This window comes from Muscardinus avellanarius (assembly GCF_963383645.1).
Source record: "Muscardinus avellanarius genome assembly, chromosome: 9".
Classification (NCBI taxonomy): Eukaryota; Metazoa; Chordata; class Mammalia; order Rodentia; family Gliridae; genus Muscardinus; species Muscardinus avellanarius.
In genome coordinates this window covers 9,713,345-9,857,523 of record NC_137795.1, presented here as the reverse complement: position 1 = coordinate 9,857,523, position 144,179 = coordinate 9,713,345, and the positions used below count along the sequence as shown (strand labels likewise).

The following is a 144,179-nucleotide window of genomic DNA, read 5'->3' as shown; positions in this document are numbered from 1 at the left end:
CAAACTATGTAAGAACTAGACTCCATGGCAAGAAAACAAATAACTTGATTTAAAAAGGGCTAAGGAAGTAAGTAGACATTTTTCAATAGAAGTTATAGAAATGATCAATAGACATGAAGAATGTTCAACATTTATCAGTAGGGAAATAAAAACCTCAATGAGGTCTCACCTTCTACCTCTTAGAATGGCTGTTATAAAAAAGGCAAAAGGTGAATGTGGCAAGGATGTGGCGAAAAGGAAACACCTGCACACTGTTGGTGGGAGTGCAGCTGCATACCCATTCAAGAAATTGGTACGGCGATTCATCAAGAATTTAAAAAATAGAACTACAATATGATTCAGTGATTCCACTACTGGATATATATCCAAAGGAACTAAAACCATGAAAGATATCTGTACTTCCACGTTCACCGCAACATTATTCACAGTAGCCAAGTTATGGAATCAGTCTACATGTCCATCAACATGTCAGTGGATAAAGAAAACGTGGCGTATACAGACTGGAGCAGTATTCAGCCACGAGAGAAAGAAATAACGTCATCTGCAAAAAGATGGATGACTGGAAAGCATTATGTGAAATGTCAGATACAGAAAGACAAATACTGCATGACCTAACTTATACGTGGCATAAAAAAAAAAAAAAAAGCCGAGGTCCAGGCTGGGCATGGTGGCACATACTTGTAATCCCAATACGTGGGAGGCTGAGACAGGAGGATCCAGGTTTGTGGCTAGCCTCAGCTACTTAGTGAGGCCCTCCACAGCTTAGTAAGACCCTGTTTCAAAAAAGTTTCTTTTCATCAAAAGAAACCACCAAGAACCTAAAGAGAAAGCCTACAGAATGGGAGATCTTTACCAGCCACCATTTTGATAGACGAAGAACTCAAAAGACTCTACACTAGCAAAACAAATAACCCAATCAAGAAATGGACAGCTGAACTGAGTAGATACTTCACAAAAGAAGAGATACAAATGGCCGATAGATACATGAGAAGATGTTCTACATCACTAGCCATCAGGGAGATGCAAATCAAAACTATGCTGAGATTCCATCCAGCCCCAATCAGAAGTCAAATAACAGTAAATTCTGGCGAGGATGTGGGGAAAGAGGAACTCTTTTGCATTGTTGGTGGGAGTGCAAACCAGTTTAGCCACTATGGAGATCAGTGTGGAGATTCCTTAGGAAACTGGGAATGGATCCACCCTTGATCTGGCTAAGAGCTTTCTGTCTCAGCCTCCCATGTACTGGCATTACAAGCCTGTTTCAAAATGCCTGGCGTCACCAGAAGTTCTTATTTTTTAATTTTGAGACTACCTCGCCCAGGCTGGCCTTGAGCCAGATATTTTTCTGTCTCACCCTCTACTAGCAGGCCTTGCAGGCATGTGCCGCCACAGCTTTTGTTTGAGGAGGGCCTCACAAACTTGTAGAGGCTGCCTTTGAACCTGCAGTCCTCCTGTTTCAGTCTCCCAAAGGCCAGCCTTTGGGAGACTGAAACAGGAGGATTTCATTTCATGGCCAGTTTCACTTCACTTAGTGAGGCCGCTCTCAATTCAGTGAGACCCTGTTTCAAAATAAAAAATAAAAAAGACACCTGGGGGTGTAGCGCAGAGGCAGAGTCTTCTGGGTCCCATCACCAGTAGCACAAAAATAAATTAATAAAGTAAACAAATTAGGATTGGGGTTGTAGCTTAGAGTTAGAGAGCCCCTGTTTTTCATCTATAGCACCAGAAAACGAAAAAAAAAAAAAAAAAAAAGGCCTTGAGAGCCAGACGTGCTGGCTCACACCTGTGATCCTAGTACTTGGGAGGCTAAGAGTTTGATTGCAGCCTGGATGGTGGCGCACGCTTGTAATCCCAGTACTTGAAAGGCTGAGAAATAGGGATGCAGGTTCGTAGACAGCCTCATCTACTTAGAGAGGCCCTTTGCAACTCAGTGAGACCATGTTTCAAAATAAAAAAACTAAAATACAAGGCTGGGGCATAGCTTAGAGGTAAAATGCCCCTCAGATCCAACCCAAGTACGGCTAAAGAAGCAAAACAAAACAAAAAGAAGAAGCAGAGAAAGAAAAAAGAAACTCTCCTTCCTGGGGTACCACTAGATTTTGAAGGGAAGAAGGAATGCCTTAATTATAGAAATAATGGGGATCATGGTCATAGAACTGGTGCCTCCTCCCTGAACTGACCGTGCCCCTGAGGTCTTTATGATCTTCTAGAACTGACTTATGCAATCGTCTTTGTGCACCAGCTTTTGAAAAAGAGTTCTTAAGATCCAGCAGGTTGCTCTGCGGCCTTGGCACTCCAGCTCGAGGAATCCAACCCAGAACAGGTCTTGTGTCTTCACAGTCCATGGTCAAGTCCAGATGTTCTTCTGGTTTACAGAAATGTTCGAAAGTGAAAGCTTCCACGTCTGGTGTACTTTGTAAAACAGGAGGCTGGTGAAGGCTGGCAAGGTTTTCACACATAGCATATGGGTCATGTAAGGCAGATTCCAGGTAGTCGTAGGGGATGTAATGGTTTGATTTATAGTACGGTATGAGCTGGGGATGTTTTAATGACAGCTGTCTCCAGTACAAATCTTCTGTCTTCTGAGTATCTGTGATTTTTGGAAATGGCTTTATGTCATACTTGCTGGCCAGATCTTTTGCTGAATAAGAAGACTGGAGCGTGCAGGTGGACAGCAAGCTTTGTTCTTTCTTAATCTTCTCTTCGATATCCTGGCTTGTACGGGTCGCTCCAGCCAGTGTGTTATCACTTAGTGCCATCATTTCTGTAGGACTGGCTACAAAGGTATGGAAATTGCACAGCACTCTAGGGGTACAATCTGGAAAGGAGCGTGGTCTCTGCTGGACAGCAGCCTCCAGAGGACGTCGGTTCTGAGCAAGCCGCGCAATTTGCCTTCTCAAGGATCCAGGGGGGTTTAAGACAGGGTGGAATTTTTCTTGCTGTAGTGGTAGAATATAAAGGGAAAAAAGTTGATTAATAAATATGGCATTATAAATTGCCACAAATAGAAAGTCAAGAACAGGTCAGGCCCATTTCCACTGAGTAAAAACGAGATGGGTATAGCAGTGCACATTGTGAGGTTCTCTGATATTTGTTTAAAAGCATTGAAATTTGGGCCCATATAAATACATTTTTCTCTTCCACTGGCGTTAGATTTGGCTATAGAGAAACCCTTCTCTGTGGGGACTCAGCTTTCTGCCTTTCATGAATAAAAAGGAATCGCTGGCATAGAACTTGTGATCACTGGCCCCAGAAGGCATCAGCAGTTGTGTGTTGCTATTTAAGTCATGGATTGCAGGCCATGCTGAACCAGAACCTTCAGGCCTGGCAGGAAGTGAAATTCCTAAGCTTGGCCTTCCAGGATTGGGATTCAGGCCTGCAGCAGGGCTCAGGAGTGTGAGCTCAGGACCTCCCACGTGCTGAGTATGTGCTCGACGCTGAGCTACACCTTTGTGGTCAGGGACCTGCATGTTTAACCACCACCTCAGGGGCCGCTAAGACAGTGACATGCTGTGTGTCGAGACGTGCTGCGCTGAGGTGTAATGTCTGTGCTTGCTCGCTTGTTTATTGATTGATTGATTGATTGGTGTTGGGGCTTGACTCAGTGTCTTGTATCTGCTAAGCACACGCTTGACCACTAAGCTACACCTCAGTTCCTATCAGTGCTCATCTTTGAAGTAGGTTATTTGCTATTTATAAAAGATATATCTAAGATATATCTTTTATATAATAAAAGATATATCTAAGACACAAAGGTACAGAAATTTTGCTAGTAAAGGAATGGAATTAACATCTGGTAAGAAAGATGAAGGAAAAACACTAAAAATCCGTAACAAAAATTTAAAAAGGCATTATCAAAATCTGGTAGACATTGAAAAGATAGTAAAGGAGCATTATTGACCCCAAATGAACAGGGAACAAGAGCAAAAATAGACAAATGGATTTAAAAAATTATGCTTAAAACAAAACTTTCTCACAGCAAATGGACCAAGTAGCAGAGAGAAGAGACAGCCTATAGAACTGGAGAACATATTTGCAAACAGTGCACCTGATAAGGGGTTAATATGCAAACTATGTAAGAACTAGACTCCATGGCAAGAAAACAAATAACTTGATTTAAAAAGGGCTAAGGAAGTAAGTAGACATTTTTCAATAGAAGTTATAGAAATGATCAATAGACATGAAGAATGTTCAACATTTATCAGTAGGGAAATAAAAACCTCAATGAGGTCTCACCTTCTACCTCTTAGAATGGCTGTTATAAAAAAGGCAAAAGGTGAATGTGGCAAGGATGTGGCGAAAAGGAAACACCTGCACACTGTTGGTGGGAGTGCAGCTGCATACCCATTCAAGAAATTGGTACGGCGATTCATCAAGAATTTAAAAACTAGAACTACAATATGATTCAGTGATTCCAACACTGGATATATATCCAAAGGAACTAAAACCATGAAAGATATCTGTACTTCCACGTTCACCGCAACATTATTCACAGTAGCCAAGATATGGAATCAGTCTACGTGTCCATCAACATGTCAGTGGATAAAGAAAACGTGGCGTATACAGACTGGAGCAGTATTCAGCCACGAGAGAAAGAAATAACGTCATCTGCCAAAAGATGGATGACTGGAAAGCATTATGTGAAATGTCAGATACAGAAAGACAAATACTGCATGACCTAACTTATATGTGGCATAAAAAAAAAAAAAAGCCGAGGTCCAGGCTGGGCATGGTGGCACATACTTGTAATCCCAATACGTGGGAGGCTGAGACAGGAGGATCCAGGTTTGTGGCTAGCCTCAGCTACTTAGTGAGGCCCTCCACAGCTTAGTAAGACCCTGTTTCAAAAAAGTTTCTTTTTATCAAAAGAAACCACCAAGAACCTAAAGAGAAAGCCTACAGAATGGGAGATCTTTACCAGCCACCATTTTGATAGACGAAGAGCTCAAAAGACTCTACACTAGCAAAACAAATAACCCAATCAAGAAATGGACAGCTGAACTGAGTAGATACTTCACAAAAGAAGAGATACAAATGGCCGATAGATACATGAGAAGATGTTCTACATCACTAGCCATCAGGGAGATGCAAATCAAAACTATGCTGAGATTCCATCCAGCCCCAATCAGAAGTCAAATAACAGTAAATTCTGGCGAGGATGTGGGGAAAGAGGAACTCTTTTGCATTGTTGGTGGGAGTGCAAACCAGTTTAGCCACTATGGAGATCAGTGTGGAGATTCCTTAGGAAACTGGGAATGGATCCACCCTTGATCTGGCTAAGAGCTTTCTGTCTCAGCCTCCCATGTACTGGCATTACAAGCCTGTTTCAAAATGCCTGGCTTCACCAGAACTTCTTATTTTTTAATTGTGAGACTACCTCGCCCAGGCTGGCCTTGAGCCAGATATTTTTCTGTCTCACCCTCTACTAGCAGGCCTTGCAGGCATGTGCCGCCACAGCTTTTGTTTGAGGAGGGCCTCACAAACTTGTAGAGGCTGCCTTTGAACCTGCAGTCCTCCTGTTTCAGTCTCCCAAAGGCCAGCCTTTGGGAGACTGAAACAGGAGGATTTCATTTCATGGCCAGTTTCACTTCACTTAGTGAGGCCGCTCTCAATTCAGTGAGACCCTGTTTCAAAATAAAAAATAAAAAAGACACCTGGGGGTGTAGCGCAGAGGCAGAGTCTTCTGGGTCCCATCACCAGTAGCACAAAAATAAATTAATAAAGTAAACAAATTAGGATTGGGGTTGTAGTTTAGAGTTAGAGAGCCCCTGTTTTTCATCTATAGCACCAGAAAACGAAAAAAAAAAAAAAAAAAAAAAGGCCTTGAGAGCCAGACGTGCTGGCTCACACCTGTGATCCTAGTACTTGGGAGGCTAAGAGTTTGATTGCAGCCTGGATGGTGGCGCACGCTTGTAATCCCAGTACTTGAAAGGCTGAGAAATAGGGATGCAGGTTCGTAGACAGCCTCATCTACTTAGAGAGGCCCTTTGCAACTCAGTGAGACCATGTTTCAAAATAAAAAAACTAAAATACAAGGCTGGGGCATAGCTTAGAGGTAAAATGCCCCTCAGATCCAACCCAAGTACGGCTAAAGAAGCAAAACAAAACAAAAAGAAGAAGCAGAGAAAGAAACTCTCCTTCCTGGGGTACCACTAGATTTTGAAGGGAAGAAGGAATGCCTTAATTATAGAAATAATGGGGATCATGGTCATAGAACTGGTGCCTCCTCCCTGAACTGACCGTGCCCCTGAGGTGTTTATGATCTTCTAGAACTGACTTATGCAATCGTCTTTGTGCACCAGCTTTTGAAAAAGAGTTCTTAAGATCCAGCAGGTTGCTCTGCGGCCTTGGCACTCCAGCTCGAGGAATCCAACCCAGAACAGGTCTTGTGTCTTCACAGTCCATGGTCAAGTCCAGATGTTCTTCTGGTTTACAGAAATGTTCGAAAGTGAAAGCTTCCACGTCTGGTGTACTTTGTAAAACAGGAGGCTGGTGAAGGCTGGCAAGGTTTTCACACATAGCATATGGGTCATGTAAGGCAGATTCCAGGTAGTCGTAGGGGATGTAATGGTTTGATTTATAGTACGGTATGAGCTGGGGATGTTTTAATGACAGCTGTCTCCAGTACAAATCTTCTGTCTTCTGAGTATCTGTGATTTTTGGAAATGGCTTTATGTCATACTTGCTGGCCAGATCTTTTGCTGAATAAGAAGACTGGAGCGTGCAGGTGGACAGCAAGCTTTGTTCTTTCTTAATCTTCTCTTCGATATCCTGGCTTGTACGGGTCGCTCCAGCCAGTGTGTTATCACTTAGTGCCATCATTTCTGTAGGACTGGCTACAAAGGTATGGAAATTGCACAGCACTCTAGGGGTACAATCTGGAAAGGAGCGTGGTCTCTGCTGGACAGCAGCCTCCAGAGGACGTCGGTTCTGAGCAAGCCGCGCAATTTGCCTTCTCAAGGATCCAGGGGGGTTTAAGACAGGGTGGAATTTTTCTTGCTGTAGTGGTAGAATATAAAGGGAAAAAAGTTGATTAATAAATATGGCATTATAAATTGCCACAAATAGAAAGTCAAGAACAGGTCAGGCCCATTTCCACTGAGTAAAAACGAGATGGGTATAGCAGTGCACATTGTGAGGTTCTCTGATATTTGTTTAAAAGCATTGAAATTTGGGCCCATATAAATACATTTTTCTCTTCCACTGGCGTTAGATTTGGCTATAGAGAAACCCTTCTCTGTGGGGACTCAGCTTTCTGCCTTTCATAAATAAAAAGGAATCGCTGGCATAGAACTTGTGATCACTGGCCCCAGAAGGCATCAGCAGTTGTGTGTTGCTATTTAAGTCATGGATTGCAGGCCATGCTGAACCAGAACCTTCAGGCCTGGCAGGAAGTGAAATTCCTAAGCTTGGCCTTCCAGGATTGGGATTCAGGCCTGCAGCAGGGCTCAGGAGTGTGAGCTCAGGACCTCCCACGTGCTGAGTATGTGCTTGACGCTGAGCTACACCTTTGTGGTCAGGGACCTGCATGTTTAACCACCACCTCAGGGGCCGCTAAGACAGTGACATGCTGTGTGTCGAGACGTGCTGCGCTGAGGTGTAATGTCTGTGCTTGCTCGCTTGTTTATTGATTGATTGATTGATTGGTGTTGGGGCTTGACTCAGTGTCTTGTATCTGCTAAGCACACGCTTGACCACTAAGCTACACCGCAGTTCCTATCAGTGCTTATCTTTGAAGTAGGTTATTTGCTATTTATAAAAGATATATCTAAGATATATCTTTTATATAATAAAAGATATATCTAAGACACAAAGGTACAGAAATTTTGCTAGTAAAGGAATGGAATTAACATCTGGTAAGAAAGATGAAGGAAAAACACTAAAAATCCGTAACAAAAATTTAAAAAGGCATTATCAAAATCTGGTAGACATTGAAAAGATAGTAAAGGAGCATTATTGACCCCAAATGAACAGGGAACAAGAGCAAAAATAGACAAATGGATTTAAAAAATTATGCTTAAAACAAAACTTTCTCACAGCAAATGGACCAAGTAGCAGAGAGAAGAGACAGCCTATAGAACTGGAGAACATATTTGCAAACAGTGCACCTGATAAGGGGTTAATATGCAAACTATGTAAGAACTAGACTCCATGGCAAGAAAACAAATAACTTGATTTAAAAAGGGCTAAGGAAGTAAGTAGACATTTTTCAATAGAAGTTATAGAAATGATCAATAGACATGAAGAATGTTCAACATTTATCAGTAGGGAAATAAAAACCTCAATGAGGTCTCACCTACTACCTCTTAGAATGGCTGTTATAAAAAAGGCAAAAGGTGAATGTGGCAAGGATGTGGCGAAAAGGAAACACCTGCACACTGTTGGTGGGAGTGCAGCTGCATACCCATTCAAGAAATTGGTACGGCGATTCATCAAGAATTTAAAAACTAGAACTACAGTATGATTCAGTGATTCCACTACTGGATATATATCCAAAGGAACTAAAACCATGAAAGATATCTGTACTTCCACGTTCACCGCAACAATATTCACAGTAGCCAAGATATGGAATCAGTCTACGTGTCCATCAACATGTCAGTGGATAAAGAAAACGTGGCGTATACAGACTGGAGCAGTATTCAGCCACGAGAGAAAGAAATAACGTCATCTGCAAAAAGATGGATGACTGGAAAGCATTATGTGAAATGTCAGATACAGAAAGACAAATACTGCATGACCTAACTTATATGTGGCATAAAAAAAAAAAAAGCCGAGGTCCAGGCTGGGCATGGTGGCACATACTTGTAATCCCAATACGTGGGAGGCTGAGACAGGAGGATCCAGGTTTGTGGCTAGCCTCAGCTACTTAGTGAGGCCCTCCACAGCTTAGTAAGACCCTGTTTCAAAAAAGTTTCTTTTCATCAAAAGAAACCACCAAGAACCTAAAGAGAAAGCCTACAGAATGGGAGATCTTTACCAGCCACCATTTTGATAGATGAAGAGCTCAAAAGACTCTACACTAGCAAAACAAATAACCCAATCAAGAAATGGACAGCTGAACTGAGTAGATACTTCACAAAAGAAGAGATACAAATGGCCGATAGATACATGAGAAGATGTTCTACATCACTAGCCATCAGGGAGATGCAAATCAAAACTATGCTGAGATTCCATCCAGCCCCAATCAGAAGTCAAATAACAGTAAATTCTGGCGAGGATGTGGGGAAAGAGGAACTCTTTTGCATTGTTGGTGGGAGTGCAAACCAGTTTAGCCACTATGGAGATCAGTGTGGAGATTCCTTAGGAAACTGGGAATGGATCCACCCTTGATCTGGCTAAGAGCTTTCTGTCTCAGCCTCCCATGTACTGGCATTACAAGCCTGTTTCAAAATGCCTGGCTTCACCAGAACTTCTTATTTTTTAATTGTGAGACTACCTCGCCCAGGCTGGCCTTGAGCCAGATATTTTTCTGTCTCACCCTCTACTAGCAGGCCTTGCAGGCATGTGCCGCCACAGCTTTTGTTTGAGGAGGGCCTCACAAACTTGTAGAGGCTGCCTTTGAACCTGCAGTCCTCCTGTTTCAGTCTCCCAAAGGCCAGCCTTTGGGAGACTGAAACAGGAGGATTTCATTTCATGGCCAGTTTCACTTCACTTAGTGAGGCCGCTCTCAATTCAGTGAGACCCTGTTTCAAAATAAAAAATAAAAAAGACACCTGGGGGTGTAGCGCAGAGGCAGAGTCTTCTGGGTCCCATCACCAGTAGCACAAAAATAAATTAATAAAGTAAACAAATTAGGATTGGGGTTGTAGTTTAGAGTTAGAGAGCCCCTGTTTTTCATCTATAGCACCAGAAAACGAAAAAAAAAAAAAAAAAAAAAAAAGGCCTTGAGAGCCAGACGTGCTGGCTCACACCTGTGATCCTAGTACTTGGGAGGCTAAGAGTTTGATTGCAGCCTGGATGGTGGCGCACGCTTGTAATCCCAGTACTTGAAAGGCTGAGAAATAGGGATGCAGGTTCGTAGACAGCCTCATCTACTTAGAGAGGCCCTTTGCAACTCAGTGAGACCATGTTTCAAAATAAAAAAACTAAAATACAAGGCTGGGGCATAGCTTAGAGGTAAAATGCCCCTCAGATCCAACCCAAGTACGGCTAAAGAAGCAAAACAAAACAAAAAGAAGAAGCAGAGAAAGAAACTCTCCTTCCTGGGGTACCACTAGATTTTGAAGGGAAGAAGGAATGCCTTAATTATAGAAATAATGGGGATCATGGTCATAGAACTGGTGCCTCCTCCCTGAACTGACCGTGCCCCTGAGGTGTTTATGATCTTCTAGAACTGACTTATGCAATCGTCTTTGTGCACCTGCTTTTGAAAAAGAGTTCTTAAGATCCAGCAGGTTGCTCTGCGGCCTTGGCACTCCAGCTCGAGGAATCCAACCCAGAACAGGTCTTGTGTCTTCACAGTCCATGGTCAAGTCCAGATGTTCTTCTGGTTTACAGAAATGTTCGAAAGTGAAAGCTTCCACGTCTGGTGTACTTTGTAAAACAGGAGGCTGGTGAAGGCTGGCAAGGTTTTCACACATAGCATATGGGTCATGTAAGGCAGATTCCAGGTAGTCGTAGGGGATGTAATGGTTTGATTTATAGTACGGTATGAGCTGGGGATGTTTTAATGACAGCTGTCTCCAGTACAAATCTTCTGTCTTCTGAGTATCTGTGATTTTTGGAAATGGCTTTATGTCATACTTGCTGGCCAGATCTTTTGCTGAATAAGAAGACTGGAGCGTGCAGGTGGACAGCAAGCTTTGTTCTTTCTTAATCTTCTCTTCGATATCCTGGCTTGTACGGGTCGCTCCAGCCAGTGTGTTATCACTTAGTGCCATCATTTCTGTAGGACTGGCTACAAAGGTATGGAAATTGCACAGCACTCTAGGGGTACAATCTGGAAAGGAGCGTGGTCTCTGCTGGACAGCAGCCTCCAGAGGACGTCGGTTCTGAGCAAGCCGCGCAATTTGCCTTCTCAAGGATCCAGGGGGGTTTAAGACAGGGTGGAATTTTTCTTGCTGTAGTGGTAGAATATAAAGGGAAAAAAGTTGATTAATAAATATGGCATTATAAATTGCCACAAATAGAAAGTCAAGAACAGGTCAGGCCCATTTCCACTGAGTAAAAACGAGATGGGTATAGCAGTGCACATTGTGAGGTTCTCTGATATTTGTTTAAAAGCATTGAAATTTGGGCCCATATAAATACATTTTTCTCTTCCACTGGCGTTAGATTTGGCTATAGAGAAACCCTTCTCTGTGGGGACTCAGCTTTCTGCCTTTCATAAATAAAAAGGAATCGCTGGCATAGAACTTGTGATCACTGGCCCCAGAAGGCATCAGCAGTTGTGTGTTGCTATTTAAGTCATGGATTGCAGGCCATGCTGAACCAGAACCTTCAGGCCTGGCAGGAAGTGAAATTCCTAAGCTTGGCCTTCCAGGATTGGGATTCAGGCCTGCAGCAGGGCTCAGGAGTGTGAGCTCAGGACCTCCCACGTGCTGAGTATGTGCTTGACGCTGAGCTACACCTTTGTGGTCAGGGACCTGCATGTTTAACCACCACCTCAGGGGCCGCTAAGACAGTGACATGCTGTGTGTCGAGACGTGCTGCGCTGAGGTGTAATGTCTGTGCTTGCTCGCTTGTTTATTGATTGATTGATTGATTGGTGTTGGGGCTTGACTCAGTGTCTTGTATCTGCTAAGCACACGCTTGACCACTAAGCTACACCGCAGTTCCTATCAGTGCTTATCTTTGAAGTAGGTTATTTGCTATTTATAAAAGATATATCTAAGATATATCTTTTATATAATAAAAGATATATCTAAGACACAAAGGTACAGAAATTTTGCTAGTAAAGGAATGGAATTAACATCTGGTAAGAAAGATGAAGGAAAAACACTAAAAATCCGTAACAAAAATTTAAAAAGGCATTATCAAAATCTGGTAGACATTGAAAAGATAGTAAAGGAGCATTATTGACCCCAAATGAACAGGGAACAAGAGCAAAAATAGACAAATGGATTTAAAAAATTATGCTTAAAACAAAACTTTCTCACAGCAAATGGACCAAGTAGCAGAGAGAAGAGACAGCCTATAGAACTGGAGAACATATTTGCAAACAGTGCACCTGATAAGGGGTTAATATGCAAACTATGTAAGAACTAGACTCCATGGCAAGAAAACAAATAACTTGATTTAAAAAGGGCTAAGGAAGTAAGTAGACATTTTTCAATAGAAGTTATAGAAATGATCAATAGACATGAAGAATGTTCAACATTTATCAGTAGGGAAATAAAAACCTCAATGAGGTCTCACCTACTACCTCTTAGAATGGCTGTTATAAAAAAGGCAAAAGGTGAATGTGGCAAGGATGTGGCGAAAAGGAAACACCTGCACACTGTTGGTGGGAGTGCAGCTGCATACCCATTCAAGAAATTGGTACGGCGATTCATCAAGAATTTAAAAACTAGAACTACAGTATGATTCAGTGATTCCACTACTGGATATATATCCAAAGGAACTAAAACCATGAAAGATATCTGTACTTCCACGTTCACCGCAACAATATTCACAGTAGCCAAGATATGGAATCAGTCTACGTGTCCATCAACATGTCAGTGGATAAAGAAAACGTGGCGTATACAGACTGGAGCAGTATTCAGCCACGAGAGAAAGAAATAACGTCATCTGCAAAAAGATGGATGACTGGAAAGCATTATGTGAAATGTCAGATACAGAAAGACAAATACTGCATGACCTAACTTATATGTGGCATAAAAAAAAAAAAAGCCGAGGTCCAGGCTGGGCATGGTGGCACATACTTGTAATCCCAATACGTGGGAGGCTGAGACAGGAGGATCCAGGTTTGTGGCTAGCCTCAGCTACTTAGTGAGGCCCTCCACAGCTTAGTAAGACCCTGTTTCAAAAAAGTTTCTTTTCATCAAAAGAAACCACCAAGAACCTAAAGAGAAAGCCTACAGAATGGGAGATCTTTACCAGCCACCATTTTGATAGATGAAGAGCTCAAAAGACTCTACACTAGCAAAACAAATAACCCAATCAAGAAATGGACAGCTGAACTGAGTAGATACTTCACAAAAGAAGAGATACAAATGGCCGATAGATACATGAGAAGATGTTCTACATCACTAGCCATCAGGGAGATGCAAATCAAAACTATGCTGAGATTCCATCCAGCCCCAATCAGAAGTCAAATAACAGTAAATTCTGGCGAGGATGTGGGGAAAGAGGAACTCTTTTGCATTGTTGGTGGGAGTGCAAACCAGTTTAGCCACTATGGAGATCAGTGTGGAGATTCCTTAGGAAACTGGGAATGGATCCACCCTTGATCTGGCTAAGAGCTTTCTGTCTCAGCCTCCCATGTACTGGCATTACAAGCCTGTTTCAAAATGCCTGGCGTCACCAGAACTTCTTATTTTTTAATTGTGAGACTACCTCGCCCAGGCTGGCCTTGAGCCAGATATTTTTCTGTCTCACCCTCTACTAGCAGGCCTTGCAGGCATGTGCCGCCACAGCTTTTGTTTGAGAAGGGCCTCACAAACTTGTAGAGGCTGCCTTTGAACCTGCAGTCCTCCTGTTCCAAAGGCTGGCCTTTGGGAGACTGAAACAGGAGGATTTCATTTCATGGCCAGTTTCACTTCACTTAGTGAGGCCGCTCTCAATTCAGTGAGACCCTGTTTCAAAATAAAAAATAAAAAAGACACCTGGGGGTGTAGCGCAGAGGCAGAGTCTTCTGGGTCCCATCACCAGTAGCACAAAAATAAATTAATAAAGTAAACAAATTAGGATTGGGGTTGTAGTTTAGAGTTAGAGAGCCCCTGTTTTTCATCTATAGCACCAGAAAACGAAAAAAAAAAAAAAAAAAAAAAAAAGGCCTTGAGAGCCAGACGTGCTGGCTCACACCTGTGATCCTAGTACTTGGGAGGCTAAGAGTTTGATTGCAGCCTGGATGGTGGCGCACGCTTGTAATCCCAGTACTTGAAAGGCTGAGAAATAGGGATGCAGGTTCGTAGACAGCCTCATCTACTTAGAGAGGCCCTTTGCAACTCAGTGAGACCATGTTTCAAAATAAAAAAACTAAAATACAAGGCTGGGGCATAGCTTAGAGGTAAAATGCCCCTCAGATCCAACCCAAGTACGGCTAAAGAAGCAAAACAAAACAAAAAGAAGAAGCAGAGAAAGAAACTCTCCTTCCTGGGGTACCACTAGATTTTGAAGGGAAGAAGGAATGCCTTAATTATAGAAATAATGGGGATCATGGTCATAGAACTGGTGCCTCCTCCCTGAACTGACCGTGCCCCTGAGGTGTTTATGATCTTCTAGAACTGACTTATGCAATCGTCTTTGTGCACCTGCTTTTGAAAAAGAGTTCTTAAGATCCAGCAGGTTGCTCTGCGGCCTTGGCACTCCAGCTCGAGGAATCCAACCCAGAACAGGTCTTGTGTCTTCACAGTCCATGGTCAAGTCCAGATGTTCTTCTGGTTTACAGAAATGTTCGAAAGTGAAAGCTTCCACGTCTGGTGTACTTTGTAAAACAGGAGGCTGGTGAAGGCTGGCAAGGTTTTCACACATAGCATATGGGTCATGTAAGGCAGATTCCAGGTAGTCGTAGGGGATGTAATGGTTTGATTTATAGTACGGTATGAGCTGGGGATGTTTTAATGACAGCTGTCTCCAGTACAAATCTTCTGTCTTCTGAGTATCTGTGATTTTTGGAAATGGCTTTATGTCATACTTGCTGGCCAGATCTTTTGCTGAATAAGAAGACTGGAGCGTGCAGGTGGACAGCAAGCTTTGTTCTTTCTTAATCTTCTCTTCGATATCCTGGCTTGTACGGGTCGCTCCAGCCAGTGTGTTATCACTTAGTGCCATCATTTCTGTAGGACTGGCTACAAAGGTATGGAAATTGCACAGCACTCTAGGGGTACAATCTGGAAAGGAGCGTGGTCTCTGCTGGACAGCAGCCTCCAGAGGACGTCGGTTCTGAGCAAGCCGCGCAATTTGCCTTCTCAAGGATCCAGGGGGGTTTAAGACAGGGTGGAATTTTTCTTGCTGTAGTGGTAGAATATAAAGGGAAAAAAGTTGATTAATAAATATGGCATTATAAATTGCCACAAATAGAAAGTCAAGAACAGGTCAGGCCCATTTCCACTGAGTAAAAACGAGATGGGTATAGCAGTGCACATTGTGAGGTTCTCTGATATTTGTTTAAAAGCATTGAAATTTGGGCCCATATAAATACATTTTTCTCTTCCACTGGCGTTAGATTTGGCTATAGAGAAACCCTTCTCTGTGGGGACTCAGCTTTCTGCCTTTCATAAATAAAAAGGAATCGCTGGCATAGAACTTGTGATCACTGGCCCCAGAAGGCATCAGCAGTTGTGTGTTGCTATTTAAGTCATGGATTGCAGGCCATGCTGAACCAGAACCTTCAGGCCTGGCAGGAAGTGAAATTCCTAAGCTTGGCCTTCCAGGATTGGGATTCAGGCCTGCAGCAGGGCTCAGGAGTGTGAGCTCAGGACCTCCCACGTGCTGAGTATGTGCTTGACGCTGAGCTACACCTTTGTGGTCAGGGACCTGCATGTTTAACCACCACCTCAGGGGCCGCTAAGACAGTGACATGCTGTGTGTCGAGACGTGCTGCGCTGAGGTGTAATGTCTGTGCTTGCTCGCTTGTTTATTGATTGATTGATTGATTGGTGTTGGGGCTTGACTCAGTGTCTTGTATCTGCTAAGCACACGCTTGACCACTAAGCTACACCGCAGTTCCTATCAGTGCTTATCTTTGAAGTAGGTTATTTGCTATTTATAAAAGATATATCTAAGATATATCTTTTATATAATAAAAGATATATCTAAGACACAAAGGTACAGAAATTTTGCTAGTAAAGGAATGGAATTAACATCTGGTAAGAAAGATGAAGGAAAAACACTAAAAATCCGTAACAAAAATTTAAAAAGGCATTATCAAAATCTGGTAGACATTGAAAAGATAGTAAAGGAGCATTATTGACCCCAAATGAACAGGGAACAAGAGCAAAAATAGACAAATGGATTTAAAAAATTATGCTTAAAACAAAACTTTCTCACAGCAAATGGACCAAGTAGCAGAGAGAAGAGACAGCCTATAGAACTGGAGAACATATTTGCAAACAGTGCACCTGATAAGGGGTTAATATGCAAACTATGTAAGAACTAGACTCCATGGCAAGAAAACAAATAACTTGATTTAAAAAGGGCTAAGGAAGTAAGTAGACATTTTTCAATAGAAGTTATAGAAATGATCAATAGACATGAAGAATGTTCAACATTTATCAGTAGGGAAATAAAAACCTCAATGAGGTCTCACCTACTACCTCTTAGAATGGCTGTTATAAAAAAGGCAAAAGGTGAATGTGGCAAGGATGTGGCGAAAAGGAAACACCTGCACACTGTTGGTGGGAGTGCAGCTGCATACCCATTCAAGAAATTGGTACGGCGATTCATCAAGAATTTAAAAACTAGAACTACAGTATGATTCAGTGATTCCACTACTGGATATATATCCAAAGGAACTAAAACCATGAAAGATATCTGTACTTCCACGTTCACCGCAACAATATTCACAGTAGCCAAGATATGGAATCAGTCTACGTGTCCATCAACATGTCAGTGGATAAAGAAAACGTGGCGTATACAGACTGGAGCAGTATTCAGCCACGAGAGAAAGAAATAACGTCATCTGCAAAAAGATGGATGACTGGAAAGCATTATGTGAAATGTCAGATACAGAAAGACAAATACTGCATGACCTAACTTATATGTGGCATAAAAAAAAAAAAAGCCGAGGTCCAGGCTGGGCATGGTGGCACATACTTGTAATCCCAATACGTGGGAGGCTGAGACAGGAGGATCCAGGTTTGTGGCTAGCCTCAGCTACTTAGTGAGGCCCTCCACAGCTTAGTAAGACCCTGTTTCAAAAAAGTTTCTTTTCATCAAAAGAAACCACCAAGAACCTAAAGAGAAAGCCTACAGAATGGGAGATCTTTACCAGCCACCATTTTGATAGATGAAGAGCTCAAAAGACTCTACACTAGCAAAACAAATAACCCAATCAAGAAATGGACAGCTGAACTGAGTAGATACTTCACAAAAGAAGAGATACAAATGGCCGATAGATACATGAGAAGATGTTCTACATCACTAGCCATCAGGGAGATGCAAATCAAAACTATGCTGAGATTCCATCCAGCCCCAATCAGAAGTCAAATAACAGTAAATTCTGGCGAGGATGTGGGGAAAGAGGAACTCTTTTGCATTGTTGGTGGGAGTGCAAACCAGTTTAGCCACTATGGAGATCAGTGTGGAGATTCCTTAGGAAACTGGGAATGGATCCACCCTTGATCTGGCTAAGAGCTTTCTGTCTCAGCCTCCCATGTACTGGCATTACAAGCCTGTTTCAAAATGCCTGGCTTCACCAGAACTTCTTATTTTTTAATTGTGAGACTACCTCGCCCAGGCTGGCCTTGAGCCAGATATTTTTCTGTCTCACCCTCTACTAGCAGGCCTTGCAGGCATGTGCCGCCACAGCTTTTGTTTGAGGAGGGCCTCACAAACTTGTAGAGGCTGCCTTTGAACCTGCAGTCCTCCTGTTTCAGTCTCCCAAAGGCCAGCCTTTGGGAGACTGAAACAGGAGGATTTCATTTCATGGCCAGTTTCACTTCACTTAGTGAGGCCGCTCTCAATTCAGTGAGACCCTGTTTCAAAATAAAAAATAAAAAAGACACCTGGGGGTGTAGCGCAGAGGCAGAGTCTTCTGGGTCCCATCACCAGTAGCACAAAAATAAATTAATAAAGTAAACAAATTAGGATTGGGGTTGTAGTTTAGAGTTAGAGAGCCCCTGTTTTTCATCTATAGCACCAGAAAACGAAAAAAAAAAAAAAAAAAAAAAGGCCTTGAGAGCCAGACGTGCTGGCTCACACCTGTGATCCTAGTACTTGGGAGGCTAAGAGTTTGATTGCAGCCTGGATGGTGGCGCACGCTTGTAATCCCAGTACTTGAAAGGCTGAGAAATAGGGATGCAGGTTCGTAGACAGCCTCATCTACTTAGAGAGGCCCTTTGCAACTCAGTGAGACCATGTTTCAAAATAAAAAAACTAAAATACAAGGCTGGGGCATAGCTTAGAGGTAAAATGCCCCTCAGATCCAACCCAAGTACGGCTAAAGAAGCAAAACAAAACAAAAAGAAGAAGCAGAGAAAGAAACTCTCCTTCCTGGGGTACCACTAGATTTTGAAGGGAAGAAGGAATGCCTTAATTATAGAAATAATGGGGATCATGGTCATAGAACTGGTGCCTCCTCCCTGAACTGACCGTGCCCCTGAGGTGTTTATGATCTTCTAGAACTGACTTATGCAATCGTCTTTGTGCACCTGCTTTTGAAAAAGAGTTCTTAAGATCCAGCAGGTTGCTCTGCGGCCTTGGCACTCCAGCTCGAGGAATCCAACCCAGAACAGGTCTTGTGTCTTCACAGTCCATGGTCAAGTCCAGATGTTCTTCTGGTTTACAGAAATGTTCGAAAGTGAAAGCTTCCACGTCTGGTGTACTTTGTAAAACAGGAGGCTGGTGAAGGCTGGCAAGGTTTTCACACATAGCATATGGGTCATGTAAGGCAGATTCCAGGTAGTCGTAGGGGATGTAATGGTTTGATTTATAGTACGGTATGAGCTGGGGATGTTTTAATGACAGCTGTCTCCAGTACAAATCTTCTGTCTTCTGAGTATCTGTGATTTTTGGAAATGGCTTTATGTCATACTTGCTGGCCAGATCTTTTGCTGAATAAGAAGACTGGAGCGTGCAGGTGGACAGCAAGCTTTGTTCTTTCTTAATCTTCTCTTCGATATCCTGGCTTGTACGGGTCGCTCCAGCCAGTGTGTTATCACTTAGTGCCATCATTTCTGTAGGACTGGCTACAAAGGTATGGAAATTGCACAGCACTCTAGGGGTACAATCTGGAAAGGAGCGTGGTCTCTGCTGGACAGCAGCCTCCAGAGGACGTCGGTTCTGAGCAAGCCGCGCAATTTGCCTTCTCAAGGATCCAGGGGGGTTTAAGACAGGGTGGAATTTTTCTTGCTGTAGTGGTAGAATATAAAGGGAAAAAAGTTGATTAATAAATATGGCATTATAAATTGCCACAAATAGAAAGTCAAGAACAGGTCAGGCCCATTTCCACTGAGTAAAAACGAGATGGGTATAGCAGTGCACATTGTGAGGTTCTCTGATATTTGTTTAAAAGCATTGAAATTTGGGCCCATATAAATACATTTTTCTCTTCCACTGGCGTTAGATTTGGCTATAGAGAAACCCTTCTCTGTGGGGACTCAGCTTTCTGCCTTTCATAAATAAAAAGGAATCGCTGGCATAGAACTTGTGATCACTGGCCCCAGAAGGCATCAGCAGTTGTGTGTTGCTATTTAAGTCATGGATTGCAGGCCATGCTGAACCAGAACCTTCAGGCCTGGCAGGAAGTGAAATTCCTAAGCTTGGCCTTCCAGGATTGGGATTCAGGCCTGCAGCAGGGCTCAGGAGTGTGAGCTCAGGACCTCCCACGTGCTGAGTATGTGCTTGACGCTGAGCTACACCTTTGTGGTCAGGGACCTGCATGTTTAACCACCACCTCAGGGGCCGCTAAGACAGTGACATGCTGTGTGTCGAGACGTGCTGCGCTGAGGTGTAATGTCTGTGCTTGCTCGCTTGTTTATTGATTGATTGATTGATTGGTGTTGGGGCTTGACTCAGTGTCTTGTATCTGCTAAGCACACGCTTGACCACTAAGCTACACCGCAGTTCCTATCAGTGCTTATCTTTGAAGTAGGTTATTTGCTATTTATAAAAGATATATCTAAGATATATCTTTTATATAATAAAAGATATATCTAAGACACAAAGGTACAGAAATTTTGCTAGTAAAGGAATGGAATTAACATCTGGTAAGAAAGATGAAGGAAAAACACTAAAAATCCGTAACAAAAATTTAAAAAGGCATTATCAAAATCTGGTAGACATTGAAAAGATAGTAAAGGAGCATTATTGACCCCAAATGAACAGGGAACAAGAGCAAAAATAGACAAATGGATTTAAAAAATTATGCTTAAAACAAAACTTTCTCACAGCAAATGGACCAAGTAGCAGAGAGAAGAGACAGCCTATAGAACTGGAGAACATATTTGCAAACAGTGCACCTGATAAGGGGTTAATATGCAAACTATGTAAGAACTAGACTCCATGGCAAGAAAACAAATAACTTGATTTAAAAAGGGCTAAGGAAGTAAGTAGACATTTTTCAATAGAAGTTATAGAAATGATCAATAGACATGAAGAATGTTCAACATTTATCAGTAGGGAAATAAAAACCTCAATGAGGTCTCACCTACTACCTCTTAGAATGGCTGTTATAAAAAAGGCAAAAGGTGAATGTGGCAAGGATGTGGCGAAAAGGAAACACCTGCACACTGTTGGTGGGAGTGCAGCTGCATACCCATTCAAGAAATTGGTACGGCGATTCATCAAGAATTTAAAAACTAGAACTACAGTATGATTCAGTGATTCCACTACTGGATATATATCCAAAGGAACTAAAACCATGAAAGATATCTGTACTTCCACGTTCACCGCAACAATATTCACAGTAGCCAAGATATGGAATCAGTCTACGTGTCCATCAACATGTCAGTGGATAAAGAAAACGTGGCGTATACAGACTGGAGCAGTATTCAGCCACGAGAGAAAGAAATAACGTCATCTGCAAAAAGATGGATGACTGGAAAGCATTATGTGAAATGTCAGATACAGAAAGACAAATACTGCATGACCTAACTTATATGTGGCATAAAAAAAAAAAAAGCCGAGGTCCAGGCTGGGCATGGTGGCACATACTTGTAATCCCAATACGTGGGAGGCTGAGACAGGAGGATCCAGGTTTGTGGCTAGCCTCAGCTACTTAGTGAGGCCCTCCACAGCTTAGTAAGACCCTGTTTCAAAAAAGTTTCTTTTCATCAAAAGAAACCACCAAGAACCTAAAGAGAAAGCCTACAGAATGGGAGATCTTTACCAGCCACCATTTTGATAGATGAAGAGCTCAAAAGACTCTACACTAGCAAAACAAATAACCCAATCAAGAAATGGACAGCTGAACTGAGTAGATACTTCACAAAAGAAGAGATACAAATGGCCGATAGATACATGAGAAGATGTTCTACATCACTAGCCATCAGGGAGATGCAAATCAAAACTATGCTGAGATTCCATCCAGCCCCAATCAGAAGTCAAATAACAGTAAATTCTGGCGAGGATGTGGGGAAAGAGGAACTCTTTTGCATTGTTGGTGGGAGTGCAAACCAGTTTAGCCACTATGGAGATCAGTGTGGAGATTCCTTAGGAAACTGGGAATGGATCCACCCTTGATCTGGCTAAGAGCTTTCTGTCTCAGCCTCCCATGTACTGGCATTACAAGCCTGTTTCAAAATGCCTGGCTTCACCAGAACTTCTTATTTTTTAATTGTGAGACTACCTCGCCCAGGCTGGCCTTGAGCCAGATATTTTTCTGTCTCACCCTCTACTAGCAGGCCTTGCAGGCATGTGCCGCCACAGCTTTTGTTTGAGGAGGGCCTCACAAACTTGTAGAGGCTGCCTTTGAACCTGCAGTCCTCCTGTTTCAGTCTCCCAAAGGCCAGCCTTTGGGAGACTGAAACAGGAGGATTTCATTTCATGGCCAGTTTCACTTCACTTAGTGAGGCCGCTCTCAATTCAGTGAGACCCTGTTTCAAAATAAAAAATAAAAAAGACACCTGGGGGTGTAGCGCAGAGGCAGAGTCTTCTGGGTCCCATCACCAGTAGCACAAAAATAAATTAATAAAGTAAACAAATTAGGATTGGGGTTGTAGTTTAGAGTTAGAGAGCCCCTGTTTTTCATCTATAGCACCAGAAAACGAAAAAAAAAAAAAAAAAAAAAAAGGCCTTGAGAGCCAGACGTGCTGGCTCACACCTGTGATCCTAGTACTTGGGAGGCTAAGAGTTTGATTGCAGCCTGGATGGTGGCGCACGCTTGTAATCCCAGTACTTGAAAGGCTGAGAAATAGGGATGCAGGTTCGTAGACAGCCTCATCTACTTAGAGAGGCCCTTTGCAACTCAGTGAGACCATGTTTCAAAATAAAAAAACTAAAATACAAGGCTGGGGCATAGCTTAGAGGTAAAATGCCCCTCAGATCCAACCCAAGTACGGCTAAAGAAGCAAAACAAAACAAAAAGAAGAAGCAGAGAAAGAAACTCTCCTTCCTGGGGTACCACTAGATTTTGAAGGGAAGAAGGAATGCCTTAATTATAGAAATAATGGGGATCATGGTCATAGAACTGGTGCCTCCTCCCTGAACTGACCGTGCCCCTGAGGTGTTTATGATCTTCTAGAACTGACTTATGCAATCGTCTTTGTGCACCTGCTTTTGAAAAAGAGTTCTTAAGATCCAGCAGGTTGCTCTGCGGCCTTGGCACTCCAGCTCGAGGAATCCAACCCAGAACAGGTCTTGTGTCTTCACAGTCCATGGTCAAGTCCAGATGTTCTTCTGGTTTACAGAAATGTTCGAAAGTGAAAGCTTCCACGTCTGGTGTACTTTGTAAAACAGGAGGCTGGTGAAGGCTGGCAAGGTTTTCACACATAGCATATGGGTCATGTAAGGCAGATTCCAGGTAGTCGTAGGGGATGTAATGGTTTGATTTATAGTACGGTATGAGCTGGGGATGTTTTAATGACAGCTGTCTCCAGTACAAATCTTCTGTCTTCTGAGTATCTGTGATTTTTGGAAATGGCTTTATGTCATACTTGCTGGCCAGATCTTTTGCTGAATAAGAAGACTGGAGCGTGCAGGTGGACAGCAAGCTTTGTTCTTTCTTAATCTTCTCTTCGATATCCTGGCTTGTACGGGTCGCTCCAGCCAGTGTGTTATCACTTAGTGCCATCATTTCTGTAGGACTGGCTACAAAGGTATGGAAATTGCACAGCACTCTAGGGGTACAATCTGGAAAGGAGCGTGGTCTCTGCTGGACAGCAGCCTCCAGAGGACGTCGGTTCTGAGCAAGCCGCGCAATTTGCCTTCTCAAGGATCCAGGGGGGTTTAAGACAGGGTGGAATTTTTCTTGCTGTAGTGGTAGAATATAAAGGGAAAAAAGTTGATTAATAAATATGGCATTATAAATTGCCACAAATAGAAAGTCAAGAACAGGTCAGGCCCATTTCCACTGAGTAAAAACGAGATGGGTATAGCAGTGCACATTGTGAGGTTCTCTGATATTTGTTTAAAAGCATTGAAATTTGGGCCCATATAAATACATTTTTCTCTTCCACTGGCGTTAGATTTGGCTATAGAGAAACCCTTCTCTGTGGGGACTCAGCTTTCTGCCTTTCATAAATAAAAAGGAATCGCTGGCATAGAACTTGTGATCACTGGCCCCAGAAGGCATCAGCAGTTGTGTGTTGCTATTTAAGTCATGGATTGCAGGCCATGCTGAACCAGAACCTTCAGGCCTGGCAGGAAGTGAAATTCCTAAGCTTGGCCTTCCAGGATTGGGATTCAGGCCTGCAGCAGGGCTCAGGAGTGTGAGCTCAGGACCTCCCACGTGCTGAGTATGTGCTTGACGCTGAGCTACACCTTTGTGGTCAGGGACCTGCATGTTTAACCACCACCTCAGGGGCCGCTAAGACAGTGACATGCTGTGTGTCGAGACGTGCTGCGCTGAGGTGTAATGTCTGTGCTTGCTCGCTTGTTTATTGATTGATTGATTGATTGGTGTTGGGGCTTGACTCAGTGTCTTGTATCTGCTAAGCACACGCTTGACCACTAAGCTACACCGCAGTTCCTATCAGTGCTTATCTTTGAAGTAGGTTATTTGCTATTTATAAAAGATATATCTAAGATATATCTTTTATATAATAAAAGATATATCTAAGACACAAAGGTACAGAAATTTTGCTAGTAAAGGAATGGAATTAACATCTGGTAAGAAAGATGAAGGAAAAACACTAAAAATCCGTAACAAAAATTTAAAAAGGCATTATCAAAATCTGGTAGACATTGAAAAGATAGTAAAGGAGCATTATTGACCCCAAATGAACAGGGAACAAGAGCAAAAATAGACAAATGGATTTAAAAAATTATGCTTAAAACAAAACTTTCTCACAGCAAATGGACCAAGTAGCAGAGAGAAGAGACAGCCTATAGAACTGGAGAACATATTTGCAAACAGTGCACCTGATAAGGGGTTAATATGCAAACTATGTAAGAACTAGACTCCATGGCAAGAAAACAAATAACTTGATTTAAAAAGGGCTAAGGAAGTAAGTAGACATTTTTCAATAGAAGTTATAGAAATGATCAATAGACATGAAGAATGTTCAACATTTATCAGTAGGGAAATAAAAACCTCAATGAGGTCTCACCTACTACCTCTTAGAATGGCTGTTATAAAAAAGGCAAAAGGTGAATGTGGCAAGGATGTGGCGAAAAGGAAACACCTGCACACTGTTGGTGGGAGTGCAGCTGCATACCCATTCAAGAAATTGGTACGGCGATTCATCAAGAATTTAAAAACTAGAACTACAGTATGATTCAGTGATTCCACTACTGGATATATATCCAAAGGAACTAAAACCATGAAAGATATCTGTACTTCCACGTTCACCGCAACAATATTCACAGTAGCCAAGATATGGAATCAGTCTACGTGTCCATCAACATGTCAGTGGATAAAGAAAACGTGGCGTATACAGACTGGAGCAGTATTCAGCCACGAGAGAAAGAAATAACGTCATCTGCAAAAAGATGGATGACTGGAAAGCATTATGTGAAATGTCAGATACAGAAAGACAAATACTGCATGACCTAACTTATATGTGGCATAAAAAAAAAAAAAGCCGAGGTCCAGGCTGGGCATGGTGGCACATACTTGTAATCCCAATACGTGGGAGGCTGAGACAGGAGGATCCAGGTTTGTGGCTAGCCTCAGCTACTTAGTGAGGCCCTCCACAGCTTAGTAAGACCCTGTTTCAAAAAAGTTTCTTTTCATCAAAAGAAACCACCAAGAACCTAAAGAGAAAGCCTACAGAATGGGAGATCTTTACCAGCCACCATTTTGATAGATGAAGAGCTCAAAAGACTCTACACTAGCAAAACAAATAACCCAATCAAGAAATGGACAGCTGAACTGAGTAGATACTTCACAAAAGAAGAGATACAAATGGCCGATAGATACATGAGAAGATGTTCTACATCACTAGCCATCAGGGAGATGCAAATCAAAACTATGCTGAGATTCCATCCAGCCCCAATCAGAAGTCAAATAACAGTAAATTCTGGCGAGGATGTGGGGAAAGAGGAACTCTTTTGCATTGTTGGTGGGAGTGCAAACCAGTTTAGCCACTATGGAGATCAGTGTGGAGATTCCTTAGGAAACTGGGAATGGATCCACCCTTGATCTGGCTAAGAGCTTTCTGTCTCAGCCTCCCATGTACTGGCATTACAAGCCTGTTTCAAAATGCCTGGCTTCACCAGAACTTCTTATTTTTTAATTGTGAGACTACCTCGCCCAGGCTGGCCTTGAGCCAGATATTTTTCTGTCTCACCCTCTACTAGCAGGCCTTGCAGGCATGTGCCGCCACAGCTTTTGTTTGAGGAGGGCCTCACAAACTTGTAGAGGCTGCCTTTGAACCTGCAGTCCTCCTGTTTCAGTCTCCCAAAGGCCAGCCTTTGGGAGACTGAAACAGGAGGATTTCATTTCATGGCCAGTTTCACTTCACTTAGTGAGGCCGCTCTCAATTCAGTGAGACCCTGTTTCAAAATAAAAAATAAAAAAGACACCTGGGGGTGTAGCGCAGAGGCAGAGTCTTCTGGGTCCCATCACCAGTAGCACAAAAATAAATTAATAAAGTAAACAAATTAGGATTGGGGTTGTAGTTTAGAGTTAGAGAGCCCCTGTTTTTCATCTATAGCACCAGAAAACGAAAAAAAAAAAAAAAAAAAAAGGCCTTGAGAGCCAGACGTGCTGGCTCACACCTGTGATCCTAGTACTTGGGAGGCTAAGAGTTTGATTGCAGCCTGGATGGTGGCGCACGCTTGTAATCCCAGTACTTGAAAGGCTGAGAAATAGGGATGCAGGTTCGTAGACAGCCTCATCTACTTAGAGAGGCCCTTTGCAACTCAGTGAGACCATGTTTCAAAATAAAAAAACTAAAATACAAGGCTGGGGCATAGCTTAGAGGTAAAATGCCCCTCAGATCCAACCCAAGTACGGCTAAAGAAGCAAAACAAAACAAAAAGAAGAAGCAGAGAAAGAAACTCTCCTTCCTGGGGTACCACTAGATTTTGAAGGGAAGAAGGAATGCCTTAATTATAGAAATAATGGGGATCATGGTCATAGAACTGGTGCCTCCTCCCTGAACTGACCGTGCCCCTGAGGTGTTTATGATCTTCTAGAACTGACTTATGCAATCGTCTTTGTGCACCTGCTTTTGAAAAAGAGTTCTTAAGATCCAGCAGGTTGCTCTGCGGCCTTGGCACTCCAGCTCGAGGAATCCAACCCAGAACAGGTCTTGTGTCTTCACAGTCCATGGTCAAGTCCAGATGTTCTTCTGGTTTACAGAAATGTTCGAAAGTGAAAGCTTCCACGTCTGGTGTACTTTGTAAAACAGGAGGCTGGTGAAGGCTGGCAAGGTTTTCACACATAGCATATGGGTCATGTAAGGCAGATTCCAGGTAGTCGTAGGGGATGTAATGGTTTGATTTATAGTACGGTATGAGCTGGGGATGTTTTAATGACAGCTGTCTCCAGTACAAATCTTCTGTCTTCTGAGTATCTGTGATTTTTGGAAATGGCTTTATGTCATACTTGCTGGCCAGATCTTTTGCTGAATAAGAAGACTGGAGCGTGCAGGTGGACAGCAAGCTTTGTTCTTTCTTAATCTTCTCTTCGATATCCTGGCTTGTACGGGTCGCTCCAGCCAGTGTGTTATCACTTAGTGCCATCATTTCTGTAGGACTGGCTACAAAGGTATGGAAATTGCACAGCACTCTAGGGGTACAATCTGGAAAGGAGCGTGGTCTCTGCTGGACAGCAGCCTCCAGAGGACGTCGGTTCTGAGCAAGCCGCGCAATTTGCCTTCTCAAGGATCCAGGGGGGTTTAAGACAGGGTGGAATTTTTCTTGCTGTAGTGGTAGAATATAAAGGGAAAAAAGTTGATTAATAAATATGGCATTATAAATTGCCACAAATAGAAAGTCAAGAACAGGTCAGGCCCATTTCCACTGAGTAAAAACGAGATGGGTATAGCAGTGCACATTGTGAGGTTCTCTGATATTTGTTTAAAAGCATTGAAATTTGGGCCCATATAAATACATTTTTCTCTTCCACTGGCGTTAGATTTGGCTATAGAGAAACCCTTCTCTGTGGGGACTCAGCTTTCTGCCTTTCATAAATAAAAAGGAATCGCTGGCATAGAACTTGTGATCACTGGCCCCAGAAGGCATCAGCAGTTGTGTGTTGCTATTTAAGTCATGGATTGCAGGCCATGCTGAACCAGAACCTTCAGGCCTGGCAGGAAGTGAAATTCCTAAGCTTGGCCTTCCAGGATTGGGATTCAGGCCTGCAGCAGGGCTCAGGAGTGTGAGCTCAGGACCTCCCACGTGCTGAGTATGTGCTTGACGCTGAGCTACACCTTTGTGGTCAGGGACCTGCATGTTTAACCACCACCTCAGGGGCCGCTAAGACAGTGACATGCTGTGTGTCGAGACGTGCTGAGCTGAGGTGTAATGTCTGTGCTTGCTCGCTTGTTTATTGATTGATTGATTGATTGGTGTTGGGGCTTGACTCAGTGTCTTGTATCTGCTAAGCACACGCTTGACCACTAAGCTACACCGCAGTTCCTATCAGTGCTTATCTTTGAAGTAGGTTATTTGCTATTTATAAAAGATATATCTAAGATATATCTTTTATATAATAAAAGATATATCTAAGACACAAAGGTACAGAAATTTTGCTAGTAAAGGAATGGAATTAACATCTGGTAAGAAAGATGAAGGAAAAACACTAAAAATCCGTAACAAAAATTTAAAAAGGCATTATCAAAATCTGGTAGACAATGAAAAGATAGTAAAGGAGCATTATTGACCCCAAATGAACAGGGAACAAGAGCAAAAATAGACAAATGGATTTAAAAAATTATGCTTAAAACAAAACTTTCTCACAGCAAATGGACCAAGTAGCAGAGAGAAGAGACAGCCTATAGAACTGGAGAACATATTTGCAAACAGTGCACCTGATAAGGGGTTAATATGCAAACTATGTAAGAACTAGACTCCATGGCAAGAAAACAAATAACTTGATTTAAAAAGGGCTAAGGAAGTAAGTAGACATTTTTCAATAGAAGTTATAGAAATGATCAATAGACATGAAGAATTTTCAACATTTATCAGTAGGGAAATAAAAACCTCAATGAGGTCTCACCTTCTACCTCTTAGAATGGCTGTTATAAAAAAGGCAAAAGGTGAATGTGGCAAGGATGTGGCGAAAAGGAAACACCTGCACACTGTTGGTGGGAGTGCAGCTGCATACCCATTCAAGAAATTGGTACGGCGATTCATCAAGAATTTAAAAACTAGATCTACAGTATGATTCAGTGATTCCACTACTGGATATATATCCAAAGGAACTAAAACCATGAAAGATATCTGTACTTCCACGTTCACCGCAACATTATTCACAGTAGCCAAGATATGGAATCAGTCTACGTGTCCATCAACATGTCAGTGGATAAAGAAAACGTGGCGTATACAGACTGGAGCAGTATTCAGCCACGAGAGAAAGAAATAACGTCATCTGCCAAAAGATGGATGACTGGAAAGCATTATGTGAAATGTCAGATACAGAAAGACAAATATTGCATGACCTAACTTATATGTACATAAAAAAAAAAAAAAGCCGAGGTCCAGGCTGGGCATGGTGGCACATACTTGTAATCCCAATACGTGGGAGGCTGAGACAGGAGGATCCAGGTTTGTGGCTAGCCTCAGCTACTTAGTGAGGCCCTCCACAGCTTAGTAAGACCCTGTTTCAAAAAAGTTTCTTTTCATCAAAAGAAACCACCAAGAACCTAAAGAGAAAGCCTACAGAATGGGAGATCTTTACCAGCCACCATTTTGATAGACGAAGAGCTCAAAAGACTCTACACTAGCAAAACAAATAACCCAATCAAGAAATGGACAGCTGAACTGAGTAGATACTTCACAAAAGAAGAGATACAAATGGCCGATAGATACATGAGAAGATGTTCTACATCACTAGCCATCAGGGAGATGCAAATCAAAACTATGCTGAGATTCCATCCAGCCCCAATCAGAAGTCAAATAACAGTAAATTCTGGCGAGGATGTGGGGAAAGAGGAACTCTTTTGCATTGTTGGTGGGAGTGCAAACCAGTTTAGCCACTATGGAGATCAGTGTGGAGATTCCTTAGGAAACTGGGAATGGATCCACCCTTGATCTGGCTAAGAGCTTTCTGTCTCAGCCTCCCATGTACTGGCATTACAAGCCTGTTTCAAAATGCCTGGCTTCACCAGAACTTCTTATTTTTTAATTGTGAGACTACCTCGCCCAGGCTGGCCTTGAGCCAGATATTTTTCTGTCTCACCCTCTACTAGCAGGCCTTGCAGGCATGTGCCGCCACAGCTTTTGTTTGAGGAGGGCCTCACAAACTTGTAGAGGCTGCCTTTGAACCTGCAGTCCTCCTGTTTCAGTCTCCCAAAGGCCAGCCTTTGGGAGACTGAAACAGGAGGATTTCATTTCATGGCCAGTTTCACTTCACTTAGTGAGGCCGCTCTCAATTCAGTGAGACCCTGTTTCAAAATAAAAAATAAAAAAGACACCTGGGGGTGTAGCGCAGAGGCAGAGTCTTCTGGGTCCCATCACCAGTAGCACAAAAATAAATTAATAAAGTAAACAAATTAGGATTGGGGTTGTAGTTTAGAGTTAGAGAGCCCCTGTTTTTCATCTATAGCACCAGAAAACGAAAAAAAAAAAAAAAAAAAAAAGGCCTTGAGAGCCAGACGTGCTGGCTCACACCTGTGATCCTAGTACTTGGGAGGCTAAGAGTTTGATTGCAGCCTGGATGGTGGCGCACGCTTGTAATCCCAGTACTTGAAAGGCTGAGAAATAGGGATGCAGGTTCGTAGACAGCCTCATCTACTTAGAGAGGCCCTTTGCAACTCAGTGAGACCATGTTTCAAAATAAAAAAACTAAAATACAAGGCTGGGGCATAGCTTAGAGGTAAAATGCCCCTCAGATCCAACCCAAGTACGGCTAAAGAAGCAAAACAAAACAAAAAGAAGAAGCAGAGAAAGAAACTCTCCTTCCTGGGGTACCACTAGATTTTGAAGGGAAGAAGGAATGCCTTAATTATAGAAATAATGGGGATCATGGTCATAGAACTGGTGCCTCCTCCCTGAACTGACCGTGCCCCTGAGGTGTTTATGATCTTCTAGAACTGACTTATGCAATCGTCTTTGTGCACCTGCTTTTGAAAAAGAGTTCTTAAGATCCAGCAGGTTGCTCTGCGGCCTTGGCACTCCAGCTCGAGGAATCCAACCCAGAACAGGTCTTGTGTCTTCACAGTCCATGGTCAAGTCCAGATGTTCTTCTGGTTTACAGAAATGTTCGAAAGTGAAAGCTTCCACGTCTGGTGTACTTTGTAAAACAGGAGGCTGGTGAAGGCTGGCAAGGTTTTCACACATAGCATATGGGTCATGTAAGGCAGATTCCAGGTAGTCGTAGGGGATGTAATGGTTTGATTTATAGTACGGTATGAGCTGGGGATGTTTTAATGACAGCTGTCTCCAGTACAAATCTTCTGTCTTCTGAGTATCTGTGATTTTTGGAAATGGCTTTATGTCATACTTGCTGGCCAGATCTTTTGCTGAATAAGAAGACTGGAGCGTGCAGGTGGACAGCAAGCTTTGTTCTTTCTTAATCTTCTCTTCGATATCCTGGCTTGTACGGGTCGCTCCAGCCAGTGTGTTATCACTTAGTGCCATCATTTCTGTAGGACTGGCTACAAAGGTATGGAAATTGCACAGCACTCTAGGGGTACAATCTGGAAAGGAGCGTGGTCTCTGCTGGACAGCAGCCTCCAGAGGACGTCGGTTCTGAGCAAGCCGCGCAATTTGCCTTCTCAAGGATCCAGGGGGGTTTAAGACAGGGTGGAATTTTTCTTGCTGTAGTGGTAGAATATAAAGGGAAAAAAGTTGATTAATAAATATGGCATTATAAATTGCCACAAATAGAAAGTCAAGAACAGGTCAGGCCCATTTCCACTGAGTAAAAACGAGATGGGTATAGCAGTGCACATTGTGAGGTTCTCTGATATTTGTTTAAAAGCATTGAAATTTGGGCCCATATAAATACATTTTTCTCTTCCACTGGCGTTAGATTTGGCTATAGAGAAACCCTTCTCTGTGGGGACTCAGCTTTCTGCCTTTCATAAATAAAAAGGAATCGCTGGCATAGAACTTGTGATCACTGGCCCCAGAAGGCATCAGCAGTTGTGTGTTGCTATTTAAGTCATGGATTGCAGGCCATGCTGAACCAGAACCTTCAGGCCTGGCAGGAAGTGAAATTCCTAAGCTTGGCCTTCCAGGATTGGGATTCAGGCCTGCAGCAGGGCTCAGGAGTGTGAGCTCAGGACCTCCCACGTGCTGAGTATGTGCTTGACGCTGAGCTACACCTTTGTGGTCAGGGACCTGCATGTTTAACCACCACCTCAGGGGCCGCTAAGACAGTGACATGCTGTGTGTCGAGACGTGCTGCGCTGAGGTGTAATGTCTGTGCTTGCTCGCTTGTTTATTGATTGATTGATTGATTGGTGTTGGGGCTTGACTCAGTGTCTTGTATCTGCTAAGCACACGCTTGACCACTAAGCTACACCGCAGTTCCTATCAGTGCTTATCTTTGAAGTAGGTTATTTGCTATTTATAAAAGATATATATATCTTTTATATAATAAAAGATATATCTAAGACACAAAGGTACAGAAATTTTGCTAGTAAAGGAATGGAATTAACATCTGGTAAGAAAGATGAAGGAAAAACACTAAAAATCCGTAACAAAAATTTAAAAAGGCATTATCAAAATCTGGTAGACATTGAAAAGATAGTAAAGGAGCATTATTGACCCCAAATGAACAGGGAACAAGAGCAAAAATAGACAAATGGATTTAAAAAATTATGCTTAAAACAAAACTTTCTCACAGCAAATGGACCAAGTAGCAGAGAGAAGAGACAGCCTATAGAACTGGAGAACATATTTGCAAACAGTGCACCTGATAAGGGGTTAATATGCAAACTATGTAAGAACTAGACTCCATGGCAAGAAAACAAATAACTTGATTTAAAAAGGGCTAAGGAAGTAAGTAGACATTTTTCAATAGAAGTTATAGAAATGATCAATAGACATGAAGAATTTTCAACATTTATCAGTAGGGAAATAAAAACCTCAATGAGGTCTCACCTTCTACCTCTTAGAATGGCTGTAATAAAAAAGGCAAAAGGTGAATGTGGCAAGGATGTGGCGAAAAGGAAACACCTGCACACTGTTGGTGGGAGTGCAGCTGCATACCCATTCAAGAAATTGGTACGGCGATTCATCAAGAATTTAAAAACTAGATCTACAGTATGATTCAGTGATTCCACTACTGGATATATATCCAAAGGAACTAAAACCATGAAAGATATCTGTACTTCCACGTTCACCGCAACATTATTCACAGTAGCCAAGATATGGAATCAGTCTACGTGTCCATCAACATGTCAGTGGATAAAGAAAACGTGGCGTATACAGACTGGAGCAGTATTCAGCCACGAGAGAAAGAAATAACGTCATCTGCAAAAAGATGGATGACTGGAAAGCATTATGTGAAATGTCAGATACAGAAAGACAAATATTGCATGACCTAACTTATATGTACATAAAAAAAAAAAAAAAAAGCCGAGGTCCAGGCTGGGCATGGTGGCACATACTTGTAATCCCAATACGTGGGAGGCTGAGACAGGAGGATCCAGGTTTGTGGCTAGCCTCAGCTACTTAGTGAGGCCCTCCACAGCTTAGTAAGACCCTGTTTCAAAAAAGTTTCTTTTCATCAAAAGAAACCACCAAGAACCTAAAGAGAAAGCCTACAGAATGGGAGATCTTTACCAGCCACCATTTTGATAGACGAAGAGCTCAAAAGACTCTACACTAGCAAAACAAATAACCCAATCAAGAAATGGACAGCTGAACTGAGTAGATACTTCACAAAAGAAGAGATACAAATGGCCGATAGATACATGAGAAGATGTTCTACATCACTAGCCATCAGGGAGATGCAAATCAAAACTATGCTGAGATTCCATCCAGCCCCAATCAGAAGTCAAATAACAGTAAATTCTGGCGAGGATGTGGGGAAAGAGGAACTCTTTTGCATTGTTGGTGGGAGTGCAAACCAGTTTAGCCACTATGGAGATCAGTGTGGAGATTCCTTAGGAAACTGGGAATGGATCCACCCTTGATCTGGCTAAGAGCTTTCTGTCTCAGCCTCCCATGTACTGGCATTACAAGCCTGTTTCAAAATGCCTGGCTTCACCAGAACTTCTTATTTTTTAATTTTGAGACTACCTCGCCCAGGCTGGCCTTGAGCCAGATATTTTTCTGTCTCACCCTCTACTAGCAGGCCTTGCAGGCATGTGCCGCCACAGCTTTTGTTTGAGGAGGGCCTCACAAACTTGTAGAGGCTGCCTTTGAACCTGCAGTCCTCCTGTTTCAGTCTCCCAAAGGCCAGCCTTTGGGAGACTGAAACAGGAGGATTTCATTTCATGGCCAGTTTCACTTCACTTAGTGAGGCCGCTCTCAATTCAGTGAGACCCTGTTTCAAAATAAAAAATAAAAAAGACACCTGGGGGTGTAGCGCAGAGGCAGAGTCTTCTGGGTCCCATCACCAGTAGCACAAAAATAAATTAATAAAGTAAACAAATTAGGATTGGGGTTGTAGTTTAGAGTTAGAGAGCCCCTGTTTTTCATCTATAGCACCAGAAAACGAAAAAAAAAAAAAAAAAAAAAGGCCTTGAGAGCCAGATGTGCTGGCTCACACCTGTGATCCTAGTACTTGGGAGGCTAAGAGTTTGATTGCAGCCTGGATGGTGGCGCACGCTTGTAATCCCAGTACTTGAAAGGCTGAGAAATAGGGATGCAGGTTCGTAGACAGCCTCATCTACTTAGAGAGGCCCTTTGCAACTCAGTGAGACCATGTTTCAAAATAAAAAAACTAAAATACAAGGCTGGGGCATAGCTTAGAGGTAAAATGCCCCTCAGATCCAACCCAAGTACGGCTAAAGAAGCAAAACAAAACAAAAAGAAGAAGCAGAGAAAGAAACTCTCCTTCCTGGGGTACCACTAGATTTTGAAGGGAAGAAGGAATGCCTTAATTATAGAAATAATGGGGATCATGGTCATAGAACTGGTGCCTCCTCCCTGAACTGACCGTGCCCCTGAGGTGTTTATGATCTTCTAGAACTGACTTATGCAATCGTCTTTGTGCACCTGCTTTTGAAAAAGAGTTCTTAAGATCCAGCAGGTTGCTCTGCGGCCTTGGCACTCCAGCTCGAGGAATCCAACCCAGAACAGGTCTTGTGTCTTCACAGTCCATGGTCAAGTCCAGATGTTCTTCTGGTTTACAGAAATGTTCGAAAGTGAAAGCTTCCACGTCTGGTGTACTTTGTAAAACAGGAGGCTGGTGAAGGCTGGCAAGGTTTTCACACATAGCATATGGGTCATGTAAGGCAGATTCCAGGTAGTCGTAGGGGATGTAATGGTTTGATTTATAGTACGGTATGAGCTGGGGATGTTTTAATGACAGCTGTCTCCAGTACAAATCTTCTGTCTTCTGAGTATCTGTGATTTTTGGAAATGGCTTTATGTCATACTTGCTGGCCAGATCTTTTGCTGAATAAGAAGACTGGAGCGTGCAGGTGGACAGCAAGCTTTGTTCTTTCTTAATCTTCTCTTCGATATCCTGGCTTGTACGGGTCGCTCCAGCCAGTGTGTTATCACTTAGTGCCATCATTTCTGTAGGACTGGCTACAAAGGTATGGAAATTGCACAGCACTCTAGGGGTACAATCTGGAAAGGAGCGTGGTCTCTGCTGGACAGCAGCCTCCAGAGGACGTCGGTTCTGAGCAAGCCGCGCAATTTGCCTTCTCAAGGATCCAGGGGGGTTTAAGACAGGGTGGAATTTTTCTTGCTGTAGTGGTAGAATATAAAGGGAAAAAAGTTGATTAATAAATATGGCATTATAAATTGCCACAAATAGAAAGTCAAGAACAGGTCAGGCCCATTTCCACTGAGTAAAAACGAGATGGGTATAGCAGTGCACATTGTGAGGTTCTCTGATATTTGTTTAAAAGCATTGAAATTTGGGCCCATATAAATACATTTTTCTCTTCCACTGGCGTTAGATTTGGCTATAGAGAAACCCTTCTCTGTGGGGACTCAGCTTTCTGCCTTTCATAAATAAAAAGGAATCGCTGGCATAGAACTTGTGATCACTGGCCCCAGAAGGCATCAGCAGTTGTGTGTTGCTATTTAAGTCATGGATTGCAGGCCATGCTGAACCAGAACCTTCAGGCCTGGCAGGAAGTGAAATTCCTAAGCTTGGCCTTCCAGGATTGGGATTCAGGCCTGCAGCAGGGCTCAGGAGTGTGAGCTCAGGACCTCCCACGTGCTGAGTATGTGCTTGACGCTGAGCTACACCTTTGTGGTCAGGGACCTGCATGTTTAACCACCACCTCAGGGGCCGCTAAGACAGTGACATGCTGTGTGTCGAGACGTGCTGCGCTGAGGTGTAATGTCTGTGCTTGCTCGCTTGTTTATTGATTGATTGATTGATTGGTGTTGGGGCTTGACTCAGTGTCTTGTATCTGCTAAGCACACGCTTGACCACTAAGCTACACCGCAGTTCCTATCAGTGCTTATCTTTGAAGTAGGTTATTTGCTATTTATAAAAGATATATCTAAGATATATCTTTTATATAATAAAAGATATATCTAAGACACAAAGGTACAGAAATTTTGCTAGTAAAGGAATGGAATTAACATCTGGTAAGAAAGATGAAGGAAAAACACTAAAAATCCGTAACAAAAATTTAAAAAGGCATTATCAAAATCTGGTAGACATTGAAAAGATAGTAAAGGAGCATTATTGACCCCAAATGAACAGGGAACAAGAGCAAAAATAGACAAATGGATTTAAAAAATTATGCTTAAAACAAAACTTTCTCACAGCAAATGGACCAAGTAGCAGAGAGAAGAGACAGCCTATAGAACTGGAGAACATATTTGCAAACAGTGCACCTGATAAGGGGTTAATATGCAAACTATGTAAGAACTAGACTCCATGGCAAGAAAACAAATAACTTGATTTAAAAAGGGCTAAGGAAGTAAGTAGACATTTTTCAATAGAAGTTATAGAAATGATCAATAGACATGAAGAATGTTCAACATTTATCAGTAGGGAAATAAAAACCTCAATGAGGTCTCACCTACTACCTCTTAGAATGGCTGTTATAAAAAAGGCAAAAGGTGAATGTGGCAAGGATGTGGCGAAAAGGAAACACCTGCACACTGTTGGTGGGAGTGCAGCTGCATACCCATTCAAGAAATTGGTACGGCGATTCATCAAGAATTTAAAAACTAGAACTACAGTATGATTCAGTGATTCCACTACTGGATATATATCCAAAGGAACTAAAACCATGAAAGATATCTGTACTTCCACGTTCACCGCAACAATATTCACAGTAGCCAAGATATGGAATCAGTCTACGTGTCCATCAACATGTCAGTGGATAAAGAAAACGTGGCGTATACAGACTGGAGCAGTATTCAGCCACGAGAGAAAGAAATAACGTCATCTGCAAAAAGATGGATGACTGGAAAGCATTATGTGAAATGTCAGATACAGAAAGACAAATACTGCATGACCTAACTTATATGTGGCATAAAAAAAAAAAAAGCCGAGGTCCAGGCTGGGCATGGTGGCACATACTTGTAATCCCAATACGTGGGAGGCTGAGACAGGAGGATCCAGGTTTGTGGCTAGCCTCAGCTACTTAGTGAGGCCCTCCACAGCTTAGTAAGACCCTGTTTCAAAAAAGTTTCTTTTCATCAAAAGAAACCACCAAGAACCTAAAGAGAAAGCCTACAGAATGGGAGATCTTTACCAGCCACCATTTTGATAGACGAAGAGCTCAAAAGACTCTACACTAGCAAAACAAATAACCCAATCAAGAAATGGACAGCTGAACTGAGTAGATACTTCACAAAAGAAGAGATACAAATGGCCGATAGATACATGAGAAGATGTTCTACATCACTAGCCATCAGGGAGATGCAAATCAAAACTATGCTGAGATTCCATCCAGCCCCAATCAGAAGTCAAATAACAGTAAATTCTGGCGAGGATGTGGGGAAAGAGGAACTCTTTTGCATTGTTGGTGGGAGTGCAAACCAGTTTAGCCACTATGGAGATCAGTGTGGAGATTCCTTAGGAAACTGGGAATGGATCCACCCTTGATCTGGCTAAGAGCTTTCTGTCTCAGCCTCCCATGTACTGGCATTACAAGCCTGTTTCAAAATGCCTGGCTTCACCAGAACTTCTTATTTTTTAATTGTGAGACTACCTCGCCCAGGCTGGCCTTGAGCCAGATATTTTTCTGTCTCACCCTCTACTAGCAGGCCTTGCAGGCATGTGCCGCCACAGCTTTTGTTTGAGGAGGGCCTCACAAACTTGTAGAGGCTGCCTTTGAACCTGCAGTCCTCCTGTTTCAGTCTCCCAAAGGCCAGCCTTTGGGAGACTGAAACAGGAGGATTTCATTTCATGGCCAGTTTCACTTCACTTAGTGAGGCCGCTCTCAATTCAGTGAGACCCTGTTTCAAAATAAAAAATAAAAAAGACACCTGGGGGTGTAGCGCAGAGGCAGAGTCTTCTGGGTCCCATCACCAGTAGCACAAAAATAAATTAATAAAGTAAACAAATTAGGATTGGGGTTGTAGTTTAGAGTTAGAGAGCCCCTGTTTTTCATCTATAGCACCAGAAAACGAAAAAAAAAAAAAAAAAAAAAAGGCCTTGAGAGCCAGACGTGCTGGCTCACACCTGTGATCCTAGTACTTGGGAGGCTAAGAGTTTGATTGCAGCCTGGATGGTGGCGCACGCTTGTAATCCCAGTACTTGAAAGGCTGAGAAATAGGGATGCAGGTTCGTAGACAGCCTCATCTACTTAGAGAGGCCCTTTGCAACTCAGTGAGACCATGTTTCAAAATAAAAAAACTAAAATACAAGGCTGGGGCATAGCTTAGAGGTAAAATGCCCCTCAGATCCAACCCAAGTACGGCTAAAGAAGCAAAACAAAACAAAAAGAAGAAGCAGAGAAAGAAACTCTCCTTCCTGGGGTACCACTAGATTTTGAAGGGAAGAAGGAATGCCTTAATTATAGAAATAATGGGGATCATGGTCATAGAACTGGTGCCTCCTCCCTGAACTGACCGTGCCCCTGAGGTGTTTATGATCTTCTAGAACTGACTTATGCAATCGTCTTTGTGCACCTGCTTTTGAAAAAGAGTTCTTAAGATCCAGCAGGTTGCTCTGCGGCCTTGGCACTCCAGCTCGAGGAATCCAACCCAGAACAGGTCTTGTGTCTTCACAGTCCATGGTCAAGTCCAGATGTTCTTCTGGTTTACAGAAATGTTCGAAAGTGAAAGCTTCCACGTCTGGTGTACTTTGTAAAACAGGAGGCTGGTGAAGGCTGGCAAGGTTTTCACACATAGCATATGGGTCATGTAAGGCAGATTCCAGGTAGTCGTAGGGGATGTAATGGTTTGATTTATAGTACGGTATGAGCTGGGGATGTTTTAATGACAGCTGTCTCCAGTACAAATCTTCTGTCTTCTGAGTATCTGTGATTTTTGGAAATGGCTTTATGTCATACTTGCTGGCCAGATCTTTTGCTGAATAAGAAGACTGGAGCGTGCAGGTGGACAGCAAGCTTTGTTCTTTCTTAATCTTCTCTTCGATATCCTGGCTTGTACGGGTCGCTCCAGCCAGTGTGTTATCACTTAGTGCCATCATTTCTGTAGGACTGGCTACAAAGGTATGGAAATTGCACAGCACTCTAGGGGTACAATCTGGAAAGGAGCGTGGTCTCTGCTGGACAGCAGCCTCCAGAGGACGTCGGTTCTGAGCAAGCCGCGCAATTTGCCTTCTCAAGGATCCAGGGGGGTTTAAGACAGGGTGGAATTTTTCTTGCTGTAGTGGTAGAATATAAAGGGAAAAAAGTTGATTAATAAATATGGCATTATAAATTGCCACAAATAGAAAGTCAAGAACAGGTCAGGCCCATTTCCACTGAGTAAAAACGAGATGGGTATAGCAGTGCACATTGTGAGGTTCTCTGATATTTGTTTAAAAGCATTGAAATTTGGGCCCATATAAATACATTTTTCTCTTCCACTGGCGTTAGATTTGGCTATAGAGAAACCCTTCTCTGTGGGGACTCAGCTTTCTGCCTTTCATAAATAAAAAGGAATCGCTGGCATAGAACTTGTGATCACTGGCCCCAGAAGGCATCAGCAGTTGTGTGTTGCTATTTAAGTCATGGATTGCAGGCCATGCTGAACCAGAACCTTCAGGCCTGGCAGGAAGTGAAATTCCTAAGCTTGGCCTTCCAGGATTGGGATTCAGGCCTGCAGCAGGGCTCAGGAGTGTGAGCTCAGGACCTCCCGCGTGCTGAGTATGTGCTTGACGCTGAGCTACACCTTTGTGGTCAGGGACCTGCATGTTTAACCACCACCTCAGGGGCCGCTAAGACAGTGACATGCTGTGTGTCGAGACGTGCTGCGCTGAGGTGTAATGTCTGTGCTTGCTCGCTTGTTTATTGATTGATTGATTGATTGGTGTTGGGGCTTGACTCAGTGTCTTGTATCTGCTAAGCACACGCTTGACCACTAAGCTACACCTCAGTTCCTATCAGTGCTTATCTTTGAAGTAGGTTATTTGCTATTTATAAAAGATATATCTAAGATATATCTTTTATATAATAAAAGATATATCTAAGACACAAAGGTACAGAAATTTTGCTAGTAAAGGAATGGAATTAACATCTGGTAAGAAAGATGAAGGAAAAACACTAAAAATCCGTAACAAAAATTTAAAAAGGCATTATCAAAATCTGGTAGACATTGAAAAGATAGTAAAGGAGCATTATTGACCCCAAATGAACAGGGAACAAGAGCAAAAATAGACAAATGGATTTAAAAAATTATGCTTAAAACAAAACTTTCTCACAGCAAATGGACCAAGTAGCAGAGAGAAGAGACAGCCTATAGAACTGGAGAACATATTTGCAAACAGTGCACCTGATAAGGGGTTAATATGCAAACTATGTAAGAACTAGACTCCATGGCAAGAAAACAAATAACTTGATTTAAAAAGGGCTAAGGAAGTAAGTAGACATTTTTCAATAGAAGTTATAGAAATGATCAATAGACATGAAGAATGTTCAACATTTATCAGTAGGGAAATAAAAACCTCAATGAGGTCTCACCTACTACCTCTTAGAATGGCTGTTATAAAAAAGGCAAAAGGTGAATGTGGCAAGGATGTGGCGAAAAGGAAACACCTGCACACTGTTGGTGGGAGTGCAGCTGCATACCCATTCAAGAAATTGGTACGGCAATTCATCAAGAATTTAAAAACTAGAACTACAGTATGATTCAGTGATTCCACTACTGGATATATATCCAAAGGAACTAAAACCATGAAAGATATCTGTACTTCCACGTTCACCGCAACAATATTCACAGTAGCCAAGATATGGAATCAGTCTACGTGTCCATCAACATGTCAGTGGATAAAGAAAACGTGGCGTATACAGACTGGAGCAGTATTCAGCCACGAGAGAAAGAAATAACGTCATCTGCAAAAAGATGGATGACTGGAAAGCATTATGTGAAATGTCAGATACAGAAAGACAAATACTGCATGACCTAACTTATATGTGGCATAAAAAAAAAAAAAGCCGAGGTCCAGGCTGGGCATGGTGGCACATACTTGTAATCCCAATACGTGGGAGGCTGAGACAGGAGGATCCAGGTTTGTGGCTAGCCTCAGCTACTTAGTGAGGCCCTCCACAGCTTAGTAAGACCCTGTTTCAAAAAAGTTTCTTTTCATCAAAAGAAACCACCAAGAACCTAAAGAGAAAGCCTACAGAATGGGAGATCTTTACCAGCCACCATTTTGATAGATGAAGAGCTCAAAAGACTCTACACTAGCAAAACAAATAACCCAATCAAGAAATGGACAGCTGAACTGAGTAGATACTTCACAAAAGAAGAGATACAAATGGCCGATAGATACATGAGAAGATGTTCTACATCACTAGCCATCAGGGAGATGCAAATCAAAACTATGCTGAGATTCCATCCAGCCCCAATCAGAAGTCAAATAACAGTAAATTCTGGCGAGGATGTGGGGAAAGAGGAACTCTTTTGCATTGTTGGTGGGAGTGCAAACCAGTTTAGCCACTATGGAGATCAGTGTGGAGATTCCTTAGGAAACTGGGAATGGATCCACCCTTGATCTGGCTAAGAGCTTTCTGTCTCAGCCTCCCATGTACTGGCATTACAAGCCTGTTTCAAAATGCCTGGCTTCACCAGAACTTCTTATTTTTTAATTGTGAGACTACCTCGCCCAGGCTGGCCTTGAGCCAGATATTTTTCTGTCTCACCCTCTACTAGCAGGCCTTGCAGGCATGTGCCGCCACAGCTTTTGTTTGAGGAGGGCCTCACAAACTTGTAGAGGCTGCCTTTGAACCTGCAGTCCTCCTGTTTCAGTCTCCCAAAGGCCAGCCTTTGGGAGACTGAAACAGGAGGATTTCATTTCATGGCCAGTTTCACTTCACTTAGTGAGGCCGCTCTCAATTCAGTGAGACCCTGTTTCAAAATAAAAAATAAAAAAGACACCTGGGGGTGTAGCGCAGAGGTAGAGTCTTCTGGGTCCCATCACCAGTAGCACAAAAATAAATTAATAAAGTAAACAAATTAGGATTGGGGTTGTAGCTTAGAGTTAGAGAGCCCCTGTTTTTCATCTATAGCACCAGAAAACGAAAAAAAAAAAAAAAAGGCCTTGAGAGCCAGACGTGCTGGCTCACACCTGTGATCCTAGTACTTGGGAGGCTAAGAGTTTGATTGCAGCCTGGATGGTGGCGCACGCTTGTAATCCCAGTACTTGAAAGGCTGAGAAATAGGGATGCAGGTTCGTAGACAGCCTCATCTACTTAGAGAGGCCCTTTGCAACTCAGTGAGACCATGTTTCAAAATAAAAAAAACTAAAATACAAGGCTGGGGCATAGCTTAGAGGTAAAATGCCCCTCAGATCCAACCCAAGTACGGCTAAAGAAGCAAAACAAAACAAAAAGAAGAAGCAGAGAAAGAAACTCTCCTTCCTGGGGTACCACTAGATTTTGAAGGGAAGAAGGAATGCCTTAATTATAGAAATAATGGGGATCATGGTCATAGAACTGGTGCCTCCTCCCTGAACTGACCGTGCCCCTGAGGTGTTTATGATCTTCTAGAACTGACTTATGCAATCGTCTTTGTGCACCTGCTTTTGAAAAAGAGTTCTTAAGATCCAGCAGGTTGCTCTGCGGCCTTGGCACTCCAGCTCGAGGAATCCAACCCAGAACAGGTCTTGTGTCTTCACAGTCCATGGTCAAGTCCAGATGTTCTTCTGGTTTACAGAAATGTTCGAAAGTGAAAGCTTCCACGTCTGGTGTACTTTGTAAAACAGGAGGCTGGTGAAGGCTGGCAAGGTTTTCACACATAGCATATGGGTCATGTAAGGCAGATTCCAGGTAGTCGTAGGGGATGTAATGGTTTGATTTATAGTACGGTATGAGCTGGGGATGTTTTAATGACAGCTGTCTCCAGTACAAATCTTCTGTCTTCTGAGTATCTGTGATTTTTGGAAATGGCTTTATGTCATACTTGCTGGCCAGATCTTTTGCTGAATAAGAAGACTGGAGCGTGCAGGTGGACAGCAAGCTTTGTTCTTTCTTAATCTTCTCTTCGATATCCTGGCTTGTACGGGTCGCTCCAGCCAGTGTGTTATCACTTAGTGCCATCATTTCTGTAGGACTGGCTACAAAGGTATGGAAATTGCACAGCACTCTAGGGGTACAATCTGGAAAGGAGCGTGGTCTCTGCTGGACAGCAGCCTCCAGAGGACGTCGGTTCTGAGCAAGCCGCGCAATTTGCCTTCTCAAGGATCCAGGGGGGTTTAAGACAGGGTGGAATTTTTCTTGCTGTAGTGGTAGAATATAAAGGGAAAAAAGTTGATTAATAAATATGGCATTATAAATTGCCACAAATAGAAAGTCAAGAACAGGTCAGGCCCATTTCCACTGAGTAAAAACGAGATGGGTATAGCAGTGCACATTGTGAGGTTCTCTGATATTTGTTTAAAAGCATTGAAATTTGGGCCCATATAAATACATTTTTCTCTTCCACTGGCGTTAGATTTGGCTATAGAGAAACCCTTCTCTGTGGGGACTCAGCTTTCTGCCTTTCATAAATAAAAAGGAATCGCTGGCATAGAACTTGTGATCACTGGCCCCAGAAGGCATCAGCAGTTGTGTGTTGCTATTTAAGTCATGGATTGCAGGCCATGCTGAACCAGAACCTTCAGGCCTGGCAGGAAGTGAAATTCCTAAGCTTGGCCTTCCAGGATTGGGATTCAGGCCTGCAGCAGGGCTCAGGAGTGTGAGCTCAGGACCTCCCACGTGCTGAGTATGTGCTTGACGCTGAGCTACACCTTTGTGGTCAGGGACCTGCATGTTTAACCACCACCTCAGGGGCCGCTAAGACAGTGACATGCTGTGTGTCGAGACGTGCTGCGCTGAGGTGTAATGTCTGTGCTTGCTCGCTTGTTTATTGATTGATTGATTGATTGGTGTTGGGGCTTGACTCAGTGTCTTGTATCTGCTAAGCACACGCTTGACCACTAAGCTACACCGCAGTTCCTATCAGTGCTTATCTTTGAAGTAGGTTATTTGCTATTTATAAAAGATATATCTAAGATATATCTTTTATATAATAAAAGATATATCTAAGACACAAAGGTACAGAAATTTTGCTAGTAAAGGAATGGAATTAACATCTGGTAAGAAAGATGAAGGAAAAACACTAAAAATCCGTAACAAAAATTTAAAAAGGCATTATCAAAATCTGGTAGACATTGAAAAGATAGTAAAGGAGCATTATTGACCCCAAATGAACAGGGAACAAGAGCAAAAATAGACAAATGGATTTAAAAAATTATGCTTAAAACAAAACTTTCTCACAGCAAATGGACCAAGTAGCAGAGAGAAGAGACAGCCTATAGAACTGGAGAACATATTTGCAAACAGTGCACCTGATAAGGGGTTAATATGCAAACTATGTAAGAACTAGACTCCATGGCAAGAAAACAAATAACTTGATTTAAAAAGGGCTAAGGAAGTAAGTAGACATTTTTCAATAGAAGTTATAGAAATGATCAATAGACATGAAGAATGTTCAACATTTATCAGTAGGGAAATAAAAACCTCAATGAGGTCTCACCTTCTACCTCTTAGAATGGCTGTTATAAAAAAGGCAAAAGGTGAATGTGGCAAGGATGTGGCGAAAAGGAAACACCTGCACACTGTTGGTGGGAGTGCAGCTGCATACCCATTCAAGAAATTGGTACGGCGATTCATCAAGAATTTAAAAAATAGAACTACAATATGATTCAGTGATTCCACTACTGGATATATATCCAAAGGAACTAAAACCATGAAAGATATCTGTACTTCCACGTTCACCGCAACATTATTCACAGTAGCCAAGTTATGGAATCAGTCTACGTGTCCATCAACATGTCAGTGGATAAAGAAAACGTGGCGTATACAGACTGGAGCAGTATTCAGCCACGAGAGAAAGAAATAACGTCATCTGCAAAAAGATGGATGACTGGAAAGCATTATGTGAAATGTCAGATACAGAAAGACAAATACTGCATGACCTAACTTATACGTGGCATAAAAAAAAAAAAAAAAAGCTGAGGTCCAGGCTGGGCATGGTGGCACAAACTTGTAATCCCAATACGTGGGAGGCTGAGACAGGAGGATCCAGGTTTGTGGCTAGCCTCAGCTACTTAGTGAGGCCCTCCACAGCTTAGTAAGACCCTGTTTCAAAAAAGTTTCTTTTCATCAAAAGAAACCACCAAGAACCTAAAGAGAAAGCCTACAGAATGGGAGATCTTTACCAGCCACCATTTTGATAGATGAAGAGCTCAAAAGACTCTACACTAGCAAAACAAATAACCCAATCAAGAAATGGACAGCTGAACTGAGTAGATACTTCACAAAAGAAGAGATACAAATGGCCGATAGATACATGAGAAGATGTTCTACATCACTAGCCATCAGGGAGATGCAAATCAAAACTATGCTGAGATTCCATCCAGCCCCAATCAGAAGTCAAATAACAGTAAATTCTGGCGAGGATGTGGGGAAAGAGGAACTCTTTTGCATTGTTGGTGGGAGTGCAAACCAGTTTAGCCACTATGGAGATCAGTGTGGAGATTCCTTAGGAAACTGGGAATGGATCCACCCTTGATCTGGCTAAGAGCTTTCTGTCTCAGCCTCCCATGTACTGGCATTACAAGCCTGTTTCAAAATGCCTGGCTTCACCAGAACTTCTTATTTTTTAATTGTGAGACTACCTCGCCCAGGCTGGCCTTGAGCCAGATATTTTTCTGTCTCACCCTCTACTAGCAGGCCTTGCAGGCATGTGCCGCCACAGCTTTTGTTTGAGGAGGGCCTCACAAACTTGTAGAGGCTGCCTTTGAACCTGCAGTCCTCCTGTTTCAGTCTCCCAAAGGCCAGCCTTTGGGAGACTGAAACAGGAGGATTTCATTTCATGGCCAGTTTCACTTCACTTAGTGAGGCCGCTCTCAATTCAGTGAGACCCTGTTTCAAAATAAAAAATAAAAAAGACACCTGGGGGTGTAGCGCAGAGGTAGAGTCTTCTGGGTCCCATCACCAGTAGCACAAAAATAAATTAATAAAGTAAACAAATTAGGATTGGGGTTGTAGCTTAGAGTTAGAGAGCCCCTGTTTTTCATCTATAGCACCAGAAAACGAAAAAAAAAAAAAAAGGCCTTGAGAGCCAGACGTGCTGGCTCACACCTGTGATCCTAGTACTTGGGAGGCTAAGAGTTTGATTGCAGCCTGGATGGTGGCGCACGCTTGTAATCCCAGTACTTGAAAGGCTGAGAAATAGGGATGCAGGTTCGTAGACAGCCTCATCTACTTAGAGAGGCCCTTTGCAACTCAGTGAGACCATGTTTCAAAATAAAAAAAACTAAAATACAAGGCTGGGGCATAGCTTAGAGGTAAAATGCCCCTCAGATCCAACCCAAGTACGGCTAAAGAAGCAAAACAAAACAAAAAGAAGAAGCAGAGAAAGAAACTCTCCTTCCTGGGGTACCACTAGATTTTGAAGGGAAGAAGGAATGCCTTAATTATAGAAATAATGGGGATCATGGTCATAGAACTGGTGCCTCCTCCCTGAACTGACCGTGCCCCTGAGGTGTTTATGATCTTCTAGAACTGACTTATGCAATCGTCTTTGTGCACCTGCTTTTGAAAAAGAGTTCTTAAGATCCAGCAGGTTGCTCTGCGGCCTTGGCACTCCAGCTCGAGGAATCCAACCCAGAACAGGTCTTGTGTCTTCACAGTCCATGGTCAAGTCCAGATGTTCTTCTGGTTTACAGAAATGTTCGAAAGTGAAAGCTTCCACGTCTGGTGTACTTTGTAAAACAGGAGGCTGGTGAAGGCTGGCAAGGTTTTCACACATAGCATATGGGTCATGTAAGGCAGATTCCAGGTAGTCGTAGGGGATGTAATGGTTTGATTTATAGTACGGTATGAGCTGGGGATGTTTTAATGACAGCTGTCTCCAGTACAAATCTTCTGTCTTCTGAGTATCTGTGATTTTTGGAAATGGCTTTATGTCATACTTGCTGGCCAGATCTTTTGCTGAATAAGAAGACTGGAGCGTGCAGGTGGACAGCAAGCTTTGTTCTTTCTTAATCTTCTCTTCGATATCCTGGCTTGTACGGGTCGCTCCAGCCAGTGTGTTATCACTTAGTGCCATCATTTCTGTAGGACTGGCTACAAAGGTATGGAAATTGCACAGCACTCTAGGGGTACAATCTGGAAAGGAGCGTGGTCTCTGCTGGACAGCAGCCTCCAGAGGACGTCGGTTCTGAGCAAGCCGCGCAATTTGCCTTCTCAAGGATCCAGGGGGGTTTAAGACAGGGTGGAATTTTTCTTGCTGTAGTGGTAGAATATAAAGGGAAAAAAGTTGATTAATAAATATGGCATTATAAATTGCCACAAATAGAAAGTCAAGAACAGGTCAGGCCCATTTCCACTGAGTAAAAACGAGATGGGTATAGCAGTGCACATTGTGAGGTTCTCTGATATTTGTTTAAAAGCATTGAAATTTGGGCCCATATAAATACATTTTTCTCTTCCACTGGCGTTAGATTTGGCTATAGAGAAACCCTTCTCTGTGGGGACTCAGCTTTCTGCCTTTCATAAATAAAAAGGAATCGCTGGCATAGAACTTGTGATCACTGGCCCCAGAAGGCATCAGCAGTTGTGTGTTGCTATTTAAGTCATGGATTGCAGGCCATGCTGAACCAGAACCTTCAGGCCTGGCAGGAAGTGAAATTCCTAAGCTTGGCCTTCCAGGATTGGGATTCAGGCCTGCAGCAGGGCTCAGGAGTGTGAGCTCAGGACCTCCCACGTGCTGAGTATGTGCTTGACGCTGAGCTACACCTTTGTGGTCAGGGACCTGCATGTTTAACCACCACCTCAGGGGCCGCTAAGACAGTGACATGCTGTGTGTCGAGACGTGCTGCGCTGAGGTGTAATGTCTGTGCTTGCTCGCTTGTTTATTGATTGATTGATTGATTGGTGTTGGGGCTTGACTCAGTGTCTTGTATCTGCTAAGCACACGCTTGACCACTAAGCTACACCGCAGTTCCTATCAGTGCTTATCTTTGAAGTAGGTTATTTGCTATTTATAAAAGATATATCTAAGATATATCTTTTATATAATAAAAGATATATCTAAGACACAAAGGTACAGAAATTTTGCTAGTAAAGGAATGGAATTAACATCTGGTAAGAAAGATGAAGGAAAAACACTAAAAATCCGTAACAAAAATTTAAAAAGGCATTATCAAAATCTGGTAGACATTGAAAAGATAGTAAAGGAGCATTATTGACCCCAAATGAACAGGGAACAAGAGCAAAAATAGACAAATGGATTTAAAAAATTATGCTTAAAACAAAACTTTCTCACAGCAAATGGACCAAGTAGCAGAGAGAAGAGACAGCCTATAGAACTGGAGAACATATTTGCAAACAGTGCACCTGATAAGGGGTTAATATGCAAACTATGTAAGAACTAGACTCCATGGCAAGAAAACAAATAACTTGATTTAAAAAGGGCTAAGGAAGTAAGTAGACATTTTTCAATAGAAGTTATAGAAATGATCAATAGACATGAAGAATGTTCAACATTTATCAGTAGGGAAATAAAAACCTCAATGAGGTCTCACCTTCTACCTCTTAGAATGGCTGTTATAAAAAAGGCAAAAGGTGAATGTGGCAAGGATGTGGCGAAAAGGAAACACCTGCACACTGTTGGTGGGAGTGCAGCTGCATACCCATTCAAGAAATTGGTACGGCGATTCATCAAGAATTTAAAAAATAGAACTACAATATGATTCAGTGATTCCACTACTGGATATATATCCAAAGGAACTAAAACCATGAAAGATATCTGTACTTCCACGTTCACCGCAACATTATTCACAGTAGCCAAGTTATGGAATCAGTCTACGTGTCCATCAACATGTCAGTGGATAAAGAAAACGTGGCGTATACAGACTGGAGCAGTATTCAGCCACGAGAGAAAGAAATAACGTCATCTGCAAAAAGATGGATGACTGGAAAGCATTATGTGAAATGTCAGATACAGAAAGACAAATACTGCATGACCTAACTTATACGTGGCATAAAAAAAAAAAAAAAAAGCTGAGGTCCAGGCTGGGCATGGTGGCACAAACTTGTAATCCCAATACGTGGGAGGCTGAGACAGGAGGATCCAGGTTTGTGGCTAGCCTCAGCTACTTAGTGAGGCCCTCCACAGCTTAGTAAGACCCTGTTTCAAAAAAGTTTCTTTTCATCAAAAGAAACCACCAAGAACCTAAAGAGAAAGCCTACAGAATGGGAGATCTTTACCAGCCACCATTTTGATAGATGAAGAGCTCAAAAGACTCTACACTAGCAAAACAAATAACCCAATCAAGAAATGGACAGCTGAACTGAGTAGATACTTCACAAAAGAAGAGATACAAATGGCCGATAGATACATGAGAAGATGTTCTACATCACTAGCCATCAGGGAGATGCAAATCAAAACTATGCTGAGATTCCATCCAGCCCCAATCAGAAGTCAAATAACAGTAAATTCTGGCGAGGATGTGGGGAAAGAGGAACTCTTTTGCATTGTTGGTGGGAGTGCAAACCAGTTTAGCCACTATGGAGATCAGTGTGGAGATTCCTTAGGAAACTGGGAATGGATCCACCCTTGATCTGGCTAAGAGCTTTCTGTCTCAGCCTCCCATGTACTGGCATTACAAGCCTGTTTCAAAATGCCTGGCTTCACCAGAACTTCTTATTTTTTAATTGTGAGACTACCTCGCCCAGGCTGGCCTTGAGCCAGATATTTTTCTGTCTCACCCTCTACTAGCAGGCCTTGCAGGCATGTGCCGCCACAGCTTTTGTTTGAGGAGGGCCTCACAAACTTGTAGAGGCTGCCTTTGAACCTGCAGTCCTCCTGTTTCAGTCTCCCAAAGGCCAGCCTTTGGGAGACTGAAACAGGAGGATTTCATTTCATGGCCAGTTTCACTTCACTTAGTGAGGCCGCTCTCAATTCAGTGAGACCCTGTTTCAAAATAAAAAATAAAAAAGACACCTGGGGGTGTAGCGCAGAGGTAGAGTCTTCTGGGTCCCATCACCAGTAGCACAAAAATAAATTAATAAAGTAAACAAATTAGGATTGGGGTTGTAGCTTAGAGTTAGAGAGCCCCTGTTTTTCATCTATAGCACCAGAAAACGAAAAAAAAAAAAAAAGGCCTTGAGAGCCAGACGTGCTGGCTCACACCTGTGATCCTAGTACTTGGGAGGCTAAGAGTTTGATTGCAGCCTGGATGGTGGCGCACGCTTGTAATCCCAGTACTTGAAAGGCTGAGAAATAGGGATGCAGGTTCGTAGACAGCCTCATCTACTTAGAGAGGCCCTTTGCAACTCAGTGAGACCATGTTTCAAAATAAAAAAACTAAAATACAAGGCTGGGGCATAGCTTAGAGGTAAAATGCCCCTCAGATCCAACCCAAGTACGGCTAAAGAAGCAAAACAAAACAAAAAGAAGAAGCAGAGAAAGAAACTCTCCTTCCTGGGGTACCACTAGATTTTGAAGGGAAGAAGGAATGCCTTAATTATAGAAATAATGGGGATCATGGTCATAGAACTGGTGCCTCCTCCCTGAACTGACCGTGCCCCTGAGGTGTTTATGATCTTCTAGAACTGACTTATGCAATCGTCTTTGTGCACCTGCTTTTGAAAAAGAGTTCTTAAGATCCAGCAGGTTGCTCTGCGGCCTTGGCACTCCAGCTCGAGGAATCCAACCCAGAACAGGTCTTGTGTCTTCACAGTCCATGGTCAAGTCCAGATGTTCTTCTGGTTTACAGAAATGTTCGAAAGTGAAAGCTTCCACGTCTGGTGTACTTTGTAAAACAGGAGGCTGGTGAAGGCTGGCAAGGTTTTCACACATAGCATATGGGTCATGTAAGGCAGATTCCAGGTAGTCGTAGGGGATGTAATGGTTTGATTTATAGTACGGTATGAGCTGGGGATGTTTTAATGACAGCTGTCTCCAGTACAAATCTTCTGTCTTCTGAGTATCTGTGATTTTTGGAAATGGCTTTATGTCATACTTGCTGGCCAGATCTTTTGCTGAATAAGAAGACTGGAGCGTGCAGGTGGACAGCAAGCTTTGTTCTTTCTTAATCTTCTCTTCGATATCCTGGCTTGTACGGGTCGCTCCAGCCAGTGTGTTATCACTTAGTGCCATCATTTCTGTAGGACTGGCTACAAAGGTATGGAAATTGCACAGCACTCTAGGGGTACAATCTGGAAAGGAGCGTGGTCTCTGCTGGACAGCAGCCTCCAGAGGACGTCGGTTCTGAGCAAGCCGCGCAATTTGCCTTCTCAAGGATCCAGGGGGGTTTAAGACAGGGTGGAATTTTTCTTGCTGTAGTGGTAGAATATAAAGGGAAAAAAGTTGATTAATAAATATGGCATTATAAATTGCCACAAATAGAAAGTCAAGAACAGGTCAGGCCCATTTCCACTGAGTAAAAACGAGATGGGTATAGCAGTGCACATTGTGAGGTTCTCTGATATTTGTTTAAAAGCATTGAAATTTGGGCCCATATAAATACATTTTTCTCTTCCACTGGCGTTAGATTTGGCTATAGAGAAACCCTTCTCTGTGGGGACTCAGCTTTCTGCCTTTCATAAATAAAAAGGAATCGCTGGCATAGAACTTGTGATCGCTGGCCCCAGAAGGCATCAGCAGTTGTGTGTTGCTATTTAAGTCATGGATTGCAGGCCATGCTGAACCAGAACCTTCAGGCCTGGCAGGAAGTGAAATTCCTAAGCTTGGCCTTCCAGGATTGGGATTCAGGCCTGCAGCAGGGCTCAGGAGTGTGAGCTCAGGACCTCCCGCGTGCTGAGTATGTGCTCGACGCTGAGCTACACCTTTGTGGTCAGGGACCTGCATGTTTAACCACCACCTCAGGGGCCGCTAAGACAGTGACATGCTGTGTGTCGAGACGTGCTGCGCTGAGGTGTAATGTCTGTGCTTGCTCACTTGTTTATTGATTGATTGATTGATTGGTGTTGGGGCTTGACTCAGTGTCTTGTATCTGCTAAGCACACGCTTGACCACTAAGCTACACCGCAGTTCCTATCAGTGCTTATCTTTGAAGTAGGTTATTTGCTATTTATAAAAGATATATCTAATATCTAAGACACAAAGGTACAGAAATTTTGCTAGTAAAGGAATGGAATTAACATCTGGTAAGAAAGATGAAGGAAAAACACTAAAAATCCGTAACAAAAATTTAAAAAGGCATTATCAAAATCTGGTAGACATTGAAAAGATAGTAAAGGAGCATTATTGACCCCAAATGAACAGGGAACAAGAGCAAAAATAGACAAATGGATTTAAAAAATTATGCTTAAAACAAAACTTTCTCACAGCAAATGGACCAAGTAGCAGAGAGAAGAGACAGCCTATAGAACTGGAGAACATATTTGCAAACAGTGCACCTGATAAGGGGTTAATATGCAAACTATGTAAGAACTAGACTCCATGGCAAGAAAACAAATAACTTGATTTAAAAAGGGCTAAGGAAGTAAGTAGACATTTTTCAATAGAAGTTATAGAAATGATCAATAGACATGAAGAATGTTCAACATTTATCAGTAGGGAAATAAAAACCTCAATGAGGTCTCACCTTCTACCTCTTAGAATGGCTGTTATAAAAAAGGCAAAAGGTGAATGTGGCAAGGATGTGGCGAAAAGGAAACACCTGCACACTGTTGGTGGGAGTGCAGCTGCATACCCATTCAAGAAATTGGTACGGCGATTCATCAAGAATTTAAAAAATAGAACTACAATATGATTCAGTGATTCCACTACTGGATATATATCCAAAGGAACTAAAACCATGAAAGATATCTGTACTTCCACGTTCACCGCAACATTATTCACAGTAGCCAAGATATGGAATCAGTCTACGTGTCCATCAACATGTCAGTGGATAAAGAAAACGTGGCGTATACAGACTGGAGCAGTATTCAGCCACGAGAGAAAGAAATAACGTCATCTGCAAAAAGATGGATGACTGGAAAGCATTATGTGAAATGTCAGATACAGAAAGACAAATACTGCATGACCTAACTTATACGTGGCATAAAAAAAAAAAAAGCCGAGGTCCAGGCTGGGCATGGTGGCACAAACTTGTAATCCCAATACGTGGGAGGCTGAGACAGGAGGATCCAGGTTTGTGGCTAGCCTCAGCTACTTAGTGAGGCCCTCCACAGCTTAGTAAGACCCTGTTTCAAAAAAGTTTCTTTTCATCAAAAGAAACCACCAAGAACCTAAAGAGAAAGCCTACAGAATGGGAGATCTTTACCAGCCACCATTTTGATAGACGGCTAATATCCAGAATATACGAAGAGCTCAAAAGACTCTACACTAGCAAAACAAAAAACCCAATCAAGAAATGGACAGCTGAACTGAGTAGATACTTCACAAAAGAAGAGATACAAATGGCCGATAGATACATGAGAAGATGTTCTACATCACTAGCCATCAGGGAGATGCAAATCAAAACTCTGCTGAGATTCCATCCAGCCCCAATCAGAAGTCAAATAACAGTAAATTCTGGCGAGGATGTGGGGAAAGAGGAACTCTTTTGCATTGTTGGTGGGAGTGCAAACCAGTTTAGCCACTATGGAGATCAGTGTGGAGATTCCTTAGGAAACTGGGAATGGATCCACCCTTGATCTGGCTAAGAGCTTTCTGTCTCAGCCTCCCATGTACTGGCATTACAAGCCTGTTTCAAAATGCCTGGCTTCACCAGAACTTCTTATTTTTTAATTTTGAGACTACCTCGCCCAGGCTGGCCTTGAGCCAGATATTTTTCTGTCTCACCCTCTACTAGCAGGCCTTGCAGGCATGTGCCGCCACAGCTTTTGTTTGAGGAGGGCCTCACAAACTTGTAGAGGCTGCCTTTGAACCTGCAGTCCTCCTGTTTCAGTCTCCCAAAGGCCGGCCTTTGGGAGACTGAAACAGGAGGATTTCATTTCATGGCCAGTTTCACTTCACTTAGTGAGGCCGCTCTCAATTCAGTGAGACCCTGTTTCAAAATAAAAAATAAAAAAGACACCTGGGGGTGTAGCGCAGAGGTAGAGTCTTCTGGGTCCCATCACCAGTAGCACAAAAATAAATTAATAAAGTAAACAAATTAGGATTGGGGTTGTAGCTTAGAGTTAGAGAGCCCCTGTTTTTCATCTATAGCACCAGAAAACGAAAAAAAAAAAAAAAAAAAAGGCCTTGAGAGCCAGACGTGCTGGCTCACACCTGTGATCCTAGTACTTGGGAGGCTAAGAGTTTGATTGCAGCCTGGATGGTGGCGCACGCTTGTAATCCCAGTACTTGAAAGGCTGAGAAATAGGGATGCAGGTTCGTAGACAGCCTCATCTACTTAGAGAGGCCCTTTGCAACTCAGTGAGACCATGTTTCAAAATAAAAAAACTAAAATACAAGGCTGGGGCATAGCTTAGAGGTAAAATGCCCCTCAGATCCAACCCAAGTACGGCTAAAGAAGCAAAACAAAACAAAAAGAAGAAGCAGAGAAAGAAAAAAGAAACTCTCCTTCCTGGGGTACCACTAGATTTTGAAGGGAAGAAGGAATGCCTTAATTATAGAAATAATGGGGATCATGGTCATAGAACTGGTGCCTCCTCCCTGAACTGACCGTGCCCCTGAGGTCTTTATGATCTTCTAGAACTGACTTATGCAATCGTCTTTGTGCACCAGCTTTTGAAAAAGAGTTCTTAAGATCCAGCAGGTTGCTCTGCGGCCTTGGCACTCCAGCTCGAGGAATCCAACCCAGAACAGGTCTTGTGTCTTCACAGTCCATGGTCAAGTCCAGATGTTCTTCTGGTTTACAGAAATGTTCGAAAGTGAAAGCTTCCACGTCTGGTGTACTTTGTAAAACAGGAGGCTGGTGAAGGCTGGCAAGGTTTTCACACATAGCATATGGGTCATGTAAGGCAGATTCCAGGTAGTCGTAGGGGATGTAATGGTTTGATTTATAGTACGGTATGAGCTGGGGATGTTTTAATGACAGCTGTCTCCAGTACAAATCTTCTGTCTTCTGAGTATCTGTGATTTTTGGAAATGGCTTTATGTCATACTTGCTGGCCAGATCTTTTGCTGAATAAGAAGACTGGAGCGTGCAGGTGGACAGCAAGCTTTGTTCTTTCTTAATCTTCTCTTCGATATCCTGGCTTGTACGGGTCGCTCCAGCCAGTGTGTTATCACTTAGTGCCATCATTTCTGTAGGACTGGCTACAAAGGTATGGAAATTGCACAGCACTCTAGGGGTACAATCTGGAAAGGAGCGTGGTCTCTGCTGGACAGCAGCCTCCAGAGGACGTCGGTTCTGAGCAAGCCGCGCAATTTGCCTTCTCAAGGATCCAGGGGGGTTTAAGACAGGGTGGAATTTTTCTTGCTGTAGTGGTAGAATATAAAGGGAAAAAAGTTGATTAATAAATATGGCATTATAAATTGCCACAAATAGAAAGTCAAGAACAGGTCAGGCCCATTTCCACTGAGTAAAAACGAGATGGGTATAGCAGTGCACATTGTGAGGTTCTCTGATATTTGTTTAAAAGCATTGAAATTTGGGCCCATATAAATACATTTTTCTCTTCCACTGGCGTTAGATTTGGCTATAGAGAAACCCTTCTCTGTGGGGACTCAGCTTTCTGCCTTTCATAAATAAAAAGGAATCGCTGGCATAGAACTTGTGATCACTGGCCCCAGAAGGCATCAGCAGTTGTGTGTTGCTATTTAAGTCATGGATTGCAGGCCATGCTGAACCAGAACCTTCAGGCCTGGCAGGAAGTGAAATTCCTAAGCTTGGCCTTCCAGGATTGGGATTCAGGCCTGCAGCAGGGCTCAGGAGTGTGAGCTCAGGACCTCCCACGTGCTGAGTATGTGCTCGACGCTCAGCTACACCTTTGTGGTCAGGGACCTGCATGTTTAACCACCACCTCAGGGGCCGCTAAGACAGTGACATGCTGTGTGTCGAGACGTGCTGCGCTGAGGTGTAATGTCTGTGCTTGCTCGCTTGTTTATTGATTGATTGATTGATTGGTGTTGGGGCTTGACTCAGTGTCTTGTATCTGCTAAGCACACGCTTGACCACTAAGCTACACCTCAGTTCCTATCAGTGCTTAACTTTGAAGTAGGTTATTTGCTATTTATAAAAGATATATCTAAGACACAAAGGTACAGAAATTTTGCTAGTAAAGGAATGGAATTAACATCTGGTAAGAAAGATGAAGGAAAAACACTAAAAATCCGTAACAAAAATTTAAAAAGGCATTATCAAAATCTGGTAGACATTGAAAAGATAGTAAAGGAGCATTATTGACCCCAAATGAACAGGGAACAAGAGCAAAAATAGACAAATGGATTTAAAAAATTATGCTTAAAACAAAACTTTCTCACAGCAAATGGACCAAGTAGCAGAGAGAAGAGACAGCCTATAGAACTGGAGAACATATTTGCAAACAGTGCACCTGATAAGGGGTTAATATGCAAACTATGTAAGAACTAGACTCCATGGCAAGAAAACAAATAACTTGATTTAAAAAGGGCTAAGGAAGTAAGTAGACATTTTTCAATAGAAGTTATAGAAATGATCAATAGACATGAAGAATGTTCAACATTTATCAGTAGGGAAATAAAAACCTCAATGAGGTCTCACCTTCTACCTCTTAGAATGGCTGTTATAAAAAAGGCAAAAGGTGAATGTGGCAAGGATGTGGCGAAAAGGAAACACCTGCACACTGTTGGTGGGAGTGCAGCTGCATACCCATTCAAGAAATTGGTACGGCGATTCATCAAGAATTTAAAAAATAGAACTACAATATGATTCAGTGATTCCACTACTGGATATATATCCAAAGGAACTAAAACCATGAAAGATATCTGTACTTCCACGTTCACCGCAACATTATTCACAGTAGCCAAGATATGGAATCAGTCTACGTGTCCATCAACATGTCAGTGGATAAAGAAAACGTGGCGTATACAGACTGGAGCAGTATTCAGCCACGAGAGAAAGAAATAACGTCATCTGCAAAAAGATGGATGACTGGAAAGCATTATGTGAAATGTCAGATACAGAAAGACAAATACTGCATGACCTAACATATACGTGGCATAAAAAAAAAAAAAAGCCGAGGTCCAGGCTGGGCATGGTGGCACAAACTTGTAATCCCAATACGTGGGAGGCTGAGACAGAAGGATCCAGGTTTGTGGCTAGCCTCAGCTACTTAGTGAGGCCCTCCACAGCTTAGTAAGACCCTGTTTCAAAAAAGTTTCTTTTCATCAAAAGAAACCACCAAGAACCTAAAGAGAAAGCCTACAGAATGGGAGATCTTTACCAGCCACCATTTTGATAGACGGCTAATATCCAGAATATACGAAGAGCTCAAAAGACTCTACACTAGCAAAACAAATAACCCAATCAAGAAATGGACAGCTGAACTGAGTAGATACTTCACAAAAGAAGAGATACAAATGGCCGATAGATACATGAGAAGATGTTCTACATCACTAGCCATCAGGGAGATGCAAATCAAAACTATGCTGAGATTCCATCCAGCCCCAATCAGAAGTCAAATAACAGTAAATTCTGGCGAGGATGTGGGGAAAGAGGAACTCTTTTGCATTGTTGGTGGGAGTGCAAACCAGTTTAGCCACTATGGAGATCAGTGTGGAGATTCCTTAGGAAACTGGGAATGGATCCACCCTTGATCTGGCTAAGAGCTTTCTGTCTCAGCCTCCCATGTACTGGCATTACAAGCCTGTTTCAAAATGCCTGGCTTCACCAGAACTTCTTATTTTTTAATTTTGAGACTACCTCGCCCAGGCTGGCCTTGAGCCAGATATTTTTCTGTCTCACCCTCTACTAGCAGGCCTTGCAGGCATGTGCCGCCACAGCTTTTGTTTGAGGAGGGCCTCACAAACTTGTAGAGGCTGCCTTTGAACCTGCAGTCCTCCTGTTTCAGTCTCCCAAAGGCCGGCCTTTGGGAGACTGAAACAGGAGGATTTCATTTCATGGCCAGTTTCACTTCACTTAGTGAGGCCGCTCTCAATTCAGTGAGACCCTGTTTCAAAATAAAAAATAAAAAAGACACCTGGGGGTGTAGCGCAGAGGTAGAGTCTTCTGGGTCCCATCACCAGTAGCACAAAAATAAATTAATAAAGTAAACAAATTAGGATTGGGGTTGTAGCTTAGAGTTAGAGAGCCCCTGTTTTTCATCTATAGCACCAGAAAACGAAAAAAAAAAAAAAAAAGGCCTTGAGAGCCAGACGTGCTGGCTCACACCTGTGATCCTAGTACTTGGGAGGCTAAGAGTTTGATTGCAGCCTGGATGGTGGCGCACGCTTGTAATCCCAGTACTTGAAAGGCTGAGAAATAGGGATGCAGGTTCGTAGACAGCCTCATCTACTTAGAGAGGCCCTTTGCAACTCAGTGAGACCATGTTTCAAAATAAAAAAACTAAAATACAAGGCTGGGGCATAGCTTAGAGGTAAAATGACCCTCAGATCCAACCCAAGTACGGCTAAAGAAGCAAAACAAAACAAAAAGAAGAAGCAGAGAAAGAAACTCTCCTTCCTGGGGTACCACTAGATTTTGAAGGGAAGAAGGAATGCCTTAATTATAGAAATAATGGGGATCATGGTCATAGAACTGGTGCCTTCTCCCTGAACTGACCGTGCCCCTGAGGTCTTTATGATCTTCTAGAACTGACTTATGCAATCGTCTTTGTGCACCAGCTTTTGAAAAAGAGTTCTTAAGATCCAGCAGGTTGCTCTGCGGCCTTGGCACTCCAGCTCGAGGAATCCAACCCAGAACAGGTCTTGTGTCTTCACAGTCCATGGTCAAGTCCAGATGTTCTTCTGGTTTACAGAAATGTTCGAAAGTGAAAGCTTCCACGTCTGGTGTACTTTGTAAAACAGGAGGCTGGTGAAGGCTGGCAAGGTTTTCACACATAGCATATGGGTCATGTAAGGCAGATTCCAGGTAGTCGTAGGGGATGTAATGGTTTGATTTATAGTACGGTATGAGCTGGGGATGTTTTAATGACAGCTGTCTCCAGTACAAATCTTCTGTCTTCTGAGTATCTGTGATTTTTGGAAATGGCTTTATGTCATACTTGCTGGCCAGATCTTTTGCTGAATAAGAAGACTGGAGCGTGCAGGTGGACAGCAAGCTTTGTTCTTTCTTAATCTTCTCTTCGATATCCTGGCTTGTACGGGTCGCTCCAGCCAGTGTGTTATCACTTAGTGCCATCATTTCTGTAGGACTGGCTACAAAGGTATGGAAATTGCACAGCACTCTAGGGGTACAATCTGGAAAGGAGCGTGGTCTCTGCTGGACAGCAGCCTCCAGAGGACGTCGGTTCTGAGCAAGCCGCGCAATTTGCCTTCTCAAGGATCCAGGGGGGTTTAAGACAGGGTGGAATTTTTCTTGCTGTAGTGGTAGAATATAAAGGGAAAAAAGTTGATTAATAAATATGGCATTATAAATTGCCACAAATAGAAAGTCAAGAACAGGTCAGGCCCATTTCCACTGAGTAAAAACGAGATGGGTATAGCAGTGCACATTGTGAGGTTCTCTGATATTTGTTTAAAAGCATTGAAATTTGGGCCCATATAAATACATTTTTCTCTTCCACTGGCGTTAGATTTGGCTATAGAGAAACCCTTCTCTGTGGGGACTCAGCTTTCTGCCTTTCATAAATAAAAAGGAATCGCTGGCATAGAACTTGTGATCACTGGCCCCAGAAGGCATCAGCAGTTGTGTGTTGCTATTTAAGTCATGGATTGCAGGCCATGCTGAACCAGAACCTTCAGGCCTGGCAGGAAGTGAAATTCCTAAGCTTGGCCTTCCAGGATTGGGATTCAGGCCTGCAGCAGGGCTCAGGAGTGTGAGCTCAGGACCTCCCACGTGCTGAGTATGTGCTCGACGCTCAGCTACACCTTTGTGGTCAGGGACCTGCATGTTTAACCACCACCTCAGGGGCCGCTAAGACAGTGACATGCTGTGTGTCGAGACGTGCTGCGCTGAGGTGTAATGTCTGTGCTTGCTCGCTTGTTTATTGATTGATTGATTGATTGGTGTTGGGGCTTGACTCAGTGTCTTGTATCTGCTAAGCACACGCTTGACCACTAAGCTACACCTCAGTTCCTATCAGTGCTTATCTTTGAAGTAGGTTATAATATTATGTCTGTGCTTCTTTTGAGATTGTTTTTTTGTGTGTGGTACTGGGGTTCCTGGAAGCCCTTCTACCTCCAGGCTACACCCCCAGACCTATTTTATATATTTTATTTGAAAACAGGGTCTTTTAAGCCAGCAAGGCTGACTTCCAACCTGCACGATCCTCCTGTCTCCACCTCCCAAGAGTGGGGATTACAAGTGTGTGCCACCACGCCCGGCTTTTGAGATGTTTTATAAATATGACCTCTGTCATGTCTAGAAACTACAAAAGTAGGACATATTCAAAGTGCTATTAATACAGGTAAGTCTAGGGGCCATAAGAGGGAAGAGTTTACTGGGAAGAGAATAAGGGAACTTTTTGGGATAATGATAGTATTTTATCTTGTGAAAGAGGCTTGAGTTACAAAGATGTAGGCAATTGTCAAAACTCAGTGAATGTACACTTTATATTTGTGCAATTTCAGTGAATGTATATTTTACCTTAAAAATAACTGCAAACAAATATTGAACTCTGGTTAATTGATATGCCTGCCAAATGTTAAAGGGTGAAATATACAAATGTCGACAATTTTTTCTAAAATACATAAAAAAGTATATTGATGGTGGTTAAAGAGAAAGATGGATAAATTACATCATAGAATCAGTAAAGTATTAATTGGGAAGTCTGTGTGGTAGGTATATGTATGTTTACTATAAAATTATTAAATTTTCTGTAGGCTGGAATTTTTTATAGTAATATGTTGAAGAAAAACAATGTATGTATGATGATTATGGAATTGACAGGAGAGATAATGGAAATGAGAATGTTGAGATAATAATAACTGTAGCTTGGACTTAAAAAGAATGAGTTTAACATCATCTTCTTCTCCGGGCATGGTGGCACACGCCTGTAACCCCAGTACTCGGGAGGCTGAGATAAGAGGATCGCAGGTTGGTAGACAGTCTCAGCAAGCACTGAGACGCTCATTAACCTAATGGGACCCTGTTTCAAAAGAAAAAATGAAAAATAGGGCTGGGGATACAGCTCAGAGACAGAATGCCTCTGGGTTCAATCTTCAGTAACAGACACACACACACACACACACACACACACACACACACACACACAGATCATCTTTTTGAAACCTAATCTTTTCATAGTTGGAGGAATTTCCATGCTGAGTCAGTAACAACTTGTTATAATCTTTAATCAAGTTTGAGTAAACAGACCATGACAAAGGAAGAAAAGGGAAGAGAGGAAGGTAGTCAAAAATATTTGTGTACAAAAGCATTGTGGGGAATTTATAAATTTATATATAAACTATTCTGTTTTCAAAGCACTTAAAATTTAGTTGATGGCTTGCAATCCCAGCATTCGGGAGGCTGAGACCAGAGGATCGTGGTTCACCAACAGCCTCAGCTACTTAGGCCCTCTGTAACTCAGTGAGACCCAGTTTCAAGATAAAGAATAAAAAATAGGGCAGGGGGTATAGCTTGGAGATAGAATACATCCCCAGACCTGCAAAAAAAAAATTTTTTTTAGTTGATAAGCTGTAAAATAGATGTTAAGGCTATTGGTTATAGGAAGTGGTAGAATACAGGAGAGAGGGAGAGGGAGAGGGAGAGGGAGGGGGAGAGGAGGGAGGGAGGGAGGGAGAGAGAGAGAGAGAGAGAGAGAGAGAGAGAGAGAGAGAGAGAGAGAGAGAGAGAGAGAGAGAGGAGAGAGAGAGCACTCTTCTGCTGGATAAATTATAATAATGTTGTAGAAGTTAGGGTGTTTTCTAGTTTTAGATCTTTTATATGCTCCTCAAAGCTTATGGAATTTGTAGAACAGATTTTACTGAAATTACAACGATACAGTATATCAGTGATGGCTCAGAGGATTGTACATGTCCCTCGCTGTCCCCTGAGATAGGACACGCTAACGAGGACTAACAGAACACAGGCTCCTGACTCGGTTCTCTGTCCACTACACAACAGGAATAGTGTCTAGCTGAGCCTTGAAGAGGTAGCAAGTTTTAGAGCAGAGTCCCTGAGACGGGGCGTGCCATGAGTGGGACGTGACCTGGATCTACACAGGGACCCGCAAGTGCAGCCAGGCGCAGGGGAGGGAGGGCAGGTCCCCAGTGGTCTTTGTAACTCAGGTTTGGGATGACGCTCAGGCCAAGGGGAGCGACACAGGTGGCTGCAGAGGGCTGTGCCTGGAGAATGCAGCATTTTAACAAGCTGGAAGAAAGGACATTACCCGGTGGGGATTTGGGCTACAAGAATATGGAATGATGGGACGGTCCTGAGAATAACTTGTCCTATTTCTGCGCTGCTTAGCTAATAGATTTTGCTTGACTGAACAAGAGATTCAGTAAAGTAGATGATCTTTTAAGGATCATTCTCGATATATAGAACTTAAAAAAATAAATGGAAGTTGCTTACTTTATAGATGATTGTGTGCAGCGACTACAAGCTGGCCTGCCACTGTGGTTTTCAGAGTAAAACTCACATTTCCAACCTTCCTAATATTCATTTTCTTCTGATTCATATTGCCCTCGTGTGTGTGTGTGTGTTTCCCTTACCCTCTGCTAGCTCTCTAAATTATAGGAAGATTACTTCCTGCAGACTTTTAACCTTTTTTTTTCCTTCAGTGGTCTAGCTATTTAGCTTTTTAATTTCAAAATAGTCTGTGTACATGAACAGATAATATATTTTGTTGATCAATTGCTTAAAGAAAGAGACATTTGGGTGAAAGTTCAATCCAAGATGATTGTATTACTGAGCCAAAGGTACAATACAGTTCCATAAAATTAAATATCAAATCTAGGTGTGGTGGCATATGCTTGTAATCCCAGTAACTTGGGAGGCTAAGACAAGAGGATCACAATTTTGCAGCCAGCCTCAGCTACTTAGTGAGGCCCTTTACAATTTTGTGAGACCCTCTTTCAAAACAAAGAATAAAAGACAGGGCTGGGAGCCAGGCATGGTGACACCCTCTTGTAATCCCAGCATTTGGGAGGCTGAGACAGGGGCATCGTGGTTTGTGGACAGCCCGAGTTACTTAGGTCCTTTGCAACTCAGTGAGACCCTGTTACTAAATAAATAAATAATAATAATAATAATAATAATAATAGTAATAATAAAACAGGACTGGGGATATAGCTGGGAGGTAGAATGCCCCTAGGTTCAATCCCCCTATACAGAAAAAAAAAGTGAGCAGAATGTTTTCTATATAGTCTAAAACCTACAAAATTTATATGTAACCTATTTTATATTATACTGGTTATACAGTTATTCACTGATAAAGAATAAGGCATGAGTTATCTTAAAATGTTTTGATTTATCTAGCAAAACTGAAAAAGATCACGTGTTAGGGAAGACGTCCTGCAGAGTGCCAACTCCAAGAGCATTAAATGAGCTCTCTGGGTCACTGTCCTATCCCCAGGGATGAGATCAGTGTCTGCCACAGTGAAGGTCCTAATAAATACTTGATGACTGTTTCACCACGCTTGTTCTCTTCTGTGCTGTTGTGTTACTTGTTTTTAATATAGAGAAGTCTGCTCACCATACCCGGTTGAACACCCCTACCGTACACACATCTCCCGTGGCGCCATGTTCCCGACCTTCACGTCACCTAGGGAGCTCTACAGTGGAATCAAGGCCTGCACCCAACAGCCATTTCCTCCCACGGTGCCAACCAAGGCCTATGATACAACAGTTTTGAAGACAAGAGGTAATATAGACTGAAGTCAAAACTATTGATTCGTACTATTGGAATTTATAAAATAATAAAGCTATAAACATATAGCTAGAATGTATACCAAAATTCATCTCTAATCTATATTGCTTTTATTTATTGTTTTATTTATTGATCCACAAATCCCACAGAGTCTCAATCAGTCAGGATAATGGTGTTTTCTCTACATTTGCAGGTCATCCTTACAGACACGAACTGCTCGATTTCCCCATGGATTCCAGGAAGAAAGCGCCGAGTTGGCCCGGCCAGGGTGTGTATTGCGACGTAAGTGTCTTCCAAATGTGTGTTTAGGAGAGAGTGCATTTGTAAAAATCAAAGAGAGATTGTTTTATTTCTACTTAGGTGAAATGTTGAGATTTTGGTTATTATTCCAAATAATAACCAAATTGTTCAATTTTGTTGCTGGGGACTGTGTATACTGACAGGGCAGAGAAATGAGACGTCCTGCCATCTCCGCGGTCTGTGGCTCCACTTCCCATTCCCTGAATTCCCACCAGTCCTGGCGGCCAGCGCTTCTGCACTTCCCGTTGGTGGTGAGGTTCAGGCTGGCCCTTCACTCACAGGAGAAGCCCGGTTCTCACGGACCTCGCTGACCGTCACAGCAGCCCCAGAGCCCGAGGGTGCGTGGCCCCATACATGTGGTGCGACTGCGGGACCTGAGCGACCCCAGTGCGACCTGTGGGGCGGAGACCTAGGAGCCCAGTGTGCTTTGTCCCTCTGTCCAGGGTGGCTGATCTCATGACGGCAAATGATTCCCAGTCACAGAGAGAGGACAGAACAAACTGACCAATCCCTGGACGCATGCCTCCTCCGAACCAGTTTATTCTGAGGCTGTTTTTACTAGTTACTGGGAACCCTGGTTGCCGAGAACTAACACTGTCACCCTAGAAAAAGTCCACTGGAAAAGGAGAGTTATCCACTTACATTTGATTTCTGCAAAGAGTTTCAGACTATGTAAATAAGCCTCAAAGACTTCAGACATAAAAAATGAACAGAATGCCATCAACTTGATAATAAAAGTGAGCAGAACTGCATATACTGCTTGATTTTTCAGATATGTCTCTCTATGCTAGAGGATATTCACTCCAAAGTAGTATGAAAGCCATATCATTTTATTATTCTATTACATGTTCTGAACACACAGTTCACATGAGCCATAAGTGCTGATATCTTTATTGTGTTCAAGTTAGTGGGTGTGGGACTACAAGCCTCATTTTCTGACTTGCAGCTATATTGCCGAGTTTGGGAGACGGGTGGGTGAGCAGTGGGTATTTAAATCCGAGGGATCTAGACTGTACTGGATTTACCACAGCATATGAATTTAAATTGGCATCTAAAATTGTGCTCACATGGCAAATTTTGTATATTTATACATAACTACATAACTAAAATTTGATAATTTGAAAAGATAAAATGAAACTAAAAAATTCCTGGAGCCACTCCTCCCTTGACCCAAACCACTTCATTAATCTTATTGCCACATCTTTGCAAAGTTCACTGAACCCCAAAAGATAGACCAGGCAAACCCAATGTTGTCGTTTGGGCGCCCTCTACTGGCTAAATTCTACACTGCACTATCTTCTTGTTCTGTAAACAAGTTAAATAACAAATCGTAATAAAGGTAAATAAATTATATTTTCAGTGATACTTCAGTGCTGTCAATGTTTTAGTTTTATTTGAAAATAAAAATATATGGCTTTGTAATATATGTGACACATTTTTTCAAAGAGTAAAATAAAACTTTAATGCAATAGAAAATGATACCTTCATACAAAGAGTAAATTAACAAATATCCTTGTCAAAAAAAAAAAAAGAAGCTAAGGAAGTAATTTTTAAAGGAGCCATTTGTAGGTGGTCATAACAAACTTCTATTCTCATAAAATTCTAATAAAAATTTTGTTGAAGGCCACTGTGGCATTTTATTTGAGTATTTTATAAAACATAACAGATTCTTACAAGATTGAGTAAGTAGGTCAAAGCTAGGGAAATGAGTCAAAATAGTCTGTATATTTGAATATTAATATTCATTACTTATTTTTATTGACTTGTTTAAAGCTACAAACAATTGCTTTTTGTTTATTGGCTTTTTAAAATTTAGTCTTGATTTCCAGTATTAATGATCTCTCTTAATAAAAAGGAAGAGTTATCTCTATAAGAGTCCCCATATGGGAGTTTTTATTTCTCACATGACTCATTTTACTTAAAATAATATTTGACCTCATAAGCAGATAAAGAAACTCCAGATTTACAAAGAGTCATACCCTTAGATGTCACTTTTTTTGTTTTGTGTCAAATAATAGAATTAATCAAAAGGAAGCTTTCTGGAAAGAGAAAAAGAGATTAAATTGAACATACTTTAAAATTAACACAGAATAGATAATAAAAGACAGACAAAAATATAAACAGACTAATATAATCATTGAATATATAAAAATCCAGCATATGAAAAGATAGCATTTTAAATTAGTTTAAAAATATATATCTTTCAGTAAATAGTACAGGAAATGTTTACTACTCATTTGGAAAATGATAATCTCCACACTATACCAAAAGATAATTTTACATGGGTTAAAAATCTAAAAAGTTGAAGAAAAACTATATAAATATTAAAAGAAAATATACATGAATATGTTTTTTTATTTGGTTGCAAAGGGCAGGGGAGTTTTTAAACAACAGTTTTCTTTCAAAGTAAAAAGCCAAAAGGAAATTTAATAAAACAAAGGACACCATAAAACACTCACAATAAAAATTGGTATAAATATAGATAACACATAAGGGATTGCTACCCAGAACATAAAGAACCAAGGAGAACCTACATGTAAAGTAAAACCAGTAACAGTGGGCAGAGAAGACTAGAAAAGGAAATGGAAGCAGCCATGTGTAAGCCATAAACATAAGAAAAAGAATTCAACCTGACTAGTACCCAAAAGTACACTCTTAGAGCCACGATACTCTATTAACTAGAGGGATGAAAACCGTACAACTTGCAAACATAATACCAATGTCTGAGAGTATAAGAAAGTGGATGTCTCAGACACTAACAAGAATATAAATCATTTGGGCTACATCTACTAAGTTACAAATATTCTAGCCGGGCATAGTGGTGCATGCCTGTAATTCCAGTACTTGGGAGGTTCATGGCCAGCCTCAGAAACTTCGTGAGATCTCGTTTCAAAATAAATAAATAATAAATAAATAAATGAATGAATGAATGAATAAATAAATAAATAAATGAGGCTGGGGTGTAGCTTGGGGGTAGAACGTCATGGGTTCAACCTCCAGGACCAAAAATAAAAGGAAAAAGATTCTTAGACTGTGACCCAGAACTTGTACTTAGAATTTGCCCTAGAAAAACATGTGTGCGTGAGCCTCAGAAGCCCTGTACAAGGAGTTCATTATAGTACAGATAATATAAATAAATAAACAAGATTGAGTGGCTAATCAGGATGCATTAGTATTGTGGCATATTCTGAGAAATCTAAAGTAGTAAAGGAGCTCTATGTTTATGAACATGGACCATCCCTAAACTGTAGAGAACCAGGTTGCTTAATGCATCCACTGATTCCACAGAGAGACAGAAGAGGCTGTGTGTACAGCGGGCAAATGAACAACAGACCATTCCCTTGTATCGGTCAGCGGCTGGCTGCTGATAAATTTTATATTTGTTTAATTTTTAGACATTAGGAGAGATTTTGCTTCACATAGTCATACTGACTTTTAAGTATTATTATTACTAAAGAATAGTAGGAAAATCAGTGTTTCCAGGAAATGCAAAGTATCTAGCTCACAGAGCACTCTAGGTCTGTTTAAGAGCATTTTACCACTTGACAGGAGCTTAGAGAAAGAATCTCCTCTTTTTTCAGAAAATTTAACAATTTGCTATTTTACCAAACACATAAAAAATAAGTGTTTATGGAGTGAAAACAAATGTCAAAATTGTCATGTCTTTGTGACTTCATTCTTTCGGTGGGCGGGTGCTGAATCAGGCAATGGCTGACCTCAACTAGAATTTCTGAAAAACTTGCACCTCACGGGTGAGCAAATACTGCTAAAGTTCCTTTGAAAGAGTTTTAGTGAAATCTATTTATGCCAGGAAGAGTGAGAGAGTTCGATATATTTATGCCCGTGATGGTCCATGTGGCATGACATGACCTTTGACTGAAGCGTGCACATAGATGTACAGACGACTAAGTTTCCTTCAGTAGCCACGCTCTTTTTATTTCTCAACCTCAGAGGACATGCTCTGGGCCGTCTTACCTAGGCCTTCTCCCTAAGGACGGGGTACTTGAATTTCCAGAAGCACTGGACTGAAGGGTTGGTGAGGCACAGGACCTGCTTCCCGGTAGGAATGGGGTGCATGGGTGAACACCCCCACTGAACACCCGCCCCCAGGGGAGATGGCAGGTCATGGCCCAGCAGAACACTGCATTTTTGGAGAACAATTGCTATGAACTTTAGTCTCTAGAACAGTGCTTTCTGCACTTAAATTACTGAGTTGATGTGCAAATAAATGGATAGGGAAATAAAATGAACAGGCGAAAAGAACTTGGGTTTTGGAGTCAAACAAACCTGGACTCAACTCACTCCTCTACAGCTTTGTGACCATCTGATCCAAGGGAAAGTACTGAGTATCTTGGTTCTCTGCTTATTTGTTGTAGTTCCAGGATGACAATATCCATTTTACAAAGATATAAATCTATGTTGTATGGAAAAGTTTCCATGATAGTAGAAACTGTTGAGTAAGTGATTGAACTCAGGTCCTCACGACCTACAATGTTTGTTGATGTCTGGATCCTTCCAGTTGGCTTGTGTCAGGCCTTTTCATTTGTCAACTTTGTATTGCTTTATGGATGTTTTGACAAAACTATAGGCCATGCATCCCCCTCTTTATGTTTTATTTTGCATTTGTTTTTAGGACTCTAGAGATTGAACTCAGGTGCATTCTACCTCTGAGCTTTTATTTTTTGTTTATGAAACAGTCTCACTAGGTTGCTGGAGTCTTGTTGCTTGCTGAGGATGTCCTCAAACCTGCTATCTTCCTGTCTCAGCCTCCCAAGTATTGGGATTGCAGGCGTGCACCACCAAGACCAGTTCACGTGTCCCTATTTTTAACATTTCTCTCTAGCTGTGGTTTATCTTTCTTATTTTATCTGTTGCTCTCTTTAGAACAACAGCAACAAAAAATAGTTAATTGGATTGTTAGTAAGCCAGGTAATCAGGACTGACAGATAAAGCAGAGGAAGTAGGCTTTGTGCATGGCTTGATGGAGTCTGTTCTAAATTTTATAGTTAAAATTAAGTAATCCTTAGTAAATATTCAATATGATATTTAATTTGCTGCTCAATTATTTTTATTTTCTCTTCCATTTTAACTTGTATTTTTTGCTGAAAGTAACTTTAAGATTTACAAGTTATTAAAATATCCTAAGATTTTAGAAACAGTGTCAACAGATTCTACTGACTATAATAAAAACTAGTGAAAAAATTTTAAATCAAAAGTTTCCAAACCAAACACAATCTGTACAAATTAGGCCAGCTCCTTGCTCAGACAAAAACATTTTAAAGTTGGTATCACCTCCTCTCTTTCTCAGAATCTCATTTAATTTTAGGTAAGATGTGAGAAGTAAGAGAATTAACGAGAATTCCTGATTCTGATACTTCAACACCCCTAAGGACAACCCTCAAATTAATAAACAAGCCAGGCGTGGTGGCGCACGCTTGGAATCCCCGCGCTTGGGAGACGGAGACAGGAGGATCGCTCAAGTTCGAAGCCAGCCGTGCTGGTTTAAGAGACCCTGTTTCCAAATAAAAAAGTATAAAATAGGCCTGGGAGGGTAGCCCGGAGGTAGAAGGGTTTCCAGAAACCCCCGTACCACCACCAAAAAAATTATTATTATTATTATTATTATTATTATTATTATTATTAATAAACAAAAGACTTTTTACTTATTTCACAATTAAATCAAAGAATTAGTTTTTCTGTCTGTGCCTCTTTATACACAGTAAAAGAAATAAGTGTGGAGACAGACTTAGTTTAACAGTAGAAAAAGCAAAAAGATAATAGCGACCTCCATGTGGATGGCCGAACATGCCGGTACCTTGGCCAGGTCTCTCCACCGAATCCATAATGCAGATGACCTTTCCCCTTGGCTCCAGGGGGTTCACATTTCGGCCTGTGCTCTTCACTGAGACCCTGTTTCAAAATAAAGAATAAAAAATAGGGCTGGGGGTGTAGCTCAGAGGTAGAATGCCCCTGGCTTCAATCCCTATTACCATAAAAAATTAACTAATTCATTAAAATGCACCTTAGCTGCCTCTCTACGTCCAGAATGAAGTCCAGCCTGGTATTAGAGAGAGACCCTGAGAGCTGTTTCCTGTATGGCATCATGTATTTAGCCCTTTGAGAAGGTTCTCTGCCCTCTCCACCTGCTGGCACTCCATTCTGCACCTCTTCACTGCCCGTGGCTTCGCTGCCCCTGTAGCCTGGAGCGGCCCCTCCCTCAGCAAGTGCTGCCAGTGGCCAAGTGTCATGGCCTCTGTGTCTGCAGAGTGGCCTTCTCTTTTGCCAAAGCAGGGTGCCCGGGCCAGGGCCTCCTGCTCTGCCCCCTGAGAGCTACAGTGGGCAGAGGTGGGGACCTCCAGAGCTCTCGGGGAGGGGAGTCTTCTCTTTGAGTTTCAGGGTGGGGATAAGTGGGGCTCTTTGATGTATTTATTGTTTTTATACAACTGCTGACTCCTGAGAGCCTCCAAGAAGCTAGGTTGCCTGTTGAGTCCTGGATTCTCTGGCCTTATCGGACTTGGGGGGAACCAAGCCTCCCAGCATTTGGCAGGCTGAGACGGATTGGATTCTTGGCCAGTCTCAGCTAACTTAGTGAGCCCTCTGCAACTTAGTGAGACCTTGTTTCAAAATAAAGAATAAAAAAATCAGGCTGGAGGTGTAGCTGGAAGGTAGAATGGCCCTGAATTTCATTCCTAACAATACAGAGAGAGAGAGAGAGAGAGAGAGAGAGAGAGAGAGAGAGAGAGAGAGAGAGAGAGAGAGAGAGAGAGAGCTGGGCGTTCTGAACCACACCTGTGATCCTAGTACTTTGGAGGCTGAGACAGGTAGATTGTAGCCAGGCGTGATGGCGCACGCTTGTAATCCCAGTTCTTGGAAGGCTGAGACAGGAGGATCTGGGTTTGTGGACAGCCTCAACTACTTACTGAGGCCTTTTGCTACTCAGTGAGACCCTGTTTCAAAATAAAGAATGAAAAACAGGGCTGAGGAATACTCGGAGGTAGAATGCCCCGGGGTTCCAACCCCAGTACTGCGGAAAGAAAGAAAGAAAGAAAGAAGAAAGAAAGAAAGAAAGAAAGAAAGAAAGAAAGAAAGAAAGAGCAGAGAAGGAAGTCTTATTTTTCTTCCTGGGGTACCCCTGCATGAGTGGTAGGGAACGGTTGGCCAATTTCCCCCTCACCCTGGGCTCGATCTTCTTGGTACCTTTTTTTTTTTTTTTTTTTTTGCGATATTGGGGGTGGAACCCGGGGGCATTCTACTTCCAAGCTCCACCTCAAGCTCTATTTTTTTTTTTTAATTTTGAAACAAGATCTTAATAACTTGCAAAGGGCCTCACTTAGTAGTAGCTGAGGCTGGTCATGAACTTTAAATCCTCCTGTCTCAGCCTCCCAAATACTGGCATTACAAGCATGTGCCACCACGCCTGGCTTCCCCGGACCTTTTTACTTTTTTATTTTGAGACTAAGTTGCCCAGGCTGGCCTTGAACCTGCTATCTTCCTCTTTACTGCTATCTTAACTTCTCTACTAGCTGGGATTGCATGCATGTGCCACCACAGCTTTTGTGTGAGGAGGGCCTCTCTAACTTGTTGAGGCTGGCTATGAACCTGCAATCTTCCTGTTTGAGTCTCCCAAATGCTTTGAGAGACCTTTTTCAAGGTCAGACCGGATCCTTGCTCCAGTTGCGTGATAAGGAACGGCCAACTCCTTAAACTTTATTCCCAGCTCCCCCCCCCCCCATAAGCACGTTGCAGTCGAGCTCTGAGTGACAGTGTATGTATTAGTTTGTTATTGTTGCTGTAACAAAGTGGAACACGGACAAAAAAGAAATAGGTTCCACAGTTTTGGAGCCACTATGTCCAAGATGGAGGCGTCTTCAGGCTGGCTCCACCTGAGAGCTGATGGGGTTTGTTACAATTCTCTCACCTGCTTCTTTTCCTTTGGCCTCATCCCAATCTCTGTCTTTTTCCTACCACATTCGCCCCATGTGTATGACTATGTCCAGCTCTCCCTTTTCCATGAGGACACCAGACAAATGGACTTAGGGCTCACTACTCATGTATAACCTCATTTTAACTAATTATATCTACAATGACTCTGTTTCCATAGAAGCTCACATGTGGAGGTACTGGGGTTGGGGTCTCAACGTATGAGTTGTGGGGGGACATAACTCACCCTATAAGAGAAGAGGCTCATGAAGAATGCCAAAGCCTCCTGGGATAGCGTGAGAATTTGGAACTTGCTCCTGGAGACCAAGGCCTTCCCAATCTCCTCCCACCTCTCTGGGGACCTCCTGGCCCCTTCTACACTTAGTAAGAGGTGCCTAAAATCCCAGCTCCTGCACCCTATCACTGTAGTCAAGGCCCTGGAAGTTCATCAACTACTCCCTAGATTATTTGAGGCCCTTATTTTTCTTCCCCATGCAGACTGGTCCTTTTGGTCTTTTTTGTTTTTGTTTTTTAAACAGGGTCTTGCTATGTTGCTGAAGCTGTCCTTGATCCTTCAATGCCTGTCTCATTCTCCGAAGGACTGTGATTATAGTTGTGTACCATCAAACCTGGCTCCTTTTACCATTAAAAACTTTGTCTCCAGCAAGATAGGGGCAGACAAAATTAGTCAGTCCCAGAACTCATTCTGATGCAAAGTGTACAGGGCTAACTTAAAATCAGCTTCTGGATAAGATTTACTTTTGAACCATCTTTGAATTGTAATTACCCTTCTTGTTTTGTTGTTGGTGAAGTGTGTGGTCCCAGCAGCTCAGCAAACAGCCAGATGGAGGTGTGGGGTGCAGCCCAGTGGGTGGGTGAGCCCTGGCCTGGCCAGATGGAGGTGTGGGGTGCAGCCCAGTGGGTGGGTGAGCCCCGGTCTGGCCAGATGGAGGTGTGGGGTGAAGCCCAGTGGGTGGGTGAGCCCTGGCCTGGCCAGATGGAGGTGTGGGGTGCAGCCCAGTGGGTGGGTGAGCCCCGGCCTGGCCAGATGGAGGTGTGGGGTGCAGCCCAGTGGGTGGGTGAGCCCCGGCCTGGCCAGATGGAGGTGTGGGGTGCAGCCCAGTGGGTGGGTGAGCCCTGGCCTGGCCCCTGGTGGTCTGAGGGCTCAGGGCTTGAGTGTGAGTTTTCACCCCTGTGTGCTCAGGTGCACGTTCACGTCCCCCCTTGACAGATGAGGAAACTGAGGCACAGACTGTGTAATGAACTTTCTTAAGTTCATGAGAGGAAGGAGGCGCAGATTCAGGTTCATCTTCCAAGCTGTAACCTGAGCTAGCTGCCTGGCAGACGGACCTCATCTCTCCTGTCCCCAGTCCCAGAGTCCCCTTCCAGCACCACGGTGGAGGTCTCCATGAGCACACTTCACACAGGAGGTGCTTTTGAAGGGTCAGTAAACTGGGGTGGGGGAGACTAGGTGTATTTTGGGCTGAAATTAATCCACTTGAACAGGAATTATCAGCATATATAAGCAATAAACGCTGCCCATTCTATATTAATAAAATTAGTGTTATAAGTGTGTGTGTGTGTGTGTGTGTGTGTGTGTGTGTGTGTGTGTGTGTGGTACTAGAGATGGAATCCAGTGGCATTCTACCTTTGGGCTATACCCCTAGATTTTTAATTTTTTTTTTTTTTAAGAAAGTCTTGCTAAGTTGCTGAGAGTCTAAGTGCTGAGGCTGGCTTTGAACTTGTAATCCTTCTATCTCAGCCTCCCCAGTACTAGGATTGCAAGCATACATCACCATGGCCTGCTGTGTTACCTACTTTTATTTGCTACTAGAGTTTGAACCCAGGGGCATTCCACCTCCAAAATGCACCCCCAGCTCCTTTAGTTTTTATTGAAACAGGGTCTTGCTAACTTGCTGTGGCTAGCCCCAAATCTGAGATCCCCCCCCATTTCATCCCCCAAGTACTGGGGTTACAAATGTGTACCACCATGCCTGGTGCTCTATTACTTTAAAAAATACATGAAAAAGTATTTTTTCCTTTGTGTGGTTTTTCCACTTATGTTAACCCAAAAAAGCAAATTGCCGTTTCCCATACAGTATGTTCCAGCAAGGACTGGGTCCCTGCCCATATCCGTTTTGTTTCATTCTTAGAAACCCCCTGAATCCTCCTTAAATATGTTTACTTCAGTACTCACATTTCATCATTATCCATCATGTACATGCATCAGAATATCATACTGCTTCCCGTAAATAATATGTAATTTAAAAAAAAAAAACAGCCTTGGCTTAGAACAGTACTGGGGACCACAGACAGGCTTTCACAAGGACACGGCTTCAGAAGCATCTCCATTTATTAAAGTTTATTAAGTACAAAGAAATGAATCTGCAGAAGGAGACATCAATAAATATAAAATACAGGTGAAACACGGGGGCGCGCAGGCCACAGTGTCTGGAGCAGGCAGGGACGCCACGGGGAGCAGTCACAGTCACGGGTCCCTCCACCTGTCCCCGCCTGGTGCCTGGTGCGCCCGCACGAGCTCAGGGGGTCATGGATCCAGCGAGGGGTGTGGAGGAGAGATGTGGTGCTAGATTCCTGAGAGTTCTCCCTACTTGCCATTTTTGGTTTCTGCTTGCTCCTTCCCTCTGTCCTTGAATGGTTTTAGTTTTCATTTCTATCCCAGCAGTGCAAGAAGTGAACTTACGAACAGCCCACGGGGTGGGCGGGCCAGCTAGGGCCTCCTTCCCCATAATTAAAGCTTTTTACCCATCTTGAAGGATGGTACCCAGAGCCAGCACAACAACTCAGGAATGCCCAAGGCAGCAGAGACTTCTTTCCTTTTGATTTTAGCTGTTGCAACTTGGCCTCAGGTGACTCGATTCTGATTCAGTGTCTCCCATCTGGAGTGAGCGGGCCTGCTCAGTGCCGGGCGTGACACTCTGGGTGACAGCGGTGTCTGCAGCCACACTGGCCAGCCCTCCTGCCGTCCACCTCTCCGGCTGGCCCGGGCCTGGTGTCCACAGTTGTACTCACAGCTTGAGTAGCTGGCGCCAAAGCCAACCTCCTTCGCTCTTCCTTCTCTTCCTGCCCTGGTTCCCTTATTTTGTAGCTACTTTGAACAGAGCCCAGGGATCATCCATTGCCTTCTATTTTCTCTCTTCTGACAGCCTTGTCCCCAAGGACGGACATTTGGGGTCGAGTAATAAGCAAATCCCACTTCTGCTCTCTGCCGACTCAGCGGGCAGTTCCGGCCTGGCCTCTTTCTATATTCAGGGTGGCTGGACTTGCCCACTGTCCCTGTCACCGGTGCCTGCCACAAGGCAAGGGACAGCGTCAGGCCGGTGACCTTCTCCCTCAGTTTAGAAGGCAGCTCACTTTGCTGGGTGCTTCCCAGGTTCCTAAAGGGCTATGGGGTGGCTAGATTTTGGAGGCAGGGGTTTTCCCAAACCTTTACTTTCTCCTGGCATATTTTCTATGGAAACCCTGCACTTGAATGGAAGCTTGGGAGGTCTCTGAGACAGAATTAAGAGTTCACTATGATCATAAGTCATGTATGCTTTTTTAACCTATAGAGGAAAAAAAAAATACTGCAATGTCATAAAGCCAGCCTTACCCTGGCTGCCAGGATGGGCTGCAAACTGGGAGGCACAGGAGGGAGGTGTGGGCACTAGAAAACACTGTAAACAGTAAGAGCATTGGCTGCCTGTAGGATAATCCAGTTCCAAAAGGGGCTCCTGGGAGGCATGGGCGGGGCCGCGCCCACTCTCGCCTGGACATTGTGGTCTATTTACATCATGCAGCAAAAAGACATCCCTGTACTGCAGAACAGAGGCGAGACACGGGGTCCCCCTCACAGAGGCTGCGCGGCACAGCTGGGTGTGGGGGACGCAGTCCCCCCTCTGAGCCGCATCACGTATAAGGCAGTATTTGGTTTGATTTTGCGGTCGGTGTGATGAGAATATAAAGTCATGCCAATAAGAAGGCGTGGGGGTACTGAGGACTTTGGGACCACCTGAAAACTAAGACAATCTAAAAATGGTTCAGAATCTAGGAAGGGCCAGCCCGGAAGCATATTTTCAGAATGGACATGATACAGTGGAGGAGGAACAGGGTTCTGTCTGTGTAGACAGACAAATGCCAAGATGCATTAAAAAAAATGGAGAAATAGTTTTTAAAAATGTTACTCAAAGACTAAAATGCTGCTTGAAAGCCCGTGCAAGCCACGTATTTACAATAAATAAAATGCTCTTCTTAGAGCCTGTATATCAACTGCATAAAGCTCAGGCATGATGGGGCCTGACACGTTTCCCCGGGGGGTGGCCATCTGCGACACGGAACCCCAGGACCTTGGCTTCATCGTCTTCTCACCGGAGGGTCTTGAGAAATAACTGTGGAAACATGGTAGAAGATAACCAACAGGGTCAGAAGACTCGATGCACACAAAAGACGGCCCAGGACCCGGCACTTCAGCCTGGCAGTGTGGGTGGTGGGGTTGGGGCTCCTGTCCCTGGGAGTCAAAGGTCCCAGGAAAATCCCTGAGGTACTGTGGCAGAAGCACCAGACAGGTCAGAGGTCGGGCTCGTGACCCCGCACTCGCCCCTCAACCTTTTGGGCCGTGGCTTCTCTGTCAAGGCAGCCCTGGGGCTGGGGTGTAGCTCAGAGGTACAGCACGTGCCCAGCATATGTGAAGCCCTGGGCTTCCTCTGAAGGAGGCAAAGCTGGAGGCGCTGCCTGACCACAGGCCTGACCACAGGATCAAAATGAGATGACACACGAGCTAACTGAAAAGCCTAAGGAGCTACGTCAATGTACGGGGTTATGTTTATGATCTTTTTCTGATCATAATAATCTATTCGCTGTATTCAAAGTACAGAACCTGCAGAAATACACTAGGAAGAATGTAAAACTCTGCGATCATCTTCTACAGCCCCTGTCTCATCTGGATGGCGTGTGAAGGAGAGTGACCTTAGAAGGGGAGGACTTGAAGGTCAGGAGAGCCGGGCAGCTGCCCCCGTGTTACAGGCTAACACTGACCCAAACCAACTGCAATTTATTGTCCAAGCCTCCCCTGGACTTTGCATGCCTTCAGCAGACTCCGGAGCTCCAAAACAATTCCATCAGAAAGATTCTCCAGCCGGGTGTGGTGGCGCACGCTTGTAATCCCAGCATTAGGGAGGCTGAGACCTGGAGGATCATGGTTTGCGGACAGCCTCAGCTACTTAGTGAGGCCCTCTGCAACTCAGTGAGACCCGGTTTCAAAATAAAGAATAAAAAATAGGGCAGGGGGTGTAGCTCGGAGGTCAAATGCCCCTGGGTTCCATCCCCAGACCCGCAAAAAAAAAAAAAAAAAAAAAAAGAAAGATTCTCCAGGCAGCGGATGTCTGGGTTTGGGGGAGGGGCAGTCTCCTGTGTATCCGGCCTTAACATCTTCCCAGAATCCTCTCCACCTATTAATTTTGTATACAGTATCTTTCTTCTTTTCTCCTCCCCTTTCTTCTTTTGCTCTTCTATTTTTCCAACTATAATCCTGTACCCAGATTTGAACCTGTGATTATCTGAGAATGGATACTGTGATTCTTGGATTAGCTGTGGTTAGGAGAGGGGGACACTTACACATTTGTTAGAAGTAGCACTGCCTCTCCCAGGACTATCCTGGCTTTTAAGAATCTAGTCTATAGATTCCCAGAGTCTATAGATGCCCTGCCTGGGGCAGGTGCTGGAGTTATTCAGGGGTGTATAACAGCCTTGGGTACAGTTGAGGGGCATTGAATAAAAATAAGGTGTGGCGGTGCACACCTGTAATCCTAGTACTTTAGAGGCGGAGACAGGAGGATTGCAGGTTTGAGGCCAGTCTCAGAACTTAGTGAGACCCTGTTTCAAAATGAAAAGGGCTGGGGGTGTAGCTCATAGGTAGAATGCCGCTGGGTCTAACCTCAGAAACCAAAGTAAGTGTATCCACAAATAAACAAACATGGGGGGCATTGAGTAATTTTGAAAAGGGGGTGGTAACCTAATAAGTTTAGGCTTCTAGTCTTCTCTTTTTTCCCTTAATGTTCGTACAGCTGTAAAATGGCCCCGTTTAACGATAAGCCAGCCTATGGAGTGTTACACAGAACTCTGAAAAAGGAGGAGACCAGGGTAGGACTGAATACATGTTTTTGAATGAACAGAGGACTTTTAAAGAGAAGACCGTAAGCCTGGCGTGGTGGCGCAGCCCAGGTTAGGAGCTGCTCCATCTAAGCAGCCTCCGGGGACAGCAGGACATTCCTTCAATGGCTTATCAGTGTCTACACCCTCCCAGTGTCTACACCGCCTGTAGCCACCAGGCCTGGGGGTGTGAGGAAATTTGGTCAAAATCAATTATAATATTAGCCGGGCATGGTGGCGCACGCTTGTAATGCCAGCATTTGGGAGGCTGAGACCGGAGGATCGCGATTCGCGGACAGCCTCGGCTACTACTTAGTGAGGTCCTCTGCAACTTAGTGAGACCCTGTTTCAAAATAAAGAATAAAAAATAGGGCTGGGGGTGTAGCTTGGAGGTCAAATGCCGCTGGGTTCCATTCCCAGACCCGCAAAAAAAAAAAAAAATTATAATATTGATGGAGAAAGCAGCCCCAAGGGTGCTAAAAGAAATCCTGTGTTCTATGGGTGAGAAATAAGGCTGGATTATATTTTATAAGGGGTACAGGGCTTTTCTCACAGGCTTCTCTGGCCATCTCAATCAAGAAAGGATAGGGAGTGAGGGGGATAATTCTTGCAGAAGGGTCTAAAAGGGTTCTGAGTGGCCAAACATGCTTCTGTACATGGTGGTTACTCCAAGGAAGCCTCCCTTCCACCCTTCAGATGTTGGAACCGTGAGTGTTTAAACATTCTGGCTTAAAACAAATGGCCTTCCTTGAATGAACCTGGGGAAAGATGTCTAGCTGTTGCGGAGACCGCCGTGGGAATCCTGTGCTCCTAGAGAATTCTTGGCTTCACATTCAGATGCCAGAGGGTCGCATTACCTGAGAATTTCTGCCTTTGATGTCTTCAGAGCTGTGTCCAGCTGCCTCAGCTGGGAGCCAGGGACCAGGTGTACGGCCTGCAAGAAACAAGAACAATATCACCATCTCTTGGCCCAGGGAGCAGTGGTGCCCACTTCACCAAGAAACTTTCGCCGAACAGGTGCTTGAAACATCAGCAAAGGAACCGCAGGCTACGTGAGCCAGTCCACCTGAAACCGTTAGGCTTCTTGCCAGGGCCCGCTAAAACTGTGGACCGTAAACAAAGCATCCATAAGGAAGGTCTGACACTTGGTCAATCCCAGACCTGCCACCCACCAATCAGGTATGAGGAATCTGAGAGAGAGAGAGAGAAAAAAAAAACAGACTCCATCCCTGCTGTGAGCCCCTCCCCACCCGCACATGGTGTGTGTGTGTGTGTGTGTGTGTGTGTGTGTGTGTGTGTGTGTGTGTGCTCTCCTATGAAAGAGCTGTGAGACCCCCAAAGGTGTTCTTCCTCTTGAGATGGCCCACGTTCCCTCCAGTGTGTAGCCCTCACTTTCCTAAAGAAACCTCTGTCTATGAAAAAAACAAAACCCCAGCTGTGTCCCAAAGTCCCCGGCACAACTCCAGCTGCTTAAAAAGAAGCGTGAAATGGAGAAATGTTAACCACTGGTTATTTATAATAGCAAAAAACTATTAATAGCCCGTGTTCAACAGAAGTTTTAGGTGATCTGGGGTCCGTGTCATAGTGACGGAGTATGAAGCAGCTACCTGAATGTGTACAAAGACTTGATTTACAGAGATTAAACTACAAATAGAACAGTCCCACCTATCTTTAAAACTCATCAAAAACATAAATAGTAAAATAAAATGTCTCCTCTGGGGTGGTAGAATTACCATTAAAAAAATAAATCTCAGGAAATACTTTTGAAGCTTTCTATTCTGAGCATACATAAGCCATTTTAAGAATCTTGTAAGGCAGCTTTTTATTTTTATTTATTTACGTTTTTATGGTGCTGTGGATTGAACCCTTGGACATTCTATTTCTGAGCTACATCCCTAGCTCTATTTTATGTTTATTTTGAAACAGGGTTTTACCAAGTGGCAGAAATGACAGACTCATGGAGCCTGGTCCCTGATTCCTGGTCCTGGGCTAGTGCTGGACTCTGTTGACTCTCCCTTAGGGCACAAAAGTGTGGGGCTGGAGGACTTACTTGATATGGGGTAGGAACACACCCGACCCTCACCCCAAGTGCTGGATCTGCCCCTCCTACCCCCTCCTGCCCAGTGCGGCCAGCGTGATACAGGGTTGGCTCCTGTTAGCCAGCGGGCAGGGCAGCATCACTGCGGCTTTTCTCTGATCTCCCTGCTGCTGTGGCCCTAGGGGCAGGCTGAACTTGCAGGCAGAATCCAAGCCTCCCTTGGAGCCCGACCGCACAATTAAACCAGGAGGGAGCTCTCTCTGTGCTGACTCCCACCCTTGCCTGGGAGCTTTCAAAAATACTGCCATCTGGGCCCCGCCCTGGATATTGTGATGGGCTGCAGCCCGGAGTTCAGGATTTGTTAAAGCTTTTAGGTCACCCCAGTGTAGAGCCACAGCCGAGAACCACTGTTCTAAGGATGTTTTCCACTTCACAGTTTGTCAAATTCTATACTGGGGGGAGGTTTCAATGTCCTCTCCAGCTAGTAAAGTAAAACACCCCCGTGTGCCATTTCACTGTTGGCTAGGGGGTGTTTATTTCTCTAGTCCAAAGTCCCAGGAGTTGAGGGAGGTGTGGTAATGCAAGCATTCAAATCTGACACCAGTTAACAGGAAGACAGCATGTTCAGGGACAGCCTCAGTAATTTAGTAAGGCCCTGTTTCAAAACATAAAATAGGGCTAGCGGTGTAGCTTGGAGGTACAGGACCCCTAAGTTCAATTCCCAGTACTAAAAAAAAAAAACCTGTCTGGTATATAAAAAAACCTCCAAATGAGCTCTTAGGTATCAGGATAAATAAATGTTTTGAAACTTTAAAAAGTATGTATAGCCCCATATCCTTTTAGCAGGACAATAAAGTCATGACCCCATCCTTTGGGCAGCCTGTGGTTAGTCGATGCACACCAAGCACCCACTTTGGGAGGATCAGAAAGAGCCAGGAGCCTTGCCAAAGTGGTACTTACTTCTGGGGACCTTGCTGGGGTAAACCTTCTGGCATGGCTTATATTCATCCGGAGGGGGAAAGTCTTCCACGGAATGGAACGTGAATTTGGACTCGAAGTCATCTGCACACAGGCAAACGGTAAAGACGACTTGGGTTGATGTCATGCTCCAAGTTGGGCGCTTCCCAGGAGCACCAGGGAGCCGCCTCCACACCGCATCAGCCCACTTACCGCTGAGGCGCAGGCCTCCGTTTCTCAGCTGACCTCCGGGCTGCTGGGCCGGGGTCCAGGCCAGGGCCTGCTGGCTTTTGCTTGAGAGCTCGGTGGTGGGCGATCTTGCAGGAGGGGCTGGGGGTGGGTTTAGCTTCCCCCCACCGGTCCCTTAAGGAGAAGATGACAGGCATTCAGAGACAGAAACGGGGACTGTGGGCTATAACTTTATATAGGTTCCCAAAGTGAGCGACACCACCTCTCTGCGGATCCTGAGATGAAATAGAAATACGTGAGAGAATGAAATTGTCTCTACATCTTTCTGTTGATTTACTCAGGGAGGCATCGGTAAATTTTTTTCCCCCTAAAAAGGGGGTAGTACACAAAATAAGTTTGGGAACCTGGGGTCAATGTTTAGCTCTTTGGGTGTTAGATGATATAGCCAGTAACCGGGCAGCCTCTGCAGCCAAACTATTTCAGACTGAACCACAGCTCTCCCACTGGGCTAACTCAGTCTCTTTGTACCTCAGTCTTCCCATTTGTAAAATGGAAACACTAGTACAGATATCCCCAAGGGTGATGGGAGGAATCAGGGAGATAAGTCAAGCGGCGCCGGCTGCTGTTTTTAATGATGGCGATGACCCTCAGCGTCGGGGGCACAGCCGGAGAGGGACCCATTGCTGAGTGATGGGACCTGGAGGGACAGCCTCAGCCGAGGGCCGGGGACGGCTGTGCTCTGCGTGCTCCTCCAGGATCTGCTCTGGTCTGATCACCTGGTTTTTCTTTCTGGTCAATCAAATCCTTCCCACCCACCAGATACATTTAAAATCACAGATAGCAGACAGAGCACACCACTATAAATGACGGTCCTCCTGCTGGCCAGTCAGTTGGAAAAGTAATGATGAAACCATCTTTCTTCTGGTCAAGAGTCTTAAAAATATCTTTGTCCTTTTAAAAACCTATTCTCTAAAAAATATCAAAAATGTAGACCAAATTCCCTGAAAGCATTTCCTATAATATTATTCCAACTTAGATCTCTAATAGTAGGAGTATAGTATATACTATTATATTTACTTCTAAGTGAGTCACAATAATTTGGCAAAACTGCTTTTAATGCAGTATTAAATTAAAAAAAATACACAGTGGGCGTGGTGGCGCACGCTTGTAATCCCCGCGCTTGGGAGGCGGAGACAGGACGATCACGCTGGTTCGAAGCCAGCCTCGCTGGCTTAAGAGACCTTGTTTCCAAATAAAAAAGTATAAAAATAGGTCTGGGAGTGTAGCCCGGAGGTAGAAGGGTTTCCAGGAACCCCAGTACCACCAAAAAATAAAAATAAAAATAAAAATAATACACAGCAGACGTGGTGGCACATGCCTGTCATCCCAGTTCTTGGGAGGCCGAGACAGGAGAATTGCAGATTAGAGGACAGCCTTAGGAACAGAGAAGGCCCTCAGAAACTCAATGAGACTGTTTCACAATTAAAAAAAAAGGGGGGTTGGGGAGTGTAGCTCAGAGACAGAAAACCCCTAAATTAAATCCCTGGTACCCCCCACCCCCCCACATCTACAAAATTATATGTACAAAGTGCATTTAAATGTACTTATATATTCAAAAACAAAGAAGATGTCCAAACGCTAACTTTCATCTCTGGATGATGTTATTTCTTTCTCTTTGTTCTACAATAAGCTTGTTCTGCTTTTGTTTTGAGGAAATACATTTAGGAAGCTTTCTGCATCAAAGGTCCAAAAGATATGTGCGAATGTGTATGCATGTAAGTGCGGGTGTATGTGTGTATGTGGTGTGTTCATCAGGCTGTGTACAATGAATGTGTGTGGATGTGTGCACGTGTCTATGGGTGTGCGTGGATGCAGTTGTGTGTGTGGCTGTATCTTCCCCGTGGAAAGGCACCATCTGTGTGTGAAGGCTCAGCGCCTCAGAGACCAGAAAATCAATCCAGGGCTCGGCACACTCAATTCACAATCCTCCAGGCTCTGTGTGTAACACAATCATTTTCACTCTTTGACTCGAGACACAGACTTTCTTGAGTCAGCTGGAGAACGTGCCCAAACACAGAATTTGCATCTAACCTACTGAGGCGGTGAAGAGCGAGACTGGAAACCAGACAGCAATAACTCAGCCACAAAACCGGGACGTGGCTGCAGCCAGCCCCCCTGCACCCCAGGGAGAAGCCCTGTAAGGAAGACAGCCCTCCTCTTCGCTGTTGCCAGGGTCAACGCCAAGCTCCATCCACTGAACTCCATCTCTAGACAACCCCACCCGGTAGAAAAGATTGCTCTCCCCATTCCACAGATGAAGAGGAGGAAGGAGAGGGTGGGGCTGGGTCTTGTCCTCAGCTAGTGATGGCCAGGCATTTAGGCCAGGATTCCTCGCTCCCTTTTGCATGGTCTGGGGCAAGTCTCCCAGGCTCCACCACCCTGGGTTTCCACCTCTAAAACCACTGCCCCCAACAGTGAACCCCTATGGAAGGCCAGGGCTTTACCGTCCCAGGACAGGTACTAAGGCGCGCCCAAGGCTGGGGACCTCGGGCCCATCCAGGACTTGGGCTGGGGCTCCCTTGGCCCAGGGGCTGCTTTACCTGGGCCTCTGCCCATCCTCTTCTTCTGCAGGAGGGGCTGAGCCCCGGGGGGCCCGGGCGGCAGGGCGGGCGCCGGGGGCACGCTGGCCTTCTGCGGAGGAGGAGGCGCGGGGAAACTGGGGGACTTGGGGGGCAGCGGGGGAGGGGTGTCGCCGCTGTTGGCAGTGCCTGGCAGCGGGGGCGCGGGGGCCCGGGGCGAGCACGAGGCGTACAGGGGCGGCAGGGGCGGCGGGGGCGGCGGGGCGGGGGGCTCCCGCACCTCTTGGGCGGGGCTGGCGGGCTCGGCGTTGAGCCCCGGGTACCCACAGGGCGGGAGGAGGGGGAGCGGGGGCGGGATGGGCGGCAGGTGCAGCGGGGCGAGCTGGGGCCTCGGCAGTGGCGGCGGGGTGGGGGGCGGTGGCGGCGGCGCAGCCGGAGGGGGGTTCCCTTTGGTCGGTGGGCCAGCAGGGGGCACGGGCGGGGTCTTGATGGGGGAGGACGGAGGTAGAGGGGGCGGGGGCGGCGGGGCGGGCATGCTGGGGCGCGGAGGGACGGTCCTCGCCGTCCCCGGGGCCTCGGCCGCACTGCCCAGCCTGGGCGAGGCCGGGGCGTTAAGCGGGCCGCCGAGGTTTTTGGTGGGAAGCCGAGGAGATGGCGCTCGCGAGCCAGGGCCCTGCCCTGTCTTGCCACCTGGAAGTGAAGCAAATTCTAGGTTAGTTCAGCGACAGGAGAAGGAGGGTGTCCGGGAGTTGATGGTGGCTGCTTTCCTGCAGGTGCAGAAAAGCTCAGTGCAGCACCTGTGCTACAGATGAGCCCGCTGGAGGGGCCCGAGCTCCTGCGCAGCACCAGAGAGGTGTCCTCCTCCTAGACAAGCCCAGGTCAGACCTCTGGGCTTCATACTCTGTCCTCATGCCTCCCGGGCTCACAGCCCAGGGCTCAGGACCACTGACCTCCACACCCTCCTGTCTCCAGGCCCCTGGCACTCCTTCACCCATGTCTAATTTGAAGTCTTGGGTATAGCAACCCAGGTGTTCTTCACGCCAGTGTTTTGTGAAGGAGGACTTCCTTTGTTTCTACTTTGCCAGCAGAAGAATCCGTAGGGCAAGTTAGCAGGGAGAAGTCCCTTGACATTGCAAGCCCATGGCCTGGAACTGCTGTCTCCAAAGGGTTCCAGTCCCGAGGACTTGGGCCATCTACAAGGGGCTGGCTCTCCCGTCCCCTGGATTCTCGCCACATTGGCCTCAGCTTGAAATCCACTGCCGTTTCTAATTCAGCAACAGAGAAATCGCTCATGGCACTAAGCACTTGTGTTTGTGGGACTACCCGGAACACTGGGGTGGAGGCTCCAGGAGGGGCCAGACAGGCTCTATACAACCTTGCGCCTCACTGCCGGGTCTTTTTCCTTCTGGATTCTCTATAAGGAGAAAAAGGTTCTTCTCCCTGTTACTGCATAGAAATTCTGCTTAAATAGTCTTGGAGTGCCACTGGATTCCCAGGAAGCGTATTAAAGCATTTATTCAAAATATAACGTTCTCCCTAAAAGAAATATTAGAGAAAACACTTCCCTCTATTTGAGTACTCCTGTGTCTGAGAATCCTCTAGACAACTGTGGAAAGCACATGAGAAAATGTTTGCTCTTCACACCTACAGCTTCCAGTTCAGATTATAAACCTCTAGGAGCTGCCTGGGCTCTTCAGCAGGGGCTCCAGTGTTTCCCCAACTAAGTGCGCAAACATACCCTGAAGAACTTGATGTCGAAACTGAGGCCGAGGGGGCATGGGGCAGGAGGCTCTGGGGCTGAGCTGGTGGACAGGACCACAACGCCTGGCTTTCCAAGCCTGTGTTTCTCTGCTTACAGTGTCACCCAGACAACACTACTATTGAACGCTTGTTCTTAAGACAGGTGATGATGTCATCAGTCCTCTGTTGGGTTTGAGGTGATTCTAGAAGACATCTCTTTGCAATGATGCATCTCCTCTGGCTCCCTTGATCCCAGGGCCCAACGGCAGGCATTGCCAGAATGGCTGGCTGAGGGGAACCAGGACCAGAAGGCCCCTGCCTGGCCTTCCCCACTGGCAACTCCAACATTAAACGTTTTATATGATGTCTAGATCAGGGAACAGCTAAGGGAGTCCTGCCTAAAAGTTCTCAAATGTTTCCTAGAACACAGAACTGATGACAGCGAACCCAGACAGCTCCCTAAACAAAGACGGGTGGGTTTGTGTGCCCAGTTGCCGAATGTAATTTAAAGAGATCATACAGGCCAGGCGTGGTGGCGCACGCTTGTAATCCCCGCGCTTGGGAGGCTGAGACAGGAGGATCGCGCAGGTTCAAAGCCAACCTCGCTGGTTTAAGAGACCCTGTTTCCCAATAAAATATATATAAAAAATAGTTCTGGGAGTGTAGCCCGGAGGTAGAAGGGTTCCATCCCCAGTACCCCCCCACAAATAAATAAGTAAATAAATAAATACATAAATAAATAAAAATAAAGAGATCATACAGTTGAAAACCAGAAACAAGTTTACACCTGAGTGACAATTCACACTTTTTAAGTTTTGAGACTGCATCCAAGAATCAAAAAACAGAAGAGTCCGCTAAGAGCACAGGGTCCTCTGCTCACTGTTCACAAGGCAGGAAATAAGGGGCCAGAAAGGCTTGGGGTCCGATCATCCTGAGCTAATGATACTCCTGGAGTTGATTCAGCTTGTGAGCTAAAGAGCACAACAGTGGGGAGATGCTATTTTGTTGTTCACAGTAAATATATTTGTCCAATTATGATATAAACTTAAATATCCAATGCCCCCTAAAGTACAAACGATTGCAGTGGATTTATTGCAAAAATGGCCTCAATAACTGACTCGTGCCTGATTCTATAATCTTTGCATATGATTGATTGTGAATATAACCTTTCAGGATGATTGAGTCGGATATCAAAAGGTAAAGTCCGTTTCCCTACCCAGGTTTCTGGCGGAGCGTGTCACTCACTTCCATGTGATGGGAATCGACACCTCCTAGACTTCTATGTTAGTTCCTAGTAGCTTCCAGGTCTAATCCTCTAGAGTCTTTATACATATCTTCTTTCTCTCTTGGAACCCTGCCAGCACCATGATAATAAACCCTGAACCATCTGGATCCAAGGTCAGTCAGGCCGGTCGTTCCAGCTGAGGTTTCAGACATAGGAGAAATCCAGGATGAGCGAAGCCGCCTACCTAGTTTGCAGGTTTTCACAATTGCTGGAGGAAGCCTGGCTAACACCACCCTAGATCCTAACCCATATAATTTACAGGCTGAAATCATTGTTTAAAGCTAAGTGTTAGTGTTTCTGTTACACAGCAATGCCTAACTGATACAATGACTAAGAGATGTTACATCTCACACATTGCTAGTGAGTCCACACCACAGGGATGTCACTAAGTTTTTTTTTATTGTTATTTGCACCTCTGTCTATATTTTCCAGGCTGGGCCATCATCATACCAGTGCTAAATAATAGACACTATGGCAAGACACTCTTCAATTATTACAACTGATGAAAATTTAAAAGAACAAGTCTGCGCTTTAGAAACTTAGCGTTTGAGGACTCAATACGTGATCTTTACATGACTGGTCACTGACTGGCATGAGCAGATTGTCCAGTTGGCCTCACAAGTTAAGGCGATAAAGTCCACGAGATAGCTGGTCTGACTTCTTTCTTACCTGCTGCATCCCTCTGGCCTGCCGGTCGCAACACAGGAAAGCCGCCAGCAAAGAGATCTCCCAGGGCAGGGGGTGTGCTTCCTCCTCGGGCGTTCACGGGGCCTCCGCCGCCTTCTTTGTTGGTTCCTTTTGAGCCTTCAGAGAGAAAAGGAAAGCAGAAAAGACCAGTGGTCTGGACTGAGCAGCACGTCCACTCTGGGCCCTGGTGTACACTGTCCTGGGCAGCCTCACTCCGGTGTTGTTCCTACAGTCTACACCTCCCCTGTACACCCTCTGCCTCGACACCCCGCCGACTCCTGTGCCTAGGTGTATCTGCTCTGCCAAAGAGGTATCTGTGGCCAACCACCCTGGAAAGAGACCAGACAAACACTGAATACTGCACCTAGTGGATGCCAATGGGAGGAGCCAGAAGCACACTGCAAATTAGAAAGCTCACACACAGGAGGCGTAGAGCTGGTCCTGTTTTTAATGGGAACCAGGGACAGGAAGTGGAGGCCTGCAATGATTTCTGCTTTGGGATTTGCCTTCCTGACTCCCCGGCTCTCAGGCTCCGGGCCCCTCGGGCGTCCCTGAATTTGTTGTTCTGGGGAACAGAACGCCCGGAGCTTGGGTGTCACTAACACCAGCCTTCTAGGTGCGCACAGTTACCAGCTGTGGAAACTGAGAAGGTATCGGCTGAGCAAGAATTCCTGGCAGAAAACTTGAACAACCCGAAGCTAATATGCAGGGAGAAATTAGGACATGGTGCCCCCTGGTGGGTGAAAGTGGCAGATTTTTCTGAGCATTAATAAGCATTACCCCCTGAAGTGATCAGGCAGTAAGTGGGTGTTCCAATTAAACAGATTAATTGGTTAACTGAGCTTAACCAGGTAGACAATGGAGCTAACCAGAAACTAATTTTTATTATAATCCATGTCAAAAATGTTTATTTAAAATGTATTCATCTTTGTGTATTATATATCATTACAGATCAGAGACAAAATTATGTTTTTAAGATTATCTTTGAGAATTACCATCATGTACAGCATTATGAACTCTATGAACACAGACTACCTGACTAAATAGTTTCACATGTATTATTTAACCTCAACAATCTTGACCAAAAACAAATAAATAAATAGTAGTTACTATTCCTCCCCCATTTTGCAAATGAGAAAACTGATCTTCAGAGAGGTTCCCTGTGAGCTGTGCTATAGCGTATGACTGGGTTTGACTCACAGTGCCAAGAAAAAAAAAAAAAAAAAGAGGTGCCTAAACAGAGCTGGGCATGGTGGTTTGATCCATGTGCAGGACTCCTTTTTCTCTATCAGGATCTGGCAGGCAGAAGGCTGCAGTCATAGGATCCTGCGAGACAGAATTCTGAATACATTTTTTTTTTTTACTCGTGAAAAATGAAATCAAAGTTTTGCATTTTTTATGTTGATAATTTAATTTTTGTAATCATTGAGTTGGGGACTATGTTGACCTGGGGTAAGTGATATTTATTTAATATGTTACCCTAGCCTGGATATACAACGTGTGGCAGATCCAGATGAAGCTGTAGAGAAGGACTGGAGGACTGTTGTTACAGGCCGTGGTATGGACAGAGCTTGAGAACAGCCCGCGGAGTGCGCGAAGCTAGGCATGAAAGGCCACGTGACACGTGGCATGTTCCATTCCTATGGAGCAGCCAGATTGGTACATCCGTGGAGGCAGAAGGCGGATTGGTGGTTGCCAGGGCTGGAATAAATGGAGTGGCTGCCGATGGGCATAGGATACTGGAAATGTTCTGGCTCTAGACAGAGGGGATGGCTGTGACCACATTGTGAATATATTAAATGCCACTGAACGGGACATTTTAAAGTGGTAGAAATGGTGAGTTGTGTTATGTGTATTTTATTGAAATGAAAAAAAAAGTTACTCCACCAAGGAGGTTTTCTTATTTTTACCATCTGAAAATCAGGTCCATCGGCGGATGCGGACCCAGAAGGGTAGCTCTGACTCTCCTGCCCATTGTGCCTGAGATGGCTGGGGTGTGTGCTGGGTCACGAGTGTCCTGGGCGCCGCCTCCTGCTCATGAGGGCTCCCCTGAGCTGCTCACTTACCCTCGATCTGCGGGGCGCTGCGGTCATTGATCTGCGTGACTTTGCGCAGGCGAGTTCCTTGCTGGATATCGGCCAGGAGGGCGCTCCGGCCTTTTGGGTCTGCCTTTCTCAAGCTGGAAGCATCGGTGCTAACCTGTCAGGAAAGAAGAGATTGGAATCTCACTGCATCACTTACAGGTAAGCAAAATGCCCTGTCTGCGGGAGTTTTTTCCCGCCTCTCCTGCCCCATCTCCAAAGCTGATCTCACCTCTAGTTACCTGTAGGTTTTGTGACTGCGGGGCCCAACCTCTCTCCTTGGGAGCAGAATGGGCGCTTTCTCTTAGACGGCCCAGGCCAAGTGCCCGTATGTGCATAAGGTCCCGGAGGTCCTAGGGGACCCTCAATCATAGCCCCATTTGTCTTTTCCTAGGAAGCCCACCCCACACTGTCTGTGTGGGCCTGGCCCCTGTTCCTAGGTTCTGTATGATCACCCTGCCTGGTCCCTCAGCTCCCTGCTGGACCAGAACCTCAGCTGACCCCAGCTTGTTAAGGGGAGTCACCCCATGCCCTGCCTGGCTCGGGATGGTCTGGGCAGTGCTGAGGACTACTCAGTCCTTGGGTGCCTCCTGTCTTCCTGCTGTGGGTCCCAGGAGGCTCATCATGGCCCATTATGTCTCTTAACCAAGGCAGATTTGGGCTCTGGGAGCTGGTTGAAGAAGGGATCACTTGTGATCTTGGAGCAGAGAGGCAGATTGGGGAGCTCAAGAGAAACTGGGGCCTGGAGGGGTCAGAGAAATGGGAAGAGAGGAAGGGAGGCCAGGCCTCTGACTGCAAGTGGCCCCCTGCTCTGTGCCTGGGGGTCTAACATCTGTCCTCACCAAGCCTTGCAAATTGCAAGGGAGCTTGAACTCCTTTTATGGAGGAGGAAGCCATGGCTTTGAAGCCATCTGCCCCAGGTCACAGCGATGGGTTCACCCCAGATGGGCTGAATCCCAAGGTTAGCCGCAAGCTTGCACTCTGCAGCACTAGCGGCTGAAGGCACGGGCTCTTTTTAGGTCCTAGAGACTGCTCGAATGCTTCAAAAACACATTAGGAAGAATAATTTTGGCCTTAACTTTGCAAATAGTGTTGAGATCCAACTATTTCCCTTCCTCTGTAGCTTGACTCGTCACACGGTGGGGGGTTTCCATGGTTTCCCAGAACCAGAAAGCAGAGAAAAAGCTGCAGGGGGCTGATAAGTGAGGGGAGAGAAGGGGTCTCCCTGGAAGACACAGCCAGAGGATTGGAGGGCGATACCAGGCGACCTCAGAGGGATTAAATACTTCTCAAGGCAAGACGTACTTCTTAGTCTCTGCTGTAGAGAGAATGCTGTGTGTCTTTGGGCTTCAGTTTAAACATAGCCGGGTTGGAGGTCTTTTCTGGCCCCCAACTTAAGTAAGGCGGTGCATTGTTCTTGGGGGCCATACTCCTCTTCCCTCAGCCGCATTCATCACAGAGTGTAAGTTCATATTCACCTGCCTATTGTGCAAGTTTGGATAAAGGGTGGGAAGCTGGGGTAAGGGCCGGGGCTGGCAGATCTCTCTGACTTCTAGGTCAAGACTGAACAGGGACTCCAAAGACGGACTGAAAATGGACCAGTTGGCCGGGCATGGTGATGCACACTTGTAACCCCAGCATTTGGGAGGCTGAGACAGGAGGATGTGGTTCGCAGACAGTCTCAGCTACTTAGTGAGGCCCTTTGCAACTCTGTGAGACCCTGTTTCAAAAATAAAGAATAGCCGGGCGTGGTGGCGCACGCTTGTAATCCCCGCGCTTGGGAGGCGGAGACAGGAGGATCGCACGGGTTCGAAGCCAGCCTCAGCTACTCAGTGAGGCTTCCAGCAACTTAGTGAGACCCTGTTTCCAAATAAAATGTATATTAAAAAAAAGGTCTGGGAGTATAGCCCGGAGGTAGAAAGCCTCTGGGTTCCACCCCTAGTACCACACACACACACACACACACACACACACACAAAGAATAAAAAATAGGGCAGGGGGTATAACTCAGAGGTCAAATGCCCCTGGGTTCCATCCCCAGGCCCACAAAAAACAAACAAAAAAACAAAAATAAAGAAGAAAAAAGAAAAATAGGACTGGGTATATAGCTCAGAGGTAGAAGGTAGAATGCCCCTGCAAAGAAAAAAAAAAAAATGGACTAGTCATAGCCTAGATGGAAGGGCCAATCAGGGCCCAGATCTAAGGACCAATCAGGGCCCAGATCTAAGGACCAATCAGAGGAATTGCCAGGCTATATAAGCTGGTGTCTCAGAAACAAAGCAAGCAGCTCAGTAGTGAGAGAGAGAAGTAGAGACCAGCACTAGCAGAGTAGCTACAAGGAGAGGAGCAGCTATGGGTAAGAAGACAGCAGCAGCAAGAGCAAAGAAGCTTGCAGAGCGGCAGTGCCAGCCAAGCAGAGCAGCAGCAATAGCGATTTGATGGTGTCTCCTGAGCAGTACAGCAGCCCAAGGCCCAGGGAGTCCTGCTGAGAGGACCACCCTTTCGAGGCCCTTCCAGTCTCCTATAAAACACTGTACACCAATTTCTGGGTTTCCTAAGCTATATTCTTCTGGTTCTTGGAAACAGCAACTGAGGTATACTGCGGGTGTGGGGCTGAGACCTCCTCGCCCCAGCCTGATGGCCAGCAATTCCTTTGTCAGTGACTGTGAGTTTAATGTTCATCACCCCCAAGGATTTCCAACCAGGAACAAAGATCCTTTTGCTTTGTTCTCAGTAGATCCCAAAGAGTAGAATAGGATCTGGCCTGAGACAAGATCAATAACTATTTACTGGATGAATGAATTAGTGGATGCATGAATGAATGAATGGACTACACCCAAGAGAGGTGAGTCTCTGCTCTTGCACCCCAGGGCACACACAAGTGCTTGGTCGCAGGCGCACGCTACAGGAAGTCCAGCCACCCTATGATGCAACAGGTGGCCCCGTCTTCACTGAGCCCCACAGGGAGGAGGGCTCAGAAATGGCCGCCCGAATCCCGCTTCACAGGCTTCAAGGGAGAGAGGAGAGGAGAGTTCAGATGGACCCTGACACAGTTAGGGATTCCAAGCCTTGCAGCAGCCATTTTCTGTTTCAGAAGAGGGTAAGGTAATCCAGGGATGGTGGTACACACCTGTAATCCCACTACTTGGGAGGCTGAGACAAGGAGGATTGCAGGCTTGAGGTCAGACTCAGCAACATAAAAACCAAAATCAGTCTGGCAGTTTAACTTGGAGGAAGCATGCCCTGGGCTCAATCTTGAGTACCAAAGGGGGATAAAGCAGATTTTCTGACTCGAAATTCAGGAATTCATTGTTATGTCACAGATAGAAGCAAAGTCCACTGTGGTTTGGACCAAAATATGCTGAGTCTACATTTCCATTAGCTGAATCTGAAGCTCAGGTGATCGGTCTTTGAAAGGTGCAAGCTTTCAATCGGGTTCTTATTGCTGGGACTCATGATTTTTCAGAGAGGCTTAAGGCTGATCGTCAATGAGAAAGCTGTGAGGAAGAGGCCCTGACCCTCAGTCATTGGATCTATGTGGCTATAGATAAACATAGAATGACACCTAAGCATACTTGGACAGCAGGGCAATTCCCATGCAACCTGTTTTTAAAATGCCCTATATTAGCCACTGACATCAGAAGTCATTTTAATTTCAAGATTTAAAACATTGCCTCTAATTGTATTTACAAGGAATTAATTTCTTTTTCCTCCTCCTCTTCCTCCTCCTTCTCCTCCTCCTCCTCCTCCTCCTTCTTTTGGTGGTACTGGGGTTCCTGGAAGCCCTTCTACCTCTGGGCTACACTCCCAGACCTATTTTTACATTTTTATTTGGAAACAGGGTCTCCTAAGCCAGCGCGCGCGGCTGGCTTTGAACCTGCGCGATCCTCCTGTCTCTGCCTCCCAAGCGCGGGGATTACAAGCGTGCGCCACCACGCTCGGCCAAAGAATTAACTTCTAGGATAAGGGTCCAATATAATTCCAGGACTCTAGCCAAGGAGGTTTAACAGTGCTGTAGAAGTCTGGCACTGCAGTCTCACAGTGCACTGTGGTCGCGATACGGTAGGGGAGGTGATTTGTAAGGTTCTTCCTGGGTAGAAATGAACGCAGTGAATATTCGTGATATTCAGGATCGACTTCAGTGGTAGCCTTGGGGAGGGTGAGGTCCACATGGTGCATCCTTCTCAAACAAGCACCTTCTCTTAAAGAAGAGAAAGCCTTGCCATATCCTCCAATTCAGATTCAGTTTCCTGTTTATCCCCCACCTTGCCCATTCCAGGTGTTGCAGGTGAGCGATGTAAAGAACGTTGCATTGAGATAATGATTTTGGCCTTAGTACCGACACAGCATTTGCCTCAATAAGTTCCCGACGAGTCTTCGTGACGGTTCCGTTTATAAGCACCTTCCACGTCTGCAGGAGGCAGTCGAGCCACACCTGCATCCTGCAGTTCCACTCTGCTAACTGTGACATTCCCTTTTCTTAGATGTCTGACCCTTTTATTTCTGCTCCAATATCTACCCTAATGATTTTCCACTAGAGGGCGCTCTCTCACCTGGCCTTAACAGTATATCCTTCAACCTTCTCTCCAGGAAGACAGGGAAGAATGACTAACTGTGGCTGAGGAGACCATATACATTCAGGCATGATGGGTCCTATTTGAAAGGACATAGTCATGGGTACACTGAAGATCACAGTACACAGAAAGGCTTCTTACTCCAACTGCGATGTTTATCAACAATTCAACCATAGTTCCCTTTTTAAAATATCTTCGAAAACCTTAAGAATTCTCGTTACTGTGGTTACAGGATGCGGACACAGGAGAGAAGATGCCTAAGTATTCACCGAATATTTTATTCTCTGCAAATCTTGATCATTGCTAACTTGGCTAAAAATATAATTGAGGAAGAGGAAAGCTACTCCCGGACGTTTCCCCATGTCAACTGCAGGCACCAAGAAACAAACTCCAGGAAAACAAGATCTTACTGTAAAGGTCACTCTTGTTCTTTCTAGTTAACAATGCGATCGAGTGTGAAAATGTGTCGGCTTCACACAAAGCTTGGTTCACTCAGCTCGCCCACAGCAAGCTTCAAAAGAAACAGCCCAGGATCCAAAGAGATGCAAAATAGTACAAGACATACATAAAGGCTAAGAATCTGAAAGGGAGCCAATATGAAGAGTGGAAATACCAAAATCGAACAACAGCGCTACGGGCGCCAAGGGTGGAATTAAGAGCTGGCATGGTGCCGCTCCTCTTATTTTGAAACATTAGAAAAGCTTTTGCGTATCCATTTGTCATTCCAAAAAAATGAGTCAACCAGGAGATGATGTTTGAAATGTATGTGTCCTGTCTTCTGATGCTGGCTTCTGTGAGAAAGGTTAATAAAAACCTAGCTAAGCCGGGCGTGGTGGTGCATGCCTGTAATCACAGGACTTGCCAGGCTGAGATAGGAGGATCCCGGGTTCAAGGCCAGCCTCAGCAACCTAGTGAACCCTGCTTCAAAATAAAAAATGAAATACAGCCGGGGGTGGAGCTCAGAGGCAGACTGCTCCTGGGTTCAAATAAAACAAAAAAATAAAACCTGGCCAGTAGATCCAGATCAAGCAAGTTATTTCAGTATTTCTCTTAAAGATAATCATATATATATATATAGTGGTACTGGGGTTCCTGGAAACCCTTTTACCTCTGGGCTACACTCCCAGACCTATTTTATATTTTTATTTGGAAACAGAGTCTCTTAAGCCAGCAGGAGGCTGGCTTCGAACCTGCGCGATCTTCCTGTCTCCGCCTCCCAAGCGCGGGGATTACAAGCATGCGCCACCATGCCTGGCATTTATTTATTTATTTATTTATTTATTTATTTATTTATTTATTTATGTAGCTAGGTACTGGGATCGAACCCAGGGGGCATTCTACCTCTGAGCTACACCGCAGCCCTATTTTTTATTCTCTATTTTGAAACAGGGTCTCGCTAAACTGAGGAGGGCCTCATTAAGTAGCTGATGCTGGCCGCGAACCTGCAATCCTGTGTCGGCCTCCCAAGTACTGAGACTGTAAGTGTGCACCACCATGCCCAGCTAACCCAGTCATTTCAATGCGGTTTCAGCCTTGCAGGCTCCAAGGTGCCTGTTAAATCTTAAGTGATCACCCAGCATCCCGGGCACAGGGCCAGCTCCCTGCCCAGCCTCCGCCCGCCCCAGCCCCCTCACAGGCTTGGGGGCAGGCAGGCTTCAGCAGCCAGGGTACTTGTAGTTCATTCCCAAGTCTGAATCATAAGGCCAGCCAGAATAGTGCTGTCTCCTGCTGCTGCTGGTGCCATTTTTACACAGTAGAACACAGAGAACCTGGAATCCAAAAGAGACTGAAGCATTTTCAGAGAAAGAATGAACCCTTCCCTGTTGAGCCAGACACAGTGCTCCCTGCACCACCGATATGCATAAGTCAAGCTGTTCCAGAACAACGCAGACTGTGATCTGACAGTCTGTGTCTCACTTTTAGAAAACCAAATTGCAATTCAAACCCCAGAACATCAAGAATAGACCCCGCTAGCCTTCTGTTCGTCTTTTTTTTTTTTTTCTTTGCAGCACTGGGGATGGAACCCAGGGGCATTCTACCTCTGAGTTAACCCCTCTATTTTTTTTCTTTATTTTTGAAACAGGGTCTCACTGAGTTGCAAAGGGCCTAAGGAGCTGAAGCTGTCCATGAACAGTGATCTTCCTGTCTCAGCCTCTCGAATGCTGGGATTACAAGTGTGCGCCACCACACCCAGCCTCTAGTCTTCTATTTTAAAGCCTGATGTCTCGAGCCCAACTCTGCACAGACACGTGAGCACAGGGTTTCCTTATAAGAGACATGTGATTTATCATATCTCTCTCTTCCATAAAACTCTTGTTGACTCTCCCATGCTCTCAGGATTTAGTTCGAATCCCCCCTGGTGACCACGGCCTCTAGGGACCAGCTCCCAGTTTCCGTTCCATACTGGACTTCACCTCCAGAACTTAGCTTCAACTAATCTCTTTGCTCTTTTACACTGCCTCTTGGCAATCTTCCGAGGAGCCTGTGGAAGGCCTACGAAGCGCCCCATGTCCCAGAGCAACGCACCCACCCTCAGCAGCTCAGAGGCCAGCTAGGTCATGTCACTGACCCGGGGCCTCCCATTCTCCATCTTAGAATAAAACATTCAAAGCCCTCATGTATCAGTGGCTGGGCTGGACCACAATTCCACCTGCTCCCTGCGTTTATCTGTAAAAGCTAGCTTTTATTATTTTTTTAATCTAAATCAGTGTTTCAAGCTGGGCATGGTGGAGCACACTTGTAATCCCAGCATTCGAGAGGCTGAGACAGGAGGATCAAGCTTCAAGGCCTTCCTCAGCTACTTAGTGAGGCCCTTTGCAACTCGGTGAGACCCTGTTTCAAAATAAAGAATAAAAAAAAATAGGACTGGGGGTGCAGCTCAGAGGTAAAATGCCCCTGGGTTCCACCCCCTGTACTGCAAAAATGAATGAATAAATGAATGAATGAATCAGTGTTTCAAAGCAATCCCACTCTATGGCAGTCCTTCCCTAACTACAAACTACACGTTTTGCCATACATTTCAGTACTTATTTTTAGTAACTATGAAAACTTTTAATCCCAGTATGAATTCAAAGTCCCTTTAGTAGGTAATAAGTAGAAAAGAATGAATGTTAGGGATGGAAAGAGTAGAAATGAAGCCATACGGGGAAAGAGGGATTTGAGACTTGGACACGCTAGGCCAGCAGGGCCAGGTGCCAGGGCCAGGGACTGGAGATTCAACTGCTCCATGGAGCCAAAGATTCTGAGGGGGTTAAACATAGAGATGTTAGCTTGGATACTGGATAAAAGCACATCCTTAAATGCATGTGATGGCCGGGGGTGATGGCACACACCTGTAATCCCAGTGTGTGGAAGGTTGAGTCGGGACAATTACAAGTTTAAAGCCAGTCTCAATAACTTAATGAGATTCTCAGCAACTTAGCAAGACCTTGCTTCCAAATAAAAATAGAGCTAGAGTGTAGAAGTTCCATTCCCAGTAACACACACACACACACACACACACACACACACACACACACACACACTGCAAGTGACGGCTATTTTAACTAATAAAATGAATTTTAACTAGTTTGTAGAAAGTGCTAGACAGGGGACTTGAAAGATGACTAATAGAAATCAGAGAGAAAATCACTTAGTTGTCATTGTCACCTGGATATAACTCATGTTTAAGTTTTGAGTGCTGTCTCTGTGCCAGAGGTATCAAGACTGTTAGGATGTCATCTCAGAATGTGCTCCCACCAAATGTGCAGGCGCGGGAAGAGAAGCTGCTTTCAGGTATGGCTGCCTCACTGCCCTGATTCTTCCGAACTCTCCTCTCACTCTCCATCCCTTGGCCACTCTGTCCCCAGAAACATGAACCCAGTTTGGCTCCATTCTCTCTTCAGTGATGCCACGTTCCCCAGGCTTTCAGGGCTAAATTTTAAACTGTGAGAAATTTGATGTAAAATCTATGCTAGAGCAGGGAAGAACAATCTTGCGAACTCTGAAACAGAGACCAAGGCCAGGCGTCAAGGGCATGGCGTGAGAAATCGCTAATAAATAATACGTAGTTTGAACAGTGTCTAAAAAATAAAACAAAACTGAGGAGGTTTAATTATCTTCTCCTTAGACAAAAAGTATTTCTAAAAGTAACATGCTGAGCCGGGCATGGCAGGCGCGCTTGTAATCCCAGCATTCGGGAGGCTGATCAGGAGGATCACAGTTAGCAGACAGCCTCAGCTACTTAGTGAGGCCCTCTGCAACTCAGTGAGATCCTGTTTCAAAATAAGGAATACAAAATAGGGTTGGGGGTGTAACTTGGAGGTAGAATGCTCCTGGGTTCCATCCCTAGTACAGCAAAATAATAACAATAATAATAATAATAATAATAATAATAACAACAACAACAACAATAATAAAATAACATGCTCCCTTCCTGCCTCTTTCATCTGCAAAAGAAAAGGAGACCTGGCTCCTTTTCTGCACTCCAGTGTGTGCACAGGGTGGGATCTGGGAGTGTGGGGAAGGGAATCCACAAAAGGGGCTGCAACATGTGCAGGGTGATGTGACCTGCGTGTGCCTGGCACTGCCCCAGTGCTCTGAGTGTACCAACACATTTCACGGGTCCTTGAGCAACTCGATGAGCCATCATGGTATCAACCAGGAAAAGCAAAGAGCGCCTGCAGTTGGAAAGGCAGGAAGGGATGGCTGCCCTGGGGACCAGGGAAGATGTTGCTTCGCTAGGGGTGTGAGAGCCTGAGCAGGCAGGAGGGGCAGGGAAGAGGCACTGAAGAAGGAAAAGCAAGGGCTGGTGGGTAGATGTGTGCTTCTGAGAAGTCTGGGCCAGAGGAGCTAAGTGCTAGGCCTCGTCCAGGACCAGAAAGAATGGCTCTGCGGCCAGCCCAATGAGGGCTTTGTCTGTGAGCCAGCAGGGCCTTGGCCGGGGAGGATGAAGGGCACTTAAGATGGAAACTGCCTAGTAACTCTATGCTGTGTGGCTGATACCTGCACCTGAAACTCCCTCGTCAGGTAACACAGCCTCTTAGGTGCCGATCTTACTGGTCGCCTCCTTCCTTTGAGAGTTGGGCCCCTGTTCTCCTTTTCTGCCTTCCTCCTGGCTGCAGGGTAAAATGCAAGGTTTTCAGCATATGGCTTCCCCTTGTCGATTCTGAAATAAGAGGGGCTATAAAAGAAGTCAAATATAGCAAAAAAAAAAAAATAAATAAATTAAAAAACCACCAAGAAGGGGGCAATCGCAAAGTTCCTAGCAAGTTGGAGAGGTTCTCAAAGTATGGTGCCAGTTGTGGATGACAACGTAAGAGGCTTTGGAACTTCCTTTTCTCACAATCTCTTTCTTAGGCCCTTTGCATGGAGACTCCCACAGAATCCTCTAGTTCTGGAGTTGAGTTGGATTGTAGAGAAGCCATGACCTGCAGCTTTTCCCAAGGACAGCACCGGGGTCCCTAGCCAGCTGTCAAAGCCCTCTGGGCTGAGCCCTGCATCACCAGATGAGGGCTGCCTGGCACAGGTGCTCCATCACCCTGGCTCTCACTCCAGTGCTGGGTCCCATCGACCTTCCTGTTTGGCCCCCAAAGCATCCATCTCTGGCCTTCAGGTGATCCTCACCCCACCTGGCGTGTCTGTGGGCCATGCCCTCCAGCCAGTGTAGGAAGGCAGCGTGGGACCGTGGCACTAGCTGAACTCAGGGCTGGGTTCTTCCGTTTACTCTTTTCATTGAGTGTTCACTGACGGAAGCAACTGGAACCCACGGCCAAGCATTTTTGGTAGATTTAGAACCTCTAGAAGTGCCTGACGGCCTTCCACCAGTGGGAGGTGGCCCTTGTTTGCATAGACAAGGTGGGCGCTGAAGTCCCGCCATCTTGAATGGGATCCTGGACTCATGAGTCGCATAATGTAGGCACATCGCCTGATTTCTGCAGGCCACGGTTTGCTCCCCGTAAAACTGGGAAAAGAATAATAATGTCTGCCACATAAATGGTGGTGAGGATTAACTGAGGCCATCCAAATAAAGACCTTAGAGCTGTGCTTTGCACCTAGAAATTGATAAATGTTAGCCAGTAACATTAGTTTCCTCTGGTAGTTTCCAACAGACTCCTACCATTTCCTGTTTTAAAGCTTGCATTCTCTGGAATGAAGCCAGGGATTAAAAAGAAAAGAAATAGGAAAAAGGAACTCCCCAGGTGACATCTCTATAGCAGGCCTGGAAAACAGCCAGTTCAAGTTAGAAAAGAATGGAATAAATTCGGAGCAAGAGAACATATAACAATCTGGGTGATGCTATGAGGCAAAGGAAGGAAGAGCCTGGGGCGGTGGCCCACACAGGTAATCCCAGTGCTTGGAAGGCTGAGACAGGAGGCTCACAGATTCTCGGCCAGCCTCAGCAACTTAATGAGGCCCTCAGTTACTTAGTAAGACCCTGTTTTAAAATAAAAAATAAAACAGGGCTGGGGGTATAGCTTAAAGGTAGAATGCTGGCTTCAATCTCCAGTACCAAAATAAAATAAAATAAAATAAAAACAAAGGAAGAAAAAAATAGCCACGCGTAGTGGTGCACGCTTGTCATCCCAGCATTTGGGAGGCTGAGACAGGAGGATCACGGTTTGCAGACAGCCTCAGCTACTACTTAGCGAGGCCCTTTGCAACTCAGTGAGACCCTGTTTCAAAATAAAGAATAAAAAGTAGGGCTGGGGGTGCAGCTCAAAGGTAGGATGCCCCTGGGTTCCATCTCCACCCCTAGTAGAAACAAAAACTTTCCATGAAAGATATGAACTTTGAGCAACTTGATAGAGTAAGAAAGAAGTTATCATATGATTGTGATGTTAAAAACTACCCAGAACTGTCCAGGTCTCAAAGAGAGAAATGCAAGTATATGAGCCCTACTTGGTTTCATATAAATGATATTTATACTTCATAACCCTGAAAATGCTTTTTTAGGAATTTTGAATTTTTAGAGACAAAGCAGGGAATACTTCACTATGGCGGAGGACACGTGCTATTACCCTTAACAATGGAGAAGTTGACAGAATCCAGCAATATGTAAAAAGAATGATAGACTACCGCTAAATGGGGTTTATTCTGGAAATGCAATACAGAAATATCTGCTTCCCTATGGGACAATCAATCAATAAACCTGCCATATTAATAAGTGGTCTAAAGAAGAAGAAAAAGGACATGCTTACATCAGTCTATGCAGAAAAAGGATCTGATAAAAATTCAACATCTATCTATGGTAAAAACTCTCAGCAAACTAGGAATGGAAGGGAATTTCATCAATCTGACAAAGGCATCCGCAAAAACGCTACAGCTAACATCATACTTAGTGGTGAAATACTCAGATCAGGAACAAGCAAGGACGAGCCCTCTCATCACGCTTACTCCAGATCATAATGGAAGTCCCAGCAAGTGCAATAAGGTACGACAAAAAACAAACAGCATACAGATTGCAAGGGGAGAAATGAAAACTCCTGGAGCTAGTAAGTGAGTTAGATATAAGGTCAGCACACAAAAATTAACAGTATTTCTGAATACTAGCAATAGAAAACTGAAAATCAAACATTTAAAAATTTCTTAAACTCGCCAGGCGTGGTGGCGCACGCTTGTAATCCCTGTGCTTGGGAGGCAGAGACAGGAGGATTGTGCAGGTTCGAAGCCAGATGCACTGGCTTAAGAGACCCTGTTTTCAAATAAAAAAAAATATTACATATAAATTTTTTTACATATATATATTTTTACATATATATATTTTTAACACACACAAACACAACACACACACACACACACACACACACACACACACACACACACACATATATATGTCTGAGAGAAGGGTTTCCAGGAACCCCAGTACCACACACACACAAAATTCTTAAAATAGTTAACATGTACAAGACATGGATCCTGAAAACCACAGAATGGGGCCGGGCGTGGTGGCGCACGCTTGTAATCCCCGCGCTTGGGAGGCAGAGACAGGAGGATCGCGCAGGTTCGAAGCCAGCCGCGCGCGCTGGCTTATGAGACCCTGTTTCCAAATAAAAAAGTATAAAAAATAGGTCTGGGAGTGTAGCCCGGAGGTAGAAGGGCTTCCAGGAACCCCAGTACCACCAAAAAAAAAAAAAAAAAAAAGAAAAAAAAGAAAAAAGAAAACCACAGAATGCTGATAAAAGGAAGAAGACTTGAAGAAATGAAGAAATGCACCGTGTTCATGAATTGGAAGGTTCGATATGGGAAAGATGTCAATTCCACCCAGACTGAGTTATACATTCAATGCAATTTCAATAAAAAACCCAATAAGGTTTTAAGATACATACAGGCGTGCTGATTCTAACATGGATATGGAAAGGCAGAGGAACTAGAAGAGCTAGGACAATTTTGTAAAAAAAAAAAGCATAAATTTGGAGTATTTGCACTGACTGACTTTAAGACTTACTATAAACTAATCAAGATGCTGTGGAGTGGGCAGAGGAACAGTCACACAGATCAGTGGAACTGATGGGAGAGTTCAGAAACAGAGCCATGAGAATATAGTTGATGGGTTTTTGACAAAGGTGCAAAGAAAATTTAGTGGATAAAAGACAGGCTTTTCAACAGATGGTGTTGGAACAACTGGACACCCACAAGCAACAAATAAAACTAAGTCTCATGCCTTACACAGAAATAAGTTCAAAATGGATCATGGATTTAAATATAAACCAGTGTAAAAACTATAGTATTTTTTAAAGAGAAAAATATAGGGGAATTCTTTTGTGACCTGGAATCAGAGAGAGTATCTAGACCTCAAAATCTCAATCCATACAAAACTTCACCAGGTTAGACCTTAAAAAGTTCTTAACAGAAGTGTCTTTAAGTTTAAAGACAACAGAAGAGAAAGACTGGAAGGAAAAATTTTCATATGCAACAAAGGACTTGTATCTAGAAGCCCTTTGTTGAAAGAACTCTCAAAACTCAAAAATGCCCCCATTAAAAAGGGGATGGGTAAATGATTGATACAGATATTTTACCATAAAGGTATATAGAAGGTAAATAAGAACAAGAAAAGATGACCAATATCAGTAGCCATTAGGGAAATACAAATTAAAACCATAATGGGATAATACTACATATCTATTAGAACGGCTAAACAGAGAAAAAAAAAAACAAAAACAAAATGCCTGACAATATGCAGGTGCAGATTTCCACAGTGGTGCACAGTGGAAAGCCTCAAACAGTGTCCGTGGGATTGAGAGACGGTGCAGCCTCTCTGGCAAACGTTTTGGCATTTTCTTATAAAGTTAAACATATGACTCAGTCATCTCGCTGATATGTATTTACCCCAGAGAAATCAAGACTGAGGTTCATACAAAAACCTACATATAAATATTTAAATCAGCTTTAGTTATAATCACCCAAACCTGGAAAGAGCCTGAGTGAACTCGGCAGTGAATGGGTTAACACACTGGATACTACCCAGCCTTGGAATAATAGTGAGGAAGTTAAAAAAAAAAAAAAGCACAGTGGCCCCCCGGGGATTACAGGAGGAAGAGGGGGTATGACCACAGAGAGGTGTTGGGAGGAGCTTTTGGGGTGAGGGGGCCGTCCTGTATCCTGGCAGCGATAGCTACTGAAATTTGTGCACTGTAATTCATAGAGCTGCTATCCTGCCCTGCAAAAGTCAATCTTAGCATATGCCATATATATATATATATATATATATATATATATATATATATATGACTTCCGAGCTACATCTCCTGCCCTATTTTTTATTCTTTATTTCGAAACCGGGTCTCACTGAGTTGCAGAGGCCCTCACTAAGTAGCTGAGGCTGTCAGTGATCCATGATCCTCCAGTCTCAGCCTCCCGAATGCTGGGATTACAAGTGTGTGCCACCATGCCCGGCTTGCATATGCTAATTTGAAAAATACAAACAACAACAACAAAAAAATGCAGCTGAGAACATTTGATAAGTGGAAGACAGAAAAGAGATGCAGGAAAGGGCAGGAATGCTGGTGACCTTGTTTTCCAGGAGAGGGTCAGAGCATACTGTCAGACGCTGACCACAGATGACGGAGGAGGCTTAAGCGCATTATTTAAAGATCAAAAGTAACCACAAGGGAAGTAAAATAGAACACCATGAGGACCACAATAAGAAAAAAGGTGGGAAGGAGGAGGTAAAGGGTGATGACGGAGAATAAACCGTCATCTCTCATAGCGGCTGACGTCGTCAATAGACAATGCCTCAAGGTAATCAATAAAGGAATATCAGTGTCGCCATGTCATGTAGACACTGCAACTTAAACTGAACACATCCTGAGTAATTTACCATCTCTTCTACTCCTGGAAAGTCCCTCCCCAAGCAAATATCATTAACGTGTCAGACCACACGCATCCATGCTGTTCCATGTTCATTACTGACTTTTTGTACAACTTAACTTTTCAACCACAGCATGCATTGATTTGAAATGCCCTCTGGACCACTCTCTTGGCTCACTTGCAGAACAGTGACAATTATGTAGCCTCAGGACACCAAATGGCCAGCCTCTTCCAGCCCTAGTGACCACCCTTATCTGTGCCCCAGGGTCTTCCTGACCTATGATCCCTTTGTGGCCCTAAAATGTCTAGAAAATGAGAAACTTTCAATATCCCCAAAAACTGTGTCTTAAATTTTCCTAAGAAAAAGCAGGGGCCCTCCCTCAGCCTCAATGGAACTCAAGTTTAGCTGTCTAATGGTCTAGCTCCTATGTGTGCGGGGACTTCATGGAATAAGGCTAAAAGGCCAGAAGGTATCACTGGCCGAGAAACTAATACGCACAAGTTTTGGGAAGAGTACGTCTCCTGGAATTACACCCCTTGGGGACCCCTGGAGGCCACGGGGTGCCAGAATGACATCCACTTCTCTTCAGCAGCCACACCAGGCCCTGTAATCACGGAGTGGCTGAATTACTGTAAAACTTTCCAGATAAATTTTCCACAAATTAATTAATTAACTAGTTAATTAAGTAATTAATCATCCTCTGGCTAAGGACATACAGTGGGCTGGGCATGGTGGTGCAGGCCTGTAATCCCCGTACTTGGGAGGCTGAGACAGAGGATGGCAGGTTCAAGGCCAGCCTCAGCAATTTGCCAAGACACAATAGAGAAGGGTGGGGGTGTAGCTCAGAGGCAGAATGCACCTGGGTTCTATCCCTAGTACCAAATAGAGGGGGGGAGGAGAGAAAGAGAGAGAGAAAATATAGTGGTTCTGTCTGCCTGAATATGCCTTTTCCATGAGGCACTTCTTGGAAAATCTGGGGATGTCTTGTCTACTGATCCTTTCCAAACAGCACCGCCACAGTGTTAAAACTGCAAATATTTCCAGCTTATAAGTCCGTCCACTTAAACACGCCATGCGCCTCTTCGCGGTCACCTAAGGACAAATGTCAGTCTTAATTTTCCACTACATAAGCCAGTCTCTGCTAACCTCCAGGAATTCAGTCCATGTTTATTTGACTTTCTTGACCTATTAAGTACATTTTGGATTCAAGGACTCTCAGAAAGACAGTCATATGTTCTTGCTCTTTAGGGGGAAGTGTCAGAAAAAACAAACCACTAAACAAGCAATATCTAAAATAAGTAAATAAATGACAAAGAGAAGGTGGCGCAAACTATTACGCTAGTAGGTCAAAACAAAGATAAAAAGGAATAAGTCCTGTTTAGGACTGCAGGACCCCTCCACATCCATTTTCCCTGCATATATGTTTAACCTTTTCATAAAGTTGTATTTTTTTCTTGGAAAAATATTTGTTACATCTGTATGCATAGAGATGAAAGGTCAAATACAAGTAAATATAGTAAATTAGGTACCTCCAGGCCATAATTTGCAAGAAAAGTGCCAGCTTCCTCCTGTTCCTCCTGGCACTGCCACGCAGAGGCCAGGGCTCTCACTCAGCACAGGGTTTTCTGGGGAGCTCCCGTGGGCAGAGACAAAAGCAGACAGGAGCCAGGCATTTTCACAAAGTACTTTCTGGGTAAGGCTCGGGAACGTGTCAGCTGAGCAAAAACTCCCGAAACCTACTTAATCTATATTTGGACCTTGATTGCTTTTATTTCAGAATGAGCTGCGCCTCCAGCTCCAGGCTGATGTTTTCAGCTGCCCGTTGAGCATCTCCATGTAAATGACCCACTTTAAACACAACTCATCCGAAATAAACACATCATGTCCACATGTCAACTACCCGACATGCCTGTGCACACACACACACGCACACGTGCACACACACACGCACACGTGCACACACACACGTGCACACATGGATACTTTTTCCGCACACTTGCTATTCCTCTTGTGATATAGATCCCAGCAATAATCTTCAGCTCAAACCAGACCTCAAGCCAACAATTCTCTGTATCAAGAACGTCTCCATTTTTTTTTTACCTCCTATCAACTTTTCCTCCACATCTCCGACCCTGTCCAGTCCCCCCATTGTTTCTTTTGCTTCTCGCTGCAGGGCTTAAATCTCAGCTCTGCCTTGGCCCTCGGTCATGCTGCAGGTGTGGAGGCGGAAGCGGGAGGTCTGTGAGTCACGGACTTGAATGTTCTCCTACCTCTCCAGTTAGACTTTCATGTTGTGTCTCCAATTTTCCTCTCCAGATCCAGATCAGCCACCCACAGAATTAGGTAAAACTCACTTGGCTTGGCGTTCAAGGGCTTCCAGGATCTGCCGACAGGCCCCGTGTCTGCCCACACCCCGCAGAGTTTCTCATTCCTTGCGCAGTTCACGCACATGGTGTCTCCAGTCCGATTCTGGTGCGCTCCCTCTGCCTGACGCAGCCTCCTCCTCCTCTCTGCTTCATGTAATCACACTCACCTTCCCAGGCCAGCTGTGGAGGCCTCTCTGAGAAGCCCACGTTAATCCAGGGGTCAGGATTAATTCATTAAGCATTTCCATTCTTAAACACTTCCTATGCAATAGCCTTCTGTATTAAGAGTTTTATCCCGGAAAGCAGGGATAGCTGGGGTTTCCTGATCCTGAGGCGCAGAGGAGACTGCCTCAGATCCCCTACTGGAAGGCCCCCGGCAGCCAAAACCCATTAAAGAATTCTGTGATTTTAGAGGGTCTTGGGTCTCAAGGGCACAGTTACTTCCAGCTTCCTACTTTTACACACTCTGTTTCTTCCTGTACTCACCAGTCTCAGAAACATGGCTCGAAGCCTTCAGTGACATCTCCCCAAGTCAAAAAGCGCCCCCCCCCAAACATTCATACAAAGAATTTATGGGCACAGTGGATTTACTGACCCCTGGGTAGAGAACAGAAAGTCTGTCCATCTCAGGCATCGCCAACAACTCCCACTGAGCACAGGCATAGATGACCTTCAAATGGCCTTCACCCGTCCCCACACAGGAGGACTTCCTCTGGCTCGGCATCCTATAGTCCCGAACTCCAGCCAGTGTTGTGATTCTTCTCTTTCCCCTCCCTTCATTGCTATTGCCCCCTCTTTCGCACGGGGCAGATCTCTCATGTCCCCTGAGGTGCAGATTAACTTACCATCTCGCTGCCTCATTTCTGTCTTCAAGCCCCACGGTCCCCTTAATATTTATTTGGAGAAATATTAAGACATTTCTCCAAAGACAGCCCCCTGCAGAGTAGTCCTGCATCCCACTGCAGAAGCCATCTATTCCCCATCTTGACATACATCTGCCTCCCCCAGAGTAGGTTCTTTGACGTAGCAGTTGTCTGGTTCTACCCTTCTGGTACTTAGCACAATGTCTTATACATATTAAACTCTAAAAAAAACACATACACACCCCCAAATAAAACTCATTCCTTTGTGTGAAAAATACTGTGTGAATTAAAATAAAAACAAGTATTTTTGCCATCAGAATGGCAGAAGGGGCCCGTGGGCACACCCCAAGTGTGAGTCACACAACTTAATCTCATCAGTGACACTCCTTGTGTGTTTTTAATAGAATGAGACCGCTGTCAAACCTCCCTAGAAAATGTTTTCGATGGATGCCAGTGGCTGCAGAGGAGAGCAGAAATGAGTCAGGGCCGGGACGCTGCAGAGACTCGTAGCGGCAGGCAGGTTTTCCATCCTCGTCACCATCCAGAGATCTCCGTGCCACTTGTAACAGAGAGTTTTGCTTAAACGGAACACACGCCAACCCTCGGAGGAAGTGGCTTGTCACAGAATAAGGGGGAAGGGGGGTATTTTTAGTGTGCTCCTCTCAACTGTATTTTTGTCTTGCACCTTCTAAAATTAGACCTGCTGACTGAGGCTGTGTGCAGGCAGGGTGCCGAGGCTGACGTGACCGTCACTTCCGAAAACCCAGATGCACCTGGTGACGCCCGCCCTGCGCTGCCAGGTGGGTCTCTGCCTCCAGGCATCTCAGAGAGGCGACCAGTGTCTGAAGCCATTCCAGTGCAGCCCTGCTCCCGGAAAGCCACTTCAAGACCAGAAAGCTCTTGGAAGTCACAAGACTCTTTAAGTATCAATACAGTTATCACTGACTGCCTTCTATGTACCGGCTACTGTTTTCATCCCCAGTATATTTAATTGCATTTTAAAAACCAAAAATATTTGTACTGGCAGGAAACTGGACTATACATAAACACTTTTAAAGAATTCACATAAACACTTTTAAAGAATTCACATAAAAATCCTAACAGTCTTGAGTACTTATGCTGTTCATATGAGTAATAACGTCAGAGAGATGATTTTAAAGTTGGTGAATTTTCACAAAACCATGTTTTGATGAAAAGGCTGATCTTCACGGTGGGGGAGGCTGGGAGGGCTGGGCTTACGTGGGAAGGCTATACTTTTTGTTCAGTTTTGCTGTGAACTAAAACTGGTCTAAAAAGAAAGTTTATTAAATTGAAATCGTAGCCAGGTGCCATGGTTTATGCTTGTAATCCTAATACTTGGGAAGCTGAGACAGGAGGCTGGGACAGGAGGCTGGCCTTGGCAACTTAGCCAGCTCCTCAGCAACTTAGCAAGAGCCTGTTTCAAAGTAAAAAACAAAAAAGGGTTGGGGGTGTGGCTCAGAGGTAGAATGCCCCTGGGTTCAATCTTCAGTACTTCAAAATAAGTAAATAAATCACATGCACACAGATATATTTCAATAAGTACATGGAGATATTTTAATGGAAGCCATAACACTAAATGCCCTGATCATTGAAGTCACTGGGTGTAAAGTGTAGCTGGTCCGGCACGGGGGGGGGGGTGGTGGTGTCCAATATGTGTGCTATTAACCTTTATTGATACGGCCCCTCCCCAGGGATGGAGCTAAGCAGTTCCAGGGGCCATGCCCATCCGAGGCTAGAAGAGGCAGGCGGGCTCTTCCTTTTAAAGGTATGCATCTCCGGGGCAGGGGTTTATTTGTGGAAGCACAATTCCCAAGGGGTACTTCTTGGGAGGCAGGTTCTTCCTGCCTCTGGGCTTCGGGCCCTCCGCCTACACTAGCCATGGGACCTAGATTTATAACTAGGCAGGGGGTAAGAGGGTGGGGGAACCCCTCTTAACACCAGTGACCAAAAGCTGGTCCATAGGAATTGGAAACCTGGAAATTGCATCTTGTTCTTAAACTGGTGAATACCCGCACACAGCTTTTCGATTTGTTTTATTAACAAGTGAATCAGACAGCTTACAAATCAAAGAACCAAAAAATCTGTAGAAGGTAAGAACACTACGGGAAGAGTTTAAGAAAACTTTGTGAAAAAGAATTAAAAAAAAAAAGACAGGGGACGTGGCTCAGCGGTAGAGTGTGTGAGACCCTGGGTTCAATTCCCAGCACCACAAAAATAAATAGTAAATAAAAAGTCAAATAAAAATAGCTATCTCAGCCAGGCATGGTGGCACACGCTTGTAATCCTAGCATTTGGGAGTCTGAGATGGAAGGATTGGGGTTCCTGGACAGCCTCAGCTACTTAGTGAGGTCCTTTGCGACTCAATGAGACCCTGCTTCAAAATAAAGAATGAAAAATAGGGTTGCAGGTGTAGCTCGGAGGTGGAATGTCCCCTAGAACCAAAATTTAAAAAAATGCTGTCTCAGCTGTTTGTGTAGAATGAATTAGGACACAAATCCAAATTAAAAAAAGTTATTTATTTATATTTTCTAAAATAATTCAGATATTCCTGCCCTGATTTGTTTTAAAAGAGGCAACTTAAGCCTAGTGTGGTGGCCCATGCCTGTAAATCCAGTAGTTGGGAGGCTGAGATAGGAGGATCTGGGCACCCAGTAACTCAGGGAGACCACATTTCAAAATGGAAAATAAAAATAAATAAAAATGAACCTACCACTACCTAGTTTAGCGGTCGGTTCAGTTGCCCCAGTAAAACACACACACACACCAAGAAAACTTAGGCTAGCTTCTGAACTGCTAGGTTATGGGGGAGCAAAGTTTAAGGGCACCCTGTCACAAGGCTGGGGCAAAGGGGGGCAGGAGGTGAGCACCCAGAGTAAAAAGGGCCTGCCTGCTCTGCAGGAAGCGGCCGTCCTACAGGAATCTGCACTGACTGATATGACCCCTGTCCAGTCGCTTGGCTCCCTCCCATTCTACAGCCTGTTCTTTTTTGGGAACCCGGAGGCTTTCTACCTCCGGGCTATACTCCTACTCCCAGACCTATTTTTTATATTTTTATTTGAAAACAGGGTCTCACTAAGTTGTTGAGAGCCTCACTAAATAGCTGAGGCTGGCTTCAAACCTGCACGATCCTCCTGCCTCAGCCTCCCAAGCGCGGGGACTACAAGCGTGCGCCACCACGCCCGGCTGGAGTATTTTTTATAGTGAAGAAAAACGTTACTTATTAAGTAAGCATTACTGACAGTTGGAAGAAGGAAACTATAGTTTTGAAGACTAGATTAGGAAAATACACAGTGGGGGAAAGAAAGCAGAAAAAGGAACAAAGGAGATAGCAGAAATATGGGTTTATTTCTCCAGGATATACAAATGAAAGTGGGAAATGTGTGGAGGAAATAGACAAGTGAGTCTATAAAGGAGATATTTCTATCTCTATCACTATAGCTACATCTACACACACACACACACACACACACACACACACACACACACGGCATATTGAGAGACAGAGATCCGAACCTCCTCTTTAATAAAGACATTAGCTTTAGTAGATTAGGGCCTGCCCCAGAGATCAGTTTGCTGAGTCAAACATGTGATGCCTGGTTGAATCTGAATTTCAGGTGAACAATTTTTGTTTTAGTATAAGTATGTCCACATTTGCTCTATTCTTCAGCTAACGTGCTTATTTGTTAGTTGGAATTCTAACTTAACTGGGTGTCCTGTATTTTTATCAACTCTGGCAACAGAGACAAAGCAATAAATGGACCCTTAGATTAAGTGAGAAATGGCAAAGAGAGAAAAATCTAAAGGGCAGAAGTGGATTCCCACTTGCTTCTCGTGGTTCCTGCGGGATGTGTTGAAGTTATGCAACTCCAGGTCCACACGGAGACCTCCCGAGGCTCACCCTGTGCCTGCCCTTCTGCTCTAGTGATGGCCGAGCCCCTCAGTCCAGTGAGATGCTGAGTAGGGAGGCATCAGCTGCTGCCCGGCAGGTGAGCAGGGCAAATGGCTCTGTGATTGCTGAAAGACCATCCTAGAATGGATGCTAAAATCATCCCGGGTTGCAAGGAACCGACACAATCTCCATACAAGCTTCTAAAAATGGCAGTTCTTAGATCCACTGATTCTGAAATGCATTCCTGCAGCCTTGTGCTCAGCATCTGTGGAGTTAGGAAAAAAAAGCCCCAACCCAGCTCTTGGAGTCAAAGGCTCCTTCTAGTCAGAGGTTCTGCACTTTTCAAAACAGCAGGCAAAATAAGACAACGCAACAGAATAGCGCACAAAGGCGGGGCCATGAAGACACAGCCGCATGGGCATCAAGGTACAAGATGCAGCTTCTGTTTGGGAAGGCTGGACCTGGAGGTGCAGGTGCACCTGCCTGCTCTGGTGTGGCTCAGGACTTTCACCCCAAGTGAGATGAAATCAGAAGATAAACTATGGAGTGTGGTGTTCCAAGGTGCAGTATTAGCATCGACCGCTACTGCTCAGTACCAATGTTTTATTTAGTGTAACTTTGTGGTGAGAGGGGGCTAATTTTAACATCTTGTTGACCCTGACACATTCTTGAAGATGCGTCCATCCTAAAAGGGGAGGTTCTGTGTTTTCAGAAGAAGAGTGCAGACCCCCTGGCATGAGCAGACAACTCCGACTCAGGAATGACCTGGGCTAAGCTGCTTGTTTACAATTATTAACAGCTCACTTTTGGTGAACTCGTCGGAAGCACCCAGTGGTCACCAGGCCCTCCGCGGATGGAGTCAGGGATCTGGCACTGCACCCAGCTGCTAATAAAGGTGTTGTGTGTCAGTTAGCGTGAGCAGCTATAGTAAAGTATCATAGACCGGGTTAGATTAAAAAGCAGAGACTTATTTTCTCCCATTCCTGGAGGATAAGTCCAGGATCAAGGTGTGAGGCAGGTTAATTGCTTCGGAGGCCTCTTTCCTGAGTTTGGGGCTGGCCATCTTCTCTCTGGTTCCCTAAGGTTTCCCTATTGCGTGTGCATGTCCTAATCTCCTCTTTAATAAAGACGCCACTTTTAGTGGGTTAGGGCCTGCCCCAGTGGCCTTATTTGATCTAAGTTACCTTTTTAAAGACCATCTCCAAATACAGTCCCATTCAGAGGTACTGGCGATTCGGACTTTAACTTGTGAATTTGGTGGCCGAGGGCACAATTTCAGCCCATAAAACATGGGGCCTGCGACATGGTGGCAGGTCTGTGACTATAGAGTACTTCTGACATTTACCAAAAAGAGCCTAATAATTGTGGACAAGCAGCTTGACCCAGGTCAGTCCTGTGGCGGGGCAGTCTACACACGTCAGGGGTCTGAGCTCCTCTTCTGTAAAACAGTGCTCTCCCATTTGGGACAAACTCATTTTGAAGAGTATGTCAGGGTCAAACTGCTGTTAAAATTAGCCCACCTCTCACCACACAGTGATAGTCATAATAAAACACCAATAAGCCTGGTGTGATGGCACATACTTGTAATCCCAGCATTTGGGAGGCTGAGACAGGAGGATCATGCTTTGCAGCCAGCCTCAGCTACTTAGTGAGGCCTTTTGCAACTCGGTGAGACCCTGTTTCAAAATAAAGAATAAAAAATAGGGCTGGGAGTGTAGCTTGGAGGTAGAATGCCCCTGGGTTCCATCCCCAGTACTGCAAAAAAAAATAATAATGATAATAAAAGAATAAAAATAAAAAACACCAATAATAAGTGTTAGTGGTTAATAATAATACTGCAAATTGGATCTCCAAACTTCATAGTTTATCTTCTAATTTAGTCTCACTTGGGGGTTAAGGCACTGAGCCACAACTGAAAATTCTTTTGAAGTTCTCAAGATGGAGTTCTCCAAATACCGAGAAAATTCAGGGAGGAGCGTGTCTTCTGTGCAACCTCTAAATTCCTTTTATGCAGAGAACCACAGCAGCGGGTGCCTTGGCTGTGCGATCTCTGGTGTCACCAGCAACCCAAGGGGGAGCGTGCTCCTGGTGTCTGCCACCCGTCTCCCAGCAGCCCACCGACTCGCTCTGCTGACGCCAGGAAACGCCAGTCACACGTAGTCTCCTTGCTCAGGGGTCCACCAGCACGCTGAAGACAGGCAATAAACAAGCCACCTCCCAAGGAAGGGAGTCGAAGCTTGGCGGGATGCCCGTCAGATACGGACGCTGCCACGGAATGTGAGCTTTTGTTTCACAGCAGGGTTCACATCAATTCCGAGCCAGGCAAATGTCTGCAAATGGGAAAAGCCCCCACATGCAAAACATCACCTCCCGTGATGAGCACTTTTATGGTCCTTCTTTTCTTTCTTTTTTGGTGGTACTGGGGTTCCTGGAAGCCCTTTTACCTCCGGGCTACACTCCCAGACCTATTTTTACATTTTTATTTGGAAAAACAGGGTCTCCTAAGCCAGCGTGCCGCTGGCTTCGAACCTGCGTGATCCTCCTGTCTCTGCCTCCCAAGCACGGGGATTACAGGCGTGCGCCACCACGCCCGCCCGGCCTGGTCCTTATTTTCTGATAAGCACTTTGCATGTGTTAATTTGCCTTCCTCTTGAACAGAATGAGATAGATAACGCTGTAATAGAGGACAAAACTAAAGCCCTCAAATTCAAGTAATTTGGCCAACCGAGGCCACGTAACTTCTAAGATGGGAATATAGTGGTCCAGCTCAGAAATCCAAATTACTGTGCTGAAAGAAGGGGCACGCCAGCCACGCAAAGGTCCCCTGTGAGGCCACTGAGGCCAGCCCTCCCCAGCTCTCCTGACACCGGCTGCCCAGCTTAGGGGCGGCCCCAGCTGTCTGTGCCCTGTGTGCAGCCCAGGAGGCAACGAGGCAGCGGGGACGGAATGCCGGGGTACTAGCCCCAAGATGCGACCAGCCGTGTGGCCCTGCGCCAGTTCCTGCTCTTGTTGAGTCCCAGTTTCTCCCACCATGAATCTGCCTCGGTGGCAGATGCCATGCCCAGCCTTGTACCCAGGCTGGCTTCACAACATGCCCCTCTAGGCAGAGCCCTGTGGTGTCGGCCATCGGGGCTCCTAGATGTGAACACGGGCTGCTAGAATGCAGCCACAGCTGATGGGACAACTTGGGGCTCCGCAGACAGTCCCAGGGGTTCCCAGCAGGGCGGAGCCCCCAAATATCTATCCAAATGTCTATCTCAAAGTCGGCCTTCAAGGGAACCTACATGATAGATCATGATCTCTATCACAGGGAGTGTTGAAAGGTCAAGTGAGAGTCTCAGTTACACTGTACAATAAAATGTTAGAGAATCACTATTAGGGTATGAATCACTGATATGAAGATCAGATTGTAATTGCTATGGAATTTTTCTTTTATGGTACCGGAGCTTGAACCCAGGGGCATTCAAACTTTGAGCTACACTCCCAGCCCTCTTTATTTTGAAACAGGGTCTGGTTAAGTTGCTGAGGGTGTCCCTGAACCCACGATCCTCCTGTCTCGGCCTGGGATTACAGGTGTGCGCTTCCATGCCTGACCATGTTAGAGAAAATTCTTCATGCCAGTAAGCGACTTTGGACACATCCCCTTCTTTTTTTTCCAAGCTTGTCCTCCAACCAGAAACTCATCCTTCAGCAGTGGGGCTGTGTCAGAAACCCTGAGCCGCCAACTATATTCAGCACCAAAAAGAACAAGACCCTTGATGAGGTGCTCTGGGCCCCCCATGTAAAGGGAGGAGAGCCACTCACCGGGAGAGGCGGAGGGCTCTGGCCCCCGTATAATGTGTCCTAACACAGCCACCACATTTCAGTTAACGGCCCCCAAAGAACAAGAGCCTTTAGGACTCTGCGTGAGTTTTAAAGAGTTTTCATACACAATCTCATTGGTTCCAGGGAAGCACAAAGGTAATCCTGGCCCATGGTGGTGGTGGGGGGGAGTGCTTGGGAGGTGAAGGCTACAAAGACGGCACTGGGGAGGCCAGAGTGAGAGACTCTGATCAGCTCCCGGCGCCTGGCCACAGCCGCACAGCCTTCGTCTGCACACGGCCACGCAACTGGTCTTGCCAAAGCTCACAGGAAGAGCTAAGAGCGGGCGTCACAAAGTTCACCGTGCCTCCCAGGCCCATCGCCTGACTACTGCTCCACGGCTCTTTAATTTTTTGGTACTGGGGATTGAACCTCATGGTGTTCTATCTCCAAGCTATATCCCCGCTCCCCCAAACAGGGTAACACCAAGTTGCTAAGGCTGGCCTCCAGCGAGCCATCCTTCTATTTCAGATTCTTAAATACAGGAGCGTGTCACTGTGCCCAAACAGGCACAGTCGGACACTGTCACCAATGGAAGTGTTACACCTTGAGCCTCAGCCTGCACTCCTCATTCGGGTGCAGGTTGGTGCTGGGAATGGTGCTGAATGGCCCTGTTCAGAAGCACCAGGTTTTTTTCGCAGGTGAATGGATGATTCAACTGAAAATGCATGAGAAGAAAGGGAGAGGAAGCGGGGCTAAGGTGTCAGCCCCAAGGTGGCGAGGGACCTGTGTGAGTTTGCACATAGCTGAGAGATTGCAGGCAGGGATGAAGAACGGGGAAAACAACTCAGAATATTTCTCTGATAATCCTTTGCTCCGAAGTAATTATTAAACACTATCTTAGATTTAATTTCCTAGAAAACTCTGGACATATCTCTTTTCCAGAACGTATATATCCATTCTAATATCTTTTTACCAGCAGAAGCAGGGGCCCCTTCTTCCTTTAACGATCTTTTTATGTTCTTTCACAATTATACATATTTATCTATTTAAATATATTATAAATGAACATTTATTTTTATATTTATTTAAATATATTTAATTAGTTGGATATGGTAGTCACACCTATAATCTCAGTAATTAGGAGGCTGAGAAAGGACGATTGCGGGTTTGTGGTCAGCATCAGCAACTTGATGAGACCCTATTTTAAAAGAAAAAAATAAGCCGGGCGTGGTGGCGCAGGCTTGTAATCCCAGCATTCGGGAGGCTGAGACAGGAGGATCGTGGTTCGCGGACAGCCTCAGATACTTAGTGAGGCCCTCTGCAATTTAGTGAGACCCTGTTTCAAAATAAACAATAAAAAATAGGGCAGGGGATGTAGCTCAGAGGTCAAATGCCCCTGGGTTCCATCCCTAAACTCCAAAAAATAAAAAAATATAAGAAAAAAAGATGACAAAGGCTGAGAGTGTAGCTCAGAGGTAGAATGTTCCTGGTTCATTTTCAGCACATGTGCACACACACACACACACACACACACACACACACACACACACACTCTGAACTATATACACTATATACAATTACAAATCATATCATTATATAACCATAAAAAGGTTTTGCCAGCCAGCTCTGCACCCAAGGCTCTGTCTTAGAGTTGATTTTCCCACACGTCAGCCACAAGAGGCATTTAGTCTGAGAGCAGAGAACACTGAAGGTGAAAATCCTCCCCTGTGTGGCGACCTTGGCCTTCAGGAGAGTGGCGAGTGGCGACTGGGAGAGGCTTTGATAATGACCTCCAAAGTCCTCTATGCTTTGTCCAAGGAGAAACAGCAGGAGTGCCAGATGTCCTTGGACAGCCGATAGTAAATGCAACAGTTTCACCAAACACGGCCTGTTATCTCGCATTCACATAGTCTCAAGGTTTATCAGAACAAAAAGTAGCCAGGGAGGCTGAGACCCTGAGGCCCTGGCCTCTCCGACAGTCCTGCCCCAAACCTAAACCATCCCATTTCCCGCCTCAGTGGTTAGTGATGGTAGTGCAGTGGTAGGAAAGGAGAATAAAAACCCTTAACATGAATCCCTCAAAAAATGGGAGTCAGATTGGGGCAGGGAATAAAGTCAGAGCGATACACAGAATTGTAAGCAGACAACCTGTACCGACATGGGTCTTACTTTGCAAAATAAGAAAGCAAGTTTTTTGACCATGCTGCATAACTCCTTGATTCTGCCAAATCATCTATATTTTGCATTAAGCGAGAGTTCTTTGATGCCGATTAAAGTTCTTTATTAACAGAACAGTTAACTATCCTGACACCACCCTCCAGATTCAATAGGCACCAGCTCACAGCCTGTCTCTATTCCAACCCAGTTTTCCTCTCCAGATTCCTGCTTGTTCAAATCATATATGTGAGCTGGGAGTGGAGGTGCGCACCTGTAACCCCAAAGAGGATGAGACAGGATTGCAGGTTTGGGGCCAGTCTCTACATCTTAGCAAGGCCCATTCAAACTAAAAAAAAAAAAAAAAAAAAAAGGTTCGGCATATGGTTTGAAGGTAGAATGTCCCTGGTTTCAATCCCCAGTACACACATATACATGCATAAATATTTTTCCAACACTGTTTATCTTTCACAAACAGTTCAGTGTTTATTATAAATGAAAAACTCTTAAAATAACAATACTATTAGATAAAATAAACTAAAACTAACCATAAGATCAACTATAATTTCCTTGTATCAACAAATATAAAGAAAATATCCCATCTGGGTTTAAATTTCCCTGGTCTGACCATAAGATCAACTATAATTTCCTTGTATCAACAAATATAAAGAAACATCCCATCTGGGTTTAAATTTCCCTGGTCAGTAGAGTTTTAAATGACTGGGGAGGTGTCACAAGAGACAAAGAACAGTTTCCTCTGCTCAGGGCGAGGCTGGGAGCTGGGGTCCCACCCAGACATCACTGTTAGGCCTTCCAGGACCCGGTGGTCCTTCCCTCTAGCAATCGCTTGGCCTGCTGGTGTCCAAGCTGCTTGCCTATGACAGGTCAAGTGGCAACTAGGAAAACAAAACCTCCCCAAATGTTTAAAATACTTGGACCATGCGGCTGTTGTGCTGGAGCATGCTAAAGGACACCCTCAGATCCGAGGTGAGCCCGCAGCTGGGGCCAGGTGGCTTTCACCTGTGGCTGGATCCAGTGGACACAGGTCTGCTCAACTCAGTAAGAAGAGCAAAAGGGAAGACAAACCATCAGCTCCTCAGGATTCTCTTGCAGGAGCAGGTGCTGGTGCGGGGGGTTTGGAGCCCCAGAAAACCCAGAAGTATTAACATCTGCCCCCTTGTTCTTAGGCTACTTGCAGACTGCTGGACTGGCTGCTCACTTTGGATAATCGGGCTCCTAACCTGGACCTTTGCTTCCAGTGTCTGACATCTGCCTTGCGATGACCACAGGGATCTTTGACTTGAACCTGTCAGCGCAAGGTTTGCCCATTGTTTTCTGGACTCGAAAATAATAGTAGATACCAGTTATTAACCAGGAACATTGTAAAACAGCTGCTATTGTTATCCTATTGGGTCCTTACAAAAGCCCCACGATTCACTCACTCAACACACGTTTCCCAAATGTCACCATGAGACAGGAGTTGCCCAAAGCGCTGAGGATGCGTGGAAGCAAAAATAGACAAAATGCCTCCCTTCATGCCAGGGGCAACGTGCCCCAAGAGTGGCCATTAGCATTCCTTCTAACAAATAAGGAAAAGGAGGCTCAGGGTCATAAAGCAACTCCCTTCATGTCACATAGCTGGGAAATAATGGCCCATCTGGGATTTGGCTTGCTACCTGTGTGGCTCTAGACCTGTGTTTTGTTTTGTGCACTCCTGGCTGCATCTTTACGAGATCTGGACTGAAACTGACAGTTCAGAATGGCGAGCAGAGGGCTGTAGAGCACAGGCACACGCGTACACCTTTGTTTTTTAAATACTGTATGTGGTGCAGGCAGAATCCTGCTAACGGCAGCTTGAAAACGCATCTGAGCTCTTCTATTGTGAACGGATCTTATTAAAATGGAAATTCATTGCTGCCGAATGGAAATCTCTTGCTACCATCTACAAAACAGGTACACGGTGTGCTTTCTGAGGGTTTTAAAATATCTATGAAAAACAAAGGTACAGGGTCTGTTCTGTTAGAGAACATACCAAATTGAAATGGGGAAGGTCGTGTCAAAGCATACTTCGTAGCTTTTTGAGTAATACTCAAGTGTTAACTGCTGCTGCCCTTAAGTCTGTTCCTTCTGCTAGTTTGTTATCTGTTTGTAATCTCTGTTACCAGCTTTGCCTTAAAAAATTCTTACTAAAATTTGAGTATACTGATGGTATTCTTACAAAACACAACGCAACACAGAATGTGTTCTGGCTTTCAGGGTGGAAGGTGTGAAGCAGTATCTGCCGAGCTTACAGATTGCCTGGCGACTTACGGTGTCTTCGGCAAACTCACTAGCTCAGAAGGCAGCGCTGGGTACCAAGTACCTGCTGTGTGCGGGCACTGCCGGAGGCACAGCCCCTCTCTCTGAGCACGCTCCAGCTGCCCTGTGATCCCTGGCCCCGAGACCCTCTTGCATCCTGTCCTGATCTGTGTCTATTGAGGAAAGAGCTCAAATGATCAGAGAAGCAAGCTGAGGGAGATAAAGGTGACCGAGCCTGAGGATAAGAGGGCTCCATAAAGAATTCACGGATCCCATAGGTAAGAAGTAATGAAGAGGTGGTATGGGGCTCAATGCTCTTTCTGGGACTGAGAATCCAATTCTTCTCTCAACATATCTATGACTGAATAGCTATCCACGCAAGCCCAGGATTCTCTGGATTTGGGTCCTAAACTCTTTTGAAACAGAGACCTGGAATTCTGTGCAGCCAGAACCCAGGAAGCTGGCGTAACGGCTTGGTTAAGGTTGCAGACATAGTCCACTGGCACTGAGCTTAAGTGGCATTTACTGTCCCCCATTGCATGACCAGCAGAGCCAGCAGCAGAGACCTTGTCTTTCTGAGCATATCCCCAGGCAGCTGTGAGCTAAAGACGAGGCATTTGCACTGCGCCCTCTTCTCTAACACTGGCTCTCTGGGATTGTTTTGTTTTGTTTTCTATTTTAAGGGAGGAAACCAATAAGCAAGTTTGGGGGGGGCAGAGCCACAAAGGAAAGAGAACAAGAAAGAAAAAAAACAGAAAAGCCATCTCAGGGGCAGCTTGGGGACACAGAAGGGAATCTGGAAGTTCTGACCAAGGTTTGGGGAGTAGGATCCATTGACCTCCTCCTGGTCCTTAGATTTAAAGAGGTAGCAGCCATCCCTGAGAACTGACTGCTTCCCTGGGAATCCCAGGAGACTCCGCGCCTGGGAGTTGGCATGCAAGGGCAGCTGGTGGAATGGTTCAGAGCAGGAACTGGGGCCATCCCTCCATGGTCAAGCCACAGCCCTGCCCCATGATGAGCTGTGTGCTTCTGGGTATGTCAATGCCCTCTCTGGGCTTCCATTAGACCATCCATAAAATGAGAATAACAATATCACATGCCCCAAAAGATTATTAGAAAAGTAATGCAATCAATGTTTGATAAGTGCTTAGATCAACAAAAAGCTCAGAGTAAGTGCCACACAATGCCTGGAGTCAGTGTGGTGGGCCGCAGGACCTCATAAGCCTGCAGGCTGCCAGGCACAGGGTTGCTGGCTCTGCAGGCGGAGCTTGGGGGGGGAGGGGATCCAGCCCTGACCACTCATTGGCTGTGTGATGCTGGGCATATAAGTACTTTCTCTGTGCCTCTCTTCCCTTGTCTGTAAAATGGCCCTGTTGGTGCCAACGTCTTTGGATTCTGGATGAGTTCACATGACAGGCTTAGCCTGGTCCCTAGTACCCAGTAGCTGTTGCTGTTACTATACACTATCATCAGAGTACAGTCCAACTCAACCCATTGTCAGATGATCTTTCCTTTTTTTTTTTAAAAAAAAAATACCTTTTCCTAATTATACTAGTATAAATCTTTCATGTAGATAGTTGACAGAATGCAGAACCATACAAAAAAGAATACGTGTCACTGCAAGCCCCCTGCCATTGTGGAAACCCAAAAATGACGTCTGTCCCGTCCTCAGGGTCCCCACCTCATCTCCCAGTTTCTTTCATGCGTCTGGGGGCACACTGCCTGAAAGACCCCTGCTTTCCTCGCCTCCCAGGCCCGTCCTATCAGTCACCATCCTGGGACACAGGACCCATGGGCTGCGGCCACCTAGGCAGAGCAGAGCTGGGCGGGCGGCACCCCGTCCTCTTCTACCTGCTCGGGGCTGCCGCGTGCCTCCTTGCTAGCTGCACCCTGAGCTTGGAGAGATTTGGTTTTGCTATTGTTTTGTTTTTCCTTTTATGACAAGAGTGCTGGGGGGCAGGGCTCCTGGGCCCTAAAACTCAGGGCTCTGAGCCATGGCGTCCCTCTTAGTCAGTTCTGTCCAGCTGGAAGACAGGCTGGGAAGGGAGGAACAGACACCAGCGGGTTTCTAGGAATCCTGAATTACACTGGAATTTTAAAGGATTTCAAAGGCAAAGAGCCAGAAGATTAGAGTGTAACATAAAGCTCCTGTGAGAGCGATTGTTCCAGAAGTGGGCCACTTCCAAGGTCGCCCTCCGTTATTGTCCCCCGTGTTGCCTCTTGCTGAGCCCCGGGCCGGTTCCATGGCTGCCTGGGAGCGGCTTGGATCCTGGGCCACTTGATAAGGCCTTTCTCAGGGTCCCCAGGCTTTCCCCGCTAGCCTAGACATTATTAGCACATGGCCCTGCCTCCTGCACCCACTTTTTGTCTCTGCCACCCTGCCTACCTCCCAGCTGTGACAGTGGAAACGCATTCAATGCAGCAGTGAATGGTCCTTTGGAAAGATGAGTGACAGTCCAGACACACCCCTCTCTTACAGACAGGAAATCTGCTGCCTAGCCCAGCTCAGCTTTCACCAAAACAGCGTTACTGCTCCCCATGCGAACCCACAAAGCAGAGACGGAGAATCAAGTCTTAAAAGTACTCAAAGACAAAGGTGCAGTTTTGTAAACTGGAAGCAGAGACCACATGTCAACTTACCACGACCCTGCGAGCATGGCATAATGCAAGTGCTCCCTCTCCCAGTGGCTGCTGACACGTCCCGGTTCCCTCATTAATGTCACTAATCAGCTTGGGAGTGTCAGGAGGACCTACTTGACTGACAGTATTTAAGAATTTTTAAGCCTCTCATTATTCTAAATGCACCAGTAAACATGCAAATTACCTTTTCCAGAACGTAGTAATTTGCAACTCAGCTAAGGCCCTTCCACCTGGCACTACCCAATTCCACGATCGATTTTTGTTGTTGTTGTTGTTGTTGTTGTTTTGAAACAACAGCAAACACAAGACTCCGAGTCTCCCACAGGACTTCAGAGAACACTTTCTTTTCCACGTTCCTCTCACAGATTGGCATGGTGTTCTCTACTAGCCATTCCTGCCTGCTAGAGACAGTGGGAAAACCTCCCCTTGGAAGTCAAAGCTGATATTTCCAATACTACAGAGTCTACTTTACACACGCCTCATGCAATCCTTAGACTGCAAGGAGACAGTCTGCGGCACTAAGCTTCCTACACGCACACTGAGGCTCTAAGAGCAGTCATGAAGAAGCAGAACGGCGGGGTCAGGATAGGCTTCTCTTTGTAATTCCCCCTCTGCATTATTATATAAATGTTACCCCAAAACCGACATGCAGAAATACACAGTACCACGGTGTCTCTGCCTAGCATGTTCCTTTCCATGGTAAAGCAGTGAATACCAGGCCAGGTCCTCCTTGGTCTTTAAAGAACTAGGGGTGGCCAATCCTAGGACAACCGCTTCCTTCTGAGGATGTCTTAGCTTGAATGGCGCTATTAAAATATAATCCCACAAGAATCCACAGATCTGTTTTTATAAATAAACACGAGAGCCTGTGGTCAGGCTCTGCCTGGGCATCCAACTCTGAAATCCAACATCTGATCAATGGCTGTTCACTTGCTCCCTCTTAGACAGAGTCCACTATCTGCTCTACGGGATAGGACAGAAGAATGGAACTCACAAGGCCCCCAAGAGCTGTCTGGCTCAGCTTGGATACCAGGTCCCAGGACACTCGGACACCAGAGGCCAAAAAACTTTGAAAGCAAAAGTTTAGTAAAATGTTGCTGCATTTCAAAAACAAACACCACTGTATTTTCTTTAAATAGCTTCAAAGTTTACATCCTATAAACAAAGCAATAAAATAATTTAATTCTTTGGGGGCCAACGCACCAGGAGGGCCATTTTGATACTGTTCCCGGATGTTGGAGGAATGTGTCCAGGAATTGAGCTGGGAAGACAGGGAGGCAGGCTGGCTGCCATGAGGGGCACAGGACGCGCACGCTGGCTAGCTTTGGTGAAAGCTGGCTCCAAAGCTCCAGCAGCCCCTCTCCCTCTTCTGCTCCCACAGATTTTGAAAAATTAAAGAGACAAAGAGGGGATGGGGACAAGAAAGAGGATGGGGAAGGGGAAATCTCTTCACTGACAAAGATTCCCTGCTTAACCATGCTCTAGTCAGGCTTCCTAACCTTTTTCGAGACTCATCTGTGCACGTCTTGGCAAAATCCAGTTGCAGCAAAGAACCCTGATACGTATTAGCAAGAGTCTCGAGCCCTCCGTACCTGACTGGCCCCTCTGTCTGGACTCTTCAACCTCTGCCACCCCAGATGGCGCCTGTCACCCTGGCCTGCCTTCATCAAGAATCCTGTTGGATCATTTTGCCTGAAACACCCTTGCCCCTCGCCTCTGCTGTCTCCTCTTGGTGATTTCTATCCACTGACTCTGCCCCTTGCTTCCTGGCTACCAATCCCCATGCCGTACTCAAGAGTTGAGCCCAATCTGTCCCATGGCAAAACTCCACTTCAGTGGTCTCTAGCACTACGGATCTGAATAAAGTCTTCTTGACCGTGTTTTAACAAGTATCAAAGAATAGATACCTGAGCACTGGTTATAAATACGTGAACCCCATTTTTAACCCCTATTTAACAGATTTTCACTCCTTCACTCATTCACCCCAAGACTGAGTGTCTTTTTCAAGCCAGGTGTAAGGGACACAAAAGATGACATCAAATGTAGACCACAGTCTAATAAGAACAGAAATTAGGACTGGTCACTGCCCTGAAGGGACAACTTCAAAAATGTGGATAAAAGCCAGTGAGGGAAGCCGGGCGCGGTGGTGCACACTTGTAATCCCAGGATTTGGGAGGCTGAGATAGGAGGAAAAGCCTCAGCTACTACTTAGTGAGGCCCTTTGCAACTCAGTAAGACCCTGTTTCAAAATAAAGAATAAAAAAGAGGGATGGGGGTATAGCTCAGAGGTAGAATGCCCCTGGGTTCCATTCTCAGTTACCCCCCCCCAAAAAAAAAAAAGCCAGTGAGGGGCCGGAGGAAGTGGCCTCTGACCTGGACCCAGGAGAAAGAACCATCCAGCAGAAGGAAGAGCTGGCCAGTTCTGGGGTGGGGCCCAGCAGGGGGCCGAGTAGAGGGGTGGCAGAGGCATTGTGCAGGGGGGCACGGGGATGCAGTTAAGAGTGGAGGGGAGGGCCTTGATGGCGAAGCAGCAAGTCAGGATGTGTGAGGACGGGGTGCAAGCATCTGAGATCGCTGGCTGAGGGGACCCGGGGAGGAATGATGAGGCCAGCTGCTCTGGGCCAGGTCTGGCAAAGCTTTGCTGGAAAAGGCCAGACAGTAAATATTTTAGGTGTTGTGAGCCAAGAAGCAAGAAGAGGGATGGTATGCATGAGCATATACAACAAAAGAAAACAAGTTTCCACAAAATATTTGTTGCCAGAATTCAAAATACGATAATGATAATGCAGTTAATTTTAAAAAACACAGTAAGGAGAATGGAGTTCTTTTTTTGGGGGGAGGAATAACATTATTCTTAATTAGTGCTCTGTTTCCGTAGCATAAAAGCCACCAGGGACGATATGCAAATGAATGAGTATGGCTGTGTTCAGGAAACTTTACTGATGTGCTGAATTTTGAATTCTAATAACCTACCTTCCTTCTACAAGTATTTTTCCAGATTGCAAAAAATATTTTTTAAAATATTAAATTTACATGGTTATTTTCCTCCTAATTGACCTGTCCCAACATGAGATAGTGGGCCAAAAAAGAAAAAAAAAAAAAGAAATGAGGGAGAAATCAAAACATTAACCAAATGTAGAATTATATTTATTTATTATGAATTTTAGCATATTTATTTATTTATTTATTTATTTATTTATTTATTGGCGGTACTGGGGTTCCTGGAAGCCCTTCTACCTCCGGGCTACACTCCCAGACCTATTTTATACTTTTTTATTTTTGGAAACAGGGTCTCTTAAGCCAGCAGGGATGGCTTCGAACCAGCGCGATCCTCCTGTCTCCACCTCCTAAGCGCGGGGAGTACAAGCGTGCGCCACCACGCCCGGCAGATTTTAGCATCTTTAAAGGAAACAAATTCCCTAACGAAATATTAAATTTTATCAATATTCTGATCTTTGCTATTAAGATAAATTATTACATAGTTGATTTTGTTATATGCAAAGGGTATGTAGTTAAATTCATCATTTTATATCCATTTTCTCATAATCAGCATAGAGGTAACTTTTGATTAACTGCAAGAAATAACGCAATTTTTAAGTTAATAGCATAACAAGACACTTAGTTCTCATAAACCACTTGAGGTCTACCCTTTCACTAGATAAAATAGCATTTATGTGCATATCCTTGCAAAAGTTCTTTTTAGCTTCTTAGGGTTAACATTAGTCTTAAAAACAAAACCATGAGGAAGACTATGATACATACAGGCTTTTTGTTTGCTGCTAGAGAACACTCCAGAAAGGCTTGTTCAACATTTACTGAATTCCAGATATTTGCATCACCAGCTATGTTTGAAATAGGCTATTTTTCCAAATCTCCAATAACATGGTATTACAGTTAGATATAAAATGTCCCCTAAAGAGCTCATTTATTAATGTTTGGCGCTGATGTGATTGAGTCGTGAGGATTGTAACCCCAACAGTGCATAAATCTTGGGTTTATCTGGGTAGTGATCCAGGCCATAGGGTGTGGCTGGAGGAGCATCCCTGGATGTGCGGCCTTGGGGATTACATCATGGTTCCTCCTCCTGGCGCTCTCTCTTGCTTCCAGGTTCCATGATGTGAGCACAGCACATGTGTCTCCCCCTCTCTGCTTCCTAGTACAATAGCTCCGAACCCGAAAATAAATCTGCTTCTCTCTAAGTTACATGGTCAGTCTTTTAGATTATAGCTGAAATAATGCTGATAGAACACATGGGATTTGGTGGGTCTATTTATTCTGTATCATTGCATTTGAAATTATCATCAGTGTTCTTCAGTGGTAGCAAGCCTATTTCAGATCCATATGATAATATTACGTACGCTTCCTTCACTTAAGAACTGTTCATCACCTTGTGGTGACCGTGTAGGGTCAATTTGGCAGTGAAACTTCAGTAATTATTCCTGTTCTTCCTATATATTTTTCTCCCACCAGGTGACATTTGGCCAATACCTGGGGACACTTTTTTTATTGCTACATTGAAGGGTACTACTGGCATCTAGTAATGACGTTAGGTACCCTACAATGTGCAGAAAAGCTTCCCCCGACCCAACAATACTGATCTGGACCCAGCACCAGATTGAGAATCTGCTCTAAAACAAAATGTCCACCTTCTGTGGAAACCCAGACGGAACTATGAAACCCAAAGCACCAAGCTGAAATTGAAGCCACTTTTTTTATTGCTACATTGAAGGGTACTACTGGCATCTAGTAATGACGTTAGGTACCCTACAATGTGCAGAACAGCTTCCCCTGACCCAACAATACTGATCTGGACCCAGCACCAGATTGAGAATCTGCTCTAAAACAAAATGTCCACCTTCTGTGGAAACCCAGACGGAACTATGAAACCCAAAGCACCAAGCTGAAATTGAAGCCAGTCTTGTGTAGATCAGGAAGCTTCTATTAGAGTTAGATTTTATTGTGGCGTTTCACATGGAACTGAGCTGCCTGAACCTGTGACTAGGGACTGAAGGCCAAGGTGCCATGATATCACCTTCCAAACGACACAGCGGAATGTGACTTCACCCTGCCTTTTGGTTGCACGCTTCAGCATGGCCTCGGGCACGCTGAGGTGCCGGGGAAGATGGAAAGACACATGGGGAGACGCGAGAAGCCTGTACCAAGCGGCAGGAATTGGAGGGGAGATGATGGAAACATTGGTGGAGTGATAAGTGGAGATAGGAGCTGTCGAGGAACAGGGTCGAGACATACCTGGTCCAGGCTCATTGGGAATCAGACCCCGAGGACCCCAGGACCAGCTACTCACGCACGGACCACCTGCTACGGGAGAGCCAGGCTACGAACACTGCAAACCTTCCACTCAAACACATCCCAGCAGCTTGTGCTCCACAGTAAACCACACAGAAAAAAGCCAGGTCTTACCGGGGGCGCTGCTGGCGGGGGAGGGGGAGGAGCTGCCAGAGGTGGGGGAGGCGGGGGCAGAGGAGGGGGTGGTGGCGGCGGCACAGGCATGTGTCAGCCTTGGTGTCTCTTGCTGATGAATGGTCCCAGGGGAGTGGTTTCAGCTCTGAAAAAGACAAAAGAGATAGTTTTAAGTGGGATGTCTTTATTTAGAGGCAGGCAGTAACGTGTTTTACATGCACATGTTTATTGTAGATGGTTTTGTTCCTTCAAGTGGTTATCAATTCATTCATTCATTCATTCATTCATTCACAGAGTGCCCACTGTAAGGTTGTGCTAAGCTCTGCCTACTGACATAAGTAGACAGATTCTAGAGATAACTAGGTGATAAAATTGCCTATAATCCCAGTACTTGGAAGGCTGAGACAGGAGGAACACAGGTTTGAGGACAGCTTCAGCAATACTAAGACTCTCAGCAACCTAGGACACCCTGTTTTCAAAACAGAAACAAAGGGCTGGGTGTAGCTTGGAGGTTGAATGCCTCTAAGTCCAGACTCCAGTACCACAAAACAACAACAACAACAACAACAACAACAACAACAACAACAGCAACAACAACACAAAACTGATAGAACTTAGCTGTCTGTGCCTCCATATAAATAGAATATGTAAATGAACAGCGAGGCTTCATTCCACATAAAGAATTCTCTATCATCAGCACGGAGCCTGTAGTTTTTCCATTTTCAGTGCACTCTGCATGGAACCCCCTCTCCTTCAGCGGAGCAGAGGCAAGGAGACTTCACCTTTGCTGCTGTCGCGGGCTTAGCATGATGCTGTCTGCGCCCTCCAGCCAGGACCGCAGAGGCGCAGCCACTCTCCTGCCTCTCCTCCACCGGCTCTGACCTTCCTTGCTGTTCTTGTGTTACCTTTTCTGTGCAGCTGTCTGGAGACAGGCCCGCGCGTCTCCTCTGCACAGATTTTCTACCTGGCATTTTGCTACACAGAGGGCTTCTTGGCAAATTTCTGCAAAACGGTTCTGTTTCAAATAGTTAATGTCGTTAAATGTATAATTTCCAAATAAAGGCGGTATTTTTCTGCAGAGCTTTGTGTGCATAGGTCCGCGCGCGCGCGCGCGCGTGCGTGCGTGCGTGTGTGTGTATGTGTGTGTGTACAGATGCAAGTCTCAGAACCCATATCAAGATATGCTGCAAGGACGGAAAACCTGTGTTAAAAAAAAAAAAAACCCAGGAAAACTAGGAAAACCTAGGTGAGAACCTGTAAGCAATTCAAACAGAACCTGAAATAAACCTCAGACTCAGGCAAAGTGACTTTGCCTTCTCGCTGTCTCTGTAATCCCTGGAGAACCAGAACTAGACTTGTCCTTCGATTTCTTCATCTTTACCATCCCAAGATATTTGTATTATTTCATGAGAATTCTTATTATCGGAGGCCAAAAAAATAAAAAAAAAACAAATTATGCAACCCAATAATTATATTTGCAACAGTGTGATGGATTCTGCTTACTTAAAGTGTTAGTTTCCTTTATCTTTCTATATAGTGACGATCATGTGACAGAGTGATCACATTAATTTCCAAATAGTCTTCTACGGTCAATAGCAATATACCTCTTTTTTTCTTATAGATCTGCAATAGGCTGTTCAGAGATGTGAAGACTTTTCCACAGTCATCTGCACACTGAGTAACTGGCATCCAGTCTTAAAGAAAGACCAGTCTCTTTCTGATGTGATTTTTCTCCAGTTGTGGCAAAATAAAAATAATAGAAAATGTATCCATTGAACTATTTGTGAGTAAGCATTCACTGGCATTAAGTGCACCCATGATGCTGCAAAACCAAGACCACTATCCACTCCCAAATATTTTTCATAACCCCAAACAGAAACTTGATAACCATGAAACAATAACTCCCATCGTCCCGTCCACATCAGCCCCTGGGAACCTGTGTTCTCCTGTCTGTACCTGCGAGTTCTCCTAGTCTAGGCACCTAGTCTTGGATTGGAACCCTATCATTTGCATCTGTCTGAGTTTGTCGTTTTCACTCAGCATGATGTTTCTAGGTTGATTCGGGCATATTTACAAATTCATTCCCAACTACTCCATTCCACATCTACAACACATTTTGTTTCGCCGTTCATTTGCTCAGACACCTGCTTTCTTCTACTTTTGGGGGATTGTAAAAATTGCTACTGTGAACACTGGTATACAAGGATTTCTTTACGACCTTGCTTTCAGTTCTTTCAGGTATAAACCCAGCCATGAATTTCAGGATCATACAGTACCACTCTCTGTTGCGGGGTTAAGAATGTTCTAAAATTTTATAAAAATTGTTATAAAACATACATGTAAGTACGAGTCCCTGATAGTGTCCTAAGAGTTCCGAGGAGGTGCGTGGACTAATCATTTAATAAGAGCACACATTATTCTTTTTCCTTCTTTTATTTCTTCTGTTTTTTTGAGGGAAAGGGAATTCTATATCCAAGCTACATTCCCAGCCCATTTTATTATTTTTTTAAATTCGAAAATAGGGTCTTGCTAAGTTGATGAGAGCCTCAGTTGCCAAGGCTGGCTTTGAACTCGTGATTCTACTGTCTCAGCCTCCAAAGTAATGGGATTACAGGTGTAACTACAGGTGTAATTCTTATACAGTGTTCCCCTGAAAGAAGGAACCTGGTAATCATTGTTACTACCTCTTTCCTTGGTATTAAAGCAAGAACCGAAAGTCTAAAAAATACTTATCAATGCCCACAGCATAGTAAAACTGAGTAGAGACCTCACAGGGCAGTAGATGCTTCTCCCAAGTAGTTTCAATACAATTTTATTCAGAGTCTGATATATACAATAACATAGAGACAGGCACGGCATTGTACAGGCTGAATGCTAAACTTGAAAATGGGCCAGCAATCTAATTGGAACAAGCATAAATTATCAACTATTTTTATTTTGACACTTTCTTTCCTAGGAAGCATTAGGTATATTTTTATGTAATCTCTTATTCAGTAGCAAAAATATTTTCAATAAAAATATACAGTAGGGATTAAAGGCTTGACTGAGGTATTAATAGAAAAAAGAGAATATAGAGCGGCCTCATTATGTAAGGACTTCACCTTTTAACTAAGACACATGAGAGGAGACAGACCTGCTTTCCCTGGTGAAGAACTGGAAAGGGTTTGGAAGAATAACCTAAAAAGAATTAAAACCTGCTTAACTAAGAGTTTCATCACCTACTGAAGGGTAAATGACCATTGAAAAAAACTTTCAAAGAGCCGGGTGTGGTGGCGCACACGTGTAATCCCAGCATTTGGGAGGCTGAGACCAGAGGATCGCGGTTCAGGGACAGCCTCAGCTACTTAGTGAGACCCTCTGCAACTCAGTGAGACCCTGTTTCAAAATAAAGAATAAAAAATAGGGCTGGGGGTGTAGTTTGGAGGTAGAATGCCCCTGGGTTCCATCCACAGTCCCGCAAATAAATAAATAAGTAAAATAAAATAACTTTAATGGGCTGTCCATGATATCTCCCAGCATGCTGTTGAATTTCATTTCCCAGACTCCCTTACAGTGAGATGAAATCACATGACTGAGCTCTGGCCAATAAAATGAAGGCAGAAGTCACGTGGGCTATTTATGGGGTTGGCTCATAAGGACCTTTTCCCCATGACTCCTTGTTTTCTCCATGCATTGGCTGGAAGCAAAGCTCCTATGTCTTGGCAGAACCACAAGGTGAAAAGAGTTTGGGTTCCTCTTTTTATCATCTGTCAAACATCTGATAGAAGCCAGGCATGGTGGTGTACGCCTGTAATCATCGTACTTGGGAGGCCGAGACAGGAGACTAACAGGTTCCAGGCCTCACAACTTAGCACGGACCTCATCAACTTAGTGAGGCCCTGTTTCAAAACTAAAACACAAAATATTTAACATATTATAGGAACTATATAGAATATGGTCAGTTCTTATTGGTTGCTACAGTTATGCTCTATGAAGCTGTTTGAACACTGAGGGTGATGCTTATTTTATGTGTCAACTTGCCTGGGCTGAGGGATTCCCAGATAACTGGAAGAACACTATTTCTGTGTGTGTCTGTGAGGCTGTCTCTGAAAGCTGTTACTAGCACTTGAATCTGTCTGGAGACCGAATAAAGATCTCCCTCACCATCGTGTGGGGTGTCATTCAATTCAGGGAGGGTCTAAACCAAACAGCAGAAATCACAGCCAGCATCACTGAACCTCATGCCTAAGTGCAGCTCGTGTCCATGTATTTTCTCCCTGGGCACCTGCAGCTCTCTGGACTTATAACCTCTAGACCCATCAGCGCTATGCTAGGGGCCCCTTTAAACAGCAAGGGCACAATCTGTTTTTGTGAGAAGGATGCATGTTTATGATATGTGAGGGCACCGCCTCGCTCACCTCACGGGGAACACGCGTGTTGGGCTACTCAAGTCTGTCACCACCTTCCGCAAGTCTGTGAATGACCACAAAGTCACCCTGGGTACCGGGTTCGGAGTGACAAGTAAATGACAGTGAGCAAATGGATTTGCAAATATGGGCTCTGCTAGAGATGACGATCAGCCATATAACTTTCCTGACTCCCGGGACCTGCTCAGCACGGCAGTAGGAACTGTTAATCCTGTGGGACTGAATCCTCTCATCAGTCGTATAGCAAACATTTCCATGTGACCGACAGCCAGTTTGTCTCCGCTCGTACAGTGTCTACTATATTTCAGAAAGAGCATCCAAGCTGAATTAAAAGCCCAGGTCTTTCAGATCCCAAACTCCTTTCTATCGTACCACATTATTTTTATTAAATTGGCATCGTGCAGATTGTATTACTTCTCTGCTTGTATCTTACAAAGATTTAAAAACCTACGGGGGACTGTGTAATGAAAGAGACTTCCCGATGGTGAGGACAATCTTTCCACCTGAGCCCTGTTTTCCACAGAGTTTTGTCCTTGAGATTCTGGGAAGGATTAGACGCCACTGGGATGCTGCCTGACTGGGATCACCGGGAATGATTTTTCCAGGTCTGGGATGAAAGGATATTTTTATATGCAGCACTGGGTGGCTGTGAAGGCTTTTTCTTGACAGACAAAATAATTAAGCAATTATCTACAAAAGTATTTGTTAAGATTAAGATCTGACAGTTAAGAATACAGAGCTCCAGGAAGTCACATGGCATACCCAAGAGCTCTTTATGCTGTGTGCTCTCCAGACCCATTTAAAAATGCTATTTTAGCTGGGCGTGGTGGCGCACGCTTGTAATCCCCGCGCTTGGGAGGCAGAGACAGGAGGATCGCGCAGGTTCGAAGCCAGCCGCGCACACTGGCTTAGGAGACCCTGTTTCCAAATAAAAATGTAAAAAAAATAGGTCTGGGAGTGTAGCCCAGAGGTAGAAGGGCTTCCAGGAACCCCAGTACCACACACAAAAAAAATAAATAAAAATGCTTATGCTGAAATGTATTTCAGATGCTTAAGATATGTTATTTATAACCCAGATGCACAAAAACTTTTATACTTTCTCCAAACTCATTAAATAACTGAAAATGCATCAAACGCACATTAGCTATTAAGCCCCAGTGGAGGATGATGTGAACGGAGTGGACACAGGCTCCCAGGCGGCCCTGCATGCAGGCCCAGGCCCGGGCTTGGCGTCACACAGACCTGGGCCCCCTTCTGCCTTTGCTTTTTCCAAGCTGCTTGACCTTGGTTAAGTCACTTAACCTCACTGGGCCTCCCCGTCTTAATTTGTAAAATAGAGTTAGAATGCTTAATTCTTACACTGTTGCCAGGTTTAAACAAAGATCCAGAGTATATAGGTCCTGTATGCAAAGAACATTGCACAGGTCCTGACACAAAGCCACCACTACGCTGCAAGCTAGCTTTATCACAGCCATGAAGAACTCTAATAAAAGAGGAACAGGATACATGCCGAAGGGAAGCGGGCGTTGCTGAGGGATGCCATCATAATTCCTTACTCCAGCAGGGGCGTAATACATACACACGGGTAGAAGCTACTGCATTTTCCAACAGGAAAATGTACACTGGGGTGTGAATAAGCAGACAGAGGAGAGTGCAGATCACTGTGAACTCTGCACGTATGGGAAAGGGAGGGGGCTTCAGCGAGGCTCAGCTATTTGCAAATGTCCCCCTCCTTGGGTAGGGTCTTGTTGTGGCCACCCACCATCTTTAAACTCTTCTTTACTTTGATCTGAGGACTTTCTCTCCTTATGAGCGAGGCAGCAGTCAGGAACTCCTTTTCCCAGCATCTCTTGCAGACGGAGAGCAGGCTGTGACCTGCTCAGCGGTGGGGTAGAGGACAGAGAGGCAGGGCACAGAAGGGACAGGGGTAAGGGGAGAGGGGGAGTCCGGAGCAGAGGCCCCTTCAGCACTGGCTCACAGATATTCCTTGCAAATGCAAGCCCAGGATTGGCTAGAGCATCCCCTCACCAAGCAAAGCCCCATAGCCAGATTCTGTGTGGATCTAATTTTGAAATGTGGGTAAGTACAGTTGTCCTTGGTATCTGTGCAGGACTGGTTCCAGAAGCCCCCACGGATACCAGAATCCTCAGATACACACACCCCTCCATACACTCTAAGTCATCTCTAGATTACTTTTTTTTAGTGTGTGTGGTACTGGGGTTCCTGGAAACGCTTTTGCCTCTGGGGTACACTCCCAGACCTATTTTTTATATTTTTATTTGGAAACGGGGTCTCTTAAGCCAGAGTGGCTGGCCTGGAACCTGTGCAATCCTCCTGTCTCCGCCTCCCAAGCGCGGGGATTACAAGCGAGCGCCACCATGCCCTACGCTAGATAACTTTCATACCTAAAGCAATGTAAGTGCTGTGTTAAGAGTTGTTGCGCTGTATTGTTTATGAACTAATGACAAGGGGAAACGTCTGTATATATTCAGCTCAGATGTAATTCTTCCCCAAGTATTTTCAACGTGTGGTTGATTAATTCAGCAGAAATCATGGATATGGAATGCTGATTTTAACTCCAAAGTCTGATTTCAGCTCCAAAAGCATGTTTAGGCTCCAGGGGGACAACAGAACAGGTCAGCAGGTCATACACAAGGCCCACAGGTTAGCACCATGTTAGCACCAGGAGCTATTCCGGCAAAGGTGCGCGTGGACCCCCGTTCATGCGGTGATGCGCTATCCTCCCTCCGCTCCCACCAGTCCATTCAAAGACAGAGGTGGACTGGACCTGCCCAGCTCGCTAATGTAAAAAGTTATATATCTTTCCATTCCTATTGAGCTTTGTGGATTATCTCAGAGGTAACGGTAAACAAGCTTACACACTAGATACTACTGTCAAAACGTTTAAGGATCCTTCTTTTCCTCTTTCTTAGATTACTGTTACCATTTGACAAAAGCATTGTCTGTGGGTTCTAAAAATATATTTGAATTGGAATCTGAAAATAAGGGGCTCTGTGTGTTCCTAACTTCTTATGTCTTGATAGGGCCCTTCTGAATTCTTTGTTTTTTGGCTGTGAAATTAGAGAAAAGGGCAGGGATTCCTCACCTCTGGACGGAGGCAAGTGGGCCCCACGAAGTAACCCCTGGCTCATAGACGCCTGGGGTTTGGGGTCTTGCTACTTCTAACCCTCAGTCCTTTATATTTACTTAACAGTGCCCTGCAGACAGAAAGCACAGCCCCCAAGTCCATGTGCAGAGTACAAACGAAAGGACTCTCAAGTTTCCAAAACTGTAAGTCAAATAATAAAGAAATTGTATTTTTGTGTGTGGTACTGAGGGATGAACCCAGGGGCATTCTACCTCTGAGATATAGCTCCGGGCTCCCACCATTTTTTTTTCTTTTTTTTTTGCAATTTGAAACAATGCCTAAGTTAATGAGGGTGGCCTCAAACCTATGATCCTCCGGTCTCATCCTCCTGAGTTCTGGGGTTACAGGTGTGTAACACCATGCCTGGCTTGTATTTTTTTTTTTTTTAAGCCTTCTTTCACCAGAAGACAATTGATGAGAGGTCACTTTCCATTGGTCTGTCCGTGTGTGTGTGTGTGTGTGTGTGTGTGTGTGTGTGTGTGTGGTATTAGGGATGGAACCCAAGGCCATTCTATTTCCGAGCTACACCTCCAGTCCTATTTTTTTTATTCTTTATTTTGAAACAAGGTCTCACTGAGTTGCAAAAGGCCTCACTCACTAGGTAGTAGCCAAGGCTGTCCGCGAACCAAGACCCTCCTTTCTCAGCCTCCCAAATGCTGGGATTAAACGCGTGCACCACCATGCCCAGCTGCCCTTACGTTTAATGGACAGCTCTCCTGGATTCTACAGATGAGATCCTGCGCCTGGCCTCACCCTGCTCCTGGCCAGATGATCCTTCTATTGGTCAGGTAGAGCTGCTGTTCTGTTCCTCCACAATAACCCTGGAGATGTTTAGTGTTCCTACGGAGTTGAGGTATGGGCTCGATCTGAGTACATAGGGAATAGGACGGGGGGGGGGGGGGCAGATAAAAAGCACAGAATAAAAAAGGCCCTGAGCATTCTTGTTCTAGATAACAGTAAAGTGAATTAGCCCGGACACAACCCTTCCTATGGGACAAGCATTGTTCTTAGAGGTTTTCATAAAGTGATTCATTTAAATACCACAACACCCACTGAGATAGGTACTACGATTATCTGAGTTCTTTATATGAGGGAACGGACACACAGAGAGGTTAAGAATCTTGAACTAGGTCGCACAGGGAATTATTAGAAGAGCTGGTATTCAAACCCAGCTGTCTGGCTACAGAAGCCAGGCTTCTAATTTTTTTTTTTTTTTTTTTTTTTTTTTGTGGTACTGGGGTTCCTGGAAGCCCTTCTACCTCCGGGCTACACTCCCAGACCTATTTTTTTTATATTTTTATTTGAAAACAGGGTCTCCTAAGCCAGCGCGGCTGGCTTCAAACCTGCGCGATCCTCCTGTCTCCGCCTCCCAAGCGCGGGGATTACAAGCGTGCGCCACCACGCCAGCTTCAGGCTTCTAATTTAAGGCATGTGTTACATATGACTTTTATAATCTCTGTGACATTCACATATCACCTGAACTTATATTTGTTTAAATTTACTATAAATAAATCCATGCTTTTAATATATTTATTTTGAAAAATAAACTTTAAGTTTTTACCATAAATGGTACCCTAATGCCACTTGCCATAAGTGGAATGTAATAATTCTTAATAACACATTATTATTTATTTATTTGTTATACTGGGGACTGAACCTAGGGCCACGTGCATGCTAGGCAATCACCCTACCACTGAATTACATCCCAGCTCTTTTTATTTATTTATTTATTTATTTATTATGTATTTATTGACATTTTAAAAAGAACTTTATTTGGGAGTAGAAGGTTTCAAAGGAAAGCCTGCTTCCTATACAATACGATTTCCTAGATTTTAAAATATAAACATAAATTTGAGCAGGAACAGAAAGGAACTTTAGTACCAAATCAGTTAAAAAGGACACACCCTCCCAGGAATGATGATCTAAAATTAATGCCAATCACTTGGGAAAGATCAGAAACTCTGTAGAGCAGTCCAAAGATAAAGGGTGTTGATTTCGACCCACTATTTTGATGGGGAGAAATTTATATTTTATTTTGAAACACAGTCTCTCTAAGTTACCACACGCTGGCCTCAAGCCTGTGATCCTCATGTCTCAGTTCCCAGCCCTTTTTCAAATTTTTAATTTTGAGACAGGGTCTTGCTAGGCTGCCCAGGCTGGCCTTGAACTCACCATCCTCCTTCCTCAACTTCCCAAGTAGCTGGGATTATGAGCATGCCCATTCTTGTAGGTTCGCTTACTTTCAGCAGGCTGGGTCCATGAAAATAGCAGACTGCATTGAACTGGAAATGGCCTACGACAGGGAGAGGGAAGCTCAACCCAGCGCCCTCTCTCCTCTTGAGACAGGAAGGACACCCAGCACCTGAGAAACAGCAGCCCACATACTGACTCCTGAAATGGAGGCTCAGCCCCACCCGGCCATACTAGTTATCAGCACAAAGGGTCGGCGAGGACGCGTCTATGGGAATTCAAAAGAAAAACCTACCTCAAGGCACAGTGTAAGATGACGCCCACTGTGGCACGCCCACTCGGAGCGTGGGATTGCTTCCTTTAATAAGACTCTTACCAGAATGCAAATCTGTTCCCTGTTCATTCATTGATTTCATTACAATATCTGAACAGGACTTGATGAAGAGAAAAATGGAGATATTGATATTTTTCACTGACTCAGGCATTGAAGGCTGAAAGCCATAAAAATCATTGTGTGTGGTTCCCGAAAGAAGATATTGGTTGACTTAAGAACTGGATTAATTAAAAATACATGAAATTAATCCCACATTTATAAGTAAGCTTGGTCTTATGTAACATATTCATTTGAAAAATGGCATTTCTAGTTTTGGAAAATAAACGTGTGCCTTACGTAATAAAAAAGAGCTCAAAAAAACCCTGCAATCAATATCATAAAATAGTGAGTTTTTCATAAAATGAATGGCTACCTCTCATTTATTTTCTGATGCTACGTCTTCCAAGGAGGGGGTTTTTGGGTTTTCAGGACTAGAAGGCGCTCTTTGCTTACAATTGCGTGTACTCCTGAAATGTCCTGAGAGTCACTGAGGGCTCAGTGTGTGGCTGGAGGTGGCGCAGAGAGACCAGAACACAGTCTCCTTCCTTTCCACGTGGTGCTTGTGAGGCATCAGATCGGCCCACATCCTTTCTCATTATTCCTGTTGTTCCTGCTTTCTGCCAAAGGAGCACCAAGGAGATTTTGGTGCCCTGGATCCCCTGTCCAGTTTGAAGTCGAGCTAGGACCTTGAAAACGTCTGCCACAAGCAGCCACCCTCATCTCAGTCCCTCCCTGGCAGATTCCTTCCTAAGGCCGCCAGCACAGTTCCTTGACAGCCAAGTCTGTAGCCCTGACTGGCAGCTGTCACCTCTCAGACTCCAAGACATCACTCCCAGGTGAGCTACGCGCTGCTCTCCAGCTTCTTACTATGGCGTAAGACTCTCCATTTCACCCTCGCCTCCTTTCCGAGCCTCCTGTACTTTACGACAGCTGCCGACGTTTCCTTACACACTGCTGCAATTTGGATAGGGTTGGTCTTCCAAGGGTCCTGTGCTGGAAGTGAAGCTCTCAGTGTGGCAGTCCAGAGACCTGAGTCCACGGTGGGACCTTTCTGAGGTGGGGTCCAGTGCCTGTGACTAAGTCTTGGGGACCCTGCCCTCTGGAGGGTCTGATGCCCATCCTGCAGTGGTGGGGTCAGTGCCGTGGATTAGTTATGGTGACAGCAGGGACTGAAGCGGTGCAGCTTCCTTTGCCTACCTGCTCTGTAGCCCTGTGAAGTCACCTGCCATTTTATGACCCAGCATGAGGCCCTCCTCAGCACAGCTGCCTGATCTTAAACTTCTTGTCTCCACACTCTTTTCTTAGTAATTACATAGTGTCAAGTACTTTGTTATAGCAAAAGAAAACGGAGCAAGGCACATATCATTTCTTTATATCTCCATGTATCTGTCCATGCTATAACTGCAGGTCCTGGCTTTCACCATCTGGAAAATGTTTTAAAACTCTGCTCCAATCCCAGCTTCTCCAGCATAGATTTCCTTCTCTCTCTGGCAGAGATAAATGAAACTGTAGTCTTCTTTAGTCATACTTTCATTCTGGCACAAGCCACTCTGGAAATTTTCTTTTCTTCTGTCTATATATCTCCCTTTCCAGGGAGCTCACTGAAGGTTCAAAGATGAGGACTATGCCTTCGATATCCTGGTCTGACCAAGGTCAAAAGTAGTGCCCAAATGCCAAGTGTCATTGTCTCGGCATTGAAACATTTACAGGTCCAAGCAATGGTGGGTCTGTCTGTCTGTCTGTCTGTCTGTCTGTCTCGAGATCAGGCCAACTGCTCAAGCAAAATATGGAGCTATACTCAGTAGCAACACATTAAGAAATTCTATGAGCCTACCCATGAGATCGTCTTAATAATTATTAGAGAAAATATTACATACTAAAATAAGACAGCAAGAGACATGCAGAAAATTTCAACTAATGGTAGACCTACTTATCAGCATGGGAAATATATTCTGAACATTGGGTTCTCAAAGCTCACAGTACCCACTAGAGAGGCCTTACCTGGCATATTCAAAGAGGATGTAATCAAAGAGATATGATCTGGCAGGTAGGAGAACAGGCTTCTCATTCTGGTTTTAGTGTCACCTACGTCTCCACAGGTAAAATGGTACAGAGGTTTCCTTCTTTCCTGATTTGCATAAGTGTGAGAAGCAGAGGAATACTGCTTTGAGATAAATATTAAAGAAATTAAAAATAGCACACGATCCTCTTTAAACGCGTGAATGCGTTCTTTCAGGTGTAATTTTCCTAAGTGATGACATGGTGGCTTCTTGGAAACGGAAGCAAAGGGGAGGCAGCTCGTTCTAGTTAACCTTTTAAATGAAAGAAACCCACTTGTTAAAACAAAGCCAAGTTCAAGAAGAGCTTCCTGTTTTCAGAAGGTGGAGTGAAATATCTGTTTTTAGCCCTTACAGATTATTTCAAAAAAGCAAGGGAATGGGGAATCAGAACTATAAACTTTTTTGGGGGGTAAAACTAGATTTCTGAAAGCTTGCACATCAATACATGAGCACAGGGGAAGGGTAGGATGCAGAGAGGACGCCCGTAGCAGCAGACCTTAGACAGAGCCTGTTCACCAGTGTCCTACCAAACAGGAGGCGCCAGCTCTTTGGGAAGAAAACCTGTCAACTCTTGTTTAGAGTAAAGGAGCGCGGTGTAGGATGCAGCAGGAGCCAGCGAGAGGCTCCACCCTCCAGGAAGCAGAGACGGAGGCAAAGGAGTCCCTTCCACCAGGCACAAAGGAGAACCAGGATCAGGAGCAGCCGCGAAGCTGCCCACGCTGGCCGGGGACCAGAGGATCTAAAATTATTTGCACGCACACGTTGCATGCAAATCTGTATTTCAATAAGAGTCTTGTAACAAACACCTCTCCCTCCTTCTCTCTTTTCCTCTCCCTTCTACACACCTCTCTTCCCACTTTCTCTCCTCCGCTCCTCCCTCTTCTCTCTTCCCCATCTCTCTGTCCTAGAAGGATGGTCCTGAGCCCAAGAGAATTCTTGCTGGTCTAAAACCTGCCTTGGCCTTTTTCGCCCTCAAGTAAATCTGCAAATAGTTGGCTCAAGAAAAATTCAACTCCTAAGATGAATAATAAAAAAAAGGAAAAGTGAAATCTATGCAAAGAAACTAAAAAAAATTAAAAAATAAAAGAAAGTAGGGGAAAGCTGGGGAGAAGACTTAGGAGAAATAGTGTTGTGAAGCAGATGGAGGCTCTGACAAGACACCTCACTATTTACCCAAAGAATCCAATAAAGCAATTCACCCTTTCAAATGGGGGCTCAAAGGGAAGCGACAAGGAGGCCTCCCCCAATAAAAACAGGTGCTGGTGAAAACACACTGGGTACCAGGGAGTACTGAGGAGAAAAGGTCGGGAGGAAATGGGAATTGTCGGGAACTCAAAGGGGTTGGAGAGAGACTGATCCATATGGAAGACAATACCAAAGGACCATCGTCCCTCCTGAGTAAGACACATGAAGAATGGCAAGAGGAAAGATATTTGAATACAAAATTTCAAATATGTATTTAAGAAAACTAAAAAAGAAGACACATTCTATATATTAAGAAGGCACATAGTATCTGAGGAAAAGATGATACGTACAGTTTTGGAGATGGATTAGCCATTATCATTTAATCCCAGAGGAATTTAATACCAAAGTTCAGACCCAGCCAAACTATCATTGTAGTAACAAGACAGTGGAACTTTTTTTTTTTTTTTTATGGTACTGGGGGTGGAACCCAGAGGTTTTTTACCTCTGGGCTACACCCCCAGCCCTATTTTATACTTGATTTGGACACAGGGTCTCACTAAGTTGCTGAAAACCTCACTAAGTAGCTGAGGCTGGCTTCGAGCCTGTGTGATCCTCCTGTCTCAGCCTCCCAAGTGCTGGGATGACAGGCGTGCGCCACCACGCCCAGCTGGAACATGTTTTTAAACATGTAAAATTTGCGTTCTTGAATTTTTATTGCTGGAGTTAATACAAGAACAACTTCAGCCAAGAGAGAGTGGAGAAAGAAAGTAGAGCCAAAGAAATGTCAGGGGATATAAATTTAACTTCAGGACAAAGACTGAAGCACCTGTGAAATTATGGTAACAGAAAGGAAGGTCTGAAAGTAAAAGAGTAATCAGGTAAAGAGGAAGATAAGATGGGGATCTTTGTGTATTGATTGCTTAGCTATTTTGCAGGTGGTCAAAATATCTATGAAGTCAGATTAAGGATACTTAGGTGCAAGTCAAGTAGACTAAAAGACATAAGTATAAATACTAGAAAAATAATACAGATACATGAATTATTTGAAAGTTAGAAAAATATTAGTGATTATATGTCCTAAAAATAGAAGATTTACAGTCTTTACAATGTTCCTAAAACAGTCATGAAACCACAACACATTAGCTGTAAATAGTGCAAAGAAAACCTCAGTATTTAAAAACTAGAAACACAACTAATATTTTCTGTTCAGAATTCTAATACATAAAAAAATGTCAAAAAGGAAACTTAAAAAAAATCCTATCATCTGGAAAATTTGAAACTTTACTTAAAAACTCCTAGAACAAAGAAGAGGTAAAAACCAAACTTGATGGAAACAGAGGAATGAGGTTCATGGAAACATTGTGCTTTAACCCATGGAGCGCGGGTCAGACGACATTCAGAGAAAGTCAAAGCTGTGAGGAGTGACACTGACAGAAGCTCCCAGGAAGTATGGGTAACAATACTGTAAACCTAACGGAAGCGGGCGAAAGGAAGGGATTAATGTTTATTCATGACCCTAAAACAGACGTACAGGAATTAGGGAAAAAAAAAAAGGTAAATGTTAGGATTAATAATGCAAAAGCCTCATCTCTGAAATCCAGAGAATAATAAAGTATGTGATCATCTAACCAAAAAATGAGAGGAGAAAGCACACATACCCTAAATAAGAAAATAAAGAAACAATGACAACTATGGGAGATATTAAAAGACTTTGCTCACATCTGAAAACCTAGATTCAAATAAATATCTTTCTAGGAAAATGTGTTATTAGCACCATGCGCTAAGCAACTGAGCCAACCAGAAAATGTGAATTATTAAAGTGACCAAGATAAGAGAGAAAATCTCAACTGAAAAATAGAGCAAATACTGTCAAAGGCTCACTAGCGAGCAGCAGCTGGGTCTGCCAGACCCCTCAGGAGAGGTAAGTACCAGATAGCAGCCAGCCCCAAACCCAGGAAAGACAGAGCCAGGAAACTACTGACCAATCGCATTTCTAAACATATTTAAGCATAAATAAAGCAGTGTTTTGCAGCACACTAAAAATAATGCACACCAACCAACTCCAGTTTGAGGGCAAGCATGTCTCAATGCAGGAACGCCTACTGATACACTTTACCACACTAGTGAAGTTAAAAGCAGGAAATCCTTACAGCAGATCCATATCTGACCCCCAAATACTTGTAACATAGCTCTACATGCTTCATGATAAGTGGGGAAAGACTAAATAAATTCCAATTAAAGCCAGGAATAAGTCAAGAATGTATACCATGGCCAGTACTCAATTCAATCAATAAAAGAGGTAAAATATATTTAGTAGGAAGGAAGGAGGCCCACCTCTCATTTTTTTTTCCTCAAATGATATGAATATGTGCATAGAAAACCTAGGAGACCCCAA

The 144,179-nt window shown here is 44.4% G+C and overlaps 1 protein-coding gene across 1 annotated transcript; it reads right to left on the bottom strand.

The window, feature by feature from the left end:
* Positions 1–76,915: 76,915 nt before the first annotated feature.
* On the bottom strand, positions 76,916–128,512 carry WIPF3 (WAS/WASL interacting protein family member 3; the record flags this gene model as incomplete). The annotated part of the gene is made up of 8 exons (XM_080701151.1): positions 76,916–77,182; positions 79,406–79,482; positions 81,547–81,648; positions 81,757–81,906; positions 84,333–85,001; positions 88,006–88,140; positions 90,090–90,222; positions 128,423–128,512. The coding sequence occupies 8 exons, from the start codon at positions 128,510–128,512 to the stop codon at positions 76,916–76,918; spliced, it is 1,623 nt and encodes a 540-aa protein (XP_080557277.1).
* Between the last annotated feature and the right edge of the window lie 15,667 nt (positions 128,513–144,179).